General features: G+C 42.1%; 3 protein-coding genes and 1 long non-coding RNA gene across 7 annotated transcripts; 2 read left to right on the plus strand and 2 right to left on the minus strand.

Moving 5' to 3' along the window:
- Positions 1 to 39760: 39760 nt before the first annotated feature.
- On the minus strand, positions 39761 to 54412 carry Cdo1 (cysteine dioxygenase type 1). The gene is made up of 5 exons (XM_052742148.1): positions 54101 to 54412; positions 49483 to 49560; positions 46596 to 46750; positions 41929 to 42098; positions 39761 to 40454 (listed from the first exon to the last, which is right to left on the minus strand). Exons 1-5 carry the CDS (start codon positions 54268 to 54270, stop codon positions 40425 to 40427), a joined length of 603 nt encoding a protein of 200 aa, XP_052598108.1. The 5' UTR covers positions 54271 to 54412; the 3' UTR covers positions 39761 to 40424.
- Positions 54413 to 54565: 153 nt separating this feature from the next.
- On the plus strand, positions 54566 to 60746 carry LOC128112800 (uncharacterized). The gene is made up of 2 exons (XR_008219165.1): positions 54566 to 54670; positions 56540 to 60746. It is a non-coding gene; the product is annotated as an uncharacterized LOC128112800 (long non-coding RNA).
- On the minus strand, positions 58427 to 69471 carry Atg12 (autophagy related 12). Of its 2 annotated transcripts, XM_052742146.1 has the most exons (4): positions 69093 to 69295; positions 65686 to 65822; positions 63026 to 63088; positions 58427 to 62449 (listed from the first exon to the last, which is right to left on the minus strand). In XM_052742146.1, exons 1-4 carry the CDS (start codon positions 69256 to 69258, stop codon positions 62390 to 62392), a joined length of 426 nt encoding a protein of 141 aa, XP_052598106.1. In that variant the 5' UTR covers positions 69259 to 69295; the 3' UTR covers positions 58427 to 62389. The 2 variants fall into 2 exon arrangements, with proteins under 2 accessions (XP_052598106.1, XP_052598107.1); XM_052742147.1 differs by lacking the exons at positions 58427 to 62449; positions 65686 to 65822 and having other exon boundaries at positions 63027 to 63088; positions 69093 to 69471.
- Positions 69472 to 69620: 149 nt separating this feature from the next.
- Positions 69621 to 114310, plus strand: Ap3s1 (adaptor related protein complex 3 subunit sigma 1). Of its 3 annotated transcripts, none has more exons than XM_052742152.1 (7): positions 69621 to 69820; positions 81391 to 81482; positions 84930 to 85041; positions 102443 to 102514; positions 104413 to 104520; positions 107485 to 107525; positions 112496 to 113167. In XM_052742152.1, exons 1-6 carry the CDS (start codon positions 69752 to 69754, stop codon positions 107518 to 107520), a joined length of 489 nt encoding a protein of 162 aa, XP_052598112.1. In that variant the 5' UTR covers positions 69621 to 69751; the 3' UTR covers positions 107521 to 107525; positions 112496 to 113167. The 3 variants fall into 3 exon arrangements, with proteins under 3 accessions (XP_052598112.1, XP_052598110.1, XP_052598111.1); XM_052742151.1 differs by lacking the exon at positions 112496 to 113167 and adding an exon at positions 113717 to 113831 and having other exon boundaries at positions 69622 to 69820; XM_052742150.1 differs by lacking the exons at positions 107485 to 107525; positions 112496 to 113167 and adding an exon at positions 113717 to 114310.
- The last annotated feature ends 29869 nt before the right edge of the window (positions 114311 to 144179 follow it).

Raw genomic sequence — 144179 nt, forward strand, 5'->3', positions numbered from 1 at the left:
TCTGACCCACATTACTGCTGGTGGATGTCCTCCGGTGACTCAGACAAGGGGCTGAAGGCTCCATGGGCTGACAGCCTCTATCTTGACTGAAACTGGTCTCCTGTATTGAGTTTCCTCTGTGCAGCTGCCCTGGAGCACACTGCTACCTTCCAGAGCCAGGAGTGACCTCCTTCCTTCTCTGCCTTTGATGGAAAGAAAAGATAAACAGGGATTAGTGTCCGTACCAACCCTCCTTCTCAGGTCAGAAACAAAGAACCCTTGTACAGTTGTCTTCTTGGAAATCTCACTGCCAGGTCCTGTCAGGGGCTGCAGACAGACCAGCTAGACTCACCTCCCCCACCCCCACCCCCCAAAAAAAGGCATCAACATGATTGGGATTGGTGGCTTAGGAGGGGATCAGGCAGAAACATGCCAAGGAACCATTGGCAGTTGTCCCGTCAATTGAAGTCCATCAGACGATAGGGGACAAACCTTCTCATCACCCTGAGCACCTGACTTTGTTAGGGAAGAGTTTACCCCTTTCAGCAAGTCCTCCCAGGATTCCCTGGCAGAAAAACACCACTGGTCACTAAAACACCACCAGCCACAAAACCTTGGGGAACAAGAGAGATATTCTGTGTCTTCATTGTGGTGGCAGTTGTATGGATTTACACACGGCCCCACGAATCAAACGAAACTTTTAAATAGATATGTACCTCAGACCGGGGTACAGCAGAGCTGGTCCAGTGCTTGGCAAGCCTGCCTGAAGCTTGGGGTTCTATTCCCAGAAACACACAAACTAGGTGTGGTGGCTCATGTCTGCAATCCTGGCACCTAAGAAATAGAGGCAGGGGGGCTGGAGAGATGGCTCAGCGGTTAAGAGCACTGGCTGTTCTTCCAGAGGACCTGGGGTTCAATTCCCAGCACCCACATGGCAGCTCACAACTGTCTGTAATTCCAGTTCCAGAGGATCCGACTCCCTCACGCATGCAAGCAAAACACCAATTAATGAACATAAAAAATTAAAAAGGAATCATTAAAAAAAAAAAAAAGAAAAGAAAAAAGAAACAGAGGCAGAAGGATCAGAAGTTCAAGGCCACCCTTAACTTGATACCAAGCTTAAGGCCAGCCTGAAATATATGAAACCCTGTCTGGGGGGCATGGGGAACCAAAAAAAAAAAAAAAAAACTCAAACCAAACAAACAAACCCCCTAGGTTTCCCTGAAATGTATCATTTGATCTACATTTTTATATGCCAAAAGTAATAGAGAATAGGCAGTAGAGGGCCTACGGGCTTGACCAATCCCTGACAGGCAGACAGGTAATAATACAGATGAAAGACTCCTAGCATCTCCCTTACTGTCCTGGTCTGAGACAGAGAAAGAAAGGGCCTGGCAGGCTTTGTCTCTCGGCAGCAGGGTTTCCCTTCCGGCTGCCAGACAGGTCCAGGCTGGTCCTGAACACGTTTGCCTGAAGCTGTGGGCTTATCAGTTCTTAGTCTTTCTTTAAGCTGACCAGCTCAAAATTAGGGGAGGGGACCCATCCTGGGCCACCAAGACACTTAGTCCTTAGACCTCCAGAGACTTTCATTTCTGAGACCCTTCTCTTCTGTGCAGGGTCTCTGGGACTCTCTCTCTGCCTCTGCCTCTGCCTCTGCCTCTGCCTCTGCCTCTGTCTCTGTCTCTCTCTGCCTCTGTCTCTGTCTCTCTCTCTGTGCTTCCTCACCTTAATAAAGCTTGTTACCTACTGCTGCGTACTGTTTCTGAGATGTGCTTCCTGCCTTTTAATTTTTTAATTGGTGGAGAAAAATAAACCTGATTAAGACCCCTTGATGCGAACAGTCACACCCTTTAGAAGGAGCACACTAGCTTGTCATGGTGGTCCATGCCTGTTACGAAGCAGTACTTTCGAGGCTGGAGCAGGAGGATGTGAGTGTGAGCCTCCACACTTCCTACTCCTCACCTAGCACTCATACAGTGACAGTGACACTCATTTAACACTCGTTATTGAGAATACATACATATATATATGGAGAGAGAGAGAGAGAGAGAGAGAGAGAGAGAGAGAGAGAGAGAGAGAGAGAGAGAGAGAGAGAAAGTGTCAGGATAAACCCTGGAGCTAAGAACGTTCTCACCTAAAAGTGACTTTCAGCAGGAAAAAGCATGCAAGAGAACAGGAGGGTTCCAACCAAAGGAGTCTTGCCTCAGCTGGTTTGGACTGGAATAAGAAGCTACGAGACCAGAGTTTCCAGAGTGGAGATGCTTTAGGGTCCTTCAGCTGCTGAACAGAACCTGTCGGTTACTAGGTGAGAAGCCTCTGACAGTTTTGTCAACTAAAGCAATGCCGGAGAAACTGACTGTCTAACACTAGAGCTAAAAAGAAAGAGGAAAATATTTGTGTGATCGCATCATCGCATCAGACTGGTAGACAGCCGAGCTTGGCGTTTCCTGTTAGTTGCCTTGAATCTTGCCGTAACAAACAAGTCACCTGTGTCTCCACCCTGACGGACAAATGCAGTCATGTTAGTTAACTTCCAGGCCACTCTGGAGGCCTTCTTCCTCTAGCCTCTGGTACCATGAACCTCCTCAGTTGTGACATATCCTTCCCTCCTCATCCTTGGCAACGAGTAGCCCTATCACATGAGGCGACTCTCACCACACCCGCCAAAGGTCCCTTACAGGAACACGTCCCCTGCCTGAAGCCACACCATGGAGAACAAGATGTACGATCCCTTACAAGGAACAGGTGTCCCTGAGATTTGCTTGGCAGCCACACCCCACAGGTAAACTGGCAAGTGGGTCACAGACACAAAATGAGCTTTGAGATTAGAGGAAGCAGCTTCACTTCTAAACCCAAAGCTAACTTTTCTGAAACAATCTCATCAGCTGGGAAAATAGCCTGTGCTTGCTCAGGAAGTTAGGCTCTGGGCATTCAACCTGAGTTTGACTTGGAAAAGAAATTAATTTGGCTCAGAGTGATCTGGCACAAACGCAGCTTCAACGAGAGTTCCAACTAATATAGGCCAATTAACACAAACTTGTTTCTAAATTAATAGCCCGAGTCACGAATAACAGCTTGACTTTGTTGTTGAAGCGGGAGGCAGAGTTGGGAGGGCCAGGAGCCCTTACACAAGGGCTACCAAGTTAGCATACTAAAAAAGAAAAACACAAAAAGCTGGCAGAGAAGAAGGCTGGGAACCTGCCCCACCCCCTACCACCTTGAACTAAGGCTGACTTGCAACCCAAGTTCTGCTCTGTGCAAACGACCCACAAATCGATGCGAGATGAAACCGTACTCCTCTCCACGGCCGGTGCAGCGCTAAGCCTTTTCTCTGTCCCATGTGCTTTCTCCCTTGGTAGTGTCTCCATTCTTAAAACACTCTCTCCCTCTCCTTGCTACTCTCCATGAGGTTGGCAGAGGGTTAATGCCACTACAGTGAGTACAGAGAGGATTTTTTTTTCCACTTTTGAAATTTTCTGTGCACGGGTGTTTTGCCAGCATGTATGTCTGTGCACCGTGTGTATCAGTGCTCACTGGATTGGAGTTACCCAAGGGTGTGAGCTGCCATGTGGGTGCCAAGAATTGAACTCTAGTCCTCGGAAAGAGCAGCCGATGCTTTTAATTGCTGGGCTGTCTCTCCAGACATGAGACAGGAACTTTTGGATAACAACCTAGCTGCAGCAATACACCATGTGGAAAACTTTATCTGCCAGCCTAGGCTGAGTGGGGGAGCCCAGTGCCACCCCCATAGCACTCTTGCCTCTCCCCAGGGGTTCAGCAGAAGCTGGGCTGGAGCCTACACCTTTAACTCAGCTGGCAGCCAAAGAGCAGTACTCTCCCTTGTGGGAGAGGCTTTGCAGGAGGTCTGCTGAAAACAAGATTTAAAGATGTCCAGAACATAAACAAAACAAAACAAAGGCACTTAACCCAGAAGAAATCTGGAGTTGGATGAGAAATAACCAGATGTGGTCCCTGCCTGTGCTATACTGCCCTAACAGGCTGGGTAATCTACAGAAAATAGAAAGTCACTGTTTTTGGGTTCTGGTGGCTGGAAAGGGGACGTTAAGATCCAGGGGCCTGGGTCTAGTGAGGACGTTCCTGTTGCTTCATCTCAGGACGGATAAACAGACTCAGGAGGAGAGAGAGAGAGAGAGAGAGAGAGAGAGAGAGAGAGAGAGAGAGAGAGAGAGAGAGAGAGAGAGAGAGAGGAGACAGAACGCATGTGCTATAGAAGCAGGCCAATTCCTTTTTTATGAGGAACCCACACTTGATCAATTCAGAAGAGATAAATCACCAACAGACCCACGACAAAAGATAGAGCATTTAGGCCACTAGAGTCCCCATAAGAAGAGAGGAGAAAGACGGGGGATAAAAGGGCCTTCAAAGCAATCATCACAAGAAAGGAACATGTTTGGCAAGAAGTATAAACAGAGTCGAGAAGGTACATAAACTCTGCTTGGTATAAGCACATAGATTCTCACCGTGATAGTACTCAAACTCTCAAGAGTCAGGCGAGGAGAAAACGAACGAGGGGCGGGGAGACTTAAAACAGCCAGAAAGCACGGAATCTCTAATTGTCACCGATTCTCTAACTGGCATCCCATTTCCCACCTGAAACCGTGGAAACCAGAAAGAGACAGCCGTGTCTTTCAAGGGCTAGAACTGTCCACTCAGACTCCTCTACTCAGCAAAAATGTCTGAATTTGCCGCCAATAGATCCTCCCTGAGAAAAATGGCTTTGCGTAGCATTTGTGAGGTCTCTGGTTCAATTCCCCGTACTACGGGGTGGTGGAAATGGCTTTAAATGGGTTTGACACCTGAAGAAAGCAAGAGAAAAAAACATTCTTTTAGAACCTCAAAAAGGAAGGAAGGTCAACAGAGAAAACAAAACTGTGGGTAAACACGGCAAACTGCTACTACTCTTGAGGCCACTACACTGTGCTTGATAGTTGAAAGAAACACGTCAGCATTGTCTGAGACAACTCTCAATGCATCCAGAAGGAGTGTTTAACACAACTGAACAGGAGAGGGACGAGGGACTAACATATCTGTGTGTCTCGAACCGGCAACATGCTACCAGTGACCTACGACACCTTACGTAGACATACTAGCGAGACAAGTTGCCAAAAAAAAAAAATCTCTGTAGAGGACCTGGGGAGATGGTTAAGTGAGTGACATGCTCACTGCACAAGCATGACCACCCACCTAAAGCTGAGAGCTGTAGCACATATCTGTAACCCCCCCGTGCTGGAGGGGCACAGACAAGACGATCCTGGGGCTTTGCTGAACCACCAGTCTAGTGGAAACAGTGAGTTCCCGGTTTAGTCAGAGACCATATCTCAAAAAACAAGGTGGAGAGGGACAGAGGAAGACACCACATGTCAATCTCTGGCCTCTACATGCCCCCACATGGACGAGCACACACACACACACACACACACACACACACACACACACACACACACACACACATACACACACACACACACACACACACACACACACACACACACACACACACACACACACACACGGTGGTGGTTTGAATGAGAATGGCCCTCATAGGCTCATATATTCAGAGGCTTGGTTCCTAGTTGGTGGAACTGTTTGGGAAAAGTCAGGAGGTGCAGACTTGTTGGAGGAGGTAAGTCCCTGGGGGGTGGGATTGGAGGTTTCAAAAAGTCCACAAAATTCCCACTTAGTTTCCTCTCTGCCTCATGCTTCAGGATCAGATGTAAGCTCTCGGTGACTGCCAGCTCCGCGTCTGCCTGCCTGATGCCGTGTTCCCTACCGTGATGGTCATCTGGAACTGGGAGTCTAAAATCAGAGACTTTCTTTTCTAAGTTGCCTTAGTCATGGGGTTTTGTCACGGCAATATAAAAGTAACTAAGACACACACACACCATAAATCTATGAAGAAATACTCGAAAGAATGTCAGATAGGGTGGTCCTCCCTTGGAGGTCCTCCCAATCTCAGGAGTTCCTTCTTATATTTTCTTAATAAAGCTCCCTTTGTTCTACTTCCAAAAAATTTTTTAAAGGAAGAAAAGAAACAGAAAACAACAAAAAAGAATGACAGAAAAACAAAATTAAACTAAAAAAAAAATGTTCATGCAACACAGAGAGACAGGAAAAAGAAAACACAGGTGTTGTGGCTCAGGCCTAATGATCCCAGCACTTGGGAGGTGAATGTGGCAGGATCCGGGCTCATGGTTATTCTTGGCTAGGAATTGAGTTTGAGACCAACCAACTTGGGCTGAGTGAGACTCTGTCCCAACAGAACAAAACAAAAGCTAAGGAGAAGCAGATGCTAAAATGGCTGAGTTAAATCAAACACACTGGTACTTTTTATCGATTATGGATGGGCAGGGTGATGTCCCCCACACTCTATAATCCTATTATTTTTGTGTTCTCAACGTTCATTTGCGACAGTGAAAGCTTGTGTTCTCAGACATGCCTGGAATGGTTAAAGCAACCTTTCCCACCACAATTTTCCATTCTTTGGATTCGTTACATGGCTGAAAGTGTTCCCAAAGCCACAGACCTTAGAATCTAAGGTGGCCGTCAGTCAGGTACACTTTCTACTTAGCTAAAGCTAGGACATAACACTCAGCACTTTTTTGAAGCCAAGCCTTTCCAGATGGTTTAGAATTACATTGAGCTTCCCCATCCACCCCCCACTCTCCCTCTGCCTCATTACCAAGGGTGAGGACAGTATTATAACATCATCAGGAAGAGGTCCCCAGCTGCCTGTATGATGCCCGTGTTCTCCGTGGTTAGACGGAGAATGAAATAATCCGAGTAATTCAGTAATTCCCTTTGTAGTATCAAGCCTCTCTTTGCTCCTGTCAGCTCTACGCTCCTGAGCTGATTTTTGAGATCTGACTTCTGTCTGCAGAGGCGATCCTTATCTTGTGGAGCAAAAGTTAATCCTAAAGATGGAAGAAAGACCACGACCCAAATCATTGTGGCCTTATTACTTAAAGCAAGCCTTTTACTTAATTACTTAATTACTTAAAGCAAGCAATTATTTAAAGCAAGCCTTTTTACTTACATACATGGGCTGCCTCCTCCTAAGGCGGAGTTCCAGAGGTCAGCATTGGAATGTAAGGCAGACAAGGCTTTTATAGAGCTCAAGGGTACGGGGTTCCAAATCCGGGGAAATAGACAGGATTACAGGAGTAGAATATAACAAGTGTTCAAAACACCATAATCACAACAGGTCGTCATGGCAAGGTAAGTCATAGGGGGTCATAAAACCTTTTGAAGCAAAGCTAGGGTTACAAGATGATTATGAACAACTTTTTGAAACAAAGACACCATTGCCATTCCTGGAGCAGTCAATGCAGAACCATTTGTAGTTAAGGTTACAGGTGGGGCATAGCCCAATCCTTGAGAAACAGGTTTAATCACAAACAGGATTGAACCTAGTTTATCTTCACTATAAGATGGCTTTTAAGATTAAGATGGAGGCAGGCTGGTTCTTCAGAAACACATTTAGTAAATGTCTATCACAGATGAACGTAAAGTTAGTGCTTAAAGTTGTTGGTCATCTGTCTCTCTGTCCCGTATCCATAGATCCAACCATCTTAGATTGATTTTTTTTAAAATTCTGACTGTATTACCATATAGACTTCCTGTTATTACTTCCTAACCATTATGGTTCAATATTTATGTAGAACCACTGCAGTTGACTTAACTAATATGGAGATGCTTTAGAGTTTCCAGGAGGATGTGTGTAGTTATATAAAAACAGTAAAGCACTTTATATAATTTGGGAGGTGGTGGTCCTAGAAAATCCCCATGAGTAGCAGGGAGGGACTGTAATGCCCTTTCCTCCTTCCACTTCAGTTTCTGTTAAACACACGAATCTAGAGATCTCTAGAATAGAGAACTTCATTGCATTTTTTTTTTTATCTTTTCTTTTTCATTCGTGAGAACCAGAGCATAATTCCAACACACAGATCACTTGAAGATAAACCCAGCACAGGATGGTTTTCAGTACAGTGTTCAACTTGCCAATGTTATCACCCTCCTATAAGATGACCACTAATTATTCTATTGCCCTATGTAGAACACTTTTAGGTGAAACCTTTAGGTTGACAGTAGAAGAGGACACTGTTGATATATTCCTCGGGATACCAGGATGATCACAGAAAGCAAAACAATGGATACTTACAGCTCAGTGATTCAGCAATGTCCCCAGTCCCAAGCAAAGCAACTGTGAGCAGAGCACCAAGTATGGCAGTTAAGGGGTGCATGCAATGCTACATTGCTTAACGGCAAGAGAAAAGACTGCCAGCAGTCAGGTTCACGCTGCTAGCCTTGGGTCCTTAAGGAAAGTTTGACTCATACTCAGATTATAGTGTTTCCAGCCCCCCCAAAGGAAGTGATTTTAATTTGTTTTGTTTTCTGAAGAATGAATATTTAAGAATTTGAAACTTGGCTCATCCAAAATGTAATAGGGTGTCTTCGAATAAAATCAAGTTGGGCCTGGCACCAGGTTCCTAGCTCTACAGCCATAGCAAGTCTGGTGGCCTCTCAGGAAGGCACTTGCCTGAGGACAAAGCAGCTAAAGGAGCAGGTGTCAAGATGGCAGTGATTGGGTCGCAGGGGGCACTCCTGCAGAGCCATGGGTTTTGATGCCACCTGGTCCATTTCCTTCCTCTCTCCCAGCTCGTCTACATGTAGCTATCTGCATATCTGTGCAAGAGGCTTGAAGAGCAGACCTGTAACATTTACATCAGCGGTAGCTGAATGCACTAAGCGACAGGATTAAGAAAGGAGCAGAACTTTCACAGTAGTGCAGGGAGGCCAGAGCCAGCAACTCTGCATGAACTCTTTTTTATGGTAGATAGAGACTGGTGGGACATGGGACATATAGAGCCCCCGGAAGGCAGAACTGTTAACATTTCCCCCACTTTACAAAAAGAGGTGGAAGTAGACCAAGATTAATAATTTGCCAAGGTCTCAGGAGGAATGGATTAGATAATGGAGCCTCCAGTCTGAGTCTAAATATATCCCCTGTTACCTCATTGTGGCTCTTTGGAAAAGTACAGAAACTCAGTGAATGGCAAGGAGAAAAATCACTTACTATCCCATCACCAAAGGACTTATATTTGCCAATGAAGCTGGGCATGGCAGTGCATGCCCCAAATCCCAGCGACCGCACAGGCTGAATCAGGAAGACCACAAGTTCCAGGACAGCCTGGGCTACACAGTAAGATCAAAAAAAGAAAAAAAAAATCATAAAAGACACCGTTTCATCTCAGAAATTACAGTAAAGTTGATAATCAGTAGTCTTTGTAGGATCCAAATAGAGTTATTATTAATTCTCTGAACTTTCTGTCCAGCATTCTAGATCAGCCCTACTAAGGCACTTACAGGGCATTTGTTGGAGTTCCTGTAATTCACTCTTAGCTCTTAAGGGGTTAATCTGGGTCTCTTGGACTCCCTCAATCTCCACATACTGCTTAAGAAGGCTATGCCATAAGCAGGATGTTTCTTGACTTGGTGCCAAGTCTTAGCCATTTGACCTTGTAACACAATCCCTCTGAATTCTTGCTGAAAATGATCCCCATCCCTTTGAGACACCATATGGCAAGCACTAGGTATCACAAAAGCCTGATTTTAATTTCTGGCCAGCCAACAGCCTCGGAGAAATGAAAACTCTTCCAAGGCCTTGGAGCCCTTTCAGCTGTGGGTAACTGGATGGAATAAAGGCCTCTGGGTGGGAAGAATGGAAATGAGCCCCCCTCTCCCCGAAGATGCCTAATACAGGAATTCAAGCGGGGATTTAAACCGTGTGCAAAAGAAAGCTGAGGTCCCTGCCTGGACTTGTGACATCAGTCATTCCGCTGGGCAGACAACTGGAATGCAGATTAACTGCCTCTTGCATGACCAAACTGAGAACATTGTGCTGTAATTCCCTCAATTTAAATCAACAAGGAAGAAACGGGTGGTGTCCTGCACTCTCGGGGCTGCCCAAGCCCCCTTATGCAATTTAGGATGCTTTAACATGGAGTTAAACTTCGGACTGGTATATGTTTTTTTCAAACTAGGTGGAGCAGGCTTGGCTGCATTCTTGAGGCTTGGGAGCTTGCTGTGTAATTTTCAATGTCGAGTTTTCATTCTAAAGACACCATGGAAATAATCTTACTGGTCACTAAAATAATATTTGTGGTGCTAATTGACACTGGAAAATTTTGGTTTGTAGATGAAGATTTTTGTTTGTTTGTTTCATGAAATAGTATGTTTCTCACTGAAGGACCTGGACAACGTCTTGGGACAATAGGGAAGCTTTTCCCTTGAAAAGTTGACAATCTTCAACTTGAGAAACACTGGTGGGCTACATTTCTCTTTAAATCAAGAACTATAAGGATGTAACTACATTTTGGAGGTTATTTCAATTGCTCCACTCCAGGAACCCCACCCCTCTGGAGTGACCGTACTGCCCTAAGCCCCTTGGGTAGACAGATACAGATGAAATGGGAAGCACTGATATTGTTTTAAGGATAAACAGAGTTCTTGAACAGGAGTCCAAATCACTACGATAAGAAAAAACGTCCTTCTTTCCCACAGGCTTTGTAGAAGGTTGAGAGTCACACAACTGGTCTGAGAACTGGAGAATCACTGCAGGCACTGGACCACCAGGGCTGTGCTTAGCAAGAAGGGCCAGGGAGAGCAGCATGGGGCTGGTGGGGGCCAAATGAGCCAAAGCACAAAGGCTTTATGGAGAAGGTTGTTGAACAGAGGGAGCAGTTGGAAGTACTTGGAAGAAGAAAGAGCAGCAGCTACTTGGGGAGCAACATGCACTGTCCTCCAGAACTCTGTCTATAGAGGTACTCCATGCAACTTTCATGGAGGAAAATCTGGTGTTCTGGAAAGCAGGTGACAGGCATGAAAAGTCAGTCACGTAGAACAGTGCATCTGAAGCCTCAACATGCATGATAATCTGCTGGAAATGTTGACAAACAGTTCGTTTTTTGTTGCCATGACTACTGGCTCTACACCTTTGAGCAAGTCCCAAGACCCCTGTGAGCACCAGTGCCCTCACTGGTGAAGTGGTAGCTAACAGTGTTGTCTACCTGGTGAGGTTGCTTGTAGATGGGATGCCACATCAAATGTTTCACTTAGGAAGGACTCAGCGTACCCTAACCCCAGTCCCAATTCTCCTATTGACACTGTTGTATGATAGCTTAGAGGCTTCTCACACTACAACCGCGTGTCTGTAGAGAAGGTCGTATTGCCTGGGTCATGAAGTAAAACAGGGACATACTAAGCAGCTCTTCCCTTAGACTCACAGAAGGTGTTTTTATATATTTGTCTTGTCTTTCTTTCTTCTTATGAATTTATGCAAAGCAACAATAAAGAAAGATACATTCACTCAACCAATGCCGTTCAGTGTTCACGTGCCGTGAAAAAAGGAATTACTGTTCTTTTGAGACATAGTTAAGTGAGATAACAGCACTGCCTCTCCCCAGATAAATAGGATGGCATAGTGTGTGATGATGAGTGCTATGAAGAAATAATAATCTGGGGAAAGAGCAAGGTTGTGAATGTGGACAGTTATTTTGGTCAAAGTAACTTCAACAATGAACATATCAACAATGAACATATTTTCGTATGTTCATCTCCTCAAAAATTGTTTATGCCTCCAGCCAGACACAGAGTTATTGCCTCTGTATTCCCAGTGTGTAATGATGTATCAGGAACAAAGGAAATGCTTAATAAATATTTGGTGAATAAAAGAAAGGATGAATAATGGATGAATGTTGAATTCCAATACAAACCCAGATGTGAAGACAGACGCTCTGAGAGGTTTGATCGCCCCAAGATAAAACAGAAAGCAAGAGAGGACATCTAGATTCCAGGAATGCTTGCTTCAAACACAACACTGTCTTCACGGTCATGTTAGGCTCGCCTGAAACATCTTTGTTTTAATAACACCCCATCTGTTCCTATTTCAGTGGTGACTAGTCTTGGCTACTTGGATGGAATTCTGAGAGTGCTTGTTTTTCTCCTTTTTTACTTCGTCTTCATGGAAACCTTCACTGCTTCCTCTTCAATAGTCAAAAAACTCCACCAAGTTACATCTAACAGTGGTGTATTTGCTCACCTAGTAAACCAATTGTTCCATCTCAAATAAAATGGTTCAGAACATGTTAATAAAATGGCCAGAAAGGAGTTCCCATTGAGATCTTCTAGCATTCTTTTAAGAAGGAAAATAACTTTGGAACACTTCTCAAACTTCTGGCTCATGACAACTTCCCTACTTGAAAATTACTGAATACCCTAAACAGCTCATTTGTAGGTGGGTTTTTATCTATCATTATCCACTATTTAGAAATTAAGACTATACTCAAAAAATGCACTTTCTAATTTATCTTCAAGCATGTTAACATAACATCTTTTAATGCATGACTGTGTCTTCTTAATTCGAAAGGTTGACAGTGAGGAGGAGGCATTGTTTCACAACTTCAGACCCCTCTCATGCCTCAGAGAAGAAGTCAGGTCCCCAGCTGCTTCTGCATTTGATTTCCTGTGATCTTCATGTCATTTAGCCTTGGGAAAATTCCACTAACACTCATGAAAGAAAGAGGTTTAAAACTCAAGGAACATGTCAGTGTTATTGTAAAAGTAGTTTTGATCTCACGGATTCAATAAAAATGACTTGGAGAATCTGGGGAACTCCTGTGCCCATATGTTAAAGAAGTGCTAGATTGTAAAATTTAATAGTAATAATATTATTTATTAATAATCATAATATATTGTTGTCATTTCTCACTACATAGTTCAGGCTGGACTAGGACTCATAAACTTGCCTCAGCCTCCTGAGTGCTGGGATTACAGGTATGCCCAATCACACACAACACACACTGCATGTTTTTGTTTTTGTTTTTTTTTGTTTTTGCAACAGGGTCTCTCTATGTAGCTCTGGTTATCCTGAAGCTCGATATACAGAGCAGAATGGCCTCAAACCCACAGAGATCTGCCTGCCTCTGCCTCTGAACACTAGGATTAAAGGTGTGCACAATCCATGCCCAGTTAAAAGTTGTATGCTGTGAGAGTGATAGATGTATGTTTAAAAGCAAACAAAAAGAAAAATGAAATTGTGTTTTGGGTTTTTATTATGAAAATGTACAGGACTGGCAGGAAGGTTCATCAGACAAAGGTACTGGCTGCCAAGCCTGATGACCCTAGCCTGATATCCGGAACCCATGATGGAAGGAGAGAACCAACTCCTGCAAGTTGTTTTCTGACCTCCACACAAGTGCTGTGGCAAGTGTACAACTAGACACACACACATTCCAACACACACTTACATCCGTATCTATATACCAACACACTGATAAATAAGTAAATGAAATACAAAAAAATTTAATGTATTAATTTTCTAGACCACAGCAGTGTTGTTCAACTTTGAGAATCACTAGGAGAGATGACCACGTGTTAAAGAGTTGGTTTGCCAGCACCTCCATGGAGTGGCACACACACACACACACACACACACACACACACACACACACACACACACACACAATAAATAAATAATATGATAAATCTATTTTTTAGAACAGAATTACTAGACGGCATATTTAAATTGCTGATGTGGGTTCTCTTGGAAAGTTTCTGCTCCAGTAAATTTGGGCTGAGACCTAGGAATGTATACCTTTTAACAAGTCGTTACTGCAGGGCCTCCATCCCCAGGTGACAATAATCCGTGGCGAATTGTTTTGGGTGACTTCCAGGAGTGGAGCAGAAGCCTGGGTATTTTACAAAGCTGAAATGTTGAAGTGAGGTGAAATTTTAAAACCAACTTGAAGCAGAGTTAGAAACCAAGGGCCGAGAGCCCCGCTCTCTTTTGTTTACGGAGCATGTGTGCATCCAAGCTACGGTTATTGTACCAAGGATGTGTGTTCCTGGCCGGGGGGGGGGGGGGGGGGGGGGGGGTGGCGGGGGGGGTGGGTGGTGGGGTGGGGGGGTGGGGGGTGGGGGTGGGGGTGGGGGTGGTGTCTGAACTCTCAATTTCACTCTAGCTAAAGTTCTCTGAAAGTCACCTAAACATGGTTATCTCACTTAATAATGCGATATTTGCTTTATGCTCTGAAACTGAAAGAGTAATTATTTTTTTTCTCAGAGAAGTGATATTAAAATTTAGAAGAGTGCACCATGGCAGCTGCAAATTCACCATCCCACTCATACACTTATCTAAAGCCATAAAGCTTCGCATGCCAAGTCATGGAAATATCAATATATTTACGCTATAGGGGGCTCAATGTTTTGCTGGCCCCAGAATTCATCTAGTTGATGAGACTGTGATGGGGATTGGCTTACACACTTGTGCTGGTATGTTTGGCAAGTCCAAGATGCATGGGACTTGCCCACAGACTCAACGCTCCCAGTGGGACCTGAGGCTGGAGTCCACAGTGTCACAGCTTCTTCCTTGGTAAATGAGTTTAGCTTAGAAGACCTTTCGGTCCTTGGATGAGACTCATGCCTGCTGGTTATTGAGGATAACCTTCTTGGTTTAAGACCATCTGTTTGTAAACGTTAGTCACATCTACCCATTCATGTCAATGAAATGATTAGATTTTGTTGCTGTTTTCAGTGTTGGGCATTGAATCCAGGCAGGCCTTGTGGCATGCTGGGTAAATGCTCAGACACTGACATACTCATGTCACAGATGAGTTTTTTGTTGAAGTATTTGGTATCATAGTCTAAACGGGTTGATACACAAAATGAGCTATCCTAACAAAATATAAACCTTCACTGCATGAAAGAGTAGATAAAAGGATAGATGAATGAGTGAGAGTTTTTGGTTTTGGGTGGTGGCAGGGAAACAACCTAGCAGGATCAACAGGCATGTAAACAGATTTCTTAGGCCGAAGCAAGGCTATTGTGATGGCTTTATTTTTTAAGTCAGCACCTCATGTAGTCCAGGCTGGTTTCAAACTCACTATCGTACCTTAGTGTGACCTCGAATCGTGATCCTCTTTCTTCCACCTCCTGACTTGCTGGGATTTTAGAAATGTGTCCTCATGTCTTGTGGTGTCTTTAGGGAGGTACTCAGTGCCTTAGGCATTCCCAGTGGATGAAAACGTCACACCTATTGCAATGGTGACCCGTATTTAAACAGCTGTAAGATTTAGCAAAGAGCCCCACCAGCGTCAAGGGAACCTGGACCTCTTCCTGGAGTCAGCTAGAGACATTCAGCTTGCTCCAATAATGTTTCCCAGTAAAACTTTAGTTTATGATGTTTTCTGGTTTTCGTCACATTCAACTGGTAAAAGACGTGGTAGGTGCCGAAGACACATCTGTTTTGACTTTAGGTGTTACACACTAAGGTTAAAGCCAATGTGCTAGGTGTGGTGGTGCACACCTGGAATACTAGCACTCAGGTGTTGTTGGTTGATTTTTTTTTTTTACTTTTTTGGCTCTTTGGGGGCCCACTACCCAGCTCCCCAGTGAAATCACACATGGAGGCTTATTTTTACTTATGAATGCCCAGTGTTAGCTTGGCTTGTTTCTAGCCAGCTTCTTAACTTAAATTATCCCATCTATCTTTTGCCTCTGGGATTTTATGCTTCTCTATTCTGTATACCTTCTTTACTTCTTACTCCATGGCTGGCTGTGTAGCTGGGTGGCTGGCCTCTGATGTCCTCTTCCTTCTCCGGCTCCTCGATCTCTTGCTCTCCGATCTTTTCTTCCCAGACTTCTCCTATTTATTCTCTCTGCCTGCCAGCCCCACCTATCCTTTCTCCTGCTTCACTATTGGCTGTTCAGCTCTTTATTAGCTCAATCAGGTATTTTAGGCATCACAGTAACACAGCTTCACAGAGTTAAACAAATGCAACATAAAAGAATGCAACTCACCTTTGCATCATTAAACAAATGTTCCACAGCATAAACAAACTTAACACATTTAAAATTAATATTCCACAACACCCAGGAGGCTGAGACAGGAGGATTATGAGCTGAAAGCCTTGCCTCAACAAACAGAATCAAAAGTGGACCTGATGGTATACATCTGTAATCCCAGCACCTGGAGTTGGAGAGAGAAGGATCATGAGTTCAAGGCCAGTCTCAGCTACATAGCAGGTCTCTCAACCAGCAAAGGCTACCTGACTCTTTGAATCACACACAATTACTGTATACACTGCAAAGGAACATTATAGTACGTTCTTAGACTCAAAATTTGATAAGCCGGCCGGGCGGTGGTGGCACACGCCTTTAATCCCAGCACTCGGGAGGCAGAGGTAGGCGGATCTCTGTGAGTTCGAGGCCAGCCTGGTCTCCAAAGCGAGTACCAGGAAAGGCGCAAAGTTACACAGAGAAACCCTGTCTCGAAAAACCAAAAAAAAAAAAAAAAAAAAAAAAAAAAAAATTTGATAAGCCCCTTTCCATGTGTTGGTTGGCCAGGTGTCTTCCATTTGTTTTGTACAACAGTAGAATTGATAAAACATTTTTTAAAACAAAAGTTAAAAAAAATATTAAAGGATTGAGATACCCTGTTGGGAAAGCGCCTGCCTAGCATGCACAAAGCCCTGGGCTTTCTCCCTAATAGCAGATCTATAAAGCCAGTGTGATGGCATGCAAGGGAGGTGAGGACAGGTGAATAAGAAGTTCAAGGTCGTCCTCAGCTACAGAGTGAGGTGGAGGCCAGCCTGGGCTACCTGAGACCCTGTTCCCTAAATAGACTTAAAAGCCAGGTATTCGGGCTGTAGAGTCTTTCTTTTGTGTATAAGCATTAGTAAATTTCAGCTGTATTAAAGATCTTTGAGATCCTGGGCCACCAATTGTCAATGTAAATGGGAAAATAATTTCTTCCTACAGACTTGTGGGATTGCGGGTAACAATAGTGAAAAGAATAAAATTGCAAGACCAACCACACAGCTCTGCTGAGTTAATGAGCTGTCAGTCCCCCTTTGTAAGCACAAGATAGACATGGTTCTCCTTACACATTAGTCAATAAATATGGATGAAAAATAAAACAGAAATGGACACTCCTTCTCTTCCTGCCCCACGCTGCCACTTTCTTTCCTGGAGCTGAGCATCTTTCCAGTTCTGGTTTTTGCAGTTGAATATTGATACTTCCATGTAAGTGTTAGAGCATCAGTGTGTGTTGTCTCTTTTTATTCACTCTGAAGATATAAAGGAAAAACCAACCCCAACTTTCAGTTTCTCCTACTCCACTCCCACAGCACAGCCTCAGACACCAGAAACATAGTTTCCCCCCACACACCAAGCAAGCAAGTAAACATTTTTTTTTTCAGTAACAGATACCAGGTAGATGTCGTAGAATCCAATTCACTTCTAACACTTGCTTCTTCGAGATAACACCAGGTCCAATGAGTCAAAGGTCATTCCCCAAGGCAGCCTCCTGTTCACTTTCTATGCCAGTTATAAGCCCTGGATTGTTCACCCACCCCACCCTCACCAACTGGGATTCCTGAAATACTTGCTCACGTGGGTCACAGAGCTCAGGGAACACTTAGGCATATTCACTGGTCAGGTATTCAGGTGTACAGAGGATACAGATGGAGAGAGGGCATGTGGAGGGAGGGCCACCAAGCTTGTATGTCCTTCCTAGGAAGTTCCACGTGTTCAGCTATCTGGAAGTTAGCTTCTCTTCCGGGTTTTTATGGAGATCTCCTAGCACGGGCATGATAGTTACACACTGGGTGTGGAAACCAAGCAAGGCCCGCCGAGCATTTTCCCCCGGCCTCTTCGTGTAGCTTTCCTCTCTCTAAGGTATGGGGCAGAACCCTTCTAAGAATGAGGAAGGCCTTAGGGTCTTTATCAGCCGGGAGAGGTCTGAGAGCTTCTTTGTGGTCAGCTACTGGCGGGGAAGGGAGCGTGGGAGTTTCTGTGACCTGTGTTGAGGGAAGGACTTAAGAATCAGAAACTATGGCTGAAACCTAACATACATATTTAATGTGATACTTAGGTATCAATGTCTTGAAAATCCATGCACAGAGATTCACTTTGTTTATTCCATTGTCTGCATAATATTCTACAGTATGAATATGCTTATGGGTGTCTGGGATCCCAGCCAGATGATTCCAGGTTCTGTCTTACTCAAAGGACTGAAAAAAAGGGCTCACACAGATTTTCAATGAGGTTGTTCAGAGTGAAGGGGTAGTACAGATTATCAAGATTGACAGCAGGCCACATGAGTGAAAGCCAGTGAGGGTCTCAGGCTACACATAGCCTGGGTCTCTTTTTATGGGCTCTAAAGGAAGGAGAGAATGATTACTAAGGGGCATGGTTTGGGTCCTTCTCTATTTTGACTGATAAATTACATTATATATTCACTTTTTTCTACTGTGCGTATCCCTTCCCATAATGCATCTGATTTTAATCATATACACCCAACTATGAACAGGCATAGGATGGTAAATAGAGCATTTTCCCTGAAAGTTCACTTGAAGAACACTCTTTGCCTTACGACTATGCACTCCAAGCGAGTTCAGGCCAAATGGGCCCTGCTGTGCTTCAGCCAGGATAGAAGACAATAGAAGAACAGGGACAATAGAAGAACAGAAGCTAACTAAATCCGATTATTACTAAGGGCAGAGAAATCTAAACTACTGTTCAGAGACAGGAGTATGCGGAGCCCAGTATAGGTGGGTGTTGAGGGGGTTCCGAAGTTGCGAGGGGCACTGTTTGGAGAGGGGCATGTGCTCACAGTATGTGCAGGTAAAGAAGCAAGTCAGCCGGAGTGCACTCTTGCCGAGGGGGAGGGGGAGCCCAGGCAGGACTCACATCAAATAGGGTTCCAGGCGCCACACCTCCCTTGCTTGCCTGCCTCAGATACGTCACCATCGATTTATTTCAACACTTCCCTGTTTGTAAGTGTTTACGTTGCTCGGCTACTTTTCGCTGTCCCCGACAGCGCTGCAGTTGCCACTGCACCAGTTGGGATGCATTGGGCTGCAAGTGATCAAAACTCCGTTTCAAAGTGCTATAAAACATTAAGGAAAGTTCTAGGTCACTGCAGGAATGCGGTGGGTTGGTTCGTCAGCCCCACCATACCGTCAGAAACCCAGATCCTTTCCGCCTCCCTGCCCTGCCTTCCGGGAATGCATTTCAGTTCAAAGCTGGTTTCCCCTGAAGACAAAATGATACACAGCAGCAACAAGAGATATAGGCTCATGAATCAGTACATTTCCTCATGACTGTAATGACATGTCCATGACGGAGCAACTTTATAAAGGAAAAAAGACAGTTTGTTTAGCTTACAGTTCTGGAAATCCAAGGGCATGGGTGTGTTACGTTTGCATTATTGTGCCAAAATACCCTACACAGTTTAAAGGATAATTTATTTTATATAACACACGCACACACATACACACATTCACACACACATACACACACAGACATACACCCATACACACACTCATACACGCACACATACACACACACACTCACACACATATACACACTCACACATATACTCACACACACATACACATACACAAACATACACACACTCACACACACACACACACTCACACACATATACACACTCACACATATACTCACACACACACATACACATACACAAACATACACACACTCACACACACATACACACACTTACACACACATACACACACTCACACATACACTCACACACACATACATACACAAACATACACAAACACACACTCACATACACTCATACACACATACACATACACAAACATACACACACTCACACACACATACACACACTTACACACACATACACACACTCATACATACACACATATACACACTCACACACACTCACACACACATACATACACAAACATACACAAACACACACTCACATACACTCATACACACATACACACACTCATACATATACACACACATACACACACATATACACATTCACACACACATACACACACAAACATACACACATACACACACACGTGCACGAGCTCACACACACATATTTGAGACAGGTCTTAGATATCTGGCTGGCGTTAAGCTGTCTATATAGCTGAGGAGGATCTTGAATTCCTGGCATTCTTGCTTCTACCTCCAATTGCTGCAATTACAGGCACATATGACCACACCCAGTTCAGCTCCCTCGTCTGCAGACTCTTGTCTTTCTCCAGGGAAGGCATATCTGTCCTTCCTTTGATTTACCTGACTGTTCCTTCTTTCCCTCCTTTCTTACACTCACCCCCTTTTCTCTTTCATTCATTCTCTTTCTTCCTTTCATTATTCTGAGGGTGTGTGTATGTGTGTGTGTGTGTGTATGTGTGTGTATGTGTGTGTGTGTGTATGTGTGTGTGTGTATGTGTGTGTGTGTATGTGTGTGTGTGTATGTGTGTGTATATGTGTGTGTGTGTATGTGTGTGTATGTATGTGTGTGTATGTGTGTGTATGTATGTGTGTGTATGTGTGTATGTGTGTGTATGTGTGTGTGTGTGTATGTGTGTGTGTGTATGTGTGTGTATGTGTGTATGTGTGTGTATGTGTGTGTGTGTGTATGTGTGTATATGTGTGTGTATGTGTGTGTATGTATGTGTGTGTGTATGTGTGTATATGTGTGTGTCTGTGTGTATGTATGTGTGTGTTTGTGTGTGTGTGTATGTGTGTATATGTGTGTGTATGTGTGTGTATGTATGTGTGTGTGTGTATGTGTGTGTATGTATGTGTATGTATGTGTGTGTATGTGTGTATGTATGTATGTGTGTGTATGTGTGCATGTATGTATGTGTGTGTATGTGTGTATATGTGTGTATATGTGTGTGTCTGTGTGTATGTATGTGTGTGTTTGTGTGTGTGTGTGTATGTGTGTATATGTGTGTGTCTGTGTGTATGTGTGTGTGTATGTGTGTGTATGTGTGTGTATATGTGTGTGTATGTGTGTGTGTGTCTGGGTGTTACCGCCTCTTCCTCCCTCCTCTTCCCCATTCTTTCTCCCTTCTCATTTTCTTCTCTCTGTGTCCTTTCCAACTTCTTTTTATTCCTTCTCTGACCTAAACAGGAGAGCTTCTGGATTATGCCAGACTATTAGAAATTTCTCTATCTAGGTTTTATAGTCAGTATTTACTCTTCTAATTTGTCCATTCCTATATTAGGTTCTTATGTTGAGCTTTTAAAGTTCCTACAACAAAGAAAACAAAAAGATCACAACTAAAAATAATTCTACCTTGTTATATATGAATGTATCAATATTGTCCCACCACACTGAAAATATTTATGATCTGGAGTCTTCTTTGCTTGCCTTGACTGTTTCTCCAAATGTTGATTTTGTTTCTTGTTTATCATCCACTAAGCTCCATGTCTCCTTCAGTGTTCCTCTCCTCAGGGGGCTAATGGTCCACGACTGTGTGCTTATCTTTGTAGCCTGGCATTGTGTATGCATGCCTGTGGGGTTGGCAGCTGCTGGTGGTAGCTTCCCTCCAGGGGCTTGGAGTAGTGTAGGTGTTGTGGACAGAGGGGGGTGTTCCAACAGCAGTCCTCTATGTGACAGTCCTTCCTTCTCTCTTCTTTGTAAGCCAGGCGCTATTTGGAGCACAGTTTTACCAGTTCATCCCCAGAGTCAAAGAGCTTCTGCCCAGCTGTTCTGCCCAGCTGTTCTGCCCAGCTGTTCTGCCCAGCTGCTCTACCCAAGTTCTCTGCCCAGCTGCTCTGCCCAGCTGTTCTACCCAGCTTCCCTGGACAGGATTCTCCAGCTAACATAATAGCTGTGGCCTCCGCTTCACTGCAGCTATTGAATGCAGGTTTGGGGAACCAGTTATTTCTGTAGTGGAAACCAGAGAAGTTTTAACATTATTTATGGACTCGGTGGTTAAGAACAATTATTGCTTTTCCAGAGGGCCCACGTTTGATTCCCAGCACCTATATTGGGCAGCCTACAACCGCCTGTTAACTCCAGCTTTGTGTGATCTGACACCCTCTTCTGGCCCCCCTAGGTGCTGAACTCATGTACAGAAACCTACACACACACATGCGCATATGCGCACACATGTTCACACACACAATTCTTTTTAAATCTTTAAAAATTATTTATAACGGAGTTGCTTGAAACACAATTCCAACCACCATCCTGGAGAATTTACAAACAGCATGTATGAAGTACATTCATGCCAGTATTACTATATTTGATCTTCATTAAACGACACACTTAAGATTTCCTGAAGCCCCTTTAAAAATTGTAAGCATGGATACACACACCTGCAGTCCCAGTTACCTCAGAAGGTAAGGCAGGAGGACTTCTTGAGCCCATCCTGGTCTGTGGCAGATTTAGGAATCTTGGGATTCGGTGGAGATCAGTTGATTTTTAACTCTTTAACTGAATAATGAGCGAGGAAGCCACAATTCCATAGAAGTTAGTGCTGAAGTAAAGCGAGAGCCCGGGTCCGTGGTTGAGTAGTTCTTGTTGCTCTTCCCAGCATAGCGCTGTGATGGCCAGAAGTCAGGAGACAGTATCGAAGGAGACACAGTTACAGAAATTAGTGACAAATGCACACCATAGCAAAAGCGGCTCCCCAGCACGGTGACACGTGGGTGGTGCGTCAGGTCTGCTCTATAGACCTGCAGCACCAGAATGTTCCGGGTCTTGCGGGGAAGGTTATCTTTCCTCCAGCCCCCTATAGCATCAGGGCCTCTTGGGGATGGGTCTAGGAAACGGTTTCCTTTTTTTTTTTTTGTTTTTGTTTTTGTTTATTTGTTTGTTTTTTTGTTATTTTTCGAGACAGGGTTTCTCTGTGTAGCTTTGCACCTTTCCTAGATCTCGCTCTGTAGACCACACTGGCCTCGAACTCACAAAGATCCACCTGCCTCTGCCTCCCGAGTGCTGGGATTAAAGGCGAGTGCCACCATGGCCCTGGCCAGGTTTCCTTCTTATACTTGACAAATGGGGGCTCCGCCCTCCCGCGGCAGCCTGTATGACAAGGCCCCAAAGGCGCAGCTTTCATCGGGGTGTGTCCGCCAGGCACCATCTCTGTAACTGCTGCCACTTGGCTTTTCATCTATTGTTTTAATTTCGTTCTACTACTATTGGGTGTGTCTAGGATCTAGGAGGTTGGGGAGGGTCACCAGGTGGCGTCAGGTTTGTGCAACAGATGGTTTCGCCCAGTGAATCGCTGCCGTGCAGGCCCTGACTTTTAACTTCTTCTAAAAGCACGGTAGAGGCTGGGGATTTAACTCGGTAAGGGATGAGGACCGAGTCCAAATCCCCAGCACCACCCCGAACCAAAACAACAGCAAGCCCAACACCCAATCTCTCTGGCCACACTAAAACTTTAAGCTGGAGTTGGGCGTAGTGACACAAGCCTGTAATTCTAACGTCTGAGAGACTGAGACAGAGGGAGATGAGTTCAAGTTCAGCCTGGGATACTTAGTGAGATTCCCCACCACCCCCACACACACACTCACATGTGGTGATATTCTAATTGTGCTGAAATGTGATATTTTATTTGTAGGTTAATAAATAAAGTTTGCCTGGAGATCAGAGGTCACATAGCGAGCCATAAACAGAAGTCAGGCGGTGATAGCCCACGCCCTTAATCTGATCACATGGCAGGCAGAGTCTCTGTGTGGTCAAGGACACACCCAAGTGTGGTGACACGAGCCTTTAATCCCAGTACCAACCATAGAGACCTGGAGGTCTGTATAGATAGGCAGTGATGAGGAAGTCATGTGGCTGGGTTTAGAGCCAATGAGAGGGCAGAACAGGAAGGCAATAAAAACAACAAGTTAAATGGAAAGAAACTCTCTCTGGGGAAGCGACAGCGGCAAGGTGGTAAGATAAGGCAGTCGTGGCTCTTGCTCTGATCTTTTTGGCTATTACCTGTGTATTTGGCTCTGTGTTTCTTATTTAATAAGACTGTTTAGAAATTCATCTACACTCACATTTTAAGTGACAATGAAGATGGCACAGTATTCCAAATTACAAAGTTTTCTTTTTTTGTGGCTCTAGCTGTTGCGGTAGCAAAACTCTGTCCTCGCTTCCACCAGTGCCCTTTGAGACAACTTCCCTTACAGCGGAGTGCTGTGGGATGTTCTGTATGGCAAATGTGTTGCTAATTAGTCAATAAATAAAACACTGATTGGCCATTGGCTAGGCAGGAAGTGTAGGCGGGACAAGGAGGAGAATAAAGCTGGGAAGTGGAAGGCTGAGTCAGAGAGACACTGCCAGCCGTCAAGATGACAAACAGCATGTGAAGATGCCGGTAAGCCACGAGCCATGTGGCAAGGTATAGATTAATGGAAATGAATTAATTTAAGCTGTAAGAACAGTTAGCAAGAAGCCTGCCACGGCCATACAGTTTGTAACCAGTATAAGTCTCTGTGTTTACTTGGTTGGGTCTGAGCAGCTGTGGGACTGGCAGGTGAGAGAGATTTGTCCTGACTGTGGGCCAGGCAGGAAAACTCTAGCTACAGTCAGCCCATGGAGCCTTCAGTCCCTTGTCTGAGTCACCGGAGGACATCCACCAGCAGTAATGTGGGTCAGACGTTCTTCTGGAGAAGCAGTTGCGAGGAATCGAAGAGGCACAGAAGGAATACAAGGGTGACTAATACTCAGTGTGGGATTTTAGGGAGAAACTGTGTGCTTTTGCTGTGGGATGGTCTGTATGTCAAATTGCTCTGATTGGTCAATAAATAAAACACTGATTGGCCAGTGGCTAGGCAGGAAGTATAGGCGGGACTAACAGAGAGGAGAAAAGAAAGAACAGGAAGGCAGAGGGAGACACTGCCAGCCGCTGCCATGACAAGCAGCATGTGAAGACGCCGGTAAGCCACGAGCCACGTGGCAAGGTATAGATTAATAGAAATGGGTTAACTTAAGATATAAGAACAGTTAGCAAGAAACCTGCCACGGCCATACAGTTTGTAAGCAGTATAAGTCTCTGTGTGTTTACTTGGTTGGGTCTGAGCGGCTGTGGGACTGGCGGGTTAGAGAGATTTGTCCTGACTGTGGGCCAGGCAGGAAAACTCTAGCTACATGCTGTCCTTTTTATAATTTATGCTTATAGCACAGAAGCAAATGATTCTAAGATGGGCACCCCAACCCCGGAGTCTCATGGTCAGGGGAGGGGCTCCCAAGGTCCTATCCTTCTCTGAGGATTTGTGTGTGGTTAGTGGCTGATTCGGGGAGGGAGAGACGTTTTCTTCAGGGGTGTAGCCTCAGGCAAGGGGTTTATGCTCCCATAAACAACCCATGTTCTTGTAAACAACACTAATGAAGCTCCTTGGGTGACCAATGGCAAACAAAAAAAGACACAGATGGGGAGATGGCTTAGTCCGTAAAGGGCTTTCTGTGTAAGCATGAGGACCTGAGTTTGGATCTCCAGCACAGGAAGCAAGAAGACAGATAAGTCAAGGGACTCACTGGCCAGCCAGTCTGTCCAATCAGTGAGTGGTGTGTTCCATTAGAGACCCTGTCTATCAAAAGATAAGGTGGGAGAGATGGGGTGTAGTTCCATGGTAGAGCACCTCCTCATCATGCTCATGGGCCAAGAGTTCAATTCCCAGTACTGCCTCCCCCCCCCCCCCCCCCCCCCCCCCCCCCCCCCGCAAAAAAAAAAAAAACATGGGCACTGAGGGATGCAGGAAACACCTAGTATTGACCTCTGGCCTTCACATGAATGTACACATACACATGTATGTTCCTGCACACACATGCTACACACACACACACACACACACACACACACACACACTACATGTACACACAAAAAGACATGAAAGTAAAAGGGGGACTAGTTGGAAAGAGGAGGAAGATCCATGGAGAGGGCAGGGGACCAGAGACGGTGATAGGGGGTGATAGGCATATGATCAAAACTCATTATATACGTACATGAAAATGTTACAATGAAACCCATTATTTAAAAAAGTTAGCATGTGCTGATATAAAGCATTTGAAAGAGAGTCTGATACGTTGGCTGGGGACGTAACTCAGTTGGTGGAGGGCTCAGCACGCACAAAGTTATTACAAAGTCATCCGGTCACCTGGATTTCATCCCCAGAGCTGCATAAATGACCCGGTTTAGTAGATCAAGTCTCTTATCTCAGCACTCAGGAGGTAGGATCAAAAGTGCCATGTCCGGTCTTCCTTTGCTACTAAGTGAGTTTGAGGCCAGCATGGGATACACTGAAACCCTGTCTCAAAAAGCAACGGTCTCCCTGGGTGATGGTGGCACACACTTTTAATTCCAGCACTTGGGAGTCAGAGGCAGGTGGATCTGTGAGTTCCAGGCCAGTCTGACCTACAGAGAGAGTTCCAGGACAGCCAGGGCTACACAGACAAACCCTGTCTCAAAAAAAAAAAATGGAAAAAGAAAAGGTAAGGGTCTAATTCTTGACTGACTCTGCCGTGTTGTGAAAGGCACCTTGAGCAAACCCAAACACTGGAACCCTCACCTCGCTGTGCTTCTGAGATCACCCTGTGGCTGGCCCAAGGCTTTGACTTCTCTACAGTGAGCTCTTAGAAGTTAAGGAAGGAGAGAGAGAAAGAAACCTGATGGTCAACTGCTGTCACCAAAGCTGAGGAGAGTGAACGGTAAGGCGACATTTGCCTCCACGGCTCACAGCATAACAGGAACTACTCTTAAGCTTCACGTCCCAGAACTGTGGGGATTTCTCTTGATTGCTAATGTGATGGGATTAAGACATGTTTATGGGGTTAGTATAGCTTACCTCTGGCTGGGAGGATGTTTCCAGACCATTAGCTTGTGAGGGAGCTGACCTAATGAGTGGGCTCATGCTTAATGTGTTTATAATATGATATTTATTGGGAGTGATGAAAGATGGAACATGGCATCTAGCTGAGGAAGTAGGTCACCAGCACGTGTCCTTGGAACTTTGTCCATTCCTGCTCTTTCCTAGCGCCTCCTTCTCTCTGTTCCTTGTTCACCAAGAAGCAGACAGAGTTCAGCCTCTTCCACACACTCTTCGTTTGTTCCCATGGCCAGGACATCCTGTCAAATGCCTGAGGCTAAGGGATCTTGGACTGAATGCTTTGAGACCGTGACCCAAACCAATCATTTCTCACTCAGGTTGTTTATGCTTGGCATTCCGTCACTGCGAGGCAAAAATAACTAATGGGCACGCTGGACTCACGAATCCTGTGCAGAATGCTGCAACCATTGGAAGACACAGGAAACTCCATTATAACAGTAAGATTGCTAGTTCCTGGCTCCCTGCAGCTCAGTTTCTGTTGGCATTTACTCATCTTGCATTACCAGATTCTCACAACATCACACCTCCAAGTGTGAGTTCTGTATCTTCTTGTATTGTGTGAAGTTATTTTAAGCAGTCCACTGATGAATAATTTCACACATATATTAGAAAATATATAATTATGGGGTTTCATTAGAAGTTTTGCTTAGGCCAAGGCAAAAGACAAACAGTAAGGACAATATTTAATAATAGTATGGACAGAGGTGAGAAATTTACGTCTTCATAATTGATGAGCTGCACTCACGTGGCTGGTGTTTTTCCGTGTTCCTCATTCATGTGGAGGAAGGTGTGGTTTGATTAGTGAGTTTTGGAGAAAAAACTTGCCCTGAGTTAGAGTGAGTGGAGATGCTCGCTCTCTCTCTCTCTCTCTCTCTCTCTCTCTCTCTCTCTCTCTCTCTCTCTCTCTTTCAGCAAGGGCTTTGTGCCTGGAGACAGTCGTGTGATGGGGAGAAGGTGAGGCAGGAAGCCACCAGTGATCCTGATAAGCCAATGTCTAGGTGACTATGTCTAACTGAAAAGTAACACATTAGTAAACCGCACTTGGCTGAGATTCTGAAGCCACATTCACCAATGGTAACAGAGGTGACCATTAGAAAAAAAGATTCCTCTGTTGTTTCGTTTTTTAGACGGGCCTCTCCCTATCTGGCCCAGGCTTATCTCAACTCCCAAACTCACATGCAATCCCTGCGCGTCTATCATCCTAATAGCTGGGTGTGATGGCTACTTTTATGTCAACTTGACAGAAGCTAGAGTCATCAGAGAGGAGGGAACCTCAACTGAGAAAATGCCTCCATCAGACTGGGCTGTAGACAAGCCTGTAGGGCATTTCCTTAATTAGTGACTGATGGGGGAGGGCCCAGCCCATGGTGGATGGTGCTGTCCCTGGACTGGTAGTTTTGGATTGTATTAGGAAGCAGGCTAGGAGGGGCGAGCCAGTAAACAGCACTCCTCCTTGGCCTCTGCATCAGCTCCTGTCTCCAGGTTCCCACGGGTCTGAGTTCTCGCCTTAGCTTTCCTCGTTAGACTGACTCAGGGTATGTAAGCCGAATAAACCCTTTCCTCCACAAGTTGCTTTTGGTCATGCTGTTTCATCACAGCAACAGTAACTGTAACTAAGACACTGGGATTGCAGGAGAATGCCATCACACCCAGGGTGGTATTTTCAATTATCTCCCAGTTTGCTCCTAACTCGGAACCTCGGAAGTTTGGGAAGGTGAATTCCATAAAGCCAGTGGGCCTGGATTTGGTTGTTTTGTGGTCAGTTACTACGGCCCTAAACACAATGGCATTAAAAGTCAAGCTGAAGTGACTTGGGGCTGGTCGGGCATTCCCTTCTGATTGGTCCCTTGATGCTTCCACTGGGTGGTCAAATGACAAGCTGCTGAGATTGTGACCCCTGCTGTGTCTTTATGGGGCACAGACGAGGGTGTTACACCCTTCATCAGCCAGCTGTGCTCAGTAAGTTCTCAAATCTTTGGTTTTAACATACTTGTGCTCACTCAGGTACCGTATGCCTAGATGGCTTTGAGGAATAAGTCACTTATCAGTCTCTGACCTGTGGGTGATACTGGACAGACTGGCGGTGGTGTCCTTGTGCACAGCAGGGATGTGGAGTCATCCTGCCTCTCCATCTGAACTCAAACCGGAGTCAGATGTCACTGGGAAAATGAATGGCCTCAGGCAAGACACAGCTTGACAGTGGCTTACATGACAAGTGTGAACTGAGAGCATGGCGTGGCCTGAACTCCACGGGCTCACAAAGAAACTCCAGGGTGGTTTTGAGAATGTCTCACGTACGTGCAACTAGCCTTACATCCATTTTGTTGCCTAGCCTAACCCTGCTGCCACTAGCCTAACCCTGCTGCCACTAGCCTAACCCTGCTGCCACTAGCCTAACCAGCCCTGCTGCCACTAGCCTAACCCTGCTGTCACTAGACTAACCCTGCTGCCACTAGCCTAACCCTGCTGTCACTAGCCTAACCCTGCTGTCACTAGCCTAACCCTGCTGACACTAGCCTAACCCTGCTGACACTAGCCTAACACTATCACCACTAGCCTAACCCTGCTGCCAATGCTTCACGACATGGCTGCTCATTGGCCCATCACTGTATCTCCACTTCTGGCCTCAGGGAAAGAACACCACGGCTCCTTCAGGGGACCAACCCAGTCTTCCATTGAGTCCCCACAGCCCATCAAGTACTAAGTTGAAATGAATTATATGTCATGAAACACAATGAGATGAACTTTGAACAGAACAAACTCATAGTAGGTTTAGATGTGGATTCTCTGAGACCTTAGGCTCAGGACTGCTCCAGGGTCTATGAAAAGGCCTCTCATCCCCTCTGTGTGACAGGAAACAGCTCTGATACTTTTTGCTAAGGTTCCCACTCCACATCTGTATTGGTTAGCTTTTTGTTAACTTGACACAAACTTAGACATATCTTCAAAGAGGAAACGTCCATTGAGAAAATGCCTCCATCAGATTGGCCTGTACATAAATTCATGACTGATGTGTGTGTGGGTGTGGGGGGGTGCAGCTCACCATGGGTGATGCCACTCTTGAGGAGGTCGTTCTTGGTTGTATAAAAAAAGCAAGCTGAGCAAGCCATGGAGAGCAAGGCAGTTAACAGTGTTTCTCCATGGTCTCTGCTACAGTTTCTGCCTGGCTTCCCTCACTGATGGAGTGAGTATAAAATATCAGCAGAAATAAACCCTTTCCTCCCCAACTTGGCTTTGGTTAGTGCTTTCTATGGCAACAGACAGACAATGGGACAGCATTTTATGCCTCTTGTAAAGAGGAGTGAATTTTCTTCTCTTTTCCTTCTGTGGCTGCTTCTTCTCCTTCCACTCAGCCGGAATCTGCCTCCTTCCTGAACGACTGATAGGAAATGGGTGTTGATGAGAAATCTGCTGACCCCTTTCTTCCTCCATCCACCCTCATATGGTCTGGTCCTTTGATCTTGACAGGATATTCATAAAGAAAACAATCCAACATCAATGCCTTCCCAAAGTTTGCCTTCTCCATTCTTGAAAATACCAAGAAAGGAATGTTCTCAGCCAGCCACATTCCTCTCTGTGGTCTCTTCTGTAAGGGGGCTCATGTCTCTACTGTAAGACTCTACAACTGGTCTCTTTGGACCCAGCTGAGACACACACAGTCCGTAAAGAGAAAAGTAATCTATACTGTACTGTACTGTACTAATAAGAAATCTACAGAGACATAATTTATATTAAAGCAATAGGAAATCACCGGGAGTGGTGACACACACCTTTTATCCCAGCACTCAGGAGACAGTAGCAGACAGATCTCTGTGAGTTTGAGACCAGCCTGGTCCACAGAGTGAGTTCCAGGACAGCCACGACTGTTACACACAGAGAAACCCTGTCTCAAAAAACCGAGAGAGAGAGAGAGAGAGAGAGAGAGAGAGAGAGAGAGAGAGAGAGAGAGAGAGACCTGGAGAGAGAGACCTGGAGAGAGAGACCTGGAGAGAGAGACCTGGAGAGATATAAATCCAATTCATATGAACATCCATGGCTTATGTCAACATTGATACAGAGCCCTCCTGCTCTCTTGATTTATAATTATGTTTTAAATATGTATCTGGCAGAGCTGGAGAAAAGACTCAGCAGGGAAGAGCACTTGCTGCCCTTGCAGAGAACCCGTATTCAGTTCCCAGCACTCACATGGCAGTTCAGAACCACCAGTAACTCCCACCCCAGGAGATCTGACACTCTCTTCTGGCCTCTGTGGCATACACACACAGAACACATACACACATATAGACAAAACACTCATACACATTAAAAAAATAAAAATAAAGAAATCTTTTTCTAAGTCAGAAAATGTTTCCCAAGACTAGTTTTTCCCAAAAGTAAAGGTACTAACAACTTGTAATTCAGATTTTCTCCAAGGTTTTTTTTTTATATAATTATAATCAAAGTTACTAAAATACCAGGGTATCCCACTACACGTATTCATTTCCTGACTTGAAGACATCTATGTTTAGAGTCTGTTTATAGGAAGCCTTTAACTATGGTGTTTTTGATGATGTACATTTCGTATCTCTGCGAGTGCCCGTTGCCGGAAAAGACCCAGAATGGTCATTTTGCATAACTCGCTATAACACAGGCATGCTTGTCTGCAGAAGAGGGCAGAACAGGGTACGTTTTCCAGATCTATAACCCATCAGGGCTCACCTGATCCCGAATGACTTTGCCTGTGTTCTTACATCATCTGTCTGTGTGTGTCTGCTCGTGGTTTGGACCTTTTCTGACTTAGAAACTCAAGTGTTCCCTGTAGATTCCTGTCCTGGTGTGAGATGGAGTACTAGTTTATCAGTCTGAATGTAGCCTGAGGCAGCCGGGGTATTCACCACTACTAGGAGCTGTATAATTTCACTGTGTGAGTCTAACTAATTTCAACTCTAGTTCAGTATCTACCAGGCTGGTGGTAAACCCTATTTTTCAGTTTTATTTGAGGAAGCGCCTTCCCTCCTTCGGATTATACAACAGTTGAGGAAGCCTATAAGTATAATGTTGAAAAAGTTCAGAAAATACCTTTGGTTTTGATTCATCTCGATAATTACCAGTTTGCTTATTGCTTAAATCTGTCTTATCCCTTGAGGGATTTTGCTTTGTGATGAGGCTAGAGCAAACTGGTCCCAGAGACCAGCCTTCCTTCTACCCTTTCCAAAATGCTTAATAGGATGGATCATAGGTCCCTGTCTGTCATATGCAAACACACACACACACACACACACACACACACACACACACACACACACACACTCACGCTATACACACACATACTACAAACATACACACACTGTACATACACACTACACATACTGCACACCCAGTACACACACACAGACACACACAGACACACAGACACACACACACACACATACTCACATACACACTACACACACAGGTACTACAAACATACACACACTGCACATACACACTACACATACTGCACACCCAGTACACACACACACACACTCACATACACTCTCACACACACACTACACACACAGGTACCACAAACATACACACACTGCACATACACACTACACATACTGTGCACTCAGTACACACACACACACACACACACACACACACACACACACACACACACACACTCCTGTTTTCCATTTACTTTAGGATCCACAAAGGCCTTCAGAAGCCTTCCTCCCCACCCTCCCCAGCTTCCTACCGAAACACCATAATCTTTTCAATCACATTAGGCAGAAAGATCACTTTAGTCCCTAGGGACAAGATCACAAAGGTGTTGTCCTCACATAGGAATGAAGAAAGGAAAATACAGGAGAAGGCCCTGGAAGGCTGAGCGTCTACTTTTCTAAACCAACTGAAACGAGATACAAATGAGTGTTTGCCAACCGGACATGGAAGGCTCAAGGCACAGGTTTCAGGGGTCCAGGCGAGAAACCTTGTCTTTGTGTTGGTCATGAGCTCGGATATAATGGTCTGTTGATGAATGTTAACAATAAGCTCTTTAGGTGAAGAAAAACACCTAAATTTATGGTGCTGACAAATTTCCATGGTACAAATGCTCCCATGACGGCCCACTTTATTTTTATTTATTTACTTGTTTGTTTACTTACTTGTTTTGTTTTCAAGACAGGGCTTCACTTGTAGTCCTGGTTGTCCCCAATACGTAGATCAGGCTGGCCTTGAACTTTCAGAGATCTGCCTGCCTCTGTCTCCCCAGTGCTGGGATTAAAGGCGAGTGCCACCATGCTCAGCACCTATTATAGCCAATATTTAATCCACTGATTTGATTGCAAATTTTCTGGATATAAACCCCTAGGAACTGTGCGAGCCTATGACCGCACAGCACTGCTTAAACAGGTTAACCCCAACGCCCTCAGCCTCCTCATCTGCTACTGTGCCTGTTTGACTGAACCCTCACCCAAGTACATTTCACCTTCACAATTCCGTAAGTCCTGAGATTTATGCTGTCAGTTATCTGGTCAGGAGAATTCTGTATAAATGCATTATAATCACATCAATTTCTTTCTGGGACTGAAGACACTTTTTAAAAAAGATTTATTTACTTATTTATTATGTATACAGTGTTCTGCCTGCATGTTTGGTGAATGCCAGAAAAGGGGAGCAGATCTCATTATAGATGGTTGTAAGCCACCATGTGGTTGCTGAGAATTGAACTCAGGGCTTCTGGAAGAGCAGCCAGTGCTCTTAACCTCTGAGCCATGTCTCTAGCCCCAACTCAAGACACTTTTAATCATGCCTGTCAGGGCTCTCTCTGGGCATGGAGGGCTATCTGTCTCCAGTTGCTTTGGACTACTTTCCAGCTCTGAAGAACCTCTTTATTCTCTAGGGGTTGTTCTGGTTGTACTTCTTTGTAAGCATGGAACCTGTCACTCTGGTATGTGGCTAGTCAGCTTGCAGATGTCTGACAGTTGAACAACCCCTCCTGAACTTGTCTAAGGAGACCCTTCAGACTACAGAGGGAGAGCCAGTTTTATGTAATTTCTTTATGTCCCTGTGAATTATTTAAAAAATATACTGAGTATGGTGGCTCATAGCTGTAATCCCAGCACTTGTGAGGCCCAGGCAGGAGAATTGCTGAGTTCAAGGTCAGCCTGGGCTACATAGTGAGTTCCAGGATAATCTGGGCTGCAGTGTGAGACGCAGTCTCAGGAAACGAAATAAGTAAATAAGCAAACCAGGGCTGGAGTGTCAGAAAACAGCGTTTGTCAACATGAGTGAGGCCTTGGGTCTGATCCCCAGCACTGCAAAAAGGTAGCATAAAAAATAAGCTAGCCAGGCATGGTGGGGTACACTTTCCATCTCAGCACTTGAGAGGAAAGGGCGTGAGGATCACTTCAAGCTTGAGGTCAGTTTGCAGGCCCATTGAGATACTATCTCAAAAAAGAAATCAAATAAGTAAATAACAAAACCAAAAGCCTCTCCATAAACATCATGTGGGGCATGTTTTCATGTGGGCCTGTCACACCTTCAGCCACATAAAAGGTTCAACACTAAAACACAAGAGCAAACACAAAGGATGCTGCCACGTTCCCAAGGAGAATAGAGCAGAATTCTAAGTTGACCATGACCAACACTGGGCTTCCCCCAAGGCTCTCTTGATTGTAATAGATAATCTCCATGTGAGTGACAGACTTCTGAGAGCGTTGGAGCTTTGCATGACCTCTGTTAGCCAGCGAGCAGAGGGAAATGGCTGAACTGACCAGTGGGGACTTCAAGAGACAGGTTCTGTACCGCAAGGGAGCCTTCCAGCCAGGGCAACCTGCTACAACCATCGACCACCACTCCACTTCCTGGGGCCTTTCATCGCACTGGACCCACAGTGTAGAAATATACCAAGCGGTATTTGCAAAATGGCATCGCCTTCCCTGTAGTCATTGCGGAATTGTTTGCAGTGGCAAAAGGTCTGAATATATCCAAGAGTGAAAGTCCATCAGTACAAGATTCGTGAACTAATGTGGTGGACCCTGATGTGGAAAGAGCTCGTGGATGACCAGCATTGGCTCCAGAACACTAACTTGTCTATAAAAAATGGAGGAAAGAAATAAACAAACACATGAAATGGTATACTGGCTGCCTCTAAAGGGGGAAACGGAATACCTGGTAGCTGGAAGGCTTGAGATCCCACCACGTCCCTTCTACATCTTTTCATTACTGATCGTCATTGTGTCCTACCTATTCCAAAACACGCAGAAAATACTTTTTTGCCCCCAAATATAAAGTTTGAAACAACTGTGATGAGAAAGTATTTTTTCTTCTAAACATTCACCCATGCTCATGTTCTGTGGCATTAAATGCGTTCTCAGCGCTGTGTACCTGTCGCCACCATCGATATCCAAACATTTCATCAATGCCGCCACCACCTCTGTTATCCTTTCAATAATAAATCTTTAGCCCTCCTTGCTCTGGTCTTTAATAACCTCTCTTTTACTTTGTTTCCATGAATGAGCATATCCCAGGGACTTCAAATACAAGACTCTACAATACTTGTCTTCCTGTGGCTGGCTTACGTCATTTCTCCACGTGTATTTTTTTTTTTCTCTAAACACCTGCCGGTTAGATAGATATAAAGTTATGAATGTCTGAGGTTTCCTTAGAGACAGAGAGGACATATCTTTGTGAAATGTGTGGACATGTCTCAGATGAGGTAGCTCATGCTTCTGATGTTTTCTAGAAACCCCTCTGTAACCTGGAAAAGGCTAGGGATATGGCTCAGTGGTAGAGCACCTGCTTAGCATGTGCAAGGCCCTAGGCTGGATCCTCAGCACTGAACAAAAAGTGTAATTAGCCATGCTGGAGGCGTGTTTCTGCAATTCCAGCTTTAGGGACCTAGAAACCAGTGTGTGGTGAGTTCAAGGCCAGTGTGGGATACCTAGAAAAATACCGTGTTTTGTATGGGGTATGGAGATGCATACCTTTAATCTCAGCATTTGGGAGGAAGAGGAAGATATATTTCTATGAGTTAAGAGCCAGGCAGGTCTACTAATTGAGTTCCAGGCTAGCCAGCAAAAGCCAACAAAGCCATGTGAACAAACAAAGAAATGTTAACTGTTGGCCTTTCTTGTTCATGTTAATGCCATTTTAATTTCATAAAACGAAGCCCAGTAGCCATTATTTCCCATGAGTCATGGCTTGCATATCACTTATTTAGAGCATTACTTCATTTGTGGGGTTTGAGTGTTTTTTTTTTTTTTTTTGTTTTTTTTTTTTTAGATAAGATCTCACTTCATAGCCCTAGCTGGAAATCACTTTGTACACCACACTGGCTTTGAACTCACAGAGATCCACCCACTTCTTGCCTCCTGAGTACTAGGTTTAAATGTGTGGACTGCCATGCTCACTTTCATGTGTAGTGTTTTGAGAAAGAGTCTCATGTAGCCCAGGCTGGCCTCCAACTCACTATGTAACAGAGGAAGATGTTGAACTGGTCCCTCTGTCTCCATCCCACCCAAAGTGCTTGAGATGATATAGCCATATGCCACCATACCCATCCCAAACCAAATCTTTATCTAGGACCCCCAAGAACCTCCAGAGGAACCACAAGTTCTTTCTGAAGTTATGTACAAATTGTGGGTGGTTTCTTTCTGGTGTTCTTTTTCTTTTGCATCCAAGATTCTCAAATTCATCAAAAGACACCAAATAGGATAATTAACACTTCCTTCTCCCATGAATCATATTCAAAAATCTCTTAAAGGTTCATCAGCTTAGTTTGTTTAAATGTGTGATTGATGAACCCATACCAAAAGATGATTCACTGGACATAGATCTTACCTTAAAGAAAATCAGTATATTAAAAAAATCCCTGGAATTGACATATTTAACAGAAATAACATTGTTCATTTAATTTGGTGGGTCATAGGGAAGAATGTACCATCAGGATACATGAATGTCCGTTTACTGTGTAAGGAGGAAATGGAGTTTATTCTATGCATCTCTTAAATACCGAGCAGCTACTGTGTGTCTTCATACTCCGAATCCAGCAGTAAAGGAAATCAGTCTCCCCATGGAGCTTCTGTCCTGTCAGCAAGATCTTCATGACGACAGATGAGTGAGGACCAGGGACAGCATCCTCCGAAAGCGGCTCCGTGGAGCTGGACAGACAGCATCTGGAGACTGCGCTGTTGGTAGGGTGAATGGAGAAGTCCTCTCTGGGATGGGGAATGGCAGCCTAACTCAGTGGAACTTTTGCTTATTTGTTTGCTCTGTAATTTTGTTTCATTTTGAGACTTGGTGTTATTATGAATCCCAGACTGAGCTGGAGCTCTGCGTCCTCTTGCCTCAGCCTCCCCAGTCCAGAGATGACTGGCGCACACAGCACCCCACATTCGAGCTGAAATTTGAAGGGTGTGAATGAGCCATACATGGAGAGAGCAGAAAGAAAGGGTCCTTTCTGACAGAGAGGGTGGCGTGGAGCATACTCCGGTGAGTGGGGAGCATCCTGTTGTGGTGTTCAGGTGACCTGACTTTTGAATCCTTTTCCCCTTTCATTTTCTTTCTATTTATTTGTGCATGCATGCTCCATGTTATATGTGTGGAGGTCAGAGGACAACTTTTGGGAACCAGTTCTCTCCTTCCACTGTGGGTCCCAGGGGTTAAATTCAGGTGATTAGGTTCTCACAGTGTCTTATTACTTAACTATTGCCGTGATAAACACAAGGCAACTTGTAAAGGAAAGCATTTAATTCGAAGGCTCCTGGTTCCAGATCATTATGGTGAAGAGTGTGGCAACAGGCAGGCGGGAATGGTCCTGGAACAGCAGCTGAGAGCTCACGTCGGCTCCACAAGCACGAGGCAGGGAGAGAACTAACCGGCAATGATGTGGCTTTTGAAAGCACGAAGACCAGTCCTGGTGCTATACTTCTTCCAACAAGGTCACACCTCCTATTCCTTCCCAAACAGTTCTACCAACTTGCACCAAACATGCACTGTTAACTACTAAGCCACCTCATTGGCCCACAAGGCTTTGCCCCCTCATCCCTCTTTTTAGCAGCCAAGCATGACTGCTTCCTTCAAATGTTTTCTCGCTTCCAAAATCATCGGGGGCTTTGCCACAGGTGCTGACAGTCGGTGAGCAAAGTGAATGTTGAGCCCTGCAAGGAGCAGCTCCTGTAGGGATTATACAAAAAAAAATGAGAGAGAGATCAGGGCCAGTCATAGAGACTGGGGACAGGGACATCGGGGCTGGGTTTTGGGTTCACGAGGATCCTTGAGTTCACATATTGCATGCATGTCACATACAGGATGTGACTGCGTTTGTGTATTACAGGTGCTATCTATTAAATATTTAAATATACCAGACTGGCAAGATGGCTCAGCAGGTAAAGGCACTTGTTCCCAAGCCAGACAACCTGAGTTCAATTCCCAGAACCCATACAGACTGTGTCTAGTGTCTGAGGTAGGCTGGGCTCACCGAGGGGGCCAGGGAACAGATTGGGATAGACAGGAAGGCTCCCTGCCAAAGACACCAACATCCTGATGGTCTATTAATGTTACGGTCTGTGGCAAGAGAGATGATTAAGGGCATAACCTTGAGATGGAAACATTATCCAACCATGGAGTCCCTCAAAATAGAAAACAGAAGTAGAAGGTAATGGAAGTGATGGTGTGTAGAGGTGAACTGTGGGAGCCCATCTTCATCTTTCAGTAGCTTACTCAGCAGGTCTGCATAGAGAGGATGATTAGACCAATGGGCCTGAGTGCACGTGTCTGAGATGGTCTGCACTTGGCGGTGCTGGGGGGAGGTCTTTTGCTCCACCCCTTGGCATTTCTATAAATATCCTAGGGCAGACAGTCAGGGGCCATTGGAATAGGTTCCAGGTCCTCTCGATGTTATCCTGTATTTTCAATCTGTTTATCTCCACACTCTAAATCCTTCTATCTAATATTTCCTACAACTCTCACTCAAGGGCACTCTGGGGAAATGTGGGGGTGTGAGTAGCGCCCCCCCGCCACAGTGAACCTGCCATTTTGCTGGCTCTGGAGATAGAAAGGGGCAGAATCAAGAGGCTGGGAAAATCCAACAATTCCTACTCAGAAACTACAGAAAGGGGCAAAGTCCTGATTAGCACTGCAAAACTGTTAGACTTCTATGACAGAGCTGATAGCAAACTGTAAATTGGCATTGCTTTAGGCTACTAAGTCTGTGGCATACTGTAGTCACAGGGGAAAAATAATAGCATCTAATTTATTAGGCTTGCTTTCCAGAATGAATTGTGTTATGCCCAAGTAACTGAATAATCTTTACTATGGAGTAAGCATTCAATAAGCATTAATATCCACCTCAAAGACGAGAAGTTTTTGTAAGTACATCTGAGATGACAGGTCTAGAAACTATTTCCAGAAAAGACTTTACTTCCCAACTGAGTCCCAAGATGCCTACTCCAAGATGATAAGAGACGTCCCTAAGAGAATTGTTCAAACCTGGGATAGCAAACTTAAACGCATATGTAGACAACCAGGGTAACATAAATAGAAACAGGTGAGTTGGAGCTGCAGCAGGCTGGAGTGATGACCTCTTCAGGAGGAGCCCCTAGCTGAAAATACAGCCTAATGTTGCCAGACAACTTCAAGGTTTAAGATGTTAAGAATCTATCTTCTTCTATAATGTTTTCCCTGTTTAAGTGTTGGCTACAAAGTCACATTTGAACACAGGCAAACAAAGACACACATGCAATGTTCAGGCAAGACCGCCCCTGTGTTGGTATTCAATTAGTGAAAATAGAACCCCCAAGTTGCTGTTGAATGTAACTCCTTGGCTTTCACAAGCCTTTATCATAAGAACATCTTTTGGGATGAGAGTATACCTCAGTGGTGAAGTATTTGCCTAATATGGAAGAAGCCTTGAGTTTGATTGCTAGCAGCACACACACACACACACACACACACACACACACACACACACACACACACACTAACCTTCTCCCAAACCAAAGAATCTTTTACATTGCTTTGGTATTTTATCTATTTATCTAAATCTAAGAAACCATCGTTTATATGATGATTTTTATCATATGGTTTAAAAAGCAACGTCTACTTCTCAAATCCAATTTTATTAAAGTTGTTTGGCAAATTTGGTGGCAGTACAAAGGGGGACACATTACACACAGTTTCAGTTTTTTGTTTGCAGGAGGTCTGGGTACATGCGCATTTCTAAACCATTGCTGGTCACTACCAAGGAGCAAACTTCTATGTGCTTCCCTATTCTCCATAGGATAGGAATTTGTCAAATAGGCTTGAAAAAATAAAATCCAGATTAAAAAAATTCCCGTCAGATATTAAGAACATACAAAGTATATTAAGGATTTCTGCATTTAGTCTTCCAGGTATATCAAAACAGACATTTGATAGTTTGTAGTTTCTGACTTTTAACTTGATTATTACAATTCTGAGACCAGAGAGTTACCAAAGGCTGAGATGCCCCCAGTGAAACCCCCCAGTAGAGTTTCCATGGATTAGAGGACAGAAGAACCTGGAACAATGTGATTTGGCCATTACAAATCATTCGAGATTTTCTTTAGTGGGATTTTTCTCCTGCGTAGCTCAGGACACCGTCTGCCTCCTTAGCGCCCACTTTGCAGAAGAACCGAGCACGGGCTTGTTGAACTGTTACTGGACAGCAAATGGTGGGTGGCCTCTCTGCCCAAAGTGAACATTCAGAGGACCCAGAAGCAAAACTTCGCAGGACTTGGTATGCCTTAGTTGTTCTCCCGTGAGCCTGCAGTTGGCTGTAAGGAAGGAAAAGAGAAAGCTGTGTAAGAATTTCTGCAGAAGGCATGAAGGCTTGTGCATGAAGGCATGAAGTAAGTGGTTCTTAACATGTGGGGTGTAATCCCCCAAAGACTGTCAGAAAACACAGATATTTACATTATGATTCACAACAGTAGCTTATTACAGTTATGAAGTAGCAACAAAAATAGTTTTATGGTTGGGGGGGGTCACCACAACATGAAGAACGCAATAAAGGGTTGCAGCATTAGGAGGGTTGGGAACCACTGCTCTATCTAAGTGGTCTTGTTTCTCAAGCAGAATTTGAAAGCCCAGCCATGGCAGTGGAGCCTTATGGCTTTCTTCTTGTGATAGGATTATCTTTTAGAGTTCCAAACATGGAAGACAAAGGTAAAACAAGACAATAAGTTACCTGAGGATTATGGCAGCCTGTTTCCATGTACTATTTCTTGATAAGTTTCCATGTACTTCATTCATGACTAAATGAAGACCATCCCAATTTATTTCACCAACAGCAGAAGACTGTTCTACCATAGTAATATTGGTTGCCTTATGGGGGAAAATGCTTGTCCTTCAAGAATGATGTCTTAGCATATAGCATATCTCAATATATTTGTGATCTAAAGAACATCACATCTCAATGAACTAGCTAGCATGTGTGACAGTCAAAACACAGACTTCAGAACAGTCTCAGCAAATGCAATTTATTGATGTCTGAGTTAACTCAACCTATAAACATTTTAAGTGGGAAACAGGCCAATAAAGACTTCAGTCTTATTTCTCAAGTGGAGAAAACATTTTCTTTAGGAATGAGCATGCACATGGAAGTTTCTCAAGAAACAAGTCTTTGCATTTAATTTAATTAAAAAAATAAATTATCTCCAATGTTTAAGAAATAATAAGGATAGACTGGACTTTTACCCTGAGATTTCATTCAAGAGTAGCTTAGATTTATCATATTTAAATAATGCTTATTATTTTTAAAATAATGTGTACTTATGTGCATGTGAGTACAGGTGCCCACGTTAGCCAGGGGCATTGATCTCCCTGGACCTGGCGTTAAAGGCAGTTGTAAGTTTCTGGGAATAAATCCTGGGAACCAAATACGGGTTCTCTGCAAGAACCATGAGCTCCTGAGCCATCTCTCCAGCACATTAAATCAACGTAGGGCAATAAAAGTCTACATGCAACACACTCTTGCCAACCTCTAAGTCATGCATTTTTTAAAAGGTTTATGTGTATGAGTGTTTTGCCTACATGTACGTATGTGCACAATGTGCATGCCTGCCCATGGAGGTTATAAGAGGGCACTGGCATTAGATCTCCCTAGAGTTGGAGTTAAGAATGATGTGGAACCCATGTGGATCCTGGGAACTGAATCTGGGTCCTCTGCAAGAGCAACAAGTGCTCTTAACATCTGAGCCATCTCGCCAGCCCCTTCTAAGTCATTTGAACCCAGGAAACTATACTTACAAATGGAGTCCTGATTCCAAATTTGCTGTGGAATGTCATGGTGACTTTGTTTTTATGCCCCGTTCTTTGATCAAAGGCATGGCATGTATCGAAAGGTGGACTGTACAAGTGAAGACTCACGGCGGGCTCTGTGTGACTGACATTCTCTACTCGATGTAATCCGATGGAATCTGACCAGACCAAAGAGGACAGGAAACAACAAAGGAATCAAGATGGCAGCTGAAGGCAGAGTTTCTTAATCACCTACAATCTTTCATTGATATTGATGAATATGGAATGAATACACATTGGAATTAATTTGCTTGTTATGGATAGTAAGGGCCATGCAGGCATCCTTTCTTCAAACGGCCTCACATTTCAGTGAAAGACTAAAACTAGATACAATATAGCGAGAAAGAAAACATTCATAATAACTTGAAAGCTTAAAAGGTAGTTTCATTTAAAAAAAAAGAAAACAAAATCCTAAACTACTCAGGGGAAAAAAAAACCAAGAAAGAAACTCTATTTCAAAACTCTCAGATAGCTCAGGAATTGGCAATCCCAAGCACTGAGGGCCTAAACATGCTGACTGCTTGAAAGGCTGTTTAGGAAGTAGGGTCTCAAATCCCTTTCACCATTTCCCTCCCCTCCGTGCTCCCCACCCCAGGGGAAGACAGAACTCGAAAGAGCACCATGGCTGAACTCAGGACTGGTGGATACCAAATTAAACGCAAGTGAATGAAACAACAATCACGTGTGAATGGCAAGGGTCTTGCTTTCCTGACCTGCCAGAGTCTTCCAGGACTTCTTTCTCCAGGCAGAGACGGAATCGACTCTGGAAGGAGTCTCACCAGCTCATAGACAAGCCCTTCCCCATCCTGCCGCCCACACCTCTCTGCTAAAGGGCTCTGCCTGACCCTCAGAGAGAGAGGGAGAGAGATCCTGTCAACAAGCCCCATCCTGTGTACAAAGCCACCAGTGAACTTTTTTGTCCCTGGATTTTACACATGAGCACACAACTGAGTTTGCCTCTAGTACAGAAGACAGAGGGTGGCCTGAGCAGCCTGGAAAAGCAAGTTGAAACACGACACTGAGAAGACCTGGGAAAGTCTATTATTAGCATTCTTCCTGAGACAAAATACCCAGCAGGGAGCAGGAATCAAAACAATTTTTGTTTTTATTTATTTCTTCTTTGAGAGATGATCTCATGCAGCCCAGGGTCACCTTGAACTTCTGATCCTCCTTTCTCCACCTCCCAAGTTCGGGGCGGTTTTCTTTATGTGGGACTAGGGATTGAACCCAGGACTTTGTGCATGCATGCTGGGCAAACACCCTACCAGCTGAGCTACACACTCAAAAAGGCTTCTCAAAATAGAAAGACAGCTGGTTGTGGTGGTGCATGCCTGTAAGAAATGCTCAAGAAGCAGAGGCAGGAGGATTGCCAAATAAAACAAAGCCTGCACAGAAGGGCTGGCAGAAAAAAGTGGAGGTAGATTCAAAGAATCAAAGGACAAAGATTAAAATAATAGCAAAGAGAAAAAGATCAAAGGACACGTTCAGGGAGCTTAATATCCAAACAAGAGGCCTTTCAGAAACACGATCCACAGGCACGACATGAGAATATTTCATGGATTGATAGGCATAAGTGTCCAAACTGAAGGTAACCAGGCACCCAGGAAAACAATGAGTCCTTAGGTGACCTTATTATTGGGAGGCAACATGGGACAGCATGCAGGCACCACACGAGAAGATTCCAGACATTTCCAGAAGATCTTTCAGAGAAAGAGTTAAGCATCAGAATGACCATGACTTTCAACAGGAACAGGAGCAGGATACACTAAAAGATCAAGATACAGACTTCCGAGGGACAATGATTGACAGGTCATAATCCAAATCCAGCTGATTTATCTATCAAGTTATAAGATTTGAATACAGGGTTTTTGTTTTTTGTTTCTTTTTTAGATATTAGGAAGTCTCAAAAATTGACCGTCCAAGACTCCTTTCATAAAGAGACACCTGAAGACATGCTTACCCAAACAAGACTGTGAACCAAGAACAAAGAAAACATGAGTTCAGGAAATAAGCTCCAACACAGGAAAAAGCAAAGGGAAGGCTTAGATAACATCCAGGGTACTCATAAGTTGACAGTGAGTCCTGGCTTAGAGATAACTCATCTAGACAGGGAGAACTATGTCCAGGAAGATTAAAAAAACCAATCCCCCCACCACCTCCTCTACCATTTTTTTTTAAGACAGGGTCTCACTGTGTAACTCTAGCTGTCTTGGAATTCACACTGTAGATCAGGCTGGCCTTGAAGTAACAGAGATCCACCTGCCTTTGCCTCCTTAGTGCTGGCATTAGAGGTGTATGCCACTATCCCTGGCCCAATGTTCTCTTCTGGATTTCTCTGTGTCTCCAAGGCTGACACTGAACTCACTATGTAGTCCAGGCTTGCTTCAAAACTTGCAAAAAAATAAAAAATAAAAAAATCCTCCTCCTTCAGCCTCTTGAGTGCTGGAGTTACGTGGCATGCTAACACTTTATATTAATAAAACCAAGATGATCTAGCACCCGCTTATGCACAATTTTGAATGAGCGTTCAGTGCTGACTGAATGTTCTGCACACAAATAATGTTTGGCTTTTCTAACTGAAGGCGCCCACACCAACCGGCTCCTAATGGACAATCCCGGAGTCAAAGGCCCTCAGATCAAGTGACCCATCCTTTAGAAGAGCCCAAGGTCCATACATGGGCCTCACTGTTCATAGTCTCAACATTTGAATCTATGCCTTTGTCTCCCCTATGTGCCTGGTACACCTTCTGTTACAGTCATACTAGACCTTTCTTGGTGATTTTTACCAAGGTCCTGTTGACCTTTTCCCAACTGAAGCAAACTCCTGGGCCTCTGTTCCAGCTCTTCTCTCGCCTCCACGCTATGTTGTATGTTGCTACCAAATGGGTAAAGAGATTCCCATGTACATCTCATCTTTCTCCTGCTCCTGGAGGCTTGTGTTTTGATCGTGTTTACAGTCTCCTCATACCTCCTGTCCACTCTATCTTCCTTCTTCTTTCCATTGGCCCCCATTCCTCAAGTTTCCATTCGCTGCAAGGACTGTGCCCTTCCCTGGACTGGGAACCTCCCCCTGATCATATCCATGTCCACCCCTAATCTGTGAAAATCGGAGGTTGGGAAGCTTTTAACAGATTTCAGTAATTAGTCTACAAAAATATTCAGTATAGCTCACCCGTTTTACCAATTGGCAAAAATTAACATTAAAAATCAGGTTTTTTTTTTATTTTGGTTTTTTCAAGACAGGGTTTCTCTGTGTAGTTTTGGTGCCTGTCCTGGATCTTGCGCTGTAGACCAGGCTGGCCTCGAACTCACAGAGATCCGCCTGGCTCTGCCTCCTGAGTGCTGGGATTAAAGGTGTGCACCACCACCGCATGGTTTAAAAATCAGAATTTCACACTTTTATGGAAAAAGCATCAGGACTCTCTCACTGGGGTTGGTGGCCACGGCTGTCCCTTTAGTGTTCATCGGCTCCTCACCAAAACCTTTTGTCCCTGGTCTGCATCCACCTTCACTGTGCCTGTGGTCACTCCAGGCTTCTGCACTGGAGCCCCCCGACAAAGCTCTTTTCCAGATGGAATGTGCGTTCTCAAGGACTCTGATTCCAGCTGAAAGTAATTATCCTAAGAGGCTTTTAGCTTTACTATGCTCTGGTATCAGTGACAAGTCTGTTCTTACAGAGCTGGTGTACCTTCTATATAGCAACCCTCAAATATCTGAGAAAACAAAATGTCTGCAGAGGAAACCCACACACTCGGGGAGGTGAACACAAGAGAAAACATTTCCCATACAATCTGATCTTTGTAAGTGATTTGCATTCCTAAACTAATAATCTAATAAATCTGAGCCAAGTAGCAAGGCCAACACTAGACTTTAAGATATATGAAGGAAGTGGTGTGCTTGCCAGGGGGGAAAACTGTAATATTTTATTTTATATAAGCAGGACAGCATGCTGATTAAAAGCATATGATTGGGCTCAAACTGCATGGATTCAAATACTGGCTCAATATTTAGAACCTGAGTGACTCCGGACAAGTTATTTAATTTTCATATGTACTGGCAATCTCATCTATAAATTAGAACAAAAATTATGACTCTCATATGTTTTAATGAACTTTTGGAAAGTTATGATCCTTTTTAGAAATAGAAGTAAATTCAGTGCCTCTCCTGGGGAGCATTTGGCTCTTCCAGCAGACATTGGGGAAAGAACAAATTCTTGGTAAGATATCTATAAGTCATTACCCAAGAATATACATTGCAAAATTTCCCTTGAGAAAAGTCTTTTAGGTATGCTGCATGCAGTTTAGAAAAATGGGCACCAGCCAATGTTCTTAATCACTTCCAGAACATGTCCTTGCATTTTCTAATACAAACACACTATACATTTCCCATGTAGACCCAACTCTTTTGTATAAATTCATATCCCACTATCTCTGTTCTAAGTTTTGGCAGGTAAATGACAATCTTCATGCATATGTTTTGAATGAACGATTCCAACCCTGTTTTAAAGCCTTAGAAACTCATTGTGTTTAGGCGATATTCCAACTATTTTCCATCAACAGGCACAGATAAGAGTTCAGCTTTTTCTATGCGCTCATAGACACAGGATAGGGTGTTACCGTTAATGTAGGCACACTGGTTTTCCCTCAGGGTTCTTTCTGACTTCTTGATCATCTCATTTGACTTTTTGTCGGGCCAGGCAAACAATGTCTCCTTTAGGTTTCCTTGCAGCATCTTCAAAAAGCAGTGGGAGTCCGTGTGATCGTGAATACTGCTATATATGCACAAAATGACAAATGAACTCAGTGGTTGGTCCAGTAACCCTATGGACTGAGCTGAAACGGATACACGGTCAAGAAGCTCTCAGGACCTAATTTGTTTCAGTTGCTGTGTTTTTACATCTATCAGTTTATAGTTCAGCATCATCGTTCTGGGCACAATAACAACACATCATCCACATCAAAGGCATGTAACTTACAGATTAGATGTAAGCTCCCACTAAAGAGGAGCTTATGTTTTTGAAAATGTTATAACTGTAATCTGGTAGCAAAACGCAAACCCAGAAACCTTTCCTTTTATTTTTTCCCCCGACACAGTTTTTTGTCTGCTTGTTTTTGTTTTTGTCTTTTTGTTTTGCTTATGGTTGTCTTTGAGACAGGTCCCATCATGCAGCTAGGACTGGGCTACAATTCATGACTTCCTCTCCGAAGGGAGGAATACGGGATTGCTGGGATCACAGGCATAACACCATGCCCAGAAAAGGGCAGCATTTAATAACTCATCTCAACTGTGCTGGAACTTGATAATGAAAGAATATTAGAAGTGGAAGAGTGCTTGTGTAATATGTGAGGTCCTGGATTCTTATCTCTGGCATCACACACACACACACACACACACACACACACACACACACACACACACATATGCACACAGGAGAAGGGGTTCATTAAAGAAATTTTTGAAAGAACAAATAGAGTCATCTTTAATAATTGTACCACAGTGGAATCATTTAATAGTTTGTGTTTTTCCCCATAGGCTTTTCCTCCTTTCTTCTTTGTGTGGGTGGGAGAAAGTATATATGCGCATATACATACTTATCACCCTGAAATGATGATGCAAGGTATATATAGTGTTACTGTTTTACAGGAGTAGCTTTTACTTGTGATAATCTTGGAGTGGCCTACCTGTGATGACCTTCCAATATTGGTGGGAGGAAGCAAACTGCATATTAAGTAAAAAGGAATTTACTCATGTGATCTTAGAGCAAAAAGTATTTAGGTATATGAAGTCATCATAGTGACCAGGTTGATTAAAATATATAAATGTATATAATTTTTAGCATTTCTGTCACGTTGAATTCTGTTAATGTTTAAATGTATCATAAAAGGAACTGTTTCCTGAGTCCACAGACTCTAACCCTAACCCTGCTAATCTGTTTTTAAAAACTACCAAGAAAATGACTGACAGCTACCCCATTTCATCAATAAATGTCCCCATAGATTCAACATCTGAAAGACTTGTAATTTTGCATTTCTTTTCTCTCACCCAAAATGGATCTGGTTATTGTTTTGACAAAACCTGAGAGATCTGTTTAAAAATACCGAATTATTCAGTTGGTAACAAATGTACAAACTAAAGACAAGGAAACACATTTTACAAGTATTGGGGTTGGTGTAAATTGCCTTCCTGGTAAAGAAGCTGAACAATTAAGGAGAGGTAGACAGAAGTTTCCTGAATTTGTGACATGTTTTTCTAGCTCCAAATCTTGCCAGTTTGGTCTTTGGTCCCACAGTTGTTGACACATCTCACATACCGCAAAGGTCAAAGGTCAGGGTTAAGCAGAGTTCCCAAAACAATTTAACTCCATAAGAGACAGAGACATTGAATTAAGGTAACTATTCGCCTCCTTTGAATTACTACTCACTTGAGGTGGAGGCGGTTTTTTTTTCATTATTTTACATTTTCTTATTTATTTGTTTATTTCTTGACTCTCTCTCTCTCTCTCTCTCTCTCTCTCTCTCTCTCTCTCTCTGTGTGTGTGTGTGTGTGTGTGTGTGTGTGTGTGTGTATGTACACAACTTGTAAGAGTTGGTTTTCTCTCTGGATTCCAGTAATTGGAGAGAATCATCAAGCTTGGTGGCATGCACATTTATTCACTGAGCCATATGCTGGCTGGGTGTGTGTGTGGGAGTGGTGGGGGTGATTTTAATGTACATGGTACATGCCTGACTCCTACCCCCCACACAAACTCCATGCTGAGGTTAGTGGGCAATGTAAACAAATAATTCTAAAATGTGAATTGCTAGTCCTTGTGAAGTTGGTGGCAACCTGACACTACTTACTGTTCACATGCTGGGCAGACACTAAGAACTACCTTGAATGGGACTGGGGCATAGTTCAGTGTTAGAGGGTAGAGTGCTCTCTTAGTAACATGAGACATGCATCTGATTCCGAGCATTGCAAAACACAGATTTATTTTTAAAATATTTATTTTGAGATAGAGTCTCACTACGTAGCCCAGACTGTCCTAGAACTTACTGTGTACACCATAACTTAATATTAATTGAACCTTGAGATTATTAAATACCTGTTTAAAAACATATTATAAAAAGTTAACAGTTTAAGAAGTTGATAAAACATGCAAAATAGAAAACAATGTGTATCTAACCGCAACTTCCGTAACAAAGTATCACAAACACATATTCACTTTAGTATAGAGTACACACCAAAACGTTACTTCATAGTAGTGACATATGGCTTTTTGTAACTACCTCGAACGTCTCAGATATCCACTTGCCTCTGCTCTTATGTTGGGATTAAAGGTGTGTGCCACCATGCCCAGCCAAACCATAGATTTATCAAAGAAAAGTAGAAAAGAACCCCCGAGGGTGGGCAGAGCCCGAGGGTGGGCGGAGCTCTGAGGTGGGAGGAACCCCAATGGTGGGAGGAGCCCCGAGGGAGGAATAACCGTAGGGAATGTCTGGAGTGTGGGAGCTGTTGGATTACCTGCCATGTCCTTCACCCCAGCACAGAATCATCAGATTAAACTTCCCATTTCCTTGATCCACAAGATTTCGGGTGTACCTAAAAAGACAAATTATGCTGGTTTGCATCTGACTGCTGAGATAAGCACTAGAAAAAGTATCATTTACATTTACTATTATTTTACCTCTATTTTAAAATATAAAAATATTTTACTACTATTTTATTTACTATTATTATCATCTTAAACAAGGGCCTCATATAGTCCAGGCTGTGAATCACAGTGTAGCTGAGGATGACTTTAAGCTCCTGGTCCCCCTACCTCCACCTCCCAAGTGCTGGGACTCCATGCATCACTTATGCTCTCAGCTTTATTTATTTATTTTTCTGTTTTATAATCTTTCATTCAAATGTAAAAGTTAAGTAGCCATTTGTAGGGCTGGGGGGTTGTTCTTTTAAAAAACAAAACAAGAATAAGGGAAATGTAAAATCAAAACAAAACAAAACAAAAAAGCAACCAGAACACCTAAAACCAAACCAAACAAATTTTCAGCTTTTCAAAAGCCATCAAGGAGCCAGGTATGGTGGTGCACACCTTTGATCCCAGCACTCAGGAGGCAGAGGCAGGTGGATCTCTGTGAGTTTGAGGCCAGCCTGGTCTACAAAGTTGAGTTCCAGGACAGCCAGGGCTGTTACAGAGAAACCCTGTCTCAAAAAAACAAAAACAAAACAAAACAAAAACCAAAAAAAAACCCCAAACCCCCCAAAAACAAACAATAACAAAAACTGTGAAGGAAAAGACAGAACATGGAGCCATAAAAGCTCCTATGCAAACCCTCTTTTCTCTTGTTATCAATAGTTCAGACTCATTTAATGTTAACGTGTATTCCTGAATTAAAGCTATAGTTCAGTTTTATTCACAAAGCCATCTAAAAATGAGCACCAGCTTGCTTCCTTTAGCCCAAACAAACTGTGAACCACTTCAGTATGCATTTTTTGTTTTTGTTGTTTTAAAACAAGGGAGGCATTATTTAAAGAAAGCAGTACTTAGCCTCCAGATACATTCCCAGGAATGGCAGACGCCAGTCAAAGGCCTAGCTGCTCTCAGTCTTTCACAGTGGACCACCTACTCTACTGTGTATAGGAGCAGGAATCCCACCCTCAAATTCTACCCCAATAAAACCTGAACATAGCGTTCAAATTCAGAGCCCAGATCAAATGAAAACTGTTTTTCACAGCTGATCTCTGACTTTTCTGCAGTGTGTACTTTTCCTGGTCTAGACAGAATGACAAGACCTTTCTGTATTTTGATTTGCTGACTTTACTGAGGTATCTGCTCAGTCTTTACCACCGGCATGAAAAGATAAGAGGGGAAAAAGTAATCCAAATTTCATATTTCTCCATGCTTATCAGTCTCAAACTAATAAAAAGTAGCATTCTCACGGAAGGTATTTAGAAAGTTCATTATTACTCCAGAAAAGAATGTTGCTATTGTTTGGGGCTTTTTTCCCTTCTAGTAGGCTTTGAGGACCGAAGTTTCATTAAAGGACTGTTCTAGAACTCTGCCCTAATACAAACACATTCAAAAGCACTCATCAGGAAAAGTTCTGCACAAATAAGCAGAGGGTTGAAGTAAATACCAGAACCAAGGCTACATTAGGTCAGAATACTAAACCGTTTACGATTATAATTTACAAGAAAAAAAAGTCAAAACCCAAACAGCTATCCTAAAGGACACTTGAACTCTTAAGCGGTAATTTGGTCCACATGGTTCTGTTGTCAGCATCTAGCCAGCAATGTCCGACAGTTGTGACATTCGTTTCAGACTGCCCATGCTACAGGTAAGGAAGGGTTGCGTCCGTTTGTTTTGGTGATATTTGTTTACTCAGTCATCTGTTAACTCAAGCTCTCCATGCAGCCGTCCTCTCCTCCTGTCCTTCTTACCATCCCCCAGGCTCAGGGCCGGGTGCTTGCAGGACATGGGTCTCTAGAGAGTAGCCAAGTACTATTATTTTTCTTCTAGCTGTTAGTCTTCCCTTATACTTTTGTTCCTTATGACCTAGGAAGGGGCTGTACACACAGCCTTTAAATCACAGTAAACAGGGTTCCTGTATTAACACTCCACTTCTCCAGAGAACTTACTGTCTGGACATACCGGAACTCTCATAGCCCTGCTCCCAACCCCCAGATCACAGATTGGAATCCTTTTGGGCACCAAGGACAATGCTATAGAATTCACGTCTGTCTCCCTCTCTTCTTATTCTCTCTACAGTCCACCCATGTCCCACCCAGGATTTCACCCTTATCTGAATGAGCTGTGCCTTGGATCAAGGGAGAAATCCCAGGCAATGCCATTGTTCTAGAGGGCAGCAGCTGTTGTAGCAGACCTGGTTAATTTCACTTGGACAATGCTATATCTCCCATGCTACTGTAACAAAAGAATTTGTCCCAGGCCTAGAGGAAGTTGCATGGTGGTTTACAGCCCAGCTTCTTAAATTGGGCATTGCACAGTGGAATGTGGGGTCATGGAAAATTGGAACAGTATAAGATTTCTGAATGTACAGCCAAAAATTAATTCCAAATAAAATGTAATGTGTAATAAATTGGTAACCGGCAGCACATGCCTGTGGCATCGCATGACTCCATAGCAATGTTTTTTACATGTGTTATTGTTGTGTATATTATGTGTGTGTTTGGGCATGTGTGTGCCATGGTGCCGGTGTGGAGTCTTCACGTAGCCCAGGCTGTGAACTCACAGCGCAGCTGAGGTTTGCCTACTTCCGTCTCCCAGGGGCAAGCATCATGCCCCATATCAGTTGTTTTTCATGTTTTTAATAATCTTTCATTCAAATGTAAAATCAAACTAACAAATAATGCAACCAAGATTTCTTTATGTAAAAAATAAACAAGCAATCTACCTCACTAGTATGCATATTTGCTTTAATCTTTAATAAATGATAAAATTACATGTATGTCAAATTAAAAAAATAATGGTTGATTTTCAGCAAATATTTGATTTTTATTTTATACATCTACATATATGGAGCTATGTAAGTTTTTCAGGCCAAAGGAGCTGCAGGTGGCCTTGTTTATTGCAGGCTCCCAAACAATAATGGGGAAACACACGTTGTGTGCTGTAACACGAATCTTAAAAGGTCTTATAATAACAAACCCAGAGCCAGATATTGGGGTGAAAGCTGAAAGATCAGAGAAACAGAACACCCAGCCACTAGCTTAGCGCTATGAAAGCCTCAGCCTCAAGAGATTGAGTTCCTGTTTCCTCATGCCTTATATACCTTTCTGTGTCCTACCATATTACTTCCTGGGATTAAAGGCGTGTGTCACCACTGCCGGGTTCTGTTTCTCTAATGTAGCCCAGTGTGGACTTGAACGCACAGAAATCCAGACGGATCTCTGCCTCCCAAGTGCTAGGATTAAGGGTGTGTGCCACCACTGTCTGATCTCTATGTCTAATCTAGTGCCTGGCTCTGTCCTCTGATCCTCAGGTAAGCTTTATTGGGGTACACAATGTATCACCACAGTGTAGGGTACCCAACTCCTTTCCTGCTGGTCTTTGCTTGTAACATTGAAATAAGAACAGCTTTTGTTTCAGTATTGGAGGAGCACTTGGCCCACAAACTGGCAATTACTTGCCAGCATTTAAGTAGACATGACATGGGTACCCTTGCAGGACCCACCCCAGAACTGAGTGTCCAGAATCAAAGGCGACTGCTTAAGACCACTTCCCAAACACAAAATGCCACCCTACTTGTCCTTAGTTTTTACTACTTCCAGTTCCAAAATACAGTTGAAACGGTCCTTGCTGACAGAACTTTATTGTACATGTTACATGTTAAGGAGAGACGACTTCCGAGGAAAAGTCCCATTCTCTGTCATCCTTTCCTCCAGCCAGCTTCCTCTCACTAGCCAATCTATCAAACACAAGCACTGAAGCTTGCTCCTTCTTCCACACAGAAACCTCAAGAGTTTACTCTGGCCCCCGAGGGCTGATGATCGCGCAGACTTAATCCCTAAGTCAAGGCTTCCAAAGGTCCTAGCCTACCAGACACCTTCCTCCAGCAGGTCCAGAAAGTAGTGGTCTTTATTTAGTTTTCCCTTCCAGATTCTGGGAAGCAAGGGCGAGAGGAGGCCAAAGGCTTGGGTGGCGGCAAAAGCCGCGGTGTGCCCAATTTACAAAATCCGACAGTGGGCGAGCCAACCCTCAGTCCGGGCGGTGAATGGTTTGGAAGAACTTGATGGCACCAGCTCGCAAAACCCGCCCGATGTTTTACACTACGGGATTCCAGGGTTGGTGACGGAGGACTGACTTGGGGCTGTGTCTCCCATCACCCCCGTTTTCTTGATGGTTGGCAGGGTGATCTCCTGGAGCGCCCTCCGACCGTCTGCGGTCAGTCGCAGGCGGCTGCCCAGCGGGAACTTGAGCGTGCCAGGTGGCGGAGGGGTCCCGTGGTGCTGTGCCAGAGACGGCTGCGGAGGTGGGGTGTGGTTTCGCTGTGTTGGAGGCTAGGGGCGGGGGTGGAGGGGTTTTGAGGGAGACGGAGAGCAGAAACCCTGTGAGTGTGCGGGGGGCCTCCCTTCCGACTGTGGGGACCTAGCTTTGCAGAAGCCCGGGCACGCTCACCTGTACTGGTCGAATTTGGCGTACAAAGCCCACTCGGCAGGATTGCTCTCGTAAGCTTCCAGCACAGCCTGCACCTCCTCCACGTTGACCTCGTCACCCGCGAAGAGCTCATGCAGGATGCGGATGAGGTCGGCCAGGGTCCGCGGCTTCAGCAGCTCCGTCCGTTCCATCCCCGCCGGGCTGTGGCGCGTCCCTCCAGACCGGCTGCGGAGGACCCCGGCTGCAGGCTGGACAGCCGACACACCCAGGACCCGGAACGCCCGGGACCCACTGCACTGAAAGCTCTCGCAAGGGTATCGAGGCTCGAGGCTCAAGTCTAGGAGTCACCGGAGACTCGTCTAGTGCACCGCACCGAACAAGACCAAATCCGCGGGACCCGCCCTCCCGGGCCCTTTTTAAGCTCTTAGAGTCATTCAGAACGTACCAACCGCCTTCAGGGGGTGGAGTGAGGCGGAGAGAAAGGGGCCGGAGATGGAGAGCGCCAGAGGGAAGGCCCTGGCACAGGACCCGGTTGCCTGTGCGCGCCAGCCTTCTCAGAAACCCCACTGTCGCCCCTGCTCTATTGGTGTGGTGAGCTTTGGGCAATTTCTCCCCCGCCTTAGCGGAGCATTTTGGCCACCCATCCCACCCCTCCCCGGGCTTGGTTTACAATGTATAGCTGTGCATTTTAGATCTCTGGTGGGTGGGAGTGGTGTTACCGAGGAAATGCTTTCAAATGCAGCTTTGGTGCTTGGGTAGATCAATGATGGGATCCATTCCCAGGCCAGAGTGACTGTTCCGTGAAGCTAAACGGTCCACATACATGCCCCAGGCTAGGTGATAATTAATCTTTGCTTTGAGTCACTCCACAGCGCTGGCTGGCTGTAGACCAGGCTGGCCTTCAACTCAAAGATCCGCTTGTCTTAGCCTCCAGAGTGCTGGGGTTTTTCTCCCTTTTAAATGTAAATGTGCAGTAGTGTATTGTGGGTAAATTTTGACAATGAATGCTTGAATTTTTAGTAAGACCAGGTACTTTGATCTTAAACATTGCCTGGTAAAATATATCCAGTGCAAAGAGCCTAAGATGCTAAGAGATGGGCGTTTTGCTAGGGCTGGGCTTGGGTGGTGGTGGTTGTCACTGTGCAGTCATTTACAAGATTGTAATTGGGTAACTCAAATCCTTCAATTCTAGGCACATATCCACAGAAAACAGTTCTACCTCCTGGCACCTAGAATGCCCTGGGAACAGCAGGGGTTACACATGATTGAAAAAGGAACAGACACAGCCTAACAGACACACCTCAAAGTATATATTCCTTCTTTCCATTATAAAGGATTTGGATTATTAAAGGTATTGACTTCTGTACCTCCACTCCTGCCATTGTGCATACATGACATGACATTTACTTGAACGGCATAGTTTTATTTTGGAACACCCATTTAATGTTATCATACCACACACGTTATTAAGGAAAACCGGGGCTTTGGGAGACAGGCTGGGTCCTGTGGCTCACACCTGTAATCCTAGCACTTAGTTGGCTGAGGCCTAATTGCTGTTTATGGACATGTGTCCCAAACAAGCAAACAAACACATAACAAAAAGCAGAAAAACCAAAGCAAACACACACCAAACAGCTTTGTGGGGTTTTCTGGAAGGTGGTTAGTAAAGCATCTGGGGTCAAATTAATTGTAGTTTTATAGCTTACTCAAAACTTACTTATTCTTGCCAGTCTGTCTTTGAGCCTCTTGCTTTACTTACTATATGGAATATAAATCTAAATTGATACCTCTGCATTTTATTCTCCATTTTCTTAGTTTCCTCTCACTTTTCAAAGGTCTTTCCGAACAGTCACACACATTCTCCTTTACATCTGTTCATGACTTTATTGCCCATCTACACACTCGCACATCTCCCTGATTTTTTTATGACCAGCACACCCTCTTAAAAGCTGTTGGTGCTGGGCGGTGGTGGCGCACGCCTTTAATCCCAGCACTCGGGAGGCAGAGCCAGGCGGATCTCTGTGAGTTTGAGGCCAGCCTGGGCTACCAAGTGAGTTCCAGTAGAGTCGCAAAGCTACACAGAGAAACCCTGTCTCGAAAAACCAAAAAAAAAAAAAAAAGCTGTTGGTACCTCAAATGCAGGGTTTCACAAGATCCTCTGGAGCATATGTTCAAAGCCTAGAGGTTGTTTCTGCATGGAGGCAAGTGGGCTCAAACACCCAACTCAGCAGTGCCTACTCCTTCCTTGAGTCATTCTCAGAGCCCTTTCTTCTTCTGAGTGGGTCTCACGATGTAGATGAGGCAGGCCTTGAATTCTTAGATGTCCATCTCTGCCTCCAAAGTGCTGGGATTGAAGGTGTGTGGCTCCACACCACGATTCAGAGCCCCTTATAAACCAATCAGGAATCGGGATTGGTAGAGAAAAGAAAAAATCTTTCACTTATTATTTCCTGTTAAAAGTATCTTGCAGGGCTGGTGAGATGACTTAGCTGATACAGGTGCTCATCATGCAAGCCTGGAGGCCTGAGTTTGATCCTTGGAACCCAGGGAAAGAAGGAATTAAGAGAATTGTCTCTTCAAAGTTCTCGGACTTCCACATGTGTGCCCTGGCAATCACACAGTAAGTTACTTTAAACAAAACCCCAAATGTACCCTTTACCATGTATTAGTAATTTTCTTACTCTTAACCATGTCTTTTTCTACTTCAACTATTCCTTTTGCCTAGACTCTAGACCAGTGGTTCTCAACCTGTAGGGCATGACACATCCTGAATATCAGATTTTTACATGGCGATTCCTAACTAGCAACATTTCAGTTTTGAATTAGTAACAAAATAATGTTATGGTTGGGGGTCACCACAGTGTAAGGAACTGTATTAAGTAAGGGGTTGCAGCATTAGGAAGGCTGAGAACCACTGTGCTAGACCATTCTGGCACTCACCCTCACTTGTTTTTCTCTAAGTGAACTCTTGATTCTGAATTGGAGCAGTAATCATCACCCTCTTCAGAGTTGGCATTTCTCAGCAGACGGACTCCCTTTTGAGATTAGGTCTATGCTGCCCAGGCTGGCTAGAACTTAGGAGGCTTAAATCACCAGCTTCCCACTAGATGTGACTATAGACAGACATAGGCCATCATGACTGGCAACTTTCTCCACCTCCGTCAATACCTAGCACACTGTGCTTTGTGCATGCTGGGAAGAATGCACAAAAGGTGGTAAGAAACCTGGGTAAGTGGTTAGAACGATCCAATTGTTGGTTTTCCTTTGGGGATCCTGGATGTCTGAGCTCAAATTTAGTAAAAGGCAACAGAATTCTTCCTAAGAGTTGTATATTATAACTCATCTTGTGATAGTTACTGGCATTATTTTTATTTATATAAGCAAAAGTCAAGATCCTGGTAGATCTACTGTACTGATTTGCTAAGGGCAATGATTGTAGCTTTGTAAGATACTGGTATTCGGACAGCAGAGAGAAAGGAGCTACAAGTATTAAGAGTTCAGGAAATAATTTGTCTAGCCATGAATGGAAAACATTAAAAAAGCATGTACTGAGGCAAGCTTGTTCACACAATCCAAACTCCCCATGTTTTAAGTCACTGTCCTCATATGGCTTATAGTCTAAGGGGCGGGTTGACAGAACAATGCAAAAGGAGAGGTGGGCAGATACGGCTGCATACTTACACAGCGGACATTGAAAGAAGGGGGTGCTGGGGAGTGAGGAGCTGCCAGTTTAGAGGGTGTTCAGGGTAAGATGGCCTTAATGTGATGTCTGAGCAGGAACCAGAGAGGTCAAGTGTGTCTGTCTTGGAGACACTAAGTACAAAATTCCTTGGGATGGATACAACCTTAATGTCTGAATTACGAGCTTAGCCTGGATGTGACTGGCAGACTGTGGAGAAGGGAGGAGGGCTGCAGATCCAATCAATGGACTTGGCAGGGGTAGAGGAGCTAGAAGAGACAATGGCTGAGCTCTAACAAGTTCTAAAGGTAAAGCTGGCAGGATCTCCAGACAGATGAACTGGTTTGGAAGAAGAGTAAAGATGTGAAGAGACTAAAAGGCTGGACTTGGAGAAAGGAGGGATGGCCTGCCTTGTGAATCCAGAAGCGGCACCTGGAAATACATGGGAGAGCCAGGAATGCAGATTGGCTTGTTACAGGACCGTTCTGTAAAAACACCCATTTCAAACTGGACAGCGCTTCCCTGAAACTTGAAGTAACCAATGTCAGGATTCACGTTCATTTCCTATGATGTAAGAGGAACTTTGGGAGTTAAATTCTAAGAGTCGCCTCATGGTCTTTCACCTTTGATCTTTCAGGCATGAAAACTAAGAAAACAAGTAAAACCAGTGTTGTTCAATGTTTTTTTTACTTTCCATTATTTCCAAAACAAGGAAAAAAAAATGACAACAAAATGAAAACAAAAATCCCAACACCCCAAACCCTTAAGACTTAAATAAACAGGAAAGTCTGCTTACTCCATTACAAGTGTCATGGATCACAGCTAACACTTCATTTCAGGGTTTTCTGGATACTGCCACCTTAACTCTCTAAAAAACTGAAGCACGGACCCATATTCCACCCACCAAGAACAGCAAGACTTACTTCTCACTGTCATGTCAAGATTTGCTTTTAATTACTGAAAGGTAATGATTAGCATCCGAAGTTTTATTTAGATTTTTTTTTTTAATCACCCAAGGTCTTTCCATACTAACTAGCCATTTTTCACTTTTTAATTATTTGGGGTACTAGAGATCAACCCAAGACTCTATCAGAGATCTAATCCAGGCCCCATGCTTTCTTTTTGCCGATTTGTGTTTGCCTTACCCAGAATGAATCCATACATTAAGAGCAATAACCTCGCCATATATTGCAAGTGTTTGTTACCTTCTGCTATACGAAAGCTACAGATGTTCTTCTTTGCTGCTTTTGAAATTAAATCACTCTTAATTCAGTCACTGAAAAGAAACAGAACCAAACCCCATCCCCCAATTCCATTTCCAGGCCTCATAACCACGGAGTGATGGGTGCATGCATGTATGGCAGATGCAGCTAAGTGCTGTCACAGTCATGGCTTTCCTAGGTGTTCTTATGAGGAGGAGGGGAGCTCCTGAGTCACTCACACAGACTTTCAGGAAGAGTTCAAAATCCCACTCAGACCCTGAAAGCATCGGGCTGGAAGGAGTGAAAGTGTCAGTGGATCCCTGGAGGAACCTAGGAAACAAAGACCAGGCAAACCAGGGAATACCTAATCCAGTGGAGGCTACAACATGCTGTGGGGAGCATTAGTAAGACAAAACCCTCAAGTTTTCTCACCGTTCCTGTCATTAAGTGGCCTGCAGCTGGCTTTCTTCCTGCCCAAAGCTTACCCAACATATTACATTACTTGGAAAATAAAATGGGAGCTTCACAACTAGCCATTTTCATTTCCATACTCCTGCAATATGTAATGCTACCCCCCGCTGGAAGTTAAACATAAGTCAACTGGTTGACTGAAGTTATGTAATCTGAGGGCAGAGCTTACAATTTTCAGTCTTCTTATGTGGTTAGAGAATATAACAGTTAGAAACCCTTTAAGGTTAAAACTTCTAGAAATCAGACTTCAGGAAGAATTCAGTCTTACCTTCATTAGCAACAAATCACTCTTTAACTTGCTGCATGTTCTAAATATTTGAAAATTCATTATGAAATCCTTGGCATAAATAATTTAAGGACAGGAGTGGAATATATGTATATACTTGGTGTCATATATACTTTGTATGCTCCTGTACCTTTCTGCACAGGGAGATAAAGTGTGACATTACTACACTTATCACACACATAGAAATCTGAAACTATAAACTGAGGGTTCACTCCCCTTTCCTCCTAAATTTCAATGGCACTTGGATATTTCAAAGTGTCTAGTCACCTCATTAATCCTGGGCTCCCACCTTACAAGTGCTAAAACGTCAGTGACGAAAGTTATTTGGGCAAAGACCAACAGACAATGTAAAACAGTTTGATAAAGTATAAATCCCTACACAGCCCTCAAAGCTATTGGGGGAAGAAAATAAGGTATACATATTTAGTTAACTTGATTTAATATGGCAATAAGTTATTTTGATAAAAATGACAAATTCAAACTCAAGTATTTTTGATTTCATAGAGGTAACAAGCACTCTGTCATCTGGAACTTCAGCAAACAATAAATTCAACACATTTCCCTGTTAAATATCTACCATTGTATTCTTTCAGCAACCTCGTAGTGGGCAAAGGTAAAACACATCTTTTCCCTATCCAACTGACAGTGCTCCTAAGTCAGTACTTGCCGGCTTTCAGAATGTCAGGTGTTTTCCTGAGCCTACATTTTGTGTAACTCACTATCACTCCTCTGTGAACTATTACCTGTATTAACTCACTCCCAGGTGATGCTGATAAAGGGGACACCTGGAACTCACATTCTTAAGAAGAAACAAGAAGTGAACAGCACTGGGCTGTGCTGTTACACAGCATCTTCCATGGCTCACATGGCTGAGGACTACTGTAAAGCACACTCAAGAATTTAAGAGTTAAAAACGAGCCAGGTGCACACATAAGCTTGGCACTCAGAGGCCTGAGGAGGTCAGCCTGAGTGACACAGCCTGTCTCAAAAACAAACGAAAAGAGCACAGTTCAAGTCTTTTTTTTTTTTTGATAAAAAACACATTTCTATCATCACTTTTGAAAGCAAACCCTTGGAATTCTGACATACTTCAAATCCTGTAATGTACTTAGACATTTAATTTATTGGAATTCTTTCTTTTTCAGGGGAGGGGAAGGATTAATTTCCTGTTTTGTTGAGACAGTCTCATCCTGTAGCTGACACTGGTCTTAAACTGTCAGCTTCGTGAGTGCTAGGTAAGTGTGCACTACCATGTCCAGTTCTAGTTGGAATACATTTAGATACATATGGAGTTGGGCGAGGTGGTCCATACCTTTAATCTCAGCACTCAGGAAGCAGAGGTAGGCACACAGATCTCTGTGAGTTCCAGTCTAGGCAGAGCCAAAACAACAAACAAACAAACAAAACATAACAAATACGGCACATATGAAAAGAAGTTAAATTTCACTTCAAGTAATGACCAGTCTATGATCCCAATGACAGTCATACTCTTTTTCGTGATGGCATGAAATACGCAAACAATTGGATGCTATTTTAAAACACTGTCTTTGAATGCTTTCAATCTGGAAAACATAATATGAAACACTCAGGGAGTGCTGGAGACACAGCTACGCAGAGCTCTTGCCTCGATGGCACAAGGCACTGATCTCCAGCATAGCAAAAACACAAACTTTAAAAGCACACAGATTACAAATGAGGTTGGGATGAATGAAAGCCTGCTGCTGCTGCTGCTGGTTTACTAAGTCAATTCCTTTGACACTGATAACTGACAGTGGGAACACAATGGGTGGGTGGGTGGGGAAGAATCTGTTTGGGATAAGTTCTTTGCAGTCCAGTCTGGTTTTGAATTCCTGATCCTTCTCCTTCCCAGGCTTCCTGAGCACTGAAATTATAAGTGTGGATCACGATGCCCAGGCTGAGGCTCCGGAATCATAAATGACAGACTGAAAAGCGTTGAGGACTCATTTGCTCACAATCCGCAAAATTGTTTCCCAGCATGATTAATTTTAAACTATGCACATCCTCCAACTCTTCCAGTCTGTCAACATAGTTGCTCTCCTGATTATACATTAACTAGAACTTAGGTTCAACAGCCTCCAATCACCTGGCAAAGATGTCAAAACTGTTAAACCTTTTTGCCAACTGGGCTGCCCTCTACTGGATAACTTAAGACATGGAGACAAGTCAGTGCACTTGGTTTCAAAGGGCAACACAAATAAATGTAAACATTCCATATTCTGAACAGAGGTTCCCTGAATAAGTTACAAAAAAAACCCCAAAAACCAAAAACCAAAACAAAAAAACTACCTCAAAATACAAACTCTTCAGTGAATTAGTTTTTACCATGGAAACAACACAGTGCCAACTCCACAAGTACAGAACTTCAGTCATCCTGAAAACCACAACAGATAGAGTTCTAGTCCCCTTCCTAACCTTGGAGGCAGATCTGAAACAGGAATGTGTGGGGGTAATAGGCACACTAATCTTTCATGATTTTATGGTGGCAAAATCTCATTTTTTAGTCCATTTACTCTATGATGTTTTCTTACACATAAGCACAGCTCATAGCAGATTCATGCTGAGTATTGGATAGCCACTAAGTCTCTGCCCACAGCATCAACACTTCTCTGAGCCTTTTCTTCTGTGAAGATATCAAGTTGTTCATCTGTGGCTCATCCCCACGCCTGCGATTTGCAGTAATGTAGGACCAGTTTACCATCACTGCCGAAACACTACAAAGAGAGAAGACAACATATTAAACACTGCTTTTGTTAGATTAAGAAAGAGTTCTGTAACATACTACCTCTTTCAAAAGATGCCTCTTTCTATTACACATCTCAGTAATTTATACATGGTCAACAAAACCAGGGTACCTTGGGTATGGGCTTAAATACTTTCACTGCCTTCCTGATAGCTCTGATCCTAAGGTGTTTTCAGCTCTTTCCCAGCAGTGCTGGTGTATCTATTCATGATTATTGCCATGAAGCAGCACTGTTGAATAAGGTCATCTAGTGCAGTTTTATCAATTTTCTGGAGTAAGATCACAATTACAGGTGGAAATGAACAATACAGAAGTAATACAGATTAGACAAAATTTCTAAGAAAAACAAAAGATGACTTTTAAATGAAACTTATTCCTTGACTGTTGCTTAACTTAAGATCTTACTATGTTAAATGTGTTCATGATCTAAGAGAACGAGGTTCTCTTCTCCCATCAATAATTAAGATGGCATGCTATCTCTTAAAGATGTGAATTAATAATCTAGACTATACAATAGACATGATACCCATGGGGGGAGGTTACTTACCTCATATAGAGTTCCAACTTCTTGGTCTGGGGAAGGGGCAAAAGATTGATTCACATAAATAAACTACAGGGAAGAAAAAAGAATGGATTCAAAATGGTATCCTTTTTATAACTAAGACTTTCAAATATTTGTGTGTGTGTGTGTGTTTCAGAGGTCGACACTGGGTGGGTGTCCTTGATGGCTCTCTTGCCTTATTTTTTTGAGACAGAGCCTCTCTCTGAGTCTGGAGCTAATCTAATGGTTAGTCTGGCTGGTCAGTGAGATCCAGAATCTGCCCATTTTCCCCACCAGGCACTGGGGTTACATATACTAGCACAGGGTCCTGAGTTTATATAGGTGTTGGGGTCTTCATCTTTGTGAGTGGAAGATACTTTAGAGACTGAGCCAGTTCCCTAAATAAATACAATTTAAATAGTTTTTTACAAATAGTTTTTGGAAGGATATTCAAACACTACATTAACAAAATGCCTCTTAGGCATAGTAGCTCCTAATTGTAATCCCAGCAGGTGAGTGTGTAGGCTTGGCCATGAGTTCAAGGTCAGCCTGGGCTAACAGTGAGACTACCCCAAAAGAAGTGAGTCATAATACAAGACTTCTTCTAATTTCTTCTAATATATGCAGGTAAAAATCAATTCATTTGATATTGGGTATTTTTCTTGGGTATGTTACACACATTTTTCTTTTTTCTTTTGACCTTTACTACTTTTGAAAAATTTCAGGGGTACTGAGTTAGAAGCTGGACACCATTAGTATTAAATTACTCGCAGAATAAAAGAATTCATTGTTCCAACTTTAATCTGTTTTAAATTAAAATATTTCTAGCGCTTAAAAAATTCCTAAAGATATTAAAGTCACAGTGCCAGAGAGGCTTCTGATCAACTTCTTAGAAACAGAAAATTGGCAGGTAACATTCAACGTCCATCTCCAGATCTAAGGACAAAATATTCTAGGCTTAACAATCTTGTCTCTCTCTTTCTTTCTTTCTTTTTTTTTTTTTTTAAAGAAACAATATGAGAATAGCTAGGCAACAGGAATTATTTACACAACAATAAATATTGGTTAAGTTTTTTCCCTTCAGTACTGAATTAGACAGTTAAGAGTCCTGGCCCTAAATACAAGTAACATTTCCTGGTCTATCCCATGGACACAAAACGATACTGAAAATAACAGTATCTGTATCTCATGGGGCTACTCAAAGATAAAACACACCTGAATAGCACATAATGCCAAGCACGGCTGTGTACTTCAGTGATGATTTAGTTAAGGAGGGACTGCATACATGATGGTCTCATAAGATCCTGTCTTCATGTGATGTGCTATTTTAACTTGTGTAACCATACTCTAGAACGTTTACACAAGAACAAAATTATCTAACAATACATTCCTCAACATGTCTCCATTGTTAAATGTGGAGCTAGCTCAGCTGGTAAAGTGCTTGACATGCAGGCATGAAGACCCGAGTTCTATCCCTCATATACTCCACAAAAAGCTAGGCAATGGCAGGACGTGCTTGTAATCCCAGCAATGGGGAGATAGAGACGGGGGACCCCTGGGACCTGCTGGCTAGCCAGGCTAGCTTACTTGGTGAGCTTCAGGGGAGATAGAGACTTGGGGCAGGGGTGTCCTCTGGGACCTGCTAGCTAGCCAGACTAGCCTACTTGGTGAGCCAATGAAACCATCTCAAAAACGAGATGGATTTCAATTGAAGCCTGACACCCAAGGCTCTTCAAAGAAACAAATCCCTTATAACAACTAAAACCCAAATGGAGTGCGTACTACATTGTATACCAGGAAATAGGTATATGCCTCTTAGTTTTTTCATAATATATGAAAGAGATACTGCTTACCTCAAGAACAATGGGACAAAAGCAATACAGAATCAAAGTAAATTAAGCGCCACACTGTATCAATGTACAGAGAATATAATGTTCTATGTCATATTTCTACATGGATATTCAGTGATATTTTGAGGAAAGTAACTAAAAACACCAGCCTTTAAAAAAAATACAAAAACAAACAAACTGTGATATTTTGTTTGTGTTCTGACAAAGTTTGTCTGCAGATCAGAGGGCGGAGTTAGCCAGGAGTTAACTACAGAAGCAGGGCTCACACCTTTAAATAATCACGGCACAGGAATATAAGGCAGTGGAGACAGGATCTCAGCCCTTTCGGTCTGAGGATCTGGAGAGGTAAGAAGTCACGGGTGGCTGCTCCTCTGCTTCTCTGATCTTTTGGTTATTACCCCGATATTTGACTCCTGGTTTTCATTGGTAAGACTGATTAAGATCATGCTTTAGGAAAGAACTAACAGTAATAATATACATGATGTTAAGGGCTTGGGGTAAGCACACTTCCTGCCAAACTGATGACCTGAGATAATTTCCAGGTACATGATGGACGGAGAATCCACTCCCAAGCATTGTTCTCTGACTACTGCATGCACATTCCAACGCCCACCAGAGATAAACATAATAACAAACAACTCTATTAGAAAGCAAAGTGAATCTAAACTCATTTCACTTCAGAGTGCCTCAAAGAATCTTCTGATAAAGTACATGTAACAAAAGTAATGTGTAGCTTTGTATGTACATGTGTTACTCATGGTTGCCTAGGACCTGTTGTGAATTTTTATAGGCAAATAATCAATACTGTTTTCATACCAACTGTTCTGAGGCCACAAGTTTAAGGAACTTTTTGATGAAGTCAATGAGTCCTTGGATGGTTCGGGTTCGCTCTACAGCCCATTTCTTTGTTTTCATGATAGGGGTATCTCCTACAGCCTTTAGCAGGATGTCAACTTAAAAAAAAATATTGAAACATCTGATGAGAATGTGATGTGAAACAGTTCAGAATACAAACTTTTTATCTACGTATTTTATGTAATTATTATTCTGGAGTTATGTCATAGATATAAAGACATTAGACTCTTCTCCACTATTTTCCTTCTTGACCTTACAAAGTTCTTCCTAAGAGATTAATCTTTAAGACAACATTTTGACATAACAGAATTCTAAAGATAAGAAATAGATCTGGCCCATGATATAAAACAATGCTCAAACAGTCAACTAAAAAAACTCATGTATTTTTCACCTACCGAACTGGTGGTAATAGGGTGGTAGTGCCAGTAATGCTGCTGTTGCCACTTTAACATGGCATACCTTTCTGGAAAGCAATATAGTAATACCTATCCGATACTTGAAGATACACCTTGACTCAATAATATACTACGTAAAATCTAAAAAACCTTGAGATTTATAAAGATTCATGTAGAAGGATGTTACCTTCATCAAAGCATTTATTTTTACAGGAAAAAAGCAGTAAATTTACATATTCAACACATATATGTAGAAGGGATTAAATGAAATATATTTTATGGCAGACTTTATAGAGAAATGACACATTGTTCCAAACTGGGTCCAAATGGTGGTTCTGTCTCTTGTAGATCTACAAGCACTGCAATCTTTCATTCTCAAATCCCTGTAACAGCACCTACCTCAGAGGGTTGATAAGAGGAGTAAGTCAGTTAATGTAAACAGTACCCAGAGATAACTTGTACTAACAGAACCTTGAGATTATTAAATAGCTGTTCAAAAAACACATTATAAAAGCAGTTAATAGTTTAAGAAGTTGACAAAATGTGCAAAATAGAAAGACTGTGTGTATACAACCCCAACTTCATTAAGAAAGTATCACATACACATTCACAATATAGAGTATACATCAAAATGTTACTTCATAGTAGTGATATATGGCTTTTTGTGAATATGAAATTTTCTATACTTAACCTTTTAGTGAAAAAACAAAACAAAAAACCCAAAACTATAACCTTAAAAAAAAAATACAATCAGGGGCCCCGAAGAAGTTTCAAGGAGAGAAGTAACATTTCAATGATTCAAAACACAGATATGTAAACCAAGACTGATCTCTTTAATGAAGGTTAACTCCCTCAAGAGACACCTACGACCAAAGCCGCCCCGAAAGTGGCTATCCCACTCTTGCCCCATTTGTTTGATGTGTTCAGAGTTGGGATCAATTTATTCAAGTTTAGTTTCCTCCTGACGCCAGGTGTGGCAATATACACCTTTAATTCTAGCACTCAGGAGGCAGAGGCAGAGGCAGAGGCAGAGGCAGGTGGATCTCTGGGAGTTTGAGGCTAGCCTGGTCTATAGCCTGAGTTCTAGGAGATCAAGTTTCCTCCTGAAATGAAATACAGGAACCTAGAACATACGATGCAGCTTATCTTCCTGGAAAATAACTATGTAAGTGTCCTTTCAGTTAATTTGGGAATAAGGATGAGTGAGGAAGGCATAAAGGTGATTTTGGTTATCCTATCTTTCATACCTTCCTCCCCAGTTCTCTCAACCCCCTGGAGCAATCAATAACTAGGCAGCAATTAGGCACTGAGTTGTACTACTAAAGAAAGAGGAGCCAGAGGGCAAGAAGCTAGAGACGTAGTAATTTTTAGTAATTACACAGTAATTACAGCTGTAGTCTTAATTCCCAAAATGACTTGCTTGTAGCTCAGAACCCTGACTACACATTAGAATCAACTGGAGAACAGTTAATATACACAGCAATCGAAATCTTTTGCAAAGTCGGACCTCAGCATGGGTATTCAAGTTTGGCATGGAAGGAAGCCTGTAATACTATGTCACCAGGGCCAGCCAGTAACTTGTCTGTTTCAGCAATCCTTCTGTATATTACAGTGGAAATGTGAAATATCTCATCATCAAATGTCTACAAAAGGATAAAAATAGGAATTTGTCAAAAAAAAAAGAAAGAAAATATGGAGACCCAAATAAACAGTCATCTCAGGCGGTATCTTGGATTATGGGTCATTTCTAGTTTTTTGTTTGTTTGTTTTTCTACAGCAATCATCAGTGTAAAGGACTAAAGCTTTGACTTAGACAGAATTCTTTTATTTTTGGCCCAGGCTGGCCTTGAACTCACAGAGATCTGCTTGCCTCAGGCTTCTGAGTGCTGGAACTAAAAGTGCATGTCACCACTCTCAGCCTGGTGCTTCCATCTTAAAGGAAACCTTTGAAAGTCAGCTGGAAGAAAAAAATACTATGTTTTTTTTTTCTAAATTGACAGTGGTTATCTATCTGTCCAAATACTCAGTACAGCATATATATACACGGCAGATTCCCTCCAAACGCAGTCAGTCTGTTTTTTTTTTTTTTTTTTTTTTTTTTTTTATTCTTTCTTGATGAGCTGGGAATCGAACCCTGGACCTTTTGTAGTGTTCTACTACTGAGTTACATACACCTGCATATCCCAAGAGCAGTGCTAGGAGACAATTCTCCTCCCACGCAGCTTCAACAAATTGGTGAGATTAACGAGCAGAAAACACATCCAGATCTACATTTTATGTCTCCGGAAGGGAGAACACAGGGACAAGGTCTATCTTTTCCATTGATACATGTTTATTCTCTGATATTTTCTTATAGTCGTGTTCAGGGCAAGTTAACCTGAACTTCCTTACTTTCCAGTGGCAAACACATCCCTAAGGCAACACATAGGTTGAGGGTAGCTAGTTAAAGAAATTCAATGTCGCACAGAGGAATGGTCCCCATCCCAAATAAATAAAAAGTTAATAAAAAGGCAACACCTATGCCTTTAGTTTGCCCTCAGCATTCTTCACAGTATCTGAAGTTCCAGGTTTTTTGTTCTAAAGAATGAACTCATATTCAGTTGGAGGGGGACGCCAATAGCGAACTCGTCAGAATTCGTGGATTGTAACGCACTTTTGCTGTCACCTTAAATCTTTATTCCAGTAACTAGTCTTGCGTTAAGTACCTGGAGCTACCGAGATCTCGCTCCGCTCCCACCTTCAAAATGCTCAAAGACCAGACGCCGCAAAAGGAGCGAAGGATGGCGAACCCGGGTACCACCCGGATCACCTAGGCACTCAAAAGGCGTGAACACCAGGAAGCACTTGTGCTCGGTTTTCAGAGGTGCACCTCTGGGGCGCGCCCTTCTCTAGCTTTTGCTACTTTATGGGCTGCCACTCTTAGAAACGCTATTAAACCTCCTGCCTCCGCCCACAAACGGATGTTGACATTACTTTTTTTCTTGGTGTCACCAGGAGGTTCCTCCGTTCCCGGCGAGACTGCGGCCGAAGATGGGGGCTCCGGGGTGGCTATTTCGGGGGAGAGCTCCGAAAGGCTCTCGCCGCCAGCCGCGGCCGCTGAAGAAGGGAGCTGAAGCACAGCCTCAGGATCTTCCGCCATCTTGCTCGCTGAGAGTCGATGGCGGAAGTGACGTACGCCGCAGAGGTTGGGCCTTGCTCCCCGGAGGGTCGCAAAGCAGGCGCCGGGTGGGGGGAGCCCGAGCCAACAGTGAACTTTGGGGTGTCTGGAGAGCATCACACACAGATGCTCTGTTGGAAACACAATATTTAACGGAGTACTGAGTGCCATCTAGCCGCAGCGAGCTTCCGGAATGCTCCCGAGACGAGCCTCCGTGCGCCACCAGATGAGCACGGACCCCCCCCTCCTCCTCCTCCGGCAAGTTGGTTCCGGCCGGGAGCCGCTTCCGTTTCCTTCTGGCCGGCCCCGCCCAGGCCCCGCCTCCAGGCCCCGCCCCGCCGCGCGGGAGCGCGCGCGCGCGCGTGCGCGGGAGGGGGCGGGTGGGGAAGCAGTGGCAGCAAGCTCCCGGAGGCGAGGCTCGCGCGCCCGCCCCCGCCCTGGCCCCAGCGCCCACCCGGTCGGCCCCGGCCCAGCCATGATCAAGGCCATCCTCATCTTCAACAACCACGGGAAGCCGCGGCTCTCCAAGTTCTACCAGCCCTATGTGAGTATTGCCCCTGCCGCGGACCCCGGGGGGGAAGAGGGCGAGCGCCGGCGCAGGGCAGCGCCCAGCGCCTTCCCCAGAGCGACCCTCGCGACGCCGCGGCCCTCCCCGCGTCCGACTCTTCGCCCCGCTGCCTGTCAGCCCGGCCGGTGGGAGCCGCTTGCCACTCCCCGCCGGCAGCTCGCCGTCTGTGGGCGAGGCGGTTGGTGCCGCCGCGAGGGGCGCTGCCCACCTGCCCGGCCCCTCAGCCCCACACCGCGGCAGCGCCGTTGCTTCCTGTCGAGCGCCCGCAGCCGGGTAGCCGGCGTCCAGCCCGGCTCCCGAGTCCCATGCCCTGTCGCCCAGCCCGGCCAGGTGGATTGCTTTTCTGTCGCCCGGGGGACAGATGGGCCATTGTGTCCGCCCTAATCCTCTCCGAGCTCAGCAACTTTGGCTCGCCGCACGCCCTGGCCGGTCCGTTTCCATATGGAAGCATCAGAAGCCTCGTATGACTTCCAAGGTGGCTGTTGAAAAAAAAAATTCGGTGGGGACCTGACGTTGCTAGTGGGCTTTTTAACCTACTGTCTGAATTTACTCTTGAAATAACTGGCAGCCTAAGTCGTTGACCCATCCAGAAAGGGATTCTGTGTCTCGGAGTTAACGATTTCATTTTGGTGTGACTTTTCTTTTTTTTTTTTTTTTCAATCAAAACAGAAGGGCATTCATTTGCCCTGAGTTTTAGTTTAAACGAAATAGCATCTGTGAAAGTTCTCTTCTAGAACTGTGAACATTGTTTAATATTGCTAGGAACAGATAACTTTCAAGTCGTGAAGACAGTTTGTAAAGGATTGAGGAGAGGTAGTAGGCTCCTATGCCTTACCTGAGGGCAAAACTCACGCTAGGTCATAGACTGAGCTGTCGTTTGTAGGATGAATGTGAGCTCTGTGGCTGTTGTGCTGTCTTGGGGCGTTTTTGCTTATAGCCAGACATGGACTTTGAATTTAGCGTTGAAAATGTGCCAGCACCAACCCTTTCTGCGGATGGCCCCAGATGGAAATTATTCCTGCCATTAAAAATGAAACGTGAAAATGTCAGTTTGCCTAAAGTGATAATGCAGTCTGTGGAGGTGTTGGTTGAAGTGAGAAATGAGCTGCTTCCTTTCCTTAAGTTGCTTTGCTTTCTCTGATGATAAAGAACACTTTGCTCCACTTTTTTTGTGTGGCTTTTAGTGTAGTATAACTTAAATGCTAATGGTCTGTTTAAAAAGTCTAGATTATTCTTGAATCCAAAATAAAATTCTAGTTGTTCCTTCTGAGGAAAACAATGCATTAGCTTGACATTACCTGATTGTCTAAAATGTAAACTAGTCCTTGTTGAGTCCGTTTGTTGTGTAGAAAAGGTATGTTTCAAGAGTGAAACCGCACTGAAGAGTTTTGGGTTTTTTCCTACATTGAAATTTAGTAATTTGTCTGGCCTGGTAGTGAAGGCCTGTAATTCCAGCTACTCAGGAAGCTGAGACAGGAGCATTGGAAGTTCAAGATCTGGGCTACTGAGATCAAGGCCAGCCTGTGCAATTTAGTGAGACTCTGTCTCAACATAAAAAGTAAAAGGTGGGCTAGTGAGAGTGTGTCTCATGTCCACAAGGTCCTGGCTTCAATCCCTACTAGTATAAAATTAATTATTAAACATTATAGGTCCCTTGGCTAATCCATGATTTCATAGTCATCTCTACTGTAGGTAGACTTAAGCCATATGAAATGTGGATTTAACTTGGAAATCTAGAAATACAACTTCCTCTTGTCCAACAGCGGGAGTAGAACTGTCTTTGACCTTTCATTGTTGGGTGGCATTGAAGGCCACTGTGGAAACAGTTGTGCAGCTGAAGCAGCTGTGTGGCACTTTTTTGGTCATTGAGTGACCGTGCTGCTGGAGGCCTGAGACTGGATGGTGTTTAAAAGGATGCTGGCTGTGTAGAAAGAAGGTGGTGCTCCAGAAACTTTCTCTGGGTCAGCCGTTACACATTGGATTTTCCCAACCATGTGCTAAGTTGTCTTTCAGAAATAATTGAAAGTAATTTATTTCTTTGCTTCTTGCACTAGACCATAACCCTTGTGAGGGCAGATACTATTTTTCGCTCATTTATTCCATTGTCCGCTTGTCACCAAATCTTTACTTCATGTCTGCCACATGCAGGCACTGTAAATGGAGAAACACATCTACTTCCTGCCTTGTAGGGGGGTGTAGGCATGGCTAATAAATGGCCTATATGATATCACAGGTATTAATAATAAATGGTGTGGAAAACTAAAGCAAGGCCAAGTAGGGAGTGTGAGGATGATAACTTAAAATACTGCAGCCAGTGACATTCTCACCAGGAAGTAGTGTTTCAGCACAATATTGACTGTGGTAAGAAAAGCAACTTTGCAGAGAGATACCTGGGGGAAGGGCATTCCAGGCAGAGATACACGAGTGCCCGGATGGATGGGATGGTTGAATGTTTGGAGAATGACCATCAAGAATACAAGCATTGCGAGGGGAGACTGTCAGGGAGGCATGGTTGGAAATGGCCTTTGTTGTGTAGGTCACCCAAGTGGAGCCCTTTTGCATTGCCTGAAACTCCTGTCTTGTCTTTGTGACATGCCTCAAATTGAGTCCGTGTTCTTTGCTTAGCCCAGACACTATGTCCATGTTTTCTGAAGGGATTTCCCCTGCTGCTGCTCTTGTCTTAGAACTTTATTTTTAGGGTGTGGTATTCTGTTTCACAGCCCATAAGTCCTTGGGACATCCTATAGAATTTTTGTTGGAAGTTATGATTTAAGCATATTTGTGTCACCTCCAGCAGTCAACATTGAGTCTTTAATGCACTGAACTTTTTTAAAAATTAGTTTTTAATTGTGTTTATGTGCCTGACTATGTGTACCGCGTGCATATAGGTTGCAGCAGAGGCCAGGAGGAGTGGGATCCCCTGGAACTGGAATTTCAGTTGGTTGTGAGCTGCCTGAAGTAGGTGCTGGAGACCAAACTTTATCCCTCTGCAAGAGCAGTAAGCACTCTTAACCAAAACTCTCTCTAGCTGCAGTAAACTGTAGTAAATTCCTAATGGATTGGTGTTAAATGCATTTCTTTGGAATCTAGCTTTGGGTTAAAATCTGGATTAAAATCGATTGTTAAATTTCCTTTCAACTGTTAAAATTTAGTTCTTCATTAAGTGGAGATTTTTCAGAATCTATATCTTTAGCACAAAAGTAACAGTACTTCATCCATTCCTGTGTAAAGTTGAAAGAAGTCTCTTAAGAAGTATTCATCAGGTCTGACAGGATGGCTCATCTGGTAAGGCATTTACTGCCAAGCCTGATGACCTGAGTTTCATCCCCAGGGCCCATGTAATGGAAGGAAAGAGCCCTCTTTCATGGTGTCCCTTTGGTGTCTCCCTCACACAAATAAATTTAAAAAGTATATATCCAGTAAGATTAGTTTTGAGTTAAATAAGTTAAGCAGTATTTAGGAGTATTTCTAGGCCAATGGTTCTGTATCCTGACAGGATGCTGAGGTTTAAGCTCAACATTTATGGTTAATACTAACAGTTTGAAAATTGCTTAACTTTGACGTGCTTCCCCTCTATGATGGGTTTTCACTCTTCATTTAGGCTTCCTCAGGACATAGCATTCATGTGGTCATCTCTACCCCTTTGTACTGTAGATTTGGTGTTGTAGTAGCCTAGGTCATGCCTCTCAGTTGATGTCGTTTGTGAGAAGTGAAGTAACACGTGTTCTGCAAGTCTTTGCTGAGGTAAAGTTTGGCTCATTCCGCTAGAGCCAGATACTAAGAATGGGTGGGCCGAGTGCTTCCTCTTTTGTTTTTCCTGTTGTCTCCTTGAGATTGTCATTGCAGAAGTTCAGAATTTGTGTGTGTGCATATTCTCTGTCATGTAATGCTTAGCCACAGCAATCTGGCAACAGTAACTTTTAGTCTTAGTAGTTACTTAGAAATTATTTGTATGTTACTAACATTTAAACCAAATGTATTTTTACATAGCTATTAAACATAAAAGCAACAACAAAACCTCCTTGGGCTATATGATTTCTATGTTATTGGTAAACCATAATATATTCCTTAGTGAGTCATGCTAATAAAGTGGAAATATGAGTTGTTGTCCTTGTTCCCACAGATACTAAAGATTACCACACATTTAAAGTACAAGCAGTAACACTTCTAAACTGTAAAATACGTGTGACTCCAATATAGTTGTAAGTTGTGTTTAAGTATTAGCCCATTTAACAACTTCAGGCACTAGAAGGTACTCTGTTCTTTAAATCCTTAAAATATGAAGTTTTGAATGAAAACATCTTTAAGAAGTTTTATCTATGCTTATTGGTTTCCTTTTTAGTGACTTTTGACAATATGTCAGGTAGGATAATTAAATGCATTTTCTTTTTCATCTCTTACTTTTTCCCAGTGCTGGGGATGAAACCCAGAACCTTATGTATGCTGGAGGATGCTGTACTGCTTAGCTAAACTCCCAGGTGGTTATTAGTCAGGTGTGGCACCCAGCTGCGTTCCCAGTACTCACAACTACTAGGGAAACTGAGGCACATAGAGCACTTGAGCCCATGGTTTGGAAACCAGCCTAGACAACATAGTGAGACCCTGTTTCAAAATTCAAAACAAAATGAAATTTAAAAAAGTACAGTTATCAACAGTTCTGAGTAATGTGATATCAATACATATTATTACATATTTCAACTTTTTAAAGAAAAAATTCCATATGATTTTGTTTTAAATTTTTTTTTTTTTTGGTTTTTCGAGACAGGGTTTCTCTGTGTAGCTTTGCGCCTTTCCTGGGACTCACTTGGTAGTCCAGGCTGGCCTCGAACTCACAGAGATCCGCCTGGCTCTGCCTCCCGAGTGCTGGGATTAAAGGCGTGCGCCACCACCGCCCGGCTCGTTTTAAAATATTTTTTAAAGATTCATCTTATGTGTAGAATTGTTTTGTCTACATCTGTGTCTATGCACCATGTGCATGCTTGCTATCTAAGGAGGTCAGAAGGCAGCATCAGATCCCTTGGGACTGGTGTTAGAGATGGTTATAAACCACCATGTGGAGTCTGGGAACTGAACCTGGGCCTCTACAAGATCACCAAGTGCTTTTTAACCACTGAGCCATCTCATCTCTCCAGGCTTTTCATATGATTTGTTTTCCTTTAGCATTGGTTAAAATTCTTTGGGGGCACCTAAACTGGGTCTTATGTGATTGATGCAGATGCTTCTGAACAGTTCCTACAGGGTAAGTAGTATAGCGTAGTAGATGGATTCCAGCATAGATTCAGCCAAGTCAGTGACTTCCTTACAGAGTGTGCTTCTTCATTTGCTTACTTGGCACAAAAATTAGTTATCCGAAGGCTGATTTTTTTCTCCTGACAGTTCAATCCAAATGATTAGTTCCCGAAACCTAGAATTTGTTCCCTGCCCTGTCCCCTCAAAAAACAAAACAAAAACAAACAAACAACCAACCCCCCCCCCCCCCCCCCCCAACAATCTGGCTAGACATACCCAAACAAAACCAATAATAGCTTTCTTTCATCAGGATCCAAGCTTGGAAACAGATGAAGTGGTATTGTCAGAAACCTGGAAACAGGAGTATGTGTTGATTATGATGAGCAAACTAAGGGTCTATTATCGTCTGTTTAAGAAGAATCTTATAGTTAAGGCTGAAGAGATGGTTCGGCAGCTGAGAGCTTGTACTACTCTTCCAGAGGACCTGAGTATGTTTCCCAGCATTACTTGGTGACTCACAGCCTTCAGTAACTCCTATTCTAGAGGATCCAGTGCCCTCTTTTGGCCTCCCCAGGCACTGCTTGAATGCGATACACTAATACACATAAAACTAAATAAATCTAAAAAAGCTTAAAAATAACCACCACATGTGTTAATGAATAGGAATCACTGTAATTTAAGAACACATTAGGGCTGTGGAGCTAGCTCAGTAGATATAATGGTTGCCATGCAAGCATGAAAACCCAGCTTCAGATCCTGAGTATTTGTGTAAAAACCACGTCTCCTATGTGCCTCCTATCCCAGCACCAAAGAAATATCCCAAACCAAGAAGATCTCTAGGACTTGCTGGCCAGCCATTCGAGTTGCTACAGGAAGCTCCATGCTCAGTGAAAAACGTTGTGTCAAAGGGTACAATAGTGGTACACATACCTTGGTAGTAGCCAGCAGTTCTCTAGTTAAACTAAACTAATTAAATCCTACTCAACAGGAGGGAGACCATGCCTGATACTGGAAACCTAGCTAACTGCTTATTTCTACTGAACTCATGGTTATTGGAAGAGAGTCTATAACCACTAATTTACTAAACCAGCATACTCTCTAGCAGCAGTTTATAAACATTTGTCCTTACAACTACAGGTAAGTGTAGTCTTTATCTAGAAAACTTCTCTTTGTAGCAGACAGAGACCATTACAGAAAACTACAACCATTCAAAATGCAGAGTTGTGGAGCCCAGTTCCAATGGCTACATCTACAAAACACTCCCACTCTTAAGGTTCAGGGAACATTTCAGAAAGATTGTAAGAGCCAGGGGATGAGGGAATTTGCTGTGAGATTGTGTTTCTTAATACTATCTGAAGCTCACACTCATAAAGTCTCACCAACATGAATGTGCAGATGTGAACTGAAGGATGACACCAGTGAACTGCCAGACTGGGCAGAGAAAAGCCCATGAGGTCTTAGCCTTACAGAAAGAACTATAAGCAGTGGAGGCAAACTGATAACAGGAAAGGTAGCCTTCCACAGGGAAGAGCACACCAATTTGTTGTCCAGTAGCAAATGGTCAGCCCTGAAAATACATATACAGGTAGCATTATACCAACTGAACAGGTTATATTTAGAAATATGTGTGTATATACATATGTGTATATGCATGCAATAACAGTTTAAAAAAAAGACTGAATTTGAAGCAGAGCTGGGAGAGGTATATGGGAAGGTTTGGAGGGAGGAAAGGGAAGGAAGAAATGTTGTAATCAAATTATAATTTCAAAAGTAAAAAGCCTTTCCTATGTCTCCTTTCCAAGGCGACTACTTTTATCTGGTTTTCACAGCATTGTGTAAATAATGTGCTTTTGGCTAAGTTTCTTTTGTAGACATTTCATAATCTATTTGGTTTTGTTATTGGAAATAATTATTTAGTTCTGACTTAGAACATCCGAGTCTCAGTCTCTCAAAGCTATTTCATACTTCGGATTACATCACTCCTCAGTGCTCATATTAGTTTTTTATGTAAACTATCTTCAGCTGAGCCATGTTGTAAATTTTGTTTTTTTTTTTTTTCCCTTCTGACATTTTATCTTCCTTAAAGATAATTGCTTTCCCTTTGAGCTGGCTTTTTAAAATTTACTTATCTCTAATATATGTCTCTGCCAGCATGTGTCTGTCAGTTTCCTGTTCGTTAAAAAATCTCTTTTGGAACCTTTTGACTAGGACCAGTTTGCACCAGTTACTTGGCAGTCGTGTTTAGACTTTATTATCTGAGGGATTTCTCTTGCCTGTTCTCTATGTTAGATCTTCAGTTGCTTGAAGATCTTTGTCTGTTGCCTTATCATGGTGGCACCAGGGACTTCTTGGGGAAAATGTAACAAGAAGTAGATTTTATGAGACCTCGCTGTTCTGAAAGTCTTAGTATAAGGACATTGAGATTTAGAATTCCAGGTCAGAAGTACTTCTTCCATGACTGCATGCTGTGCCACCTTTCTGTTTCCAGGGTTGGTTTTCAAAAAGTCTGCAGCAAGTCTGGCTCCTCCCTTTGTGTGTATGATGATTTTACTAATTTACCGGGAAGTGTAGACTCCTGTTTCTAAAGTCTCAGAGCTCCTTGCTGTGAGACTGTTCACATCCATAGTGTGGGATGCTCCACCAGGTCTTTCATTCTGGAAGCTCTCATTGTCTACTGTAATCATTTCTTGGTTTCTTTGTATTCTGTTTTGATGCAGGGATTAAGCCCAGGGCCCTTGAGTGTGCTAAGCAAGGGCTATCACCGAGTTACCTATATCCCCAGTCCTTCTCTCTATTTTGAGTCTGCAATTCTTCATTCTTCTGGACTATTGTAAATTCTTAAAATGTTCTCTTTTCTACTATGCCTCCAATCTCTTGTGTAGGCATTTTCTTGAAGTTTTTTTTTTTCTAGTTTATATCCTGAATTTGAAAATTTCTTGTGTTACAATTTTCATGATATCCTTAATTTCTGAATTTTACTTGTTTCATAGTATACATCTCTCCTGAGTGTTTCAGATACAGAGCTCAGACCCTACTGTTAGAATTTGGAGTCTATGAAGGAAGTTCAAGTATGTTGTTTGAAGTGTGTAGCAGGAGTAGAAATGGTACCAAGGAGCATGGAGGTAGGAAGGGCAGCTTTTTTTTTCCCCTCCTGAGAGTCAAAAGAAGGGTGCATGGAGTCCTAGTGTTTAGCTGAGACTGAAAGAGGTACTAATAGCAAGTGGGATGAACAAGGTGTTTCAAGAGGCAGGGGACTGGAGAGAGCGGTGAGCTTTCACTGTGACTGATGTGTGGGTGGGGAGAAGCCGCAGGTGAGCAAATTCCACAGGGAGGTCCAAAGTAAATTTGGAAGATGTTTATACTATGGAGGGGATTTTTGTGTATTAATTGCCATTTGGATTCATATTGATGATTTAAAAAATTTTTTAAGATCCTGTTTTTAGAGCAGACAGACTCTCAAGCCCTTTTGTGCTCTAGTGACCAAGGTCTTCCTTTTACCCAGCCATGATGGGGTTAGCGTTGATGAACCTGTGCCGTGGATGCTAGGAATGAGGGATAGAGAAGGATCTGTCCAAAGTCTCAGTCTGACATCATAAACTGGAGGTGGTTGGGGGCTGTGGAAACTAAGGATACCCAAAACTCTCTTCCTAGGATGCTCTCTAGGAAGTGGGGGTGTCACTCGCTTCAACTTTCTACCAGGAAATCCCTTTACCCCACCTTGCTATTTATTGCTGTAATATTGATCTTAAAATACTGAGTAACAGACTTCTCTTGGGTCAAAGAGAGATCCTGGGACTCCCGGCCTCCCACTTGCAGGAGCCCCAGGGGGCCAGGCTGGGTTCATTCCATCTGCCAGTACCTGCAGAAGAATATCTGTTTCATTTCACTGGAGTTGGAAAAGGGATCATGTCCTACTTTTCCACCCTTCCCAGAGCAGGGGAGGGATGCAGGCACACTGAGCTTAACTTTAGGTTGGAGCTGCAGCTGTGCAGCCTTCCAGTGTCATAGAGGAATCATTTACCCAGGACCGATCTCTCCATTCAGAAGCTTGCAGTCTTTATGTACAGAGATGAGAAACTGTTGGTTTATGATCTTTTCATTAAAAGTTTGATTGAAAACTAAAATAATTTGCATTTAATTGTTGACTTTTTTTCTACCTAGTTGTAATATGATTAGAGAATATAATTTTTGTGAAACCAATCCTTTAATATTTGCTATTCATCCTTTTCGTTTTCTTATAGTTTAATTATGTTTTTCTTTGGCTCAAAGTCTCACTCTGTAGCCAGGCTATCATCTGACTTTCCATGGAGTCCAGAGTTACCTTGAAATTGGAACCCTCTTGCTTCAGCCTCCTACATACTTGGATTACTGGTGTGTGCCACTATTGCTGGCAATATTTTGTTTCTATTACCTGCAATATATGTGTCATTAAGCAATGTTTAGTTTTGTTTAGATTTGAATTTTATCCTAATGGAATGATTAAGTATCATTATGCTCCTTGCCCTTTCTGTTTCAGCTGTGGATTGAAGTGTGTCTCTCCCAGATTCCCATGTTGGAGCTCCAGCCGCATTGGAATGGTATCTGGAGTTTGGGAAGTACTGAGTTTAGATGAGGATGTGAGAGTGGAGCCCTCTTGTGGGAGTAGTGTCTTCCTAAGAGGTGCTGGAGAGCTTGCTTCTGCCCTCTTTCTCTGCCACATGAGGACCCAGTGAGAAAGAGCTCATCCACAGGCTAGGAGGAGAACCGTGCACCAGAAATGACAGCTGGGATCTTGATTTTGGATTTTTAGCCCCCAGACTTCCACAGAATAAACCATGAATTGTAGACCCCCCCAGTCTGCCTCTTGCTGTTGCGACAGATTGAATCAAGGCACTTTTACTTTTCACATTATGATTTGGAAATGTAAGTGGTTAAGGGTAAGAATATATCATAGTTTATCCATTCTGTGAATGGAGGGTATTTGGATTACTTCAACTTTTTTTTTTTTTTTTTTTTTTTTTTCCGAGACAGGGTTTCTTTGTGTTGCCCTGGCTGTCCTGGAACTTACTCTGTAGACTAGGCTGGCCTCGAACTCACAGAGATCCTCTGGCCTCTGCCTCCCCATACTTCAGCTTTTTAAAGGCCATTTTATAAGCACATTCCTGTTGTATATATTAAGAGTTTGTTATATGTATGCCATTGCTGACAATTTTTTTTTTAACCTCAAAAAACTGCTTTCGTAGGGGTCAGCAGAGTATGAGGAGTAAAAATGTCCATTAATGAAACTTGTGAACTGTTAGTGCCGCTTACTCTTGCACTGGTGGGCTGAGCGTTTCTCTGCCCTGAAGTTGTGTTGAGTTTTATACCTGGGCCAATGTGGCTCCTGAAGTGTCGTCATTGTTCCTTTAACTGATGCCACCGACTACTTTGAACCTTAGCATCTTTGTATTTGTTTGTGGACCATCGTATTTCCTTTCTTGTGAGGTTTCTGTTTATAATTTTGCTCACATTTTTAATGACTTGGGAAGCTAGTTCTTTTTTACTGGGATAGGAATTGCTTGGTTGAGTTTAGAAAATATCTACTGAACCAATTCTTGGTTTGGGGTCTTGTTTACATAAAGATGAATAAGATGGACTCATTAACCTCAATTTGTATTCTATCAAGGTTCATTTTATCTGTAAACCAAGCTTCTCTATTGTCCCTGCACTCAAATATACTTAACTTTGGCTCCATGAGTTAATCTAATGTTACTTCCCGGCTTAGTTTAGCCATTTGTAAAGCATCGGTCTCCGGCACTAGCCTACGTCTGCTTTCCTCTTTCACTGGTGTGGCTGAGTGTTCTGGTTCTCATTTGTTTATGATGGTAGAAATAAGTTAGTTAGTCCGCCCTTCCTTCCTTCCTTCCTTCCTTCCTTCCTTCCTTCCTTCCTTCCTTCCTTCCTTCCTTCCTTCCTTCCCCCCCTCCCTCCCCCCTCCCTCCCTCCCTTATTTAATATGTACATAGTGTTCTGCCTGCATGTGTCCCTGCAAGCCAGAAGAGGGCACCAGATCCCATTACAGATGGTTGGGAGCCTCCATGTGGTTGCTGGGAATTGAATTCAGGACCTCTGGAAGAGGTCCGAAATAAGTTACTTTCATTGTAGTGGTAAACGATAATGGATTTTCCTCTTTTTCGTCAAACTATGTTGGGTTTTGCTTCTGTAATCTGTATCTGATTTCCAAGGACCCTTCCCTTTTTTTTCCAGATTAAAATTACTATCTTTTATTTTCAAAATGTCTTAAAATGCTGTTACACCTGTAAACTTGATCCTAATGCATATGAATTATCCTTTCTCAGAGTGAAGATACGCAACAGCAAATCATCAGGGAGACTTTCCATTTGGTGTCTAAGCGAGATGAGAATGTTTGTAATTTCCTAGAAGGAGGATTGTAAGTAAAGCATTTCATGGATATTTCTAATTTCCAGTGTGTGATGAAAGTATATACTACTAACCAGTTTATGATGAAAATTCCTCATAATTAATTAAATTAGATAAATTAATTGCTATCACTATTAGGCATAACTCTGATCTATACACTTTTTAACATATTCAGTCTTTCTAAAAATTTCCCTCTCCCAGCCTTAATCTTTTCCCCAGTTTCTTGTGTATCCTTCCAGAAAGTGTATTTTATATTTACTGATATATAAAAATATAGCCTTAAAATATTTTACTTAGGAGATCATAGTGTTCATTTGCATGTTGCTTTTTTTACTTAGTATTTTGTAAAATTTTGCCTATAAATCTATCTGGAGAAATAGAATTTATCTAGGAAAGGTGCTAGCTGCCAACCCTGATAACCTGAATCTGATCCCTAGGACCCACGCAGTAGAAGGAGAGAACGTACTCCAACAAGTTGTCATTTGACATATGTACACCCACACCCACACCCACATCCACAAATAAATAAATGTAATAGATGTTTAAAACGTCTGAAACATCATTCTTTCCAATGGGTATAGGATTCCTAGGGTGAATGCCCGTAAAAATTCAGATCATATTCTTTGTTTCATTATAAACAAAGTCCAAGTCTGTTTTTCAAATCTATCTATGTACCTAATAAAACCCTAGTATAGATTCAGCTAGTAGATGTTTCTATTTTTAAAATGAAAAAAATTAGCTTGCAAACTAAACCAATACTGTAAATATTTCTTTTTCTTTTTCATTGTTTGCAACATTGGGAGTTAAGGCTTTGTGCATGCTAGGCAAGTGTTTGCCTACTAACGTGCGTCCCAAACTCTAAAGAAATACTTTAAATGAATGGATTCTATTAAAAGCAGTTTACCTTCACATATTTCCATAAATACTTTCTCCCCAGTTATATGATTAATACACTTAATATTTTCTCATTGGGAATTAAACTAAGTATCAGCAAAGCCTCATGAATTACCATATTGTTATTATATGTCAGGGCAACAGAACCCATTTTTGTCTGACCATACGCTTTTTTTTTAATCATGTGGGAAGTTTACTTGCATATCAGCAGCTAACTCGTCTTTAGTTGCATTTTAAAATGTTATATCATGCTGTACTTCAACATGTAATGCATATTTATAATTTGTAGGTTTTGGTGTTAACCCCCTCCAGACTCTAACTTAATGACCGAGACAGCCACTTGTTCTGCTTCTGTTAAACCTCTGTAGGAATCTAGTCGTCTTTGCTATAGCTATTGCTTCTCTTAGCCTTTTACCTTATTTCATAGACTTCCCCCTCACGTAGTGCATTGCACAGGTAGAGTGGTGAGAACCAGAGATAGAAAGAGCCCTGTTTGGATAGGAATTATGCTTTGGAATTGAGATTCTTTTCTAACCATATAAAAATGGGAAGTGGTTACTGTGCCAGAGATGAGGCTGCTCATCTGTCCTTGTTCTGGTTTTGAACCTGCCTAGTCAGTTCCCTGGGTCAGATTGTTCAAATTCTTGGAACTTAATTTTCTCCTCTAAAATGAAATATTAGGTCTAAGAAGATACCAAAAATTAGGAATTTCTGTTTATAAAATTTTACATACTGTATCTCACCTCTGTACTGTCTAGTTTTTTGTCAATTTGACACAAACTAGAGTCATCAGAGAGGAGGAGCCTCAATTGAGAAAATGCCTCCATAAGGTCCAGCTGTAAGTTAATTTCTTCATTAGTGATCAGTGTGGGAGGCCCAGCCTACTGTGGGTGGTGCCATCCCTGGGCTGGTGGTTCTGGGCTCTATAAGAAAGCAGGCTGAGCAAGCCATTTGGAGCAAGTCAGTAAGGAGCACTTCTCCATGGCCCCTTCATCAGCTCCTGCCTCTAGGATCCTGCCCTGTCTGAGTTTCTGTCCTGCTTCCTTCAGTGATGGACTTCTATGTGGAAAGGGAAGCCAAGTTAACCCTTTCTTCCCCTGCTTGTTTTTTGGTCATGGTGTTTCATCATAGCAATAGAAACCCTAACTAAGACTTCATACAAGAGTTTGTATCAGTATTAGACTTGTTTAAAGTGAAGTTGTATTTTCAAAGCCAACTATGGACTTGCTTTGAAGAGGTCCTTAGTTTCTCTGAGCATTCATCTACTTTATAACACATTTTTCAGAAGCATGGTCTTTAAAACAAAACAAAAATCAAGCTATAGTGAAATTGCTGAGGTGCTTATTTCACACCTTCAGGGAACAATTGTGACTGTTGTCATAACCAATTTCAGAATGTTTGAAGTGTGCATACAGATTTTGAAATTAAATCCTCTCTAGACAAGTAACAGCATAGTAAGAATCCTTCATCCCCCCCCTCCACAAGATTATTTATTTTTGCTCTCACAGGACAAGGAAGTAGTATGTACTTAGAGAAGTGGTTTCTATAGAGCTTGTAAGTTTAGTGTTATATTTATGGAATAAGAAAAATGCCACACCCTATATTGTTGTGAATGCTCTCTTAGTTCTGATTGTATGTAGCCTAGTTTTAAATTATGTTAATGTTGAAGTGGTCTTGAGAAGGTAAATTTGGTATTGTAAACTCGACTTTTATACGGCTATAGTGTATTTGGAAATATATAAGATGCCTCAGATGATTCCTAAATTATTCTTTTAAAACTGCTGAATTCTAATCAGTATGAATAAAAGTATTTGATGAAAGACTTGAGTATTCATTAGCCCAGCGTTCTTACATTTAGATTTGAGAACAATATTTTTAGAGAGCATCTGTCTAAAACTTAAGAAATAATCTTTGTTTTTTTCTAGCTGATAATCAGTCTTAAGCTGTGTATTTTACTGTGACCTATGAAGTTATATCTTGTAAGCACTTGCACATACTCTGATCTGGCTTTTGCCTGTTCCTTCAGCCTCATTGTTTACTAATCTATTCTTGTCTACTGGCCTCCTGACTCCTTGAAAGTGCATATTGTCTTGATGAAAGACTCTTTTCAGCCATTGCTAGCTTACTCCAAGGTGCTCCTCTCTTCATTTTTCCGTGGCCCACCCCTAATGATTAGATGTCAGTCTAAATATTACTTTCTTTCTCAGTGTCCATTCTGAAGGGATATGTCAGGACCTGCCTTGGTTCTCTGTGTGGCACCTTCCCTTACCTATTAACTTTCTTGTCTCTTTTCTGCTATCAGTGCCTGACACACCGTGCTTACCCAGTGAATACTTTGATGAATAACTAACTAAAATTAAGTACTGGCTTCTTTTACTTGACTTTCTGAAGACTACAAAATTGCTGTCTTAATTTACTTAACTTCTGAAGTTTACTTGAATGCTATGCCATTGTTGCATTTTGTTTTCTAAAAGGTTTTAACAAATGCAAATTTGCTTGAGCTAATGAAATGTTCTGTATTTTGTTCCCTACTCCATTTTAATTATTTTGTTTTGTCATTTAGATTAATTGGAGGATCTGACAACAAACTGATTTATAGACATTATGCAACACTATATTTTGTCTTCTGTGTGGATTCCTCAGAAAGTGAGCTTGGCATTTTAGATCTAATTCAAGTAAGTTAACAGTTGCATCTTAACTACCTTTAATTAGTTTTTTTTATTATATTTTTATAAACTTAAGATTAAAATTTGTTGAAAATACTTTGTTTGATAAGAAGTGTTCCATAGTTGATATTAGATGGTTATGCTGTGGCATATTGCCTGACATAAATCATGTTAGAGGAAAGATTTATTTTGCTTCATAGGTCTGGAAATTTCAGTCTGTCAGCTGATCCCTTTGCATCTAAGTCCATGGCAAAGCAGTAGCATAGTGGAAGAGCATGGCAGAGGAATGCTGTTGTCCTCATGGCAGCTGGGAAGCAACAGGGCCAGGGACAAGATAAACATTTCAAAGACACCTCTAGTGGCCCCCTTCCTCCAACTAGGTTCTACTTCCTGATAGACTGTTTAGCTATGAACTTTTAAGTAGATTAATTCACCTAGAAAGACAGTGCCCTCATGATCCAGTTCAAACCATATCAAGGGATATAGAAACTAATCTGATGAGGACTAATTACAACTAATTTCATCATGCCTTTTCTGTTCCTGTGAGTTACTGCAAGGAGCCCAAGATTGTGAGTGTTTCTGCGTATGTCCAAATCTGACCCTAAAGACTTCACTTTCCTAGTCTCCTGAAAAGCTTTTATAATGTCCATAGAACTCAAGGTCAGTAGTAAGAATACTAATGGTTGGACCTCATCTGTTACTACTACTTCAATTCTTGAAGTTAAATCTTGCTTCTTCGTCATTGCCTTCAACCTTCACAAGTAACAGGTTGTGTGTATGTGTGCACGCGCGCGCGTGCGTGCGTGTGTTTGCTTTTTCATATTGTTGAGCCTAGAGATGTTGTATTTGTTTCTTCCAGCATATTTTCTTTTAAAACGTCTCTAGATTTTGTCTCCTGTTATCAGACTCGTCTTCCTCCTACACATTTAGTTGTATTTATCTCTTTGTACCTCCCATCCCTTGAGGATTTTGCCAACAACTGTCAAGTGTTGGAGATTTTCCTCCAGTTGCAAACTGATAAGTTAACCTAGTTTAAAGGATGGCGACAGAAGAAGAGATAGAGACTTCTAGAATTATTAACAGCAAAAGCATTATCCACAAAACACCCCAAACCATGCTAATATTTGCCTGTACTAGTTCTCAGTCTCAGAACTAGTGAGAGTCTCAGAACTGGCTGTGAAGAAGCTAGGGAATGCCTGCACCCCAGTAGCTCATCACATAGGTGGGGGAACCCCTGGCTTAGGGAGCTGAAATTCTTTATAATGGGTAAATCATATCTGCTCTGGGGAGGATGAGATTCTCTTTAAGGGAAAAGGTAAACTTGTCCTTTCCTCTGGAGGAAGACACTATTTTTCCAAGACTGTTTGTCAGTGTGACAGATTTGAAAAGATATTCCAAGACTGCATGTGTGAAAGTTCTTGGGGACTTCGGTGCTCACATGTACAGCATTCAGTAGCCCCGTATCTTCAAACCTGGAACTACACTCCTTCAGAGTTTGCCTTCTGCCCTAGCTTTCTGTTCATGTGTAGACCTCGTTTTTATACAAACTGCAAATCAGATTGTTATCTCAGTCTCAGTTTCTTCTCAGCTGCCTTCATATCTTTCCATGTTTCTGTTTCTCTTACTCTAGGTCCATCTGACATATTTTTTCATTCTTGCTGATCCTACCTGTGATGGGGGAATGTCTTTCTGTACACTGTGAATATGTGTTGCTCTGATTGGTTGATAAATAAAGCTGTTTGGCCTATGGCAAGGCAGCTTAGAGGCAGGCGGGAAATTCAAAGGGAGAGACAGGAAGAAGGCGGAGACACCAGCCAGCCGCCCAAGGAGCAACATGTAATGGGATGCAGGTAAAGCCACGGAACATGTGGCGATACATAGATTAATAGTTATGGGCTAATTTAAGATATAAAAGCTAGCTAGCAAAAGGCTTGAGCCATGGCCATGCAGTTATAATTAATATATGCCTCTGTGTGTTTACTTGGGGGATGTGAGTGGGAAAGATTTGTCTAGACTGCCAGCAGGCCGGGACACAGAAAAGCTCCGACTGTATACCTGGGTCTCTCTTGTCTTTATTCAGTTTAGATTCCATGGGTAGTCACAGTGTGCATAGCCTTGTATGCGCTTAATTCCTGGCCTGTGCTCACATGTTTGAAAGTATGTAGAGGAAAGGCACAATCACATTTACTGCTCACTTTAGATCACTGATCTCAGGAAGTCCTTAGTGCTGTCCACTGATCATAGTTCATCTCTGTGGTCCATTTTTTTTTCACCCTAACGTCACTTCCTCAAAAAGACCTCACTTCCTAGAGCACTAACAAACTAGAAGCAGTCAGAAGAGAATGTTGGCAAGCTCTTGCTATCTGCCTACCTGTCTATGTGTGTTCTATAAGGGCTGCACTCACTGTGCTCCTTTTAGAGTAGTTTTCACTTCCTCTTGCTCCAGCACCCCCTCCCTCCTCGTATCATTTTATCCTCTCTTCTAAATTGTTCCCTCAGCCAACACTATGCTCTCTCACCTTTACTCCCCTTCTGTCACTGATTTAATTTTTTTCTCTCCTTTGACAGCAAAATATTTTGTTAAAAAAGTAGATCTGAAATCCCTTTGCTCTCCTGCACTGTTGTTGCTGAATTGCAAAGGTCTTAGCAGTTTTGATTCAGATTCTTCACTTTTTTTTTTTGTTTGTTTGTTTTTTTTGAGACAGGGTTTCTCTGTGTAGCTTTGCGCCTTTCCTGGAACTCGCTTTGGAGACCAGTCTGGCCTCGAACTCACAGAGATCCGCCTGCCTCTGCCTCCTGAGTGCTGGGATTAAAGGCATGCGCCACCACGCCCGGCCTAGATTCTTCACTCTTGATGAGTACTTTCTCTACTTGATTTTGAGGATAGTTTTCTTCACTGGTTTTTGTCCTACACCTTTAGTTACTTCATTGGGGCCTCTCCATCTCACCTACCTCTAGTTGTTAATAATGTCCGAGGGTTCTGTCTTGAGTGTCTTCTTTTTGTTGCTTTATTCCTTTGCTAAGGTGATTTGATCCAAATACTCTCTGTGTATTGATGGTACCAAATTTAATCTTTAGCCCAGATCTTTCCTTTGAATAACTGACTGTGAAGCCCAATTTTCTGCTGGACGTCTCCACTTGAGTATTATATGAAGATCTCAAGCTTCCTGTGTTCCAATCTGAGGTAGATCTGAAATCTGTATTTCCTGTAGTGTTTGTTTTATTGTTAGTAACAGCTTTACTCTTCCAGTGCAGTAGGCAGAACCTGAGTACTTTCTTGTCCTAAGGTCTCATTCTCTGTGCCCTGCCTCCATCTGAAGTCAATCTTTGCCTGACCACTTGCTGCCTACCTTCTTCACTGTTACCACCTGTCCACGCTACCACACTTACCTGTATTGTGGCAGTTTCCTGGCTGCTCTCCCTGCTTCCACTGTTGTGGGTCTTTACTAAGTACATTAGCCAGAAGCCATTGCAGTATGCTGCATCTCATACCTTTTATTCTAGACTCGGCATAACCTCCTCTTTACTAGAGTGAAAGCCACATTTGCACATTTGTTAGAGGCTACCCTGGAGCCTGTGTGTTCTAACACCCACCCTGCCCCCATTGCTTTTCTTCCTTCTATCCCTTTCTCATGTGCTTAGCCTCTTGCTGATGTAACAGGCATACTTCTATTTCACGGTTGGTTCTTGCCAACTTCTGTACCTGGAGTGTCCTTTCATTTGATACCCACTTGGCTGGCCCCATATCATTCTTCCAGATTTTGACCTAGATACTACCTTTTCAATATGGAAATCTCCAGCCATGCTTTTTAAAAATCCCCTCTACATTTCTAACATCCATCTGCTGTATTTTTTTTCCCATAGCACCTGTTACCATTTTATATGCCATATGGTTGACATACTTTATTATCATTTACTGCTAATAGAATAAAAGCTCTATGAGGGCCTAGAAATTATGTTTATTTATTGGCTTATCTACTAGAACTATATATTGCATTGCATTATTTTTGATTTATCTCATATAAGGAATAGTAGGTCTTCAAGTAATAATTGTTTGATGAGTGAATAAATGAATGAATTTAATGCCCACATACAGTATATAGTATAAAATAACTGACAATAAAGCCCAAAGGCTAATTAGAATAGTTATATAGAAAATAAAATATAACTATCACTATATGCTATTGACATTTTCTTATCTGAGTTCTGCTTGATGTGCTAATTTGTGAGAGTCATTAAGCCCTCTATACGTACTGAGGACTTTTATGTTTTCAGTTTATATGCAATACCATATCTAAAAGCTAAAGAAAGGAGAAGAAAAGCAGACCACCTTTAAAAAGGTAGTTGTGGGCCAGAGAGCAGGTAAAAGCACTTGGCGTACAAGCTTGCTGTACAGAACCCACAGTAGAAAGAACTACATCCGTGAAGTTGTCCTCTAACCCCATATACCCATGTGGGTGGGCTCGGGCGGGCGGACACACACTAGTAAATAATTCTTAAAAATTTAAATGTAATTGATACAAGTAATTGTATCGGATCAAGATTATCAAGAGGAAATACACAGAATTTTTTGTTTGATTTCTATCTGAATAGTACACAGAGATGTGGCATCAGTAAGTTGCAAGCTGGGAAAAGCTGCATGTAAAAAGATTTCTTTTTCAGTTGAGTTACGGCTTTTAAATCTGTGGGAAGGAAGCATCCCTGGATTTTAAATGAGAAATTACTGAATGACCAATCTTAGAAATATAAGTGGCAAGACTAAAGCTTTTGGTATTATAACTGTTAATAAGTAAAAACAATAAATGATAGTGGAGCTATTAGTATATCACTTTATTCTTAAACCTGTAATTCTGGGTTTTTGTTTGTTTGTTTGTTTTAAGACAGGTTCTCATTATGTAGTCTTGGCTGGCCTCATACTTATTAGGTAGGTCAGGCTGGCCTCGAACTCACAGAGATCTGCCTCATGGGTGCTGGGATTAAAGGTATGCACTACCATACTTGACAAGTCTGTAATTCTTTTTTGTTTCTTTTAAGATGTATTTTATTTTTATGTATTTGTCTGTGCATTTGCATATGAGTACCCAAGGAAGTCAAAAGAGTGTTGGAACATCTGGAACTGGAGTCACAGGCACTTGTGAGCTGCACAATGTGGAGTCTGAGAACTGTGCTAAGGTTTTCTGAAAGAGCTTTATGTGTTCTTAACCACTGATCTATCTCTCCAGCTCCCAGATCTGTGATTTCTTGCACTGAGTTTTGAGTATCTTGGCAGGTATCAGTTACATAAAATCACAAAGTAATCATGGTAAGCATTTGCTGTGTCTGTCTGTTTCTCCCTTCTCCCCTCATTCCTTTGCTGTGGGATGTTCTGTGTGGCAAATGTGTTGCTCTGATTGGTCAATAAATAAATCACTGATTGGCCAGTGACCAGGCAGGAAGTGTAGGCGGGACAAGGAGGAGAATAAAGCTGGGAAGTGGAAGGCTGAGTCAGAGACACTGCCAGCTGCCATGATGACAAACAGCATGTGAAGATGCCGGTAAGCCATGAGCCGTGTGGCAAGGTATAGATTTATAGAAATGGATTAATTTAAGCTGTAAGAACAGTTAGCAAGAAGCCTGCCACGGCCATACAGTTTGTAAGCAATATAAGTCTCTGTGTTTACTTGGTCGGGTCTGAGTGGCTGTGGGACTGGCAGGTGAGAGAGATTTGTCCTGACTGTGGACCAGGCAGGAAAACTCTAGCTACATTCCTTTCTTCCTTAATTGGTGGTGAAAAAAGATAACTTTAAGATAAACCTATAGAATAAAGTTGAATATAATTTTAAAATAATATTTAAAGCTCTAAGCAGAGACTTCAAACAAAGTTTAAGCTTGCAATAACTGACTTCAGATGCTTGGTTGTTTGTCCTTTTAGCTCTGAGGACCACTGAAGAATCACCGTTTTGCTTCCCTGCGTACTTTCCTAGTAAAGAAAGAAAAGACAGTTTTTGGTTTTATATGGCTTGGTAACAGAGAAGGACTGATCAGGGCTATATATTGCATTACCTTCTAACTGAGTTCATTATTACACTTACTAATTTATTTGATATACAATTATAGTTTTATTCTAAAACTTTGTATTTCTGTAGAAAATAATTGTCTGTGCTGTTTCTCTGTTGGCTGTCCATGACTGAAGAGAATGGTAAACACATGCCACATTTAAAGTACTGGTTTTTATTTACCTAAGCTAGCCATTCATTAGAGTCTCTAGAGTTAACAAGAGAAGGAACTCCTTTAAGATTCAGTCTGCTTTATTGAGAAAGATTAAAATGGATGTGAATTTGCTTAGCGCTAAAGAAGTACTCTGTGCTTGTATGCTTTAGGTTTTGATGTTGTGGCCCATCTATGGAACAGCTGTTGCATCTTGGAAGGGAGTTAGAGGAACTGTCAGAGGACAAGAATTGTATGTCAGAACTAAAGTCATTCTGTCATGTGCTTTCGGAAAAGGAAAATGTCTGTTGTGTTTTGCTAATGTTTTTGGCTTGATTGCTCAAACATTAGTAACTTTAGTGGTGATGGGATTTGAATTTTTTTTTTTTTTTTGTGTGTGTGTGTGTGTGTGTGTGTGTGTGTGTGTGTGTGTGTGTGTGAGAGAGAGAGAGAGAGAGAGAGAGAGAGAGAGAGAGAGAGAGAGAGAGAGAGAAGAGGAGAGAAGAGAGAGATATTGATTAAACCCAGAGCCTTACATGTGCTAACCATGTTCCACCCTGATAATTTGTTTTATTTTAGATAAAGTGCAGAAAAGAGTATTTCAGGAGAGTTGTATGATTTTGCCTATTATAAAAGCAGACTTAGACTTAGAGGAGCTAGAGAGATGGCTTGGTAGTTAAAAGGTACTCTTGCAGAGGACTCAGTTCAGTTCCTAGCACCCACCTTCAGTGGCACACAGCTGTCTGTAACTCTACCTCAAAGGGGTCCAACACCCTCTTCTTGCCTTCTCAGGCACCCACACAGATACACACTCACACAGATACAAAATAAAGTAAAATATATAAAAATAAAAATAAAATTCTAAAGAAAAAAAAGCTAGAGCTATTTTTATAAGACCTTTGGCATATTACAGGTCAACTTACTGTTTTACCAATAAAGAAAAGTTGTGTAATTTACCTAACAGGTAGTGAGTCTGTCATTACCTTGAACATGTTCATGTCTTTGCTCTCGGTTACCAGTTGTTTTATTGCTTAAGAGGGAGCACTGAACATGTGTGAGCCAGTTGCCATGATAACGTGGTTGAGTGAACAAAGATGAGTTGAGGAGCTCATCATTTTTGCTTCCTTTCATCAAACAGCTATTCAGAGCTTGTTTAGAACTGATTTTCTTGATTGTTTTCACCCTCTGGTTGTGAGACTACAACTCTAATGTAAAAAAAAAAATCAGAAGTAGAAAATGAGAACCCTAGAAGAGCTGAGAGACCCATTTGTTCTTGCATGTTCATAGAGGATAAAGAAAACATCAGAACATCTCTTTCTAAGCATATACTTGTAATTTTGATGTTTCAAGTATTAAAAAGAGTACTATTCAAATAATCATTGAAAAGCACATTGTGTGCAAAGATTGGGTGTTCTTAAAGTATGCTTGTGTTTGACTTTATGTGTTGTGTAAAATCTGGAAGAAGAATTTAAATACACTCTGTGTGGAGTTGATGCCATTATGTCACTCACTTGAACAATAGCTTCTATTTCTTTGTTTTAATTGCTCCTAAGTGGATAGAAAGAGTAGCCTTTTTTATTCCTTAAAAAAAAAATCTTTGTTTGTTTGTTTGTTTGTTTGTTTTTGAGACAGTCTCTCTATTAGTCCAGACTGGCCTCAAACTCACAGAGATCCTCCTTTGCTTCCTGGGTGATGGGATTAAAGGCGTGCGCCCCCATCCCAGGCCTCTTTTCTATTCTTGATATATACTATTCTGATGTGATGACTTGATATGTAATAGCTGGCCTTAAGAGTCTTTTCAGTTGCTGCATGTGTACATTGGAAATGTTAAAATATTTACACAGTAAGAACAAGTTCATTAAATATTAATGTGGGTCATTTGAGTTATTTATAAGCAGTCATAGTATCCTCAATTTGTGTATTATGCCACACAGATAATGGAAGCATGATAATGAATAATTCCACATTTCTGCTATGGTTTTCTGTATTGCATTTAGCAGTTACCACAGCATTGACCTGGTTCATTTGTAGTGGAAAAATTGGGTTTAGTTAGGAAGAACCATGGTGTTGGGGTATGTGTTTAATTTAAAGCTCCATGTGTAATAGTGGCTGTGATCACAGCACTGCTAGACTAGCTTGTGTGAGGTCATTTCACTGTGGATGCTGTGCTAAATTAGTATAGTATTCATGCAGTTACTTAATCTCTATAGATCTCCGATTTTTTTTGTCTATAAAATGTACTTCTTTTGAAGATGCTGCTTATAGAGCTGATAGGGTGGTTAGAAAGGTTAGTGCGTTCAAGCAGTGTGGTATCTTGTGTTAAAAGTTCAGGCTCTGGCCGGGCGGTGGTGGCGCACGCCTTTAATCCCAGCACTCGGGAGGCAGAGCCAGGCGGATCTCTGTGAGTTCGAGGCCAGCCTGGGCTACCAAGTGAGTCCCAGGAAAGGCGCAAAGCTACTCAGAGAAACCCTGTCTCGAAAAACCAAAAAAAAAAAAAAAAAAAAAAAAAAAAAAAAAAAAGTTCAGGCTCTGCCGTGTACTAGGTGTACAACCTTTGACCCTAATTTTCTTCTAATGGTGCAAATAATAATACCAGATAGGTGTGAACATTGAAAAGACATTCTGTATAATGCCTGTGATGTTTCAGTTAATTTTTCATCAAATCATATATTTATAAGAAAGGAATATAAAGGCCGACTTAATACACAAACTGAATTGATAATTCTTTTTTCTGTCTTATTTTTAGAAACATTTATACATTTTGTTTGTTGTTTGTTTTTCAGGACAGGGTTTCTCTGTGTAGTTTTGATGCCTATCCTGGATCTCGCTCTGTAGCCCAGGCTGGCCTCGAACTCACAGAGATCCACCTGGCTCTGCCTCCCGAGTGCTGGGATCAAAGGCATGCGCCACCACTGCCCATTATACATCTTTTCTCCTGTATGCTGTGTAATGTCTTGGAATGAATTTTACAAGGTGACATATATCATAAGAAGGGCTTAGCGGTTAAAACATGTACTAGTCCTACAGAGGAGCCAAGTTCAGTTCTCAGTGTCCACATCAGATGGCTTAAAACTGCCTGTGACTTCAGCTCCAGGAATTGGACACTCTCTTCTAGCCTCTTCAGGCACCATACTCTCACACACACTCACACATGTGTACGCGCACACACACACAGTTAAAAATAAAAAAATTTTAAAAATAGTAGGCTTAATTGGGGCAATTGATAAGCAAAGAATACTGAGCTGAAAAAGATCTCCTAATCTTCCCTTTATCCTGTAGTGAGTTACTGAAGTGAATGTTACTGACCTATGGAATTGCCTGTTGCCATGTGCTAATGGAGCCATCCCTGCCTCCATCGTTTTCCTCTTTTATAGTGAGGGTGGCTTGAAAGCATTCTTGTTAGTGGCTAACAGATACGCTCTTGAAAGCTAGGCCTATCCAGGTTTAGAATCCACTTGTTAAAAGATTGGGAAAAACCAACTACCCAGTATCAATGCACTGTGACTAGTTGCAGTCCTCTGTTGAGCTGAAATCAACCTGTGGTCCCATGGGAAGGTAAGTTCCCATACATTTCCTTATGGAGACAGGGAACACTGGCCTGCAGGCTTCCATTCTGAGCAGTCTAGAGGGGATGTTTCAGCAATCATTTCAGGACAATTTTGCCTTCTACATTGTTAGTCAAAATAGTTTAAGCTTTCCATTTTTTAGTGAAAATATGTATGTGTATGCATGTATGTGTATGTATGCATATGTTCGTAAGAATATGAGTGAAATATGTGTGTGTGTATAAACCAGAAGATGTTTTTATAAACACTTTAAGTTAGAGTTGCTCAGATTCCTTAAATCTCTTTCCTGTCTTATTTTCACAGTTGAAATGTATATTTTTCAGTAGTTAGAAATGTAATGATCACTTAGATTTTACATTTCACCTGTTCAGGTTGGGGATGTCTACTTCCCTAATCTACATACTGTGTTGCTACCTCAATCCCTTGGAAGACGTCAGACCATCAGATTGATAGTTAGGGTCACGGTAGAGTAGTATAGTTTAGGTCTTAGCTAATGTAAAATTGTGTAACTTTGAGTAAATTACTTAGCTAATGTAACAGTTGCGTAACTTTGAGTAAATTACTTAGCTTCAATTTTTTTTAACAGATTTCTTTTCTATAAATGCCTAAGCACATATCTCTCTGGCTGAATTTTATACTAGAGCTACTGAATATAAGCATCCTGCATGGAGTGTAGACTATACAACATCCATCATCACTACTTCCAGTAACTGAAGCAGTTAGGCAAGACATTTTGGGGCTGGAAACCACCAAAGTTTATTTTCTTTTATTCAATGAAAATTTCAGAAAAACACGAGCTTTTGTTACTTTTGTTGTTGATTTGGACATAAGGTAAACTTGTTGCTTCCTGGTATAGAATGGTTGGTTTTTTAAGGTAAGAATTGGATGTAGAGGAGAGTGCTCTTTGAGCATAATTAAATTTTTTTTTCTAAAAATTCAGAAACTTTTTCCATTTATTGACTGACTGTACCTGCACATAGTAGCAGGTGTGTGCATGCTGTGGCGTGTGTCTAGAGGTCAGAGGACAACTCGCAGGGATTCTCTCCTCCCGGTGGTTCCCCGGGTGGAGCTCAGGCCATCAGACTTGGTTTATGAGAAGCATCTGTACCCCTGAGCCATCTTGCTGACCTTGTAAAGATTTTTTTTAAAAGGTTGAAATTATTTTATACTTGCAAAAAGTGTCCTACATGGTACAGAGAATTCTTATATACCATGTATGTTCACTCAGACCCCCTGAATTTAACATCTTCCATAAATACAGTATAATTATTAAGATTAGGGAGTTGGAGTCATTAGCCTGTTCCTGAAATCCTGATTCTCTGGAGACCAAGCAGGAATATTGAGTTCTAGGACAGCAGCTTGGCTGTAGAGCAGACAATGTCTCAAAAAGTAAAAAGAAACTGTCACAAAATAAGGAAATGAACATAGATACACTACTTTGTGAAATCTGTACACCTTGTTTACAATTTGCCAGTTGTATTTTTAATGTGGTTTTTTTCTCAGAGGTGGACTCAGGCTGTGTCTGTAGTCTTCACGTCTCCTTAGTCTACTTTTGTGTTGTTTTAAAACAGGGTCTCACACAGTAGCCCAACTAGCCTGGAATTCACTGTGTATTTCATACTGGCCTTAAACTCTTGACAGTTCTCCTCCTTCAGCTTCCTGAGTGCTATGGTTACAGGTATGTGCTAACACCTATCCCTTTTCACTGTATAACATGTCAATTTAACTTTTTTACTTCATTATTTATAATCCAAACCAGTTGGATCCATTTCTCGTGAATTTTAACAAAAGTTCCTAAATGCAGACAGAAAATCCTTTCTTAGCCTAGAAATCCTGAGAGGTCTGCCACATAAGTGCTATTGCTTGGGAATTTTGTATGACATTTCTTTTATTTCCTTGAGCACGTTTTTATTTACTTATCTGTGTGTGTTTTAACAGTAGCCAAGGTGTGCAGTGCTTTCTTTCATGAGACATTCTAAGTACTCGATAGTTACTCATTTTATTATTATGACAGCCTTTTAACATAGGAATCATTATTATGTCTGGATGGAGAAACTGAGGCTTGGTGCTAAGTAGACTGCTCCAAATTTCTGAGTTAGAGGCAAGGCTGAGTTTTGAGTATAGACATGCTAATGCTTGTGTTCATTTCCACTGAATGCATGACAGTTGTCCCATAATGGATTTTAAAAAGTCCCTGTCACTTTTTATGAAATCATAAACCTTATCATGTTTGTGGTGATGCTGTTGTAAACGGGCTGCCTGCATTACCTGTGCATTACCAGCACACAGGTATAAGTATACCCGATAGTGCTGAGCAGTGGCGGTGAACGTCTCTAATCTCGGCAGAGGCAGAGGCAGAGGCAGACTTCTGAGTTTGAGGCCAGCCTGGTCTACAGTGTGAGTTCTAGTACAGCCAGGGCTACACAGAGAAACCCTGTCTTGAAAAACCAATATATGTGTGTGTGTGTGTGTGTGTGTGTGTGTGTGTGTGTGTGTGTGTGTGTGTGTGTACGTACCCAACAGTAAGTTTCTCTCTGTTGCTGAAGCACTCTGACCAAAAGCAAAACAGCTAAGGGAGGTTAAGGTTTACATACGCTTACAAGTGACAGCCTATCTAGGGCAACTTGAGATAGCAGGAACTTGAGTCAGAAACCATGGAGGATTGCCGCTTGCTGTCTTGCTCACATGCTCATGCTTAGTGACTTTCCCCACCTTCCCAGAGAATGGTCCTGCCCACAGTAGACTGGGCCTTCCTATAGCAACTAACAGTCGAACCTCCCCAGACATGTCCACAGGCCAGTCTGATCCAGGAATCCCTCAGTGGAGAGTCCTTCTCAGATGACTCTAGACTGTGTGAGTTGGCAGAGCTAACTAGGACACTAAGTAACAACTATATGACTGGTTTCTTTATTCGTTGGGCTGAGCATATCACACCATACTTTTTTATTGTTTTACAGTCCACCCTTATCTATTTGTTTCGTGAGTTTACTCTAAAACAGTATGCTGTGTCCCATCAGCACCAACCCTATATGTTTAGTACTTACTATACCCCTTAATTGCATTATTTTCTTTTCTGCTTGATCTAAGGGGGCTTTGTTCTTGTTGGGTTTTCTGTTTTTACTGGGTCTCGTGTATCCCAGGCTATCTTGTGCTCACTGTATAGCCAAGGATGACCCTGGACTTCTGATTTTCTGCTTCTATCTCCAGATTGCTGGAATTATGGAGGTATACCGCCACACCCAGTGTATCCAGTGCTGTAAGTCAAACCCAGGGCATTGTACATGCTAAGCAAGCACTCTACCAACTGAGCTGCGTTCTCAGCCCCTAGTCTTAAATTGTCATTCATCAGAGCACTAGGAATAGTAGTCTGCATTATCTCTGTGTATAAGACCACCTAAGTGTGGTGGGCTATGCCATGTCTGTATAAGTACATTATGTGATGTTTGCACAATGACAGATCGTCTAATAACATTTCTTAGGACATACCCCTTTGTAGGTAGATGGTGGGAGAGTTTAAGTCTCTGAAGACTAAGCTGTCTTGTAATAGATTCTTCTTAGCCTGTGTATGATATAGACTTGCAGATTTTTTTTTTATTAAAGATGAAACAAGGATGTTCTTGTAAGAAGAGAAATGGGGCCCTGTTTATATGTGGATGTGTCACTTTCCTGATTATGTCTATCATCATTAAACTGTCTGAGTACTAATTTGATATCTTTTTAAGTTAAAATATCCTTTAGTAAAGTAAAAGAAATTTATCTCCTAGTAGCCTTTGAATTCCTTAAAGGCAGAGGTTAAGTCTTGGGTTTTATATTCTTGCCATGTAAGACACTAGCTCTAAACTTTATACCTTTTTTAAAAAGTGAGACACAAGGGGGTGCTGTTTATCATATTACTTCTAGGTCCTGATTTTTTTTTTTAAAAATTATTCTTCTTGGGAAATTATAATAGGATGGTACTTTTATTGTTATTTGTGATCCAGAACCTCCAAGAAATAAAACAATCTTTGTGTATTTTTGCAGATAGATTTATGCTTGTGTGATAGAATATAACTTTTGTGCTCTGGGTTTTCTAATTATATAAATAAATTTTGCTGAATGAAAAGAAAATTGGTGAATTGTTTTTTGAAGAGGGTCTGAATTTTTCTAGTCACACTTAATGTTTGAATGGCTTATATGTAAATCTTAAGAATTAGTTTTATAAACTAAGACTATATAGTCATTTTAACTATATAGTCGTTGTTGGTGTTCATCTGTTTTCTGAGATTTTCGGAGCTGATACTTTTATTAGACATGAGAATCACAATCTGTGCCCCAAATCAGGTCTGGCCACCTATCCTCAGAAAGCCAATTAAAGGTGTAAAGTAGAGAAGAATGTATTCAATGTGGCTACATTGGGAAGAAGGACAAAAAGATGTGAACCCCTCCAAGTCAGAAATAGACCAGGGTTTAAATAGAGGCAAAGGATATGAACATCTAAGCAGCTGTTGTCAAGGTGTGGTCCTGTCCACAGTTAACTCATTCTTGCCTGGACTTCAGTCTTACCCTGTAAGGTGGTTTCATATGCTGTTAGAACTGGGTGAAATCTCTTTTTGGGAGACAAGCTCCCACTTTTCCTTCCCTGAACATGAGATTGCTAAGGAAATTCCCATTTCTTTGGGTCCATTGTTTCAATAGTCTGTTAAATTCAGAAATGCAAAGTGTCTCTTTAGAATGTTTCATTTCTGCCAGGCCAGTTAGCATATAGTTAAATTAACAAGAAAATTCTGAAGTCTTGGCAACTGGAGCATTAGTTATCTTGTCTTGTTCTATCAGTATTTACCAGCAGAATTAGACCTTTCTGTTACTCTTTTGTGGTGATATTGTGTCCCCCAGTATATTGTGCACCCTAATAAACTTACCTGGGGTCAGAGAACAGAACAGCCACTAGATAGACAGAGGCCAGAAAGTGGTGGCACACACACCTTTAATCCTATCACTTGGGAGTCAGAGATCCATCCAGATCTCTGAGTTCAAGGTCACACTGGAAACAGCCAGGCATGGTGACACACACCTTTAATCCCAGGAAGTGATGGCAGGAAGCAGAAAGGTATATAAGGCGTGAAAACCAGGAACTAGAGGCTTTTTAGCTTTTAGGCTTTTAGCAACAGTTCAGCTGAGATCCATTCAGATGAGGACTCAGAGGTTTCCAGTTTGAGGAAACAGGATCGGCTGAGAAGTTGGCAAGATGAGGTTAGCTGTGGCTTGTTCTGCTTCTCTGATCTTTCAGCATTCATCCCAATACCTGGCTCCGGGTTTGTTTTTATTAATAAGACCTTTTAAGATTCGGTTACACTTTTTTAATTTTAGCATCATCCTGTGTTTGTATATCTATCCAGGTGCACATTGTTGGCTATCATTGTTTGCTGGGGTTTGGGAACTGTGCTGTGAATATTCCAGTCAAGTGGTTTAACAAAAACTTGTCAATAATCCAGAAAGTAAGACCTATCATCATGTTATAGTTCTGAGACTAGGAAGAGGTTAAATGATGCAGAAGGCCATAAAGCTGGGTAGCAGCAGAGTAAAAATTTGAAGCCAGATCTTAATGATTTCAAAGCTTCGTCTTCACTATACCACACTGCCTGTGCAGACAGACTGTTTTTATGCCATTGTGGTTAAGTTCTCCAGCGGTACACATAGTGTCTCAGCTACTTTGTCTTTTTCACCCAATATAATCCGCACAGTAAGTAGGTTCTTCCAGTCTTTTGTAAGAACATGTAAGTGAAGGGAAGCTATTTGCATAGCATTCTCAGCAGGGTAGTTACTCTTTGGGGTCCTAAAACCAGGATGACTTCAGCACGTAAGATAAAGCCACAGAACTGGCTAAGGTAGGCATAAGCATACCAGATCATTGAAAACATTGTTCTGATTCATAAGTCTCCTATTGATTTAGGATTAGAAGAGACACACAAAAACCAGTTCCAAATAGAGTTGCTAAAAACGTGGAAAAGAAAAAAAAAAGATTTTGTTTTCTTCTGAGAGAATAGTTTTCCTGACCTTGTTGTAAGTGATGATTTCTTAAATTAAGACCTGCCAATAGCAGCAAACTGTAAAAGAAAAGATAGAAAACTTGGACTTTAAAACTTTTGTGGACACTATTTAGGAGGATGAGTGGAAAGTTGTCACGCACACACACACAAGTACACTCCTCATGTGATTGGAGAAAATTGTATTTAAATTGGATCTTAAAGACTGAGCAAATGTTCTGTGCGTAGAAAGGAGAATAGAAAAAAGGAAAGGTAGTCCTCCCTACAGAAATAACATGCAGGTTATTCTGTATGATACATTGCACTGTGAATCTGTATGAATTGCCCTGAGTTTGGAGGGGTTATATCAAGGGGCTGCTCTTGAGAGCTCTTGGCCCCACACAATCACCTGTGAATAGGGCAACACTATGCTTCAGTTTCCCTGAGGTTTTCTCATTTATGGTTGCAGTTCCAGAATGCTAGTGTATTGTAAAATAATATTGAATACTATTTTAAGTGGTAGTGTTTATAGCAGTCCCTTTTATTCTAGGCATTGCTTTAGTATGTAGGATAAATAGTATGGTCACTGTTTTTGTGAAGGCTACTTCTGAGAAGGGTATAAATGGTAGTTTAGTACTTGTGAAACTGCAAGATGAAATTTAAGATGATTTACTGATTTTAACAGGACTAAGGCCTGTAATATACTCATGGTTAGGATTTATACAGTGAATTGGTGTGGAGTAAAATAAGCAGAGACACATGGTGAGAAATTTTATTTGGAAGAACCAATTGTAAGCTATATTAGGTCTCTTCCTATGGAAGTCACAGGACGCTCAACTCCTCAGGAATATGTGATGGCATATTTTAATCCAGAGAAGTTCATCCTAGCTTGGGTATTGACTTTTTATTAGAGGTCAGTCACATGAGTATATAGTGCCTATGTGACTGACCTTGGTTATGTAAGATAAAGACACCCCCCCCCCCGAAAAAAGGCAGTTGTTGTCCATAAAACATATTACTAACACAGACTGATAATCTGCTCAGATCAATCTGGTCAATAAGGTAAGGCCCAAATACCATATGTGTTCAGAAACACTTATTATCAGACAGAATATTCTAGAAAGTCAGAGCTTAGTTCTTAGGACCTGACCAAAGGCAAGTCCTGAATCAGGTCATTTGGGATATATATGTGTGTGCATTGGTTTGAACCTATGCCTACTGAGGTAACTCTTTAAAGAGACATACAAGTTATTGAGACTCAGTTCAGTTTGGTAATGAAGTCTTGTTCTTTCTCTAAGTAACTAGGGGTTGGTTAGTTATAGTAATTTTGTAATTAAAAATGACTGGCCACACTAGATGTGAAAGAAATGTGGACTCTGTCCATTATAATTCTCTGATGAGCTTTTATTCAAACACTTTCCTGAAGAATACTTATTTGAATATTTAAGTGTTTTTTAATAAGTAATGGTGTTGATCCTATTTAATTTTAGTAATTTTCAGAAGTTTGTTTTATATTACTAAAATGTAGTTTATCTGAAAGTAACATTTACTTTTTATTATAGTTTTATATTATATAATAAGGATTATCTGCCTTATAGATAAGAAGTTTGAATGAATGTACATACTTTTCAAAAATATCTTTTTCTTTTTCCATAGGTATTTGTGGAAACATTAGACAAATGTTTTGAAAATGTCTGTGAACTGGATTTAATATTCCATGTAGACAAGGTACTATTTTCTTTATTGTCAAGTATTTTAAGCTTTTTATTTAGGAAAAATATTAATTTGCACTTGTCAGAGTAAAATGCCATTTAATGAGCAGTGATTTTTATTCTGTTAAATTATTTTTACCATGAGCCAGGCCACTGTGCTTGGAAGGAAATAGTGAGATTTAGTGCTAGAAGAGTTCATACTAGAAGAGGAAATGGTATGGGCAGAGTATTGGTGGAAACATGGTTGCCTCTGCCTGGGTGTCTGTGATTGGAAGAAATTGCATTTAAACTGGATCATAACAATGAATAAATGTTCCATGGACAGAAAAGGAGGCTAGAAAAGCAGAGAACCATATTGGCAAAAATAAAATACAGGCTGTTCTTTAAAGAGGGATTGGTATTAATCAAGAAGACTGATTTTTGAAGAGCTGTTACTGCCTTGAATTTTGGACTTTATTCTGGAGCAGTTTAATGTTTTAGACAAGTTTCTCTTGGAAGTGTTTTGTTTGTGTGTGTTTGAAGGAAGACATTTTTTTTCCCTGCAGCATGGAAATTAGTTTTGTATGCATTGATATTTAAAACAAGTGAACAAATGAACTAAGAACTTGTTGGAATAGTCAGAAGGAAATTTCCACCAAGGGAGACTAAAGAAAGAATTGGTCAGAGTTGATGGCTATTAAAAGCCGAAGGTGAGAAGGAAATTGTGTAATCAAAGTTGTTGGCATGTTTAGAGATAATGGTACATAAGAGAAGAATTCCCAATGGATGCAGACTGGTTTTCTATGTTAATTAAGTAACCCGATTGGGTTTTTTTTTTTTTCTGGTTTATTTGTTTAAATTTTTCTATTTATTTGTCATTTTATGTGTATTGGTGTTTTGTCTACATCTATGTCTGTGCACTACGTGTATGTATGGTACCTGCAGAAGCCAAAAGAGGGTGTCTGATTGGATCTCCTGGAGCTGGAGTTACTGTCAGTTGTGAGCTGAAATGTGGGAGCTGGGGGTTGAACCTGGATCCTCCAAAAGAGCAGCCAGTGCTCTTAGTCTCTGAGCTGTCCTCTAGTCCCTGTTGTTATTTTTGAGAAAGGGGTGATTGTAAGTGTTGCGGCTCTGAAGGGAAAGGTTTTCCTAGTGGAAATGTTGCAGCTCTGAAGAGAAAGGTTTGCCAGTGGAAGTGGCGCAGCTCTGAAGAGAAAGGTATCCTGGCATTTGTGAGTCAAAGGATACCACCAAGTCACACTGCACAGTAAACCTTATACGAGAGATTTATTGGGAAGGACACTAGACGGGGGCTGCCTCTGCTCTTGTGAGAAGCACTGAAGAACTGAGCAGGAGGCAAGCGTTATACAGGGTTTCTAGGGCAGCAGAGCTTTCCAGGGTGGCCTGATCTTGGGCTGTTTTTCTGTCGGGCAGGGCCTGGCCATTCTTCCACCTTGAGGGACTGGGTTTGTTATGCCCTGTTAGAGAAGCCTGGAAGGAGGAGCTTATTATGATTCACATTCTGGATAGAGTGGAGTAAAACATGCATTTAAAGCTTGTGCATTGTTTATTTCTGTGAGTTTTCTACCTAGTATTTTTGGATCAAAATTGATTGCAGGTAAATGAAACTTCCAAAAAAATAAAAATGCAGATGAGAGAGAGTTCTGTAGTTAATATTTATCACTTACTTAGTTTGGTTACTTTTATAGATTGTCTAATTCAATCCTTTCAGTAATCTTGTAGAGAACTAATATTATCTCTGTTTTCAACTCGTTAAACTTAATACCTACATAGGTTGTATAATTGCCTGAAGTTTCATAGTACTGATGAAAGTGGAGTATGATTGCAAATTATTACAGCAGATTTTAAAACAAAAATTACTGTAGTGGAACTTTTTGTAGTGAATTGTCTGTTTTTATTATTTTTTTCTTTTAGGTTCACAATATTCTTGCAGAAATGGTGATGGGAGGAATGGTATTGGAGACCAACATGAATGAGATTGTTACACAAATTGATGCCCAAAATAAACTGGAGAAATCTGAGGTAAGACTGGTGAATGCTTTAGTTAGTGAAGGTTCTGAGCATGACCATGAGCTATTTATGCATGACTTTGTAGCCTTCACCGTTTGTCCTTCAGTATCAACCTTAGGCACAGCTGGAGCGCCATTCAGTTTCAGTAAACGAGTATGCACATTTTATGTCAAAATCTCCCAAGACTGCCAACCCCCAAACAGCTTTATATATTCTTTTAATCACAATGGTAGCGTGCCTTCAGATGCAGTTTTAAACTTTTTCTTGAGGGAGGAAAGGAGAGGAAGTAGAATTCTTCTGAGGAAGTCATGTTTTGCAATAAATAGATGTTTAGTCAATCTACACGTTGAGAAAAAGAGATTCGGCACCTTACTCTTTTTTGATCCTTCCAAAAAGCTAAATATCAAGTTAATTACATATTTTATTCATTAACACATAACTTTTACTGTATTCTATAATGGAAATGTGTTGTTTGTGGCTAACTCTGTGCCGTTAGAGTCAACGTCAAAATAGGTTGAGTAACATGTACACTTTCTGCTGTGTGAAACCCAGCTTTAGAGTTTTAGTCATTCTTCTCTCAAGAACAAGGCTTCAGATCAGTGACACGTGCTGTGCCTGGATCATTCAAGTTCACATTATCTTATGACACACATGCAGAAAGATGAGCGGTCTTGATAACTTACTCAGCATTTTACTTATTTAAAGACACTCTTTTGGTTTTGGGTTTTGGCTTTTTTTTTTTTTTTTTTTTTTTTTTTTTTTTTTTTTTTTTTTTTGTGAGACACAGTCTCACTATGTTTCCCAGACTGGCCTGGTGCTTACAGAGATTCACCTGTCTCTGTCTCTTGGGTATTGGGATTTCAAGGCATGTTTTCCATGCCCAGCCTTTAAGGATACTCTTATATTTTATAACTCAGATTGGAAAACAAAACAACAAAAACAAAACAAAAAGAATTATTAGCAGAAGTTCAAACATTTGGTCAGTTTCAAGTCAATATTACTATAAAAGGAGTGAGATTACTATTACTAAATTAATTTACAACAGGTGAGTTCTGAAAATATCTTGTTGATATTGAAAGTTCAGTTTGATACAATTTGATGCTCATTTTAATTGAAGAAAATGCAAAATATGAATGAGAAACAGATGAAGCTCCTTATATTTTAAAGTAAAGGTGGTATTCCATCTCTCTTTATCTGTTTGCCATCCCTGTTGGTTTGCCAGAGGAGGGAGGGGCTTGTGGTGGTGATGCAGAGTGTAGTCAGGACTCGGAAAGGAGCTGTAGCGTGTGTGCTCTGCCACCTGGTTTTACATTGCTGGGTTGGAAAGCAGACAACATGCAGTGGATTATTGGAGGCAGTTTTGTTTTAGGCCAAGGAAAAGATCAGTGTTATTCACTATATTTATTTGTAACATTATTATTAACTTGAATGTGTCATTTAAAAGTTTTAAAATGTTGACTTGAAATGTATGCAAATTGTTCAACATTGCTTCACAAAACTATGTAAGTGGTTTTTATTTAGGGCTTAAATGCCAAGCCACAGTAACATAATTCATCAGTAGTTGGTCTAAAATACAGGATTAATTTGTGAACTCTGTAATAATCTGTATAATAATAACATATACTGGTCACGTGACTGGTTTTTCACACTTTAGGGATTCATTTCCTGTTAGTGGTGGTCCCTCCTTTTCCTCCTTTTTCTTTTTTTGTTTCCTGTTTACTTTTGTTCTACATACTGTTTTATATAGTATTTGCAAAAGTCATGAATAAGAAGTACATTTGGGGTGTTTGGTTTTTGATTTTTCCAGTAGACTATATTAATAAGACAGTTTTTCTTAGCTATGAAGAGTGGCAAGATGCAGAATTTAAATTTTTGATGGGAATGCTATAGTTTTATAAAATTACTATGCAGAGATACTCTCTTACAGACATAATCATCTTTAAAAATTTAGAATATTGATGAATATTACTAATGGTCATCCACTGGCTGTGTTTTAATATGTATAATCAGCTATTATCTGCTGCCAAAATATTTTTTTTCTGTGTGTGTGTACTTTGTAAGAAGATATATTTTAATCAGATAAGGATTAAACCACCAAACTACATTATCATATGTTTCTCTACATTTGACATCCTATTTCTTGAAACTGTGTTAAAATTATATTAAGTTGTCATTAACTATTTTTCAGTGTTTGGAAGACCACACACTAAAATTGAAATCTTCATATGCTTTAATTTTTTTAGTTAACTTCAGGTATTTAGACCTAACCAGCCAGGTGGCTCTACAGACGAATCCAAAATTATTTAGAGAGCAAAGTATTAATTTCTTAGTAAATTTCAGTTAAATTATTATAAAACAAAAATAACAAGGAAGAATTAACTAAAATTCAGATTGGTTAAAAAGAACTGATCATATTTTAATAATTCATGTGAACTATTTTAGGATTATCTTCTAGCTTTTGAAAATTATCCTGAATATAATTAAGATACGGTTTTTGAAATATGAATTTATTTAGGTCACCTGTCAGAAATCAAATACAGGGACTTTAACATAATGCATTTCCAGTGATTGAAGAAAGTGACCAGTTTAATTCCCAGCGTCTAGACAGTAGAAGGACAAGTCTGCCTGATCCTGAAGGAGAGAGGCAAAGGCATGACAGTGTATTTCATCTGTTGTGGTTTGAGAGGGAAAAAAAATGGTTTATTGTCTCTTTGGGATTTGGGGAGAGAAGGGTTTAAGCTGGGATATTGGTGGGGATTGGGGAAATTTGAGAGGCACCCAGCAACCTGCCAGGGAATAAAAGGAATTCTGGGCGCGGTAGAGGGGCGGGCTGGGGAGACGTGTTGGAATTATGTATTTCTTGTTATTCTTAAGGTGGATAATGGGTCTGAATTTAGTCACTACTTTTTAAGTCAGTCCTCCTTTTTTCCTGAACATCCTGATCTTTCTAGCTCTTTCCGTTCTTCTCTCTTACAGACCTTTATCTTTCAGTCTCCCAGACAGGACAGGTAGACAAGGTATTGCTGACTTTGAGAAAACGTACTTAACAAAGGGAAAGCAAAATGATGTCGAAGGCAATTATTTTTTAGGCCAGACTCAAAAATTCTTTGTGTTAATGAACCCGTATAGTCCCTGTAGCTGTTTTCCATTCTAGTCTCTCTGTAGCTTCTCCATCTTTTATTGGACCTAGTGTGTTTCCTAGTGCATCATTGGTGTCATGTCTGTTCTGTTCTGTCTGCCTGCATTGTGAAAGAAAGTTTAATTCTTTGTCCGTTTGTTTGTAAAAACATGGTCATTTAATTGAAAAATTGCATTTGTAGAAATGACAATTTACTTTATATATAAAGTTAATTTTTAGCATCCCACTAGCAGAACCAATCTCAGTTTAACTCTGGCAGTGTATATAGATATGCCTGTATTTTTTAAAAATAATCTCTACATTAAGGTTCTAACATAAAATTACCTGCTGGGCTTTGGAAGCTCTGAGTTTGAGAACCAAAAGCCAAACCTTTTGAGTTTTCCATATAAAGTGGGAAGCAGTGAAGGTTTAGAGTAATGACTGTTAAATAGTATCCTTTCCTCCCAAAATGGTTTTCAGTTCCAAAATCTTAACAGAATTGCTTTTACCGATTTGATCTGCAGGTTCATATTAGCAGTGGCTAACAAAAAGACCAAACTTTTAAAAGATGAATGAAGTGCTCTAAAAATAAAAACACATAGACCAAAATTCCAGACATTGAAATATATTGTGTTTTAAAGCCTATTGGAAAAGTTTTTTTTTTTAAAAAAAAACTCTTTAAGTTTACAAAACTAGTTTTTCTTGTTTATGCCATACACACATACACACCTACAACCCCCCCATACTCACCCATCCACCCTAACACACACACACACACACACACACACACACACACACACATGCTCACACAGATCTACAACCCTCCATACTCACCCATCCACCCTAACTACACACACACACACACACACACAAACACACTCACACAGGTCTACAACCCTCCATACTCATCCATCCACCCTAACACATACACACACACCTTTGATTGTTCTTGTTTCACACTATAAATTAACAATGAATTACTATTTAAAAAGCTTTATGATAATGCTGTTAAGCAAGTTTTGTTTTTTTGTTTTTTTAACAAAATCATGTCAGGAAAAAAATGAAAATGGTTCTAAACTTCCAATTGAAAATTTCCAAATCAAAATAATTTACTGAGAACTGTAAATTATTGTATATATATACAATATATAATAAAATGCTCTCCAAGCTAACCGTCATTACCTGTCCTGAATAACTAGAAATGCCTTCCTGAGAGGCCAGCACTGCTTTTTAGCCAAGACATTATTACTCTGAATGGGTTTGAAAAGTAGTGATGCATAGTAATAGATTTACAACAACTATAATTTATATCTTATTCTGAAATTATGGGCTATTATGAAGCTCAGATACAACTTTTGGTCCCGATGTCCAAGTATTATTTTCTGGTATGGAAAATATATGACCTCATTTACTTCATTGATTGAGATCACCAGCAATTTCTATGTTCTAGTAATTAATTGTATTAAACTATTTTCTAGCCAATAACCACTTAGGTCTTTTAACTTCTATCCCTAAAACTAGCAATTGAGTTTAAAAAAAATCAGATACCTGTTTCAAAAGAGTAGAGACTAGAAAAGTGGCCCTAAGATACAGATGTGGAAAGTCGGCACATGAGTTGATAGCCTTGTCCTTAACTTGATAGGGACATTTATTTTGTATTTTCACAAAATTACTATGAGGACCCTTGAGGTCATGTGCTATGGTCACAACTACCTATAATCAACCCACGAATGTTATTAGTCGGCTGTATTTATGTCACCCACGCAAATCTTGTGTCGGGTATTAAAACTATGGGGCCAGACATGGTGGCACGCACCTTTATTCCCAGCATTTGGGAGGCAGAAGCAGGTGGAGTTCAGGGCAAGCCTGCTCTTAATAGAGAATATCTCCCCCGCCCCATCCAGGGTTACTTAGTGAGATCCTGTCTCACCAAGAGAATAAGAACAAAACACAGAGAAAATTAAAGACAAAACTGAAGATGATATTTGTTAATTTTTTAAGGACTTAAAAGTTTTTGAACATTGAAAATTCACTAAATTTGTTTATAAAATACTATAGGTCTGGCTCACTAGATTATCATCAACATTTCTAATGTGTTTGTAATTGTGATGTTAAGCACTGCCTTCAAAACAAGAAACAAGCCTGTTTTGTCTTGCTTGTTTGTTTTTTGTTTTGTTTTGGGTTTTTTTTTGTTTGTTTTTTGTTTTTTTGGTTTTTTTTGAGACACAGTCTGGCTATATAGCTCAGGCTGGCTTTTAATCTGAGTTCTGGGACTACAGGTGTGTGCCACTGTGCCCTGGAAGGACAAGGCTATATAAATTCCCAAATTAAAAGTTAATCTGCCTCCATTAAGAAATTAAAAGATTTGGGATTTTCTGTTTTACTGAAAAACATGAACTTACAACATGTAATTATTTTGTTAATGATTTTGAGTCTGAAACCATTTAGTACCATGTTTATTAATGTTGGTCTTATTTGATTTGGCTGTTCGATCAAAATTATGAATGTTCATGTAGCAGTTTCCAGAAAGAAGGGTAAAGAAAGACTTTAGTTTGTGTAGATTATTCCAACTACCATCTTACAATGCTGTATTGCAAGCTTGAAGAAAATATTTTAAGATGGTAGTATGGTATTTTATACATTATGAAATAAGTACATGAACTATTAATTTCTGTTTCCCAAGAAAATTGATAACTGCATGAGGAGAAGGAAGTTTCAGGTTATTTCAAATATATTTTAGCAATGCTGCTTTTTCAGTTTTGCTTGCACATATTTTGTTTATTTTTGGGTCTGGCAATTTAAAAACAAAACCAAAAACAAATCATATCCATCCATTACTATCTTTGTGATTCAGGTGCTTGAAATTTCCAAGAGTATGTCTGTACAAGTCTTCTATCTGTTTGGCCTCATTTTGGTATACCTGCAGACTTCATTTTGTTTTCTTTCTCTTAATTCTGTTAATTTATTTAATCTCATGGGAGAGAAAACATGACCATTCTTTTCTCTATGGTACTTCATTCTGTCATCCAGTTCATACTCTTAGCTGCTTTGGATCCATATATTTGTTTTTGTTAGTGGAGTGGCCGCTGCCTAGCTGCCTCCACAGTAGTGCGCTAGCGTAACAAGACGGAAACAAGTTATTTCTCCAGTAGAACTCCATTCTTCCTATTTTTGCTTTGTGTCCACTATGCAGTCTTAAATCTTTACAAGCTATACTATACTGTCAAGAATAGCTCATTTTTACATTTTAAAATTATACATATCTATATACCACTAAAAAGTGAGGTAAACTTTATTTCTGTAAATGTTGCTGTTGGAAAAGTTGTTAGTAAAAGTTATCCATATGTTTGAGTACATCTTCCAAAAGAAAAAAAAAATTCTTAACCAAGATGAAAATTACTTTCACCTGTGTCAGAAAACGGATTTCCTAATGGGAAATTACCTTTTCCACATATTATGTTTTAGTAAACATGTTTCAGACTTGACAGTCATGGACGTCTGAAAATGAAATTTATTTTCTGTTTTGATGTTCTGTGAGTAACACAGTCTTTTTGTTTAAGTCATGGTTTATATTCAAACATCTATAGCTCATGTCAGCTTTGTGTGGTGATCAGTAGTCCTATTTTTCTTGATATATTCTACAGAATCTGCTCTCTTTAAATATTGGCGTAATTAAAATTAAGACACATATTTCATGGTTTACCACTTCCTCTCCTGATATACATACTACACGAAAGCAGTGAACATGCTTGAGAAATAATTTGATTCTCGAATTCATCTGCGTGTTCTAAATAACCCCATCCTCTGCATGTCTACGGCTTGCTGCATATGTTTAGATGAGATGTAGATGGTTGTACTTAGAAGCTTCTGGTTTTGCACAGTAAGGATGTGGCACATAAATGCCATTGAAATCAGTTCCTGTGATGACTTTATATATTTTCTTTAGCAGCTAAGAGTTGACACCATGTTTGGTCACAGAAACAGTTAATGAAATGAAACACGATGTTTTTCTTGTTCTTGCCTGAGCTTAGTTAGCTATACACATGGTGTTATAGAAAACAAGGCTTCACGGTATTAATACTGAAAAAATAGGTTTCCTGTTTATAAAGGTACAATATAAAATCAGTAAAAAGACACATACTTTTTCACAATAATAAAGCCTTTTAATAATTTATAGCCTTTAAAGTATTTACATTCAAATACTTTTCCATAGTAAATTTTTGTATGTAATCCTTTATGGAAATTCAAAAACTAAAATAGTAGCAAATTGATCTTGGAATTTGAAAGTTTACCAAGTCCTTTTCCTGGAAAAATTATGATAGTTCCAGATGTCTACAACTTTAAAATAATTTCTGATCCCTTGCGGACAACATACTTTTGGGAAAAGAAAATTTACAGGGTGGCAAATCTCTTTGAACTGGATTTTTCTTTGATCCTCAGTCATTCTAAATTTTGATAGCTAAGACTTTTACTTGAAATTACCAAATTAAAGATCCTTTTGAATATGATATATATTCAGCTATATTATTCTGAAGATAAGATATTCAGTTGTATCTTTAACACTTTTGGAGGGTGAGAAAGAAGTGGGGTACACCATAAACTTCATTGTTTCAGGTAGGTACAAATGAAGAAGTCAGTCAAATTTTTAATTTTGCATCAAAAACAACCTCCATTCAATTCTGGAAATGGAATTCTCCCAGCCTGTGTGGACTTGGGTATGGAGCTTTTATCCATTCTCACCCATATCATTGCCTGTGTAGACCATATCTATTATTAGTACAATTTTACTAATTTTCCTATTTCCAATCCTAAATTGATAATCCATGGCTTTTATTTTATTGCTTAACAATGTTTGTATCCTTTATTCAGCAAATAGTTTACACTGGCCTATTTTGTATCAGTCAAGATTTTTCTCAGGTAACAACAGCTTTATTATTATTATTATTTTAATTAAAAGAGGTAGGATTACAGAAGAAAAATGTAAATTATGAAAAGGGACTTTAAAACTACTGCTTCTAATTTCATGGATATTGTCTTTTTCATATATGTAATTGAGCAAAGGAGAAGGTGTTGCTTGTTTTGTGTAAAACAATGCCACTGAACTCAGATATATTTGTTGGCTTTGCTGTTTATATAGTCTGAATTTTTAAAAACAATGAAATCTTATTGCTGTATGTTAAATCTTGACAGTGAAGCCTATTAATATAACTCAAAACATTATATATGTATTTTTCTTTCATTTTTAAGTGTAGTTTCTAACAATTTATTTGACAAATTATAAATGTTCCTACTAGAGGAAGCCAAAGCACTAAAGGTGATAACTGGAAATTTGAAATTCATTTCTTTATATATACTGTTTTTTTCTCCAAGTTTGTGTGGTTGAAACTCAGCATATATTGTTGAGTCTAATTCAGAGGACAAAGCATGTTTAATCACTAGATTTCCACTAATGGCTTGCTTGGGAGAGTCTCCATGCAGTTTCAGCTTTGGGCAGAATTACTCTTTTTGGACTAAGGCTTCCCTAAAGGTGTAATTTTTTTTTTTTTAAATGTTTTAGGGTTTGGAAGAGTCTCAGCAGTATTAAGGCCAATTTCATTGTTTTGAAATGTAAGGGCTTAGCCCTGAATGAAGAAGCTAAATAATTACTAGTGCTTTTATTTCACAAACATATGTTGATGATAATTTCCATTTTAAAATAAAAACAAGCCTGTCATGATTGTTTCAAAAGATGTTTAATAAGGAAACTAATATAAATCACTCCTCAAAACTCATGTCTGTTAAATTGTAGCTAAAGTTTAGCTCTTATTTGAACATTGTGTGTGGTATCTGGGTAGCACACATAACTCGTACTTAAATCTTTCTTTACATTGTTATTGCATGTATCCACTGTATTTTCTAATGTGTCAACTGTTTTCTCTTTATAGATTAGTATTTCAAAGTAATCATCTCATACTGACTCAAACTACCATCTGGTCTCTAAGCTTGTTATGTGCAAATCTTTTATCAGTGTCTTCCGTTGCTAAGTTTGTTTGTAATGAGCTACACCTGAGTTGTACATTTTCTTTTTCTTTTATTTGCTTCTGTATACAGGCTGGCTTAGCAGGAGCTCCAGCCCGTGCTGTATCAGCTGTAAAGAATATGAATCTTCCTGAGATCCCAAGAAATATTAACATTGGTGACATCAGTATAAAAGTGCCAAACCTGCCCTCTTTTAAATAAAATATTAAAAAGGCCACTCCCAGGTAAAATCCAGAAGGAAAGTCATCTAAGTTTACCATGCAGTTGTTTACCAAAAATAGAGGAGTCTTAACTTGGCTCTTGGATTGAAGTCAAGGTACTGTATAGAAGCTGCATAAAATCAGTATGAAAGTTCAGTGTTGCTTTTCTTGCTCAGTGATTTTAAAGAAATTGAATAGTTCCTGTGTGATTTTTTTCTTTTCTAAATTGCATTCCTATGCCCACATAAAGGCATGCCTCTATATATTGGCTATTACAGTATTTCGAAAAGTGAGATGTTTCTTTAATTATGTACAACCCAAAATGTTGATGTTTTGTATGGATCACAAGTGCAGCATTCTCTAATTCTTCCTGCTGTTTGTCACAATTGTTATTTAAAGAACCAAGTATGTATTGCATGAAAACATGACCTTTTCCTTAGTTTAAATAAACTCCAAGGTAACTGGACTTCTAAAGTACCTTCTGTTTTGCTTGGTATCTACTTTAGCAATAATTTTTTTTACAACCTTCTGACTCAACAAAGTAAATAAAAGTATATTTTACCACTGTTAAACAGCTGTCAGTGTTGACTTTTTCAATTTATACTCAGGTTTTTATTCCTCAGAAGCTCACTGAGTCATTCGGAAGCTGTTGTGTCCCAGACTAAGTGGTGTGTCTCCGCGTGATTATTCTGTCTGATGAGACTTGCAGTGCGAGATGGCGTATCTTGGTCAAAAATGTTCAAGAACTGTTTGATTTTCCTATAAATAGCCTTGCCTTAAGCTCTTTGCCTCATTCTTGCCCAGATGGTGAACAGTGATGTCAGGATTCCAGTTAGTGTTCTCAGATCACAGCTAAAGTAACTGTTGAATCTTGATTGGTTGGTTCTGCCTTTTAAGTTCTAGCATGTGTCCTAATTTCTTGTCATTGGCCCATATTTTCTCCTGTGGTCTTACCTCAGGAACTGAGGGTTCCTTCTCAAGTTAGACCATGGTTTCCATATAGCTGTTCTTCGCAGACATGTTTTCTTTGAAGCACTTCTTCAGATTTGTTTTATATATGAATTTTACTCTAAGAACACTGTAAGAAAAAAATCACTCTTTAATTTTTTTTCAAGCTTTGTCTGCTTTATTTCAACACTTTAAGCAATAAGGCAAAACAATAACTTGTTTTTCATAGGGGTGTTTTTTTCTTACACTGAAGCATATTTATCTCTCTCTGGAATCCTAGACCCCATTATATTGAGGGAAAAGGAAATTGAACCTTCAGTTTTTACAATTTCCACCAGCTCTGAGATGGTAAAAGAAGACATAGAGGAAAGTCATACCAGTGGGAATTTGTGGGGTAAGAGTGATGAGGAAGAAGTAGTAAATGGCAGAGCCCACATCCAGGGATGTGCTTAGGATAGGTGAGAACCTGCAGGAGCCAGGAGTAGAGTGAATGAAAGAGTGGGTTACTTAATGTCCCTCTTGTTGGTTTCCATGTTTATCTGTGGCTGGGGCAAGCATAGTTAGTGACCTGAAACTTTTAGGTGTTTCAGAATGAAACAAGGAAAGAATGTTCACTTGAGCATAGATTATTCGTATTTGTGCTTCTAAACCACATCAAAGCTGGGTGGTAGTGGCCCACACCTTTAATCCCAGCACTTGGGAGTCAGAGGCAAGCGGATCTCTGGTTTGAGGCCAGCCTGGGCTACAAAGTGAGTTCCAGGACATCCAGGACCGTTTCACAGAGAAACCTTGTGTGCGTGTGTGTGTGTGTGTGTGTGTGTGTGTGTGTGTGTGTGTGTGTGTGTGTGTGTATACATGTGCATTGCAATACATCCCTGGAGGTCAGAGGACAACTTGAGTGAGTTGGTTCTCTCCTTCCACTGTGTGGGTTCCAGGATTGAATTAAGGCTTGGCAGCAAGTGCCTTTATTCCGTGAGCCATCCTGCTGGCCTTCCATGAGTACTCTTAAAGGCATTATTCATGAGAACTTCATTTCTAGGACCCAGTTACATCTTAAAGGGGCCATTTTCTATATTATTATGATCATTGGGGATTAAGGTGTGGCTTGGTTCATCATTGGGCAAGGACACATTCAGATCATAATACCAAAACATTCTAGAGTCTGTGAGGAGGTAAGGATAAGAAAAAAGTCATACGTGCAATAAAAAATATTTTATAAACTACAAGGAGAAATGACTTTAAATTCTGAAGAAAAAAATTTTAGCACAATTCTGTGCCAGTCAAATTTTCAGTTACATATGAGCTTATCATAAATGTTTTCATACATGTAAGATTTCAGAAGACGTATTTCTCTTGCCTCCTTACCGTTATCATCTGAAACATGTATACCACCAAAATATATGGTCACATAGAGACATGAGATGGTCTCTTCATGAATAGGTACAGCCAGGGAGGAAGATGAGGCAAACTCACTGTGCAGGGGTGAATGTTAGAGCTTTGCAGCAGACCTAAATGACAATCAGTCTCTATTGAAACAGGATCCAAGGAAATCTTTTTCTAAGGAAAAAACATTTTAGTAGATTGGGGAAATAATTAGCTAATGAGGTGTTTAGCCAGATTGTTATGTAAGTTTATTGACATGCGTTTTTAGTCTTACTACTAATACAAAGTTTTTACTGAAAATAATCTTGACAATGTAACAGTATCAAAGTGGGGGAGTAAAGCTTTAAATACTTATATTTTAATGCAGCTTTATGTGTGGAGTATCAGGGTAAACAAATCGACACTATAGTTTTTTTTAACAGATTCTTCAAGTCTTAAATACGTAAAATGTTCAAGAAGAATGAACCCGAATATATTGTAAGAATTAAAATATGTTCTGTGGGTGCACAGAGTAGTTGGTATAAATTTTAAAAAAGGGTTGGTAGACTGACATACCAAGATGACACTATTGGTAAGAAAAACAAGTCAATAATATTAGTACCCAGTAAGTCCATAGTGATGCTTGACCTCACTGGTAATCAGGGAACCCGGCTAAGGGGACAATTAGGTGTTATGCACATCATCTTGGCAAAAATTAGCAGCGTTGTGTAGCTGGAGAATTTCTCTCCAGCTCCCACCACCAAGTCCCGCCAGTCCCAGAGCCTACTTATAAAATAAACACACAGACTCTTACATTATTTAAACTGCTTGGCCATTAGCTCAGGCCTGTCATTGTCTAGCTCTTACTCTTATATTTAGCCCATTTCTATTAATCTTTACTTTGCCACGTGGCTTGTGGCTTACCGGTACTTTACATCTTCCTTGTCCTGATGGCGGCTGGCAGTGTCTCTCCCACCCAGCTTCCTGTTCTCTCAATTCTCCTCTCTGTTAGTCCCGCCTATACTTCCTGCCTGGCCACTGACCAATCAGTGATTTTTTTTTTTTTTTTTTTTTTGTTTTTTGTTTTTTGTTTTTCGAGACAGGGTTTCTCTGTGTAGCTTTGCGCCTTTCCTGGAACTCACTTGGTAGTCCAGGCTGGCCTCGAACTCACAGAGATCCGCCTGGCTCTGCCTCCTGAGTGCTGGGATTAAAGGCGTGCGCCACCACCGCCCGGCCCAATCAGTGATTTATTCATTGACCAATCAGCAACACATTTGACATACAGACCATCCCACAGCAGCGTTGTCCTACAGCCAGTGGTAGAGATGATTGGAGGAAATGAGAGATTGCTCATATTGATACCTGGGATATGATTTACCCTAACATTTTTAAAAGAATATATCAAGTTCTGTAGAAAATTTTAATGAAAAATAAACATATACAAACATATCTTGTGACACCCTTTGGTGATTCTGTATTCATGTAGGATTCCTTCCTATCTTTTGTTTCACTTTTAAAATAGGGTCTGTGTGTTTCCAGTGTTGACCTTCATGATTCTCCTCTCTCAGCTTCCCATGTGCTGAGACTACAGTGTATCCCACAACTCCTGGCTGATGTCTTTTAATATAAAGGTGTTTATTACATTAATTTTCTACCGAACAAAATAGCACATGAAATTAACTAATTGCTTATCTACCAGAAAATGGTTAAAGTATAGTAACTGCTGTACTAGTTGTAATAGCAAAAAACTAGAATGATCCAGTGTCTGTTAAGGATTGACTGGAAGGACTTGTTGCATCCATACCATACCAATCCTGTAGCGCTGCCAGAGAGTCAAAGGGTCTCTCAATATCACCAAAAAATAGTCTTTAGAATATACTACTTGGTGGAAAAAGAAGATAGGGAAGTAGATTTGTGGTATGTTACATGTGTGTAAGGGCTCTTCAGAAAAACTGTGTGTAGGACTATTGACAGGTTATTATAAGGAGTTGGGTTACTCGGTGTTGAAAAGAGTGACAGATCTCAAGATCTCTGCAGCATCAACTAGACACATGGCTCAGGAAGAGCTGCTGCGGCTTCAGTTTTCATCCTAAGAAAGGAAAGGGCAGTGAGACCAGAGGACATCCCTTCCTAGGGGCCAGGCAGGTAAGCCGCGTTCTTGTCAGAGCTATGGATGGGATGAGCCACATGTACATTACAAACACTCATTTACTTCTCTACCAACTTAAATGTTAGTCCCTCCCCCCATAACACCATACAGTTACCCAAAATGTTTCATCAGATATCTGGATATTCTATGGCTTAGTCGGGCTGACACAAAATTAACCATCATAATATATCAGTTGTCTAAAAAAAAAAGAAAATGAGTCCATGTATTTACCCTTTTTAAATGCAAACTAAGTCATGCATATTTAGTAAGAAACAGGGCAGAAAATTGGGAATACAGGTAAACTTTCTCAAAGTACATCATTTTGAAGCCATTTTATATAGTTTATATATATATATATTATTAAAAATTCCTAAAAGTTGAAATTGAACCAGATAAACTGACTTAGGCGGTGGGCTGGTAATATTACTGCCCAGAGAAGAAATACTTCACATAACTTTAAAGTACTTGGCCGTACATGGCTAAAGAAACAGACCTGTGGTCCCACCTTCTAACTGTTCTTGGGAATCAGTGTGAGTGCTGTTTGAGAGACTGTTTGTGGGTTGGAAGTCCATGTTCCCATGTAATTGATGCATCTGTTTCCTACATCTAGGCCCTGGAAGATGACAGCGTACTACTACAAATTTCAGGTTGCAGTCCAATTGTAACAACTGTGTCAGTATGATATCTGTTAAAGGAGATTAATAAAACCTCCTGTAGGTGGTGTGTGTCATACACACACACATATTACATACGCATGTACACATACACACACCTAGTGTTAATCTGGCAAATGCGTTGTGTGTCTGTGTGTCTGCAGCGCATGTCTGCAGGTGTGTAGATGTACATGCATTTAGAGGCCAGTGCGGTACGTCAGGTGTGTATCTTCTTCCTCCATCACTGCCTCACTGCTTTGAGAAAAGGTCTCTCACTAAGTAGAAGCTTACCATCCTAGCTAGTCTTGCTGACAGCCCTCAAGATCCACCTGTTTCCACCACCCCCAGTGCTAGGGTTACTCGCTTCCTTTGTTTGCATTTTATTTTTAGTTATTTTTGCTTTAATAATGCATGTTCTGTTCACGAAAAAGGTGTGAGAGGAAGGAGAGATTTAACTTTGCTGATGAAAAAAAAATCAAGCAGGGATAACGTTTCTAGTTTCATGAACGACTTAAGAGAAACCGAAAAGCCACACCTGTGGTACCAAAGAGTAAACCAGACTTAACTGTCTCCTCTAAGGCCCTTTGGTGGGGTGAGAGAAGATGTGAGGACAGTGGCCTCTAGTGGTCAAGGAAAGTTGTTGATTTTTATTCCTATGCCAAGGCAACAGTGTCTTCTAGGCACATCAGGGAAGGTAATACATGAACTCTTAAAGATTGACAGCATGCACAAGACCTGCACAAGTTCAAGTCAGACAGAAACCTCAGGACAGCGAAGGGAAGTGGGTACAAAGTCCCACCCCCTAACCAAGACGCTATCTGCAGTTGATAACCCACTGTTAAAGGGAAAAGAAGTTCCGTCCAGTGGCGTGTCACTGGGAGTATCAGGCTCACTGCAGGGCAGGCCCCGTGCTGGGGCCATGCAGATGCAATGGATTCTGCCTTGTGTACTCCCTGAGCACCCAGTGGTATCAGAGATGCCAGAGATGGGAGAAGGTACTATGTTGTGTTTGTGGGCATGCCCCGGTGGGAGAATCCCGTTTAGGATTTTGTAACCGTATCATGCAATTGACAGAGGGAAATGGCATGTCCTGTGGAAAACCGTTCTTTGGGCATCTGGGCCCTGACTGTGGCAAGTGCTGTGTATCCAGAACAGCTGGATTTTGTCAAGCTGACAGATCATGAAGATAGGCAGACCTGGCAATAGTCGGTAGTAAGATGGAAATGGTGCATGTGGGAAATGATGGGGCAGAGGGTTAAATCAATAGCTAAATCAGGAGCCATTATATGATCCCATGTCCCCAGTAAGTAGACTGCACAGGTCCCAGGTACCACAGGGTAGAAGAATGAGTGGCCCCACTTCTACCCCAGTTAGAAGAATGAATGGCTGACTTAACAGATCACTGGTTAAGACTTCAAAGCCAGGCTTTAAGAATCTCTCTCTCTCTCTCTCTCTCTCTCTCTCTCTCTCTCTCTCTCTCTCTCTCTGTCTGTCTCTCACAAGGATTGGGCATGAACCTGACAACATGTTGATGAGGAAGAGTAAAGGTGTCTACTAGGTTACTACCCATATAACACCACGGGATTTAGGAGACAAATATTCTGTGTCAGAATTAGCTTCTATCACAGATGACACCATAAGAGTTTGATAGAGTTCACATAAGTCAAAACCTCATTGACCTCTTCCGTTTCAGCCACCCACCTTTCCACTCCCTTCACATTGTAAAATGAGCCAAGGCAAAGCTCAAAAAGAACATTATGCACCTTGCCTCATGAGGTATATGGCCTCAAGACTCAAATGCCCTACTGTGGTGATTTGAATAGGAATGGACCACACAGGCTCAGATTTGAATGCTTGGTCATTAGGGAGTGGTATCGGTGGTGTGGTCTTGTTGGAGTAGGTGTGACTTTGGAGGAAGTGTGTCATGGAGGGTGGGCTTTGGGGTTTCAAATGCTCAAGCCAGGCCCAGTGGCTCTCTCTTCCTGCTGCCAGCGGATTCAGATGTAGAACTCAGGCTAGTTCCCTAGCACCATGTCTGTATGCATGCTGCCGTGCTTCCCATCATGATGACAATGGACTAAACCTCTGAACTGTAAGCCAGCCCCAATTAAATGCTTTGCTTTATAAGAGTTGCCGTAGTCATGGTGTCTCTTCACAGCAGTAGAACATTGTCTACTTTCTAATCCTAGCATGGGTCCTTTGTAAAACAATCCTCCTAAGCCTGGGTTTTCTTGTCTGAAGTGAGAATGTCAGTGGTGTGTGCTTACCTCCATCACTGGGATGGGTGCACACGCTAATCCACATAAAGTGCTCAGTGCAGTGCCAAGCATGTCAGCAGTGTGCAGGGAAATGGGGTTTTTGGTGATTCATTTTGTCTTTAAGGTGTGTACCGCTGCTCCAGCAATTCCATACAAGGGCTAGGAAAGACTGTTTTTCATTTTGAAGGGTTTGTTCTGCCTGAAACATTCTCTTCAAATGCCCTCCTTACCTTACTAATAATGCTCCTGAATTTTTGAGGTTGCTAAGACCACTCTTTACCTCTTTCCAGCCCTTCACAAGGCTGGGGAGGGCTGCCTACCACCACACAGTAATTAAGATCACACTGTTTTCCCAGTAAAGCTATTTTTGTTTTAGGAGGCAGGGATTTAAGTGCTTATGTCTGAGGCCTTCTTTGTAGTGCTCCCTCCACTTCCTGGTGGTTTTTATTGGTGCTTTCATGTTCACATGGAAGTCTCCTTCCCAGACTTCAAAACAGTTGACTGAGGAATTATTAGTGATACATGTGAGACAGTTCCCCTAAGTGGAGGCTAAAGAATAGTGTTTCTATATTGGAGGCTTTGGCATCATCTGCCACCCCCCACCCCAACCCTCCACTCTTCACTCCACCCACCTGAGCCCCAAGGAACTGGCCCTATGCTCATGGCTGGGGCCTGCCCCTAGAAAGCTACCCACAGAGGCTCTCATTAGATGTCATTTCCTAAACATATGGTGTGTTTATACTGGTTTCTTGTAGAAATAGCAGCTGTCAGATACTCACCAACCCTTTCACCCTTAAGCACTGTCTAGTGCCCTAAACAAAGCATGGAAGGTTCAAGATGCAAAGTTATTTTTAGAGTGTAGACAGCCAGATTGCATTAGAAAGCAGAAGTCACTCTTGATTATATTTGCAGTGAGCCCACGCTGCCTGTGTCCTTTTCAGAAGATCAAGAATACATTACATCCGGTTGCAGTAGACTTGAAGCTCAAGCAGATTTGGAGATGGCAGGGATCTCCTGCTTTGCACTTTGTCAAGTTTGACACACGTGGCAGATGTGATTGTTTAGCCGAGACAGCAACAGTCTGGCATGGTTGTGGGTGACGGGATCTCGTACATATCATCCCATCACCATTTCCAGAGTCACTTGGGAAATTTGTTTATTCATTTATTCACTTAGTTAGCTAGAGATAGGTTTCCCAAGTGGCCAGGCCGGCCTTGAGTGGCTAATTCTGCCTTTGCCTCCTAAATTCTCAGATCACAGGCATGCAGCCACTCACACAGGTCAATTCCACTTTTAAAGTGCTGCTGTTACTTGCTACAAGCTTAAAGATGAGCAGGATGATAAGAAGTCAAACAGGAATTTTGCTGTAGTCATTCCTAAGAGCTAAGTCACAGTAATCATGAGTGGTTCTTTGAAGATACAATGAGAAAACTGCAGGAACTGAAATCTGTTTGTCAAGGAAGCTGATGTTTGTCAAGGAAGCTGAATATTCAGTGCTTAGCCATGACCTATAAAGAAATAGAGTAGACTCTCTGACATATTGCCAGGATTTTTGATCTAGCACGGTATGCTGGCTTTATCTACCCCATTTCTCTTAAAATTAATTTTACATGATTATGCAAACCTTAGAATGCTTTCCGAAGTTTGTCTGCCTCAAAGGTTCCTTTGTGACTTTCCAGTCACAGTAAATACAAATGGAGTTCTTGATGTGAAAACTCGAAGTGTATTCATGGCTCACTGGTCCAAGCAAATGCTATTACATTTTCCGTTAAAATTTCTGAGGAGTGTACACACGGGTCCATTGCTCAATAAAGAATAACATTGTTGAATGAAAGTGGAGTGGTCTGTTATATTCTGTGACTGCTTAGGTGAGGATGAAAATACTCTCAAAAGGGCATTTGCTAATTCACAAGCCGTGCTGGCTGTCCACAGAATTAGCTCACAGAGCAAGAGCATGGGGAATACAAACTTCATGTGCAGGTTTGTAATCCCAGCACTTACTGGGTGGAGGCAGGAGGATCAGTAGTTCAAGAGTAGCTTTGGCTACCTAGACAGTTCAAGGGCAGCCTGAGCCTCTAAGACCCTGTCTCAAAAAAGCAAAAATAAACAACAAAGTTGGGCATTCGATTTCCATGCACAACACAAGCAGGATGCTGCCCTTACTCATCTCTGGTCTGATAATCATTTTTCAACCCCGGAATCAGTATTTGCTGTCAAACAGAAACAGTTCAATAGTGGATTTTATAAACAGCCATTTCCCCTGTTAAAGATTTGTTTTTATTTAATTGTGTGTGTGTGTGTGTGTGTGTGTGTGTGTGTGTGTGTGTGTGTGTGTGTGTTCATAATATATGCATTCAGGTGCCCTTGGGGGCTAGAAGAGTCAGATTCCCTGGAGCTTGATCTGCTCCCGTAGGAGGTTGTGACCTGCCTGACATGGGTGCTGGGAACTGAACTCGGGGCACCCGGAAGAGCAGAAAGCATTGGAACCACTGAGTCATCTTTCCAGCCTCCATTCCCCTTGTTTAAGCCACTTCCATGAAGTGAAGTTTATATAATATCAAAAAGCAAAATCACCCACCTACTTCAAGGCTACACATACATTAGCTCACCTGGACAGAAGAGAGGAGATGGGTGAACAGGGCTATAGAGAGGGAGGGATAGGTAGGAGGTTGTAATGTAAACTAGACCCTGAAAAGGGGCCTGGTGTTGGGGGTTTTGAGCACAGGGACACTCTAATGCTGACTACTTGACAAACGACACTCATCAGTGTTGAGTTGTCTAACTTTACCAGTTTGTAGAAGGGGTCAGGGAAGAAAGACTTAGAAAGCCCTTGGCTGTTCCAGTGAAATATAATCCAATAAAGCATTTTATACCACAGTCCTTAAAACTCCCAGAAATCTATATATCATAGAGCAGAAACAGAGACCCTGCTCCCTCCCTCCCCCGCAAAAATCTGAAAAAAACAAAAACAAATAACCTTTCCATCTTCTGTAACATAAAGACGTGGCCAACAGCCCAGGCCACAAACTCCAAAGGGTACTTGAAATACTGTGAAGTCAAAGTCAGGGGAAAACGAAAGCTAACCCTGTTTTCTAAGATATTTGACAGCAAACATTTCTGCGAAATGAACTTTTACATTATGAAGAGGCCTGGCTAGGAAGATTTCTGCTTATTGTGGTCAGTCCTAAGAAGCCGGCTTGCGAAGGGGAGAAGCAGAGAATGTTCCTAGGCAACGCTCCCCATTGTATAGGAAAGCGAAGCTGCCTGTGGGCTCTGCTGCCTGTCACCATCATCAGCTAGCCTAATGAGACCAGGGGAATCTGAGAGCTCTCCACTTACCAAGAGCCCAGGGCTCAAAGCCTAGGCCACCACCTTGCCCCTTAAACCCCAGCAACAGTAATCACCCCCTCATTTCCTTAGTCTTGATGCTATTAACCTGAAACAATGCTGAGGGCTACTTTATGACCTCCCCACCCCTCTTAACCCTTGACTGTGGCCGACAATAAAGGACTATTAGGATAGAGCAGAGAGCTTGTGGATTCTACCACCAAAGGGAAGAGAGCAGAGAAGAGCAAAATACACTGAAAGACACACACAAATGAACTCAGAAACTGCGAAAATCATCTGTCATTTCAAAGGGATTTTAAGATACGTTGATTTCTCTCAGAACTTAAAGAATTGACAGCGATAGTTAAACTGTAAGACAAAGGGATAAAAGGACCCGTAGAACTCAAAAGAGATGAGTGAGAAAAACATACCATAGCAGAGCCACAAAAGAGAAGAGGGGAGGAGAGAGGAGGCAGGAAAGGGAAAAGAGAGGTGATGAGAAACCCGGATAAATCTATCCTTGAGAAGAATACAGCATGGGGCAGGAAGAAACAGCGATCCTGAAAATTAATTCAAGAGCGTCTGATAGTGTCATGAGATGGCTTAGCAGGCAAGGGCGCTCGCTGCCAAGCCTGACCACCTGAATTCAAATCTAGGGGTCCTGTAAGTGTCTCCTGACTTCCACACGTGTCCCAAGGCATGTGTCTCACCCCTGACACAATCAATCAATCAGTCAATGTAGAGGAGAAGGCAGGGAGTGGGGATGAGAATCAGTGATGGCTGATAGCTGTGTTACAGGAGTTGCCTCTGCCTCAGCCCTGTCAGGCCCCTGAAAAGCAGGCTCAGCCACTCTCCTTAACTGAACAAGCAATAGTGAGAAGCGGGCAAAGGACATTACGTCCATGTCACCTCAGGAAGGGAACAAAGAAGTCTCTCCCCTGCTCCGATTTTCCCGAGTCTATCTTCAGGCTCCTGACGTGCACCTTAGGTTTAAATAGAAGGCAAGAGTTCAACTGAGTGGGTCCTGGTCAAGGTGTGGCCCTGGCCACCATTACTCGGTTGCCTGTCCCTCCTGCAAGGTGACCTGAGCAGTTATAAACCCTCTTCTGCACACAAGCTCTACCTTTGGCTGGCTCTAGGCTTCAACCTTTCCCTTCCCAGTGTGTCATGTCTGGGGAAACTCAGACTTCCTGGAGTCCACTGTTCTGATGGTCTGTTGGTCAAAGGAAAGGATGCAGTGTCTCTTTAGAATATCTTTATTCCTGCCAGGAAAGGTCATAGCTACAGAAGATAGATTAAGGCTCTCTAAAGACCACATAATTGGTATGGCTATAGTAGATAACAATTTAGATACAAAACATAGTTAAAAGTTTGATTTTAAAAGATGTTGGGGGCATAAACAGACAAGAGTTTACAAGTTGGAAGGGGAAGCTAGATGTCACAAAAATGTATGTGAGTATATAAATAAAAATTTAGAAAATAGAACTGATAATAAATAGTACAACCTGTATTTCACTTAATATAGATACAGCCAGAACCAAGGAGATATTTTATAGATATGTGTGTATACACAAATTAGTATACACCCATGTATTTTACTCCATTGTCTCAGAAGGCTTAAAGGAAGAAAGTGCCACACTCCAGGGCCATGGGGCCATTCCACACTCAGTTTCTAAATCCTGGTAGCAAGTAAAAGGGCGGAGGGCTCCTTGGGGAAATTACAGACTCTAGGATTGGGACAGGGATATACAGGATGACCCTGGAGCATCTTCTGCTTCCAGAAAGGAAGGATGTGCTCAGATTACAAAGCAATGGGTGTGTTTCTAAGGGACTCAAGTGCCAATGCCAAGGGCTCCCCATGGCAGATATTGAAACAATAAAACAATAAAGCAGAATAAATAATGAAATATTTGACTCTACCCCAAAGTACGAAATTAATATTCTCAAGTCCATACTGACAAATAAGTGACTCATAAATGAGAGTTGGCAAATCTGTAAAAAGAATTCCATGTAGAATTGTGTAGATACTGCCCCGTGCCCTCCTCAAGTAAATGAAGCATCATTTTTCTGTCCCTTCAGTTCAGGCTGCATAATGTGACTTCCTTCCAAAGGACACACGCCGAGAAGGACATGAGTGGAAACATGTGACAAGCACTGCTCAGTTGTATAGTCTAGGCCAGGAGCTGCTCAGCTGTGTGGTCAAGGCCAGGAGCTGCTCAGCTGTGTGGTCAAGGCCAGGAGCTGCTCAGCTGTGTGGTCTAGGCCAGGAGTTCAGGGGCTGTTGATGGCCAGGGCCCCGAGTATGATATGCTGATGAAGCGGTTGGTGGAGATTGTCTTCAGTCTCCAGGTAAGTTGTTGTCCCACCCTCCCCAAGAATGGAGTGCACAGAAAACAAAGACAAGACAGAAAGTTCTCTATTTGTCATTTCAGGATTAACTTTTCAACAACACAACTTAAAACAGATTGCCATACAGGATCTAAATGAAACAGGTTTGAACTCTTTATTAGCAGTAGGATGCTAGCCAGAGCCCTTAGCTCTGGGAAATATTGTAACTCAAAAGCTCTAGGAGAAAGCAAGGCATGGTGGCACATGTGTTTAATCCCAGCACTCCAGACACAGAGGCAGGCAGATCTCCGTGAGTTCTAGGCCAGGCTGGTCTACATATGAGTTGAAGGCCAGCTAGAGATACTGGCGAGAGTCAACAAACAAACAAACAAACAAACAAACAAACAACAAAACCCAACGAAAAGCAGCCTTTTGCAGAGCAGGTCTGACAGTTGCTGACGGTAGCAGGTCTGAACCCCAAGCTTCCAAATCTTCAGGCCTGAAGTCTGCAGCCACAAGTGTCAGAGGCAGTGGAGGCCGGAAGTAGCTGCAGGGAAGGACTTGTTTCTGCAGCCCTGCTGACTGCACAGTCTTAGAGACCAAAGCAGGAATGAGCCCTCCCTCACAGCTACGACTGGAATACTGAAGGCTGGCTCCAGTGAGCTCTCTGCCTGGTGCAGGCGCCCGGGGAGCAAGGACTTCCCATAAGTCTATACCCAGTAAGTCTTCCCTCTCCAGGCTTCCTTGTCCTTAAGCCTTCAGCCTGCCAGCTCTCAGAAAGCTTCATGTGGAGGTTCAGTTACCCCAACAATGAGATTAAGTTTTTCCTGTTATTCCTTCCAAAAACCTCAATCCCCCCAGTCCAATCATGAGGTGGGAAAGGGAAGCTCAATTTGAGGACATCCTACCTTGAGCTCAAGATCTTGTCAAGACTATATAAAACAAGGAAGATCAGAGAAGCAGCCACAGTCTAGTCTAAGGAGTCACAGTGGTTTAATGGGCTGTGGTGTCACACAGGGATCCTGGGTTAGTAAGAACATCAAGTCAAAAACAAACAAAATGTGGCCTTTCTAATGCAAGTGCACTGTGGTGTGTTTGTAGTTTAGATGATTATAAAATACTGTAATAGCAATAGGGGTAACTGGGTGCTGGGTGCACGAGACTATGTACTTCTGCAAAGCCACAGTTACCTTGAAATTTAGGAATGTTTACGGTTAACCTTTATGAGCCCCCTAAGGCATATATAGTATGACTTTTCTTCCTTGGCTACCATTCATCTGTAATTCCATCTCTCCTCTTTATTCTTCTCTCTATACACCCAGAAACATGCCTGTAATGCTCCTTACCCCATATTTTAAAGTATCTGCAGAGGGCAATTTATAAAGATTCTCCGAATTTTTTAAAATTATTTTTAAACCAAAAAAAAAAAAAAAAAGCCGGGTGACAGTGGTGGTGACACACACCTTTAATCCCAGCACTCAGGAGGCAAAGCCAGGCAGATCTCTGTGAGTTCGAGGCCAGCCTGGTCTGCAGAGCGAGATACAGGACAGGCACCAAAACTACACTGAGAAAACCTGTCTCGAAAAAAAAAACCAAAAATAAATAATAAAATAATCATGTGACTTCTATCCAAGTATTAAAGCCACGATGTTATTTAAATGAGGTGCTTGAGAGATGGAAATCACCAGAAACCTAACAACAACCTAGCACTGTTCTGGTACCAGCATAGGAACCAGCAGACTGTTTGATCTTATAACGGTATGAGGAGCCAAGAAATTACCATAATCCATCAGAGTATTTGAATGCAGCTATGTTTTTATAAAGCCCATTTTAAATTATTTATTTATTTATTTATTCATTTATTTGCATGAGCCTGTGTGAGTTCATGCATACCACGTATGTGCAGGAGCCTGTGGAGGCCAGAAGAGGGAGTCAGATCCTTTGGAACTGGAATTACACAGTTGTGAGCCACTGTCTTAGTTCGGGTTTCTATTACTGTGAAGGGACCATGACCATGGCAACTCTTATAAAGAAAAACATTTAATTGGGTTCACTTACAATTCAGAGGTTTAGTCCATTATCACGACAGGAAGCAAGGCAGCATGCAGGCAGACATGGTGCTGGAGAGGAAGCTGAGAGTTCTTCCATCTTGACTCACAGGCAACAGGAAGTGGTCTGTCTCACTGGGTGTGGATTGAGCATATATGAGACCTCAAAGCCCACCTCCCCAGTGACACACTTCCTCCAATAAGACCACACCTACTCCAGCAAGGTCACATCTCCTAATAGTGTCACTCCTTTTGGGGGCCATTTTCTTTCAAATCACCACAGCCACCATAGCCGTGTGGGTTCTGGGATCCAGACCCAGATCCACTGCAAGAGCAATAAATGCTCTTAACCACTGAGCTCTCTCTAAGCCCAGGATGCAGTTGCTTTATAATGGAAAATAAAAACTAAAGAACTCAGCCGGGCGGTGGTGGCGCACGCCTTTAATCCCAGCACTCGGGAGGCAGAGCCAGGTGGATCTCTGTGAGTTCAAGGCCAGCCTGGTCTCCAAAGCGAGTTCCAGGAAAGGCGCAAAGCTACACAGAGAAACCCTGTCTCGAAAAACCAAAAAAAAAAAAAAAAAAAAAAAAAAAAAAAAAAAAAAAAAAAAACACTAAAGAACTCAAGTATTTTCTCGCACGGAGTGCACTGATTTTGTGATTCTTCTGTTGAACACAGCATCTGTTTTACCATCAGCTCTCACAGGAGGGAGAGATACTCAAGTACCTCTGTCTTCAAACAGCAGAGTGCCCTTAATTTGCAGTGAAGAAGTAGACATATTTGAAAGCAAACAGCCAAGCGATTCCCAGGACAGCTTTGCTCGTGTGAGAGGTGAATTTGACTGGGTATAAATAATTGTTCCAGACTAATGCAGTCACTGTAGAGGGCTGGTTAGGAATAAACAAAGATGGAACCCAAGAAGAACCACTGTACTTCCCATGGTTGGGAGACTGGAATGTTCTACTTGAAGGTGCAGGGACTGTTATGTTGGAAGGACTTAGGAAGCAGACACAGGAAAGCCTTTAGTCTGCTGTTGCTGCAGGGCGCACCCCCCCAACAAGACCACAGTGCCCGTGTGCCAGGAAAGGGTGAAGAGTTGAACCGCTCTGGAGACGGCTTCAGGGAACAGGATCGGCTCGATCGCACGTGAGCAACCACTTACATAGTGGACGCCCATGGACTGTGATTGCTTAGCACATCACCTCGGAGTACACATCCCTTTTTAAAAATTTTTTATTGTACGTACATTGATGTTCTGCCTGCGTGTATGTCCATGTGAGGACGGCTGTGTGAGAAAGTCAGATCCCCTGGAACTGGAGTTACAGACAGTTGTGAGCTGCCATGTGGTTGCTGGGACTTGAACCTGGGTTCTTTGGAAGAGCAGCAAATGCTCTTAAGTGCTGAGCCATCTCTCCAGTGTCAGCATATCACCTTGGATTGGACAGTGAGCACCATACCACCAGGCTCTCTAAGCACATGGAAGGAGATGTGAAAGAATGCCGACTCCTCAGCAGGCCAGCCACCAGCTACTTCAGAGGTCTGTGTTCTGACTCCTGGGAATATTCAAGAGCATGGTGAGCCATGCTTCTTATTTAGATGTGCAGTGAGCCGGGTAGGCTAGCCACCAGGTCATACCTGCCTTGTCTCCTACATTAACCTTCTATGTGATGGCCTGTAGTCAAGGGGCAGATTCCCAAAAACAAAAGAGGCCTGGGCTGCTTTCTACCATTTATCTGCCATTTATTCGCCTTCCCACAAATTACCACAACTAGAGATTCAAAATCTTTTGTCTTGTTTATTTAAAAGAAAAAAGTACTGTTCTCAATTGAAGACACTGTAAAAAGACAACTTCCTTTCAACTGTTTTTTTTCCCTGCATGTTTTGCTTGCAAACAATGATATATAGGTTAATAATAAATCTATTTGCTTTCTGTTATCAGTCTGTCTTCTGATACAGGGGTCCAATGCACATGAGAAACTTGAAGGCTGAAGAAAGCATTCTTGTCCCTCATCTGTACATCAAAGCAGAGACGGTGGCCGAATTTCAGGTACTAAAATCTAAGGTTAATTGACCTCGGCATCTTAGTCCTGGACTAAGCCTCTTCATGTATGAGGTAAGGAGTGGAGGAGGGCCTTCATACTCAGCTTTAAAGAAGCCTGACAAACCGGCTCTAACTGCAAAACAAGTAAATCAGGAAGTATTCCTTTTGGAGGATTGATTCCATACTGTATTCTTTTAAATGTGCTCTCCATATGTTTTTTTTAAAATGATGGCTTAGCTTATTAAAATTGAATTCACATGCAGCTTTTCAGAATTCATCTAAACTTAGCAAACACACATTCCTGAAATGTCTGTATACAGGGCTCTGTGCAGGACACCACCGAGCTTGCAGAAGTGGCCCCCAGCTCCGCTGTCAGGTAACGACTGTATATAAAGTGTCACTAATCCTGCAAACTGAATCTCCTCAGTAAGCATAGGGTGCAACAGTATTTGGAAAGCACCAGTCCACAGGAAACAGCAAAGGCTGTTGGGAGAGCCTGGCTCCTCCCTGTAGTCCCTTTACCCTCCTCCTCCTCACTGCTTGTCTTGGGTACCAGGCTGGAAGCCCACAGACCACGGACTAGAACAAATCAAAAATCCATAACAACCTAAACAGAAATCAACTAGCCAGGGGAAAGTACTCAAATGTTTCTATATCCTTTGGATTTCATTTAGATTTCTGTTATTGGTGGGCATGTGTGCCCATGTTATAATTGACCTATGTGACTGGCCCAAGTTTTCAGGAAATTGTGCCCTTGGGAATGAAATGAGACCTACACCGTTTGCTCCTCACAGAAGCACACTGAGAACATTGAATTAGTAGGGGCAGTGTGAAAGCTCACCCGAGTCAGCACACTCCTTGGAAGGCTCCACACTGAGGGCTGTTGTTTGCCATAGACAATCACAAACAGTCAAAATCCTTAGAGAAGTTGCAAAACTCCACTTCTAAGACTAGGAACAAAACAAGAAGGGAACATATATAGGTCTTAGTTTATGGAAGCAAAGCACCCATCTGAAAGTCAAGGTCCCCAGAGTTGGTAAAGGACTTTGAGCTGAGGCTGAGGAAGAGGCAGAGGGCTGGAGCTGAGGTGGAGGGGATTAGCATTGCTTACACCATATCAGTGGTACCTTGAGACACCCGTGGTCAGGGGAAGATCCTGGCCTTTTCACAACCAAGAAGGACTTTGAGAAACCAAGTGGGAAAAGGAGGAAGCGTCATCTCCATGAAATTCAAGTGTAGTCGGGTGTGGTGGCAGGCTGAGGTGCAAGGATTGGGTGTTTGAAGCCAACCTGGGCTAAGTAGGAAGTTCCAGGGTAGTCTGGGCTATGAGGTGAGACTTCCTTCCGAAAAGAACCCTCATTTCTCCAACAGCAGACAGATACCCAGCAAAGCGAAACGCTGAATCTGGTCATAAATAACAACATAACATCCTATTTCTATTCCATACACCCCCAAACTGTGCCGTCCACAGTCACAAGATCTAAAGTGTCAGCATTTTTCTTTGAAAGTACTTATCTAAATTCAAGCTTTAAAGTAATTAGGAAAAAAGCTCAAGTAGAAGGAAAACAAAACTCAGTAAGAAAAACAACTGCCCGCTAGCCCTGGGCCAGGACACAGCACGAGCAACAGCTCCCCGCCATGCCATGTGGCTGCCAGGGGCAGGACCCAACTAGGAGCCACCTGGGGACTCTAACCCCAGGCTGTGACACAGCAATAGCTCCGCGCCATGTCATGCGGCAGGTGGGGGCAGGACTCAACTAGGAGTGAGTGAATACAGGATGGAGAGAGAGAGAGAGAGAGAGAGAGAGAGAGAGAGAGAGAGAGAGAGAGAGAGAGGTAGAATGAGTCATGTGCATAGGAGAGAGGCAGATTTCAAGAGGCAAGGGAGATGAGGAATTGGATGACACAGATCCCCTACTGCCACCCAGGGCCAATGTCTAGGTCTGGGCTGCTGTCAAGAGCCATGACTTGATCCTCGACCCTGATGAAGGCAGAGAGGATAGGGCCCCGCCCCTCACTGGCTGAAGCACTCAGGAGAGAGGGCCCTACACCTCACCAGTATAATAGAGCTGACCCTGTTTGCAGGGGCATAGGCGAGCTGGCCCCGAGGGGGTGAGAATGGGAGAGCAGGTCACTCCCCTCTCCTCTGCCACATGGTGGCCTGGGTGAGGGGAAGATGCCCTCCTCCCTTCACCCCTCAACACCTGCAGCAGGTGGGAGACCTGATGCAACCCCTCACCAGCTGTAGCACTTGGGAGAACAGGCCCTCTGCCTCACCCAGCAGCACTGTAGAGTTGACCCTGTAGACAGGGACACGGATGAGCCAGCCCTGAGGATGTGAGAGGGGCATAGCTGATACCGCCTCCCTCATCTGTGGTGTGGTGTGGTGTGGTGTGGTGGGGATGAGGGAAAGATGCCCTCCCCCCTTGCCCCTACTACCTCCAGCTGGCCACGGAGCTGACCTTCGCCAGCTGCAATATTCAGGAAAGTGGGCCCTGCACCTCATCTGGGCAGCACAGTGGAGCTGGCCCTGTTGAGAGGTGAGCCAACCCTGAGAATGTGAGAGTGGGAGACCTAGCCCCACCCCTCATCTGCCATATGGCGGCATGGGCAGGGGAGAGACGCCCTCCCCCAACCACCCCCAACAACACCTCAGGCAGGTGGGAGAGCTGACCCTTCCCCTCCACCAGCTGCAACACTCGGGAGAGCAGGTCCTGCACCTCATCTGGGCAACATAAGAGTCAACTCTGTTAGTGGAGGTGTGGGTGAGCCAGCCCCAAAGTTGTGAGTGTGGGAGAGCTGTCCCCATTACTCATCTGTCTTGTGGCTGCATGGGAGGGGGAGAGATGCCCTCCCCCCACCCCCTGCCCATCAACACCCGAGGTAGGTGGAAGAGCCGACCCTGAGGTCATAAGATCCGGAATGCTGTCTCTGCCTCTCATCCGCTGCAGCACTCAGGAGAGTGGCCCCTACACCTCACCTGGACAACACAGTAGAGCTGGCCCTGAAGGTGTAGATGTGGACAGGAGAGACGCTGAGGACAGGAAAGCCAGAGAACTGACCCTGCCCCTTGCTCCTGGCTGCAAGGTGTGAACTAGCTGGGGCATTGCTGGAGAGCTCCCCTTGGTGGCCAAGACAGGGATGGCTGGCAGGCTGACCAACCCTGCAACTACGTAGGCCCAGAACCAGGGTTATGTGTTGGCCCACCCCAACATCCATCCCATCTGTGATCTGCTGGAGCATGGAGGTGGAGGGTGAGGGTGGGGTCCATCCTGTGGACCCAGGTCTGCAGGATCTCCACCACACGGGGCAGCTACAGGATATCTAGGGAGAGTCCCAGTGAGGGCCCAGCATTGACGTAGCAGAGACCAGGGGTCTTGAACCACACCAATGATTCTTTATGATGAACACCTGCATGTAAAAATGTATGGATAAAGGGATTTACTGTGTGACCCACTGTGTCACACTCCAGCTTCCACGATGAGATTCCCCCCCCCTTTTTTTTTCTTTTTTCACTTACATTTTATTTTATTTTATTTTGGGGGTGGGGGAGAGATGGGTGGGATCGGGAGGCATGATGTGAAAGACACAAAGAATAAATAAAAAGAAAAACAACTTCCCAAAGGAGGACAGTATTCAAGGTGAATTTGGATTTGTACGATTCATGTAACTGGCTGGGAGAAGACCGATGTTGGCCAGTTGACTTGGCGCAACTTCATGCTGGACCCAGGAACACATGCAACAGATGTCGGAGCTGCTTCCCAGAATTGCATGGCCGTATTTCCATCCCTCAGGATTCCCCAGCTTAATCATCTGTGAGACTGGAACCTGTCCTAGCCCCTGGAGCCACGTACATTCTCACTCACAAGTGACCGTTTGGAGCATGCCTTCTCCTAAGGGGCTCAAAAGTGCATCATGTTCCTGGCAGGCCTCATGTCCCGATGTGTCCTTGTCAGATTCTGCTTTTTCGGGGAAGACCTGTTATTGCTATGTTTCAGTCTCACCCTTTCCTTCTCTCCCTGTCAGTCAGACATGCTCTCCTCACCATGCAGAGTTCCCTTTGGATTTTTCTAGAAATGCACCACTAACGTTTATGGGCCTGGTCTACATACATCCACATGCCCTCAGCAGGCAAGAAAACTCAGTGGGCTTCAGAAAGGTTAATGAAACATAGCCTGGCCACTCTAGCATTCACAAACAAGGTCTTAGAGAAACCAAATGGAAATGGGTAAAATTGTCAAGGTTGAGATCTTAAAAAGCACACGTGGGAAGGGGTGGGGTGAAATTCCAATTCTTTGAGAAAGAATCAGTTCTCGGCTCACATCTGAAAACCATGCTCACTGCAGTTAGGACATGGACTTGAACCTTTAGGCCAGATCCTACGGCTCAAGTCAAGTCACAGTCTGGGCAGCTCTCTCTGGGGCAGAGAGTTAAGAAGTCAGCTACGTTCCAACTTGCGAGTCTCGAGTATGATGCCTTGCTCTTCCAGGCTCTTCCAGACTCTTTCAGGCTCTTTGGCATGTAAGTACGCTGAACTGAATCACTTGATATGAAACTCCCCACCACCCCTAAAAGGCTATGAAAGTCAGATCCTCTTGTTGATGTTGCCATTGTTAAAGGGATGGGTCGAAGATGCCTCAGGAAGACTGCTGGGACATTGCTCTAAGACTGGCCTTTAAAGGGTCTTTTCTGCATTCCCCACCATCATGGCAACTCTCTCTCATTCTCACTTTTTTCTTAATCTTCAAATTTACATTTACTAAGACATTCGGCTATGTCTGTCAGTCTACATCCAAGGTTGCTCCTAAAAATAAAATGAAATCATATCCCATGATAGGGACACCAAATCTGAAAACCCCTGTGAGTCCAGGCTATTGTAGAAATAAATGATTCGTTTCTTTTCGTATCAAAATTTTCATAAAAATTACATTCTTCCTTCTCCAGTTTTACCTGTAGAGATGATGCATGTAAATATTTAAATATGATATAGCCTTATCAAAGAAAAAGTGCATTACAAAGTCTATGAGCAGCTTTCAAAGTGGCATTTGCAGGGTGGGATCATACAGTTAGGTACTCATTCCCAATGTGCAAATGTTGCCATAATTTAACACTGCTTTTGATTCAGCTTCAAAAATTAAACATTATACAAGATTGAAAAGTACACCCAGGGCCTTTATCCATGTCCTTCTAATGTTAAAGTGGACTACAAAGTATTCCTTAGAGTTTTAATTTACTTCACACAGTCAGCAAAGTAAACATCAAGAGAAGTTCCATGTACAACCTGATGATGAAGACTGTGTCATAAATTCTGAGAGTCCCAGGTGACATGAATCCTCCCGCAGGCCCCATGAATCCTCCCGCAGGCCCCGGTGTTTACCACCCCCTTCTCCAACACACATATGACATATGTGTGCCTCCATCTTGAAACCCCAGGCTTCTACATCTTTGATTTCACTGCAGTTCTGTAGAAAACTCCAGGATCATCTGACAGTTCCAATCAAGTGAGGGGAAGGGAGCAGAGAAGAGGGCTGGTTGCTGCTGGTTCCTGTCCTGGGAAAGGCACCTCTGCCTGCTTCTTCCCATGCCACTTCACTCTTTGTGATGCTCCTCTCCAGACTCTCAAAAGAACCATTCCCTGTAAGGTCCCATTGTGTTTATCGCTCCATTTATTGTACTGTTTCTATCTGCTGCTCTCCCCCGAACTTGAGGCCCCATGATTCCTTGAGTCCCTCATATCTGAGAGGAATTAAGTGAGCCTCCTTTCTAGACTGACTACTGCTGTTTATCTATTATATTTAACAACTCCCAAGCATTCTGAGCACTTGGGGCAACTAGTTGACAGAGGAGATGCAAACTGTTGGTCCCAGCATTTCAGGACCATGTGTCTTTTTTTTTTTTTTTTTTTTTTTTTTGGTTTTTCGAGACAGTGTTTCTCTGTGTAGCTTTGGAGCCTGTCCTGGAACTCACTCTGTAGCCCAGACTGGCCTTGAACTCACAGAGATCCACCTGCCTCTGCCTCCCGAGTGCTGGGATTAAAGGCATGCGCCACCACCGCCCGGCAGGACCATGTATCTTACAGCAGAATTCCTGTACTGATAGGAGCCTTTCCTTCAGGCCTAGTCATCTAAGCTGCTACTTAAATTTAATGACAGTAATAGTTTATATTTGGTTATCTTGCCAAAGTTCTGGTTCCTTTATTTAATTGGTTTCTCTTCAAGTGACTCGATCTTGTTCCAACAAACAAGCTGTAAATTCCTCTAAATACAGTATTGGGTGTCTGTTCCCAATGTCATGGTCTAGGCTAGATAAGCAACTTGTAAGTGGTAGGTGTCCAATCAAGAATGGCCCTTGAGTTACTCACAAACAGTATAGAACCCCAAATAAAATTTCTGTCCTCTGATCCCAGTTTGAGGTAGATGGAGTCTTTAACTCTATGGGGAGTGATTTCTTGCTTCCCTCCTTTTGTTTCCTTTTAAGTAAGAGGCTGTGACTTCCCTGTTATGGAATAATTTTTAATTAATTTATTTTTATTTCATGTACATTCATACTTTGCCTGCATGAAGCTGTTGGATCCCCTAAAACATACAGATGGTTATGCACTGCCATGTGGGTGCTGGGAATTGAACCCAGGTCCTCTGGAAGAGCAGCCAGTGCTCTTAACAACTGAGCCATCTCTCCAGCCCTGGAATAATCTTTTTGTACACTGTGAAGATATGCCTTTGCCAAGGTGCCTTCTGATTGGTTTAATAAGAGAGCTGACTGGCCAGTAGCTAGGCAGGAGGTATAGGCAGGGCAGCAAGACACAAAAGATGTTGGGAAGAGAAAGGGCAGAGTCTGAGGAGTCAAGAGCAGACACAGAGAGAAGCAAGATGAATGTACTATGTTGAAAGAAGGTACCACCATGTGGCAGAGGGTAGATAAAAAATATGGGTTGATTTAAAATTTAAGAGTTAGCTAGTAACAAGCCTGAGCTATGGGCCAAGCATTTATAATTAATATTAAGTCCCTGTGAGTTTATTTGGGAGCAGCAGCTGGGAAATAGAGAAACTCTGCCTAAGCTTCCCCAGGATTTCCCCCCCCATACTTAATATACCATTTGTAAGAACTTGTATTGATGGTAAAAAAAAAAAAAGATGGGTAAAAGTCTGAGTAGATTTATACTCACTGGTGCCACCCCAGCTACTAAGTGTTCTTCCTCCCTGCTGGGTCCACCCCCAAACTGACTGCCTTCCTGGTTTGGTCACTAGAGACGCTGTAACAAAGTACCCCACACAAGCTGTTTCAGCAATAGACATTTTCCTACAGTTCTGGAGAATACTTAGAAGCTCAACATCCAAGTACTGGCTGGGCCATACCCCCTGGTCTTGGTCTAGAACTCTCCATAGTGTGTACTTGTTTGTTGGCTTGTGTATTCATTGCTCAATCCATTTTCAGGTTCATTTGGTGTTCTAGTCTATACTACCCCTTGAAGTACTGTATTTTAATATTTTAAAATTATGTATATGGTGGGAGGGGTCTGGAGATGGGTGGATGGGTTTGTGCATATGAAAGCAGTGCCTACTGTGGCCAGGAGAAGAAGGCTTCAGAGCCTCTTGAGCTGGAGTTACAGGCAGTTCTGAGCTAGTCGAAGTGGGTGCTGGGAATTGAACTCAGGTCCTCTGGAAGAGCAGTAGGTGCTCTAATCTGCTGAGTCTTCTCTCCAGCTCCATACTTCCCCTTTTTAATAAGTACCAGTTATGTTGGCTTGGCCTACTTTACTCCAAGATGACCCCCTTTTAACTGATTACATCTGCAACAACCTTATTTCCAAATATAATTAAGTTGTAAGGTACTGGGGTTTGGGACTTCAAGCTTTTAGAGAGACTAAATGATGCCATCTCCCAATTAGAACTGAACAGTTCATACAACAGGAGGCATCCAGGATTCACTCATAAACATTCTGATTCGCCAGTATGCATGATATAGCTGTCGGTCAGTATTCTATCATCTTGTTCCCAACAAGTTAATTCAGTGACTCTACATTGACTACTTCACAGAGGCATGTAGAAATCTTTTTGTTCCATAGTTGAATAATACCAGCAATGTTAACTGAGCTAGGCTCTGAGCCAGAGGCATGCTCAAAATTCTACTTTAATATATTACCAGCTAACAAGTCACAGAATACCAAACGGGTCTCACTACCATCCTTCCCAGGCCTTCAGTAGCTAACTGTGGTATACTGGAGGCCTCTGAACTCTTGTTCTGTTGTTGTGAGCTGAAGTAGATTGAAAGTGGCCTCACTAGGGTATGTAGACCCATCTTTTGTGGCTTTTCTCTAAGACCAGTACCCTGAATCCCACACCACTCTGTTTTTAACTCAACCATTGATGTTTAATTCAAACAGAGCTATGTGAGAGTCTGTGGGAGACCAGCTCTGACCTGCTCTGACCTTTTGAAGGGTTCTTGGGTGGAGGAGAGAGGAATGAGGGAATATTAGGTAGAAAGATAGAAAGAGATGATAAGAAAGACAGAGATACAGGATAGCTTCAGGAGGGCCTTGGGTCAATACCTAGCCATCCCTACAGCTTTATTCAAAAGGGCTTTTTTATAATATGCCAAGGGGAAAGGCAAAAGACCTCCCCCTTACAAGATCAAAGCACACTGTACAGCCAAGTGTAGACCCTTCCAAACACTTGGTAAACACGCCCGTGGCAAAATCATCTCATGCAGCCCTGCTGGGTATTCTCTGACCCTGAGTAAGGTCTCACTGAATAGCCTCTGTGAGCCTCCACAGAGCTAGTTTTCTTGATTTCTTTCTTTCTGGTTAAGAAGAGACATCCTTTCAAAGGAAGGACTCTGTTCACAGAACCCTGAAAAGGAGCTATGGCTTCAGAAGGAGAAGAAATATGGTAAAGGAGACTTTGGATTGTAAACATCTGAACAGCTGTCTCGGGCCTGTGCCTTGGCACACCAACAGCCTGATGTTTTGATGAATGCTCTTGATCTCTTACTACTTCCTCTGTGCTGAAATCTTTAGTAAGGCTTCCATTTCTATAACGTAGGAGTGGGAGGAGCAAGAGAAAGAGATGAGAAAGTAACAGATCTGAAAGCTTCCACAATATTCAGCAGCACTGTAAGACCTATCCACTGCCCCTTGGGTTTTGTTCATACATCAAGAATGGACTCCTCCCCTTATGGATGAGGGTAGTGGCAGATGCTAAACAATTTCCAGGGTCCAGTGACTCATGGCTAATGATATTCCAGAGTGTTCCAGGAGTAACAACAATGGACATCAAAGAGTGATCCTGTTTTCCTGTTCAAATATGAGGCCCTGGTCCTGTTTCAAGGATAACTACCCCAGCACTTTCTTCTTCGGAGGGAGGGAAAGTACTCAGCCTCTGGCAGGTGAGCCAGCTCCATAACGTGTTTGTGTGCAAAGCAATTGCAGTGCTGGGAGTGACATTTGAACACAGGCCTCATTGCAAAAGGCTCTGTGAGTGTGTTACGGCGGTCTGGTAACAATTGACTTGTAAACTGCCACACTTGCTATAATAGATTCACTTAAGTTTCCTTCTGGCTCAGTGCCACTATGCCCCCAAAGCTCTATTCATAAAGCCACATCTGAAAGTGTTCTGGTAGGTGTTCAGAGGCCGGATGCTTGACTACACAAATGTTTCCACAGCAGATACCAGATGCCAGATGAGGGTTCAAGGCTTCGAACCATTCCTTGCTCTGTCCCTTATGAGGAAAAAACACAGACACACGTAACAGTCCCAGCATTGTGAGTTGGGAACAAAATGACCTGAGGACTCCCCTCCACTTTGAGTTTCTTGGTCTGAGTGAAAGGCAAGAGATAAATCCACGTGCTTTAAAGATCATCTTCTAAGGGGAAGCGGCAAGATGCAAGATCAAGCTAGATTTTTCCCTTTGAAGGGGGAGGGTTGGCTGAACAGATTCTGCCCACACAGCAGAAGTCCCTGAGGTCCTAGCCCCACTACAACGTTTGGATATGACTGCTTGCTTTGTTCGGTGGGAACTTTTGTTCTTACTTAAGAAACCTTTAGTCTGGATTTCGCAGAGTGGACTCTTAGGAAGGAGTTAGAGGAAGCCTTACTAGACAATGTAATCATGTTGTGTGACACTATTCATGGGGAGACGTGAATGAAGGTCTACTCACCCCTGAAAGGGAACCGATGACAAACCAGAGTATGAAAACTACCGAAGTCCAATTTAGTGAATCAGTGAGTTTTATTGGGGTTACTTACAGAAATGTGGATGAGGAGCTATAGGACTCAAATAGACAGCTGCATCACCAAATCCCACCCCAGCATGGGTGACAGCTCACAAAAATTAGGAACCTGGAGCTGACTGTACAGCCTGCAGGCAACTCAATGGGCCAGAGAATGCCTTTGGCAGGTGCCTCAGTTGACCTGAGCTCCTTCCAGGCAACTCAGCTGCTCTCTGCTTCTTTCAGCCAGCTTGGCTGACCTCTCTTGCTTCCAGGTGGCTTGGCTGGTCTGAACCAGCCAAGTGCAGAGTCCTTCAGCAAATCTGGGAGACATGTGGTCCTTGGAGTCCAATGTTCTTATTGTGGGATTGGCCATGACAGTGCAGCCAGAAGAGTACAATAGGCACCACAAGGGACTTCAAGGTTGGGAAGAGCTGGGACTTCAAGGTTGGGAAGAGCTGGCCCATGTTCTGTAAACAGCTGAAAATCTGCTTTTGGGCACTGAGGCTGTTTCTTCAAATGTCACATGTAGAGGCTCTTTTTGTTGTTTGTTTTTTACTCTTTTGGGGGGTCTGCTACCCAGCTCCCAAATAAATCACACACAGAAGCTTATTCTTACTTATAAATGCCTGGCCTTAGCTTGGCTTGTTTCTTGTCAGTTTTCCTTAACTTTAACTTGTCTGTCTTTTGCCTCTGGGCTTTTCCTGTTCTCTTACTTCTGTAAATTTTACTCTTACTCTGTGGCTTGCTTTATAGCTGGGTGGCTGGCCTCTGGAGTCCTCCTCCTTCTCTGGCTACTTTTTCTTTTATATATTCTCCCTGCCTACAGCCCTGCCTATCCTTTCTCCTGCCTTGCTATTGGCCATTCAGTTCTTTATTAGACCATCAGGTGTGTTAGACAGGCACAGTAACACAGCTTCACAGAGTTAAACCAATGTAACATAAACAAAAGTAACACACCTTAAAATAATATCCTACAACAGGCTCTACTTCTAGGTACAGCAAAATCTCAGTCTGAGCTACAGGGGAAAGAATATAGAAAGCTGACTTGTCCACAGTCAAAGAATCCTGCTTTGATGTGACATATATTATGTATCATTCTATGTGCTCATTTTGACTTTGAGTTGGAGAGGACTGAGAATTTTCTTATTTGTCACAAACATCTCAAAATAAAAACAAAATTTTATTAGCCTGAAAATAAACTAAATTATTCCTTAAATTATTGAAATGTAAATACATTCTACTATTAGTTATGGGAAGTAGAGAATATAATCTAAGTAAGTATGTATGAAATCCAACCGAGTAGGCATTCCCTTGGATAAAAGCTAAAACTATATGAATCTTTGTATTGGTCATTTTTCTCATTTCTGTGACAGAATGAGAAAAAGCACCTGAAGAGAAGAATTTATTCTGGTTTACAGTTCAAAGGTAGCAATAACATGGTAACATGGTGCCTAACAGGAAGCAAAGAGACCTTGGACCAGAAGCTGGGTTGGACTATGACTCTCAAGACCTGCCCTAGCCACTTACTTTCTCAGCTAGGCACTACTTCCTAAGGGCTCGCAATCCCCTCCCCACCCCTGCAAAAAAAAAAGTACCATAAGCTGGGGAACAACTGTTTAAACACATGACCCTGTGGGGAACGTTTCACATTCAAACTTTAACAGCTCTAACTAAATACATTATAATTAAAATTAAATTAGTTGTAGAAGTAACAGAAAACACATGATGGACTTTACCTATGACCTCATGGGCCACAGAAGAGGACAACATAGGTGAGCGTGAAACCACTGTCCCATTGACAAGTTCTATGATGGTTGGTGTTAGCATTCAGACTCACTTCTCAGAATCCTGGCCAAAACAGATAATACCCTGGCCCACCTAGTGTCCTGACATCATCTTACATAAAGCCCACTTTAAGAGGAAGCTCCTCCTCCCCGCCTCCCTTTTCTCTCTATTTCCACGAGGTGTGTACCTCTTCTCTCTCTCTCTCTCTCTCCCTCCCTCCCTCCCTCTCTCTCTCTCTCTCTCTCTCTCTCTCTCTCTCTCTCTCTCTCTCTCGCTCGCTCGCTCTCGCTCTCGCTCTCTCCCTCCCTCCCTCCCTCCATTCCCAATAAACTTTCCACATGGACATGCGCCTGCACGGTGGGAGTAACTTTCTGCCAAGCCCCCTTGGTCGCCACCGGCATGGCGTGTCTCCTCGGCTCAAACCCGCCAAGGCCAGTCACCCACCATTTCACGACAGTTGGTATATCTTAAGGGAAACTCCTATCTCCGTCGAATGCTCCTTCTAGTGAACATGGACCGCATGACTCGATGAAGTACTGCTTGACAAAGTTCCAGCATTTCGACATTGCAGTCCACAGTTCTCCAGCACCCTTTTACTTTCATTTTTAGTGATTCTCACATGTGCTATGGGAATTCCCTTATGCCTGGCCTTTGGGGAATTTTGTGTGGGCTTCAGTGGAGGCTGTGCATGTATACACCAGGAGCCTCTTCAAACAAAGTAATTCTTTGAGGAAAATCCCCACCACTGTGGAACCATAAAGCATGATAACTCTACCTACTCCCACACAAGTGAGCACCATGTTGCTAGAAAATTTAGATAAGCAATGTGTGCTTGATAAATAAGGTCTATTTGATAATCAGTATTTATAAATTCTGCTCAGGTAGGAGGCACTGGTCTTCACAGTAATATTTGTCTAGCTTCCTCTTCGCTCACTTTAAGCTTTAGCTATTTGGATAAACATAGCCATACGAAGAAAACTGCAATATTCTATAAATGGAGTGTCTGGCCCCCTGAGAAACTCCTTTTCCCGAGGTCAGGCATTTAGACAAAAGCCCCCATTTCCCAGGGGCTTGAAGGAAGTTCCTGCTTGCTACAGAAAGAGTCCTTCTCCTTATCTCTGGCAAAAGGAACTTGTGGCCCTTCGTTAACTTGTGACTGTGATGCCTACTAACTTGTCAAGGTCAATGCTAGCTTCCTCAACCCCGATCCCAAACCACACCCCAGTTA

Source organism: Peromyscus californicus, unplaced genomic scaffold, assembly GCF_007827085.1.
Source record: "Peromyscus californicus insignis strain IS unplaced genomic scaffold, ASM782708v3 Scaffold_17__1_contigs__length_78620276, whole genome shotgun sequence".
NCBI classification, from domain to species: Eukaryota; Metazoa; Chordata; class Mammalia; order Rodentia; family Cricetidae; genus Peromyscus; species Peromyscus californicus.

Excerpts from the sequence above, each read along its gene's own strand:
- Atg12 (XM_052742146.1), bottom strand. The coding sequence starts at position 69,258 with ATGGCGGAAGATCCTGAGGCTGTGCTTCAGCTCCCTTCTTCAGCGGCC. Across the intron at positions 63,089-65,685 it reads TTGTGGCCTCAGAACAGTTG|TTTATTTATGTGAATCAATC; the intron begins GTATGAAAACAG and ends TCTTCCCTGTAG. Across the intron at positions 62,450-63,025 it reads AAGTTGGAACTCTATATGAG|TGTTTCGGCAGTGATGGTAA; the intron begins GTAAGTAACCTC and ends CTCTCTTTGTAG.
- Cdo1 (XM_052742148.1), bottom strand. The coding sequence starts at position 54,270 with ATGGAACGGACGGAGCTGCTGAAGCCGCGGACCCTGGCCGACCTCATC. Across the intron at positions 42,099-46,595 it reads CCAGTGTGCCTACATTAACG|ATTCCATCGGATTACATCGA; the intron begins GTAACACCCTAT and ends TGGTCTGGTCAG. Across the intron at positions 40,455-41,928 it reads TTGGAATCAGGACTCCATTT|CCAACTGCAGGCTCACGGGA; the intron begins GTAAGTATAGTT and ends CCTTCCTTACAG.
- Ap3s1 (XM_052742150.1), top strand. The coding sequence starts at position 69,752 with ATGATCAAGGCCATCCTCATCTTCAACAACCACGGGAAGCCGCGGCTC. Across the intron at positions 85,042-102,442 it reads GCATTTTAGATCTAATTCAA|GTATTTGTGGAAACATTAGA; the intron begins GTAAGTTAACAG and ends CTTTTTCCATAG. Across the intron at positions 102,515-104,412 it reads TAATATTCCATGTAGACAAG|GTTCACAATATTCTTGCAGA; the intron begins GTACTATTTTCT and ends TTTTTCTTTTAG.